Source organism: Eutrigla gurnardus (genome assembly GCF_963514095.1).
Source record: "Eutrigla gurnardus genome assembly, chromosome: 12".
In the NCBI taxonomy this organism is placed as follows: Eukaryota; Metazoa; Chordata; class Actinopteri; order Perciformes; family Triglidae; genus Eutrigla; species Eutrigla gurnardus.
In genome coordinates, this window is record NC_139926.1 from 5,535,496 (window position 1) to 5,679,674 (window position 144,179).

General features: G+C 42.0%; 4 protein-coding genes and 2 long non-coding RNA genes across 9 annotated transcripts; 3 read left to right on the forward strand and 3 right to left on the reverse strand.

The window, feature by feature from the left end:
- The first annotated feature begins 1,730 nt into the window (after window positions 1-1,730).
- Window positions 1,731-10,028, forward strand: serpine3 (serpin peptidase inhibitor, clade E (nexin, plasminogen activator inhibitor type 1), member 3). Its single transcript, XM_084022900.1, has 9 exons — window positions 1,731-1,956; window positions 3,449-3,782; window positions 5,110-5,337; window positions 6,427-6,669; window positions 7,645-7,843; window positions 7,926-8,026; window positions 8,135-8,221; window positions 8,325-8,408; window positions 9,863-10,028. Exons 1-9 carry the CDS (start codon window positions 1,774-1,776, stop codon window positions 9,913-9,915), a joined length of 1,512 nt encoding a protein of 503 aa, XP_083879026.1. The 5' UTR covers window positions 1,731-1,773; the 3' UTR covers window positions 9,916-10,028.
- Window positions 10,029-24,761: 14,733 nt separating this feature from the next.
- On the reverse strand, window positions 24,762-52,106 carry ints6 (integrator complex subunit 6). 4 transcript variants are annotated; one of them, XM_084023246.1, is made up of 19 exons: window positions 51,631-52,106; window positions 51,472-51,549; window positions 49,626-49,775; window positions 44,808-44,897; window positions 41,408-41,591; window positions 35,957-36,082; window positions 35,551-35,702; window positions 34,320-34,472; window positions 33,033-33,165; window positions 32,730-32,824; window positions 32,509-32,619; window positions 31,777-31,992; window positions 31,426-31,552; window positions 29,512-29,654; window positions 28,893-29,076; window positions 28,081-28,286; window positions 27,810-27,990; window positions 27,008-27,101; window positions 24,762-26,122 (listed from the first exon to the last, which is right to left on the reverse strand). In XM_084023246.1, exons 1-19 carry the CDS (start codon window positions 51,739-51,741, stop codon window positions 26,029-26,031), a joined length of 2,628 nt encoding a protein of 875 aa, XP_083879372.1. In that variant the 5' UTR covers window positions 51,742-52,106; the 3' UTR covers window positions 24,762-26,028. The 4 variants fall into 4 exon arrangements, with proteins under 4 accessions (XP_083879372.1, XP_083879371.1, XP_083879370.1 ...); XM_084023245.1 differs by having other exon boundaries at window positions 28,051-28,286; XM_084023244.1 differs by having other exon boundaries at window positions 27,810-28,005; window positions 28,051-28,286.
- A 2,831-nt stretch (window positions 52,107-54,937) lies between these two features.
- Window positions 54,938-81,710, forward strand: wdfy2 (WD repeat and FYVE domain containing 2). Its single transcript, XM_084022588.1, has 12 exons — window positions 54,938-55,177; window positions 59,235-59,302; window positions 60,362-60,435; window positions 62,615-62,669; window positions 65,984-66,134; window positions 68,242-68,354; window positions 70,160-70,286; window positions 71,907-72,012; window positions 72,942-73,043; window positions 73,665-73,795; window positions 73,886-73,994; window positions 75,045-81,710. Exons 1-12 carry the CDS (start codon window positions 55,041-55,043, stop codon window positions 75,072-75,074), a joined length of 1,203 nt encoding a protein of 400 aa, XP_083878714.1. The 5' UTR covers window positions 54,938-55,040; the 3' UTR covers window positions 75,075-81,710.
- A 412-nt stretch (window positions 81,711-82,122) lies between these two features.
- Window positions 82,123-91,297, reverse strand: dhrs12 (dehydrogenase/reductase (SDR family) member 12; the record flags this gene model as incomplete). Its single annotated transcript, XM_084022590.1, has 10 exons — window positions 82,123-83,063; window positions 84,806-84,943; window positions 85,433-85,523; window positions 85,620-85,724; window positions 85,838-85,899; window positions 86,893-86,974; window positions 87,281-87,373; window positions 90,073-90,155; window positions 90,420-90,553; window positions 91,242-91,297. The coding sequence occupies 10 exons, from the start codon at window positions 91,295-91,297 to the stop codon at window positions 82,951-82,953; spliced, it is 957 nt and encodes a 318-aa protein (XP_083878716.1). The 3' UTR covers window positions 82,123-82,950.
- Window positions 91,298-93,403: 2,106 nt separating this feature from the next.
- Window positions 93,404-96,516, forward strand: LOC311021971. Its single transcript, XR_014598065.1, has 4 exons — window positions 93,404-93,529; window positions 94,564-94,638; window positions 95,603-95,687; window positions 96,381-96,516. It is a non-coding gene; the product is annotated as an uncharacterized lncRNA (long non-coding RNA).
- A 618-nt stretch (window positions 96,517-97,134) lies between these two features.
- On the reverse strand, window positions 97,135-99,171 carry LOC311021972. Its single transcript, XR_014598066.1, has 3 exons — window positions 98,970-99,171; window positions 97,990-98,257; window positions 97,135-97,487 (listed from the first exon to the last, which is right to left on the reverse strand). It is a non-coding gene; the product is annotated as an uncharacterized lncRNA (long non-coding RNA).
- Window positions 99,172-144,179: the final 45,008 nt, after the last annotated feature.

The following is a 144,179-nucleotide window of genomic DNA, read 5'->3' on the forward strand; positions in this document are numbered from 1 at the left end:
AAACCAATGAATAAATAAATAAAATATATTTGTGAATTATTTGGGGTATTTTTGTGTGCAACGACATTTTGTTTTAGTCCCATTAATGCTACATTTGAAAAATGCAAAACCCAAACTATATGATACAGTGAAGGATGGAGGGTGTATTTAGGGGAAAGAAGCTGCTCTGAAGTCTGCGCTGATGCTTCTGTATCTCCTGGCATCACCATAGGGAGCAGGTCCTCTTCACAGTCTGCCATGTTGCACTAACCTGACTCTCGCCAGATGAATTTGGTTCCGCCTAGCTCCACTCATCCATCTGGGATCGTTTCATCTGAGAGGTGTTTCAGAAGGCTGGGCCTTATCAAAAATTCTTGCATATGATTGGATAAGACACTTGTCCGTCATCTTTATTGACGTGCTACTTCAACCACTCACATCGAAGCCACGCTGATGAGAGCGACGCAGGGAAAATCAAAACAGAACAGCCGGCATCGTGGATATAGCAGCAGTGCAATCAGCAACACAACATCCATCCATCCATCCATTTTCTACCGCTTATCCTGTATTTAGGGTCGCGGGGGGTTGGAGCCGATCCCTGCTGTCATTGGGTGAAGGCAGGGTACACCCTGGACAGGACGCCAGTCTATCACAGGGCCACCATGTAGAGACAAACAACCATTCACACTCACATTCACACCTACAGGCAATTTAGAATCATCCCCATCCTGCATGTCTTTGGACTGTGGGAGGAAGCCGGAGAACCCGGAGAGAACCCACGCTTACACGGGGAGAACATGCAAACTCCACACAGAAGGAACCCGGGGCCGACACGGGAATCGAACCCAGGACCCTCTTGCTGTGAGGCGAGAGTGCTACCCACTACACCACTGCGCAGCCCAGCAACACAACAACACGGATGAAATAGCAGCATCAATGTTGACGCTTGCTTCCTCGATGCGAGCTGCCATTGTTGTCTGAATCAAAACAGTCTCACAGTCGCTTCTCCGCTACGTCACATCTATGAAACTCCCGCCCTGCGTCCTGATTGGCTCGTCCATAAAATCTGGTGCCGAAATCACTCCCAACGGAAGCGATCCCAGATGGATGAGTGGAGCTAGGCAGAACGAAATTCATCTGGCGAGAGTCAGGTTAATGTTGCAAACACTGGATCTAGAGAAGCTGTTTTTTGCGTTTGAAATTTATTTCTACTAGTTTGGCACATGGAAGAAGTTTCAGTTGATTGTGATCTGCAATCTCGCCACTAGATGGCGCCAAACCCCACACACATTTTACTATTTTACTTTTTTCCATTGTCACTTTACATTTTAAACAATCATTTTACATTTAAAATGTGTCTTTTTTAGTTTAATTATGGTCTGATTATTCCTAGTATGTTTTAAAGGAAAATATTGTTTTAACGTCATCTCTTTAAATTTTCTATTTGGACTTTCTATTTGAATTATGACCAGAAAAATAACCTTAATAAACCTTAATAAAATAACTTTACTTTGCAGGAATGTGTTTCTTCTTTTATTGATAGTTTCCAGCCAGTTAAGGCTATAATTAAAATGTGAGAAACCTTGCATGCGTTGTGTTGTGCTGTGCGCGTGTGGGTGTTTTTTTCTTCTCTTCCCTCTGCCCGGTTTGGGATTTGCTGGTCGGTGACATGCCTCCCTCCGCCTGGCTCCTTATAGCCCCGGGGAGGGGAGGCAGGAATCCCGGACGAGTGGTACGGACATCGCCGACGGAGACCGCAAACACGGCGGAGCGTTCCCCTTTAAACACGGTCTTATGACTACAGACTGCCTCAGTGAGACGCGACCGGAGGACCGCACCAGAGACCGACAGTCCGGGACACAGAGAATCCGGGGACAGAGAGCAGCAGCCGGGACAGGCAGAGGCAGAGGCTGGATGGTCGGTGTCAGTCTGACAGAGCAGCGGGAGTTAAACGGATACTACCTCACCTGTCCGCAGGTAGGACGTCATCACAGTAAGATCCCACCTGAGGAGACAGAAATGACCATCAGTTGTCCCTGATAAGATTAATCGTTTTAGTACTTATATTTTCCTTTAATAAGGAAGTAAAGGAACAGAACAACAGTGTAAAAGTACATTAGAAGTAAAAAGTCCTGCATGCAGTAGTTCAGTAAAAGTATAAATTAATGCTAATTAATCAGAAAATTACTATTATATTACTATTATATGTTGGTGTGTATATGTTTTTGATGTTATTGTCTTTGGTGAAATGTAACCAAGTTAACCAACAGTGAACTTGGAGGCAGGGGCGTTTCCAGGACTGTAGGACATTCAGGGCTGATCCCAGACCTCTAGGGGGGGTCCGGGCAAACGACTAAAAATGATTACTGTTTGTACTTGAGTAATATTTTTTCAATGGACTTTTACTTGTAATAGAGTATTTTACACTGTGGTATTAGTACTTCTTCCACCACAGCATGTGTGACATGGGCTGGACATTCAAGTGAGGTTACTTAATGACTCTGAATGGTCTGGAGATGTTGAATGGTTGTTTCAACAAACTTTGCTCTGACATTTCTCAACATGCTCTACTCAAAGTATACTATTACTTTTTTCAACAAACTACACTCGATACACTAAACATGACAGACATGACTTTTGGGGATTTTTTTGCCGTAAAATGCTATGACTTGTCCATTACTTTTTTTGTCATACTATATTTCGATCAACATATTTTTGACATACCATACTATATACTATACTTAGATTGACATGGTATACTAGTACTAGTACTTATACTTTCAATCTACAACTATGACTTTTTTGACAAACTGCGTTATAATTTTTACGAGTTCATAAGCTGTCTCTGTCTGTCTCTGTCTCTACTGTGATTTATTTTTTATTTTATTTATTTGAAAAAAAAAGGTTCTCACACAGCTTTCACAGATGGTAAAAATACTCCTTCACTGTTTTAGTCTGTTTTGGAGCAGCGCCCCCATGTAACGTAACAGCTACAGTCATGATGAGGAGAACTGTACCCGATTTCATATTATAGATCCTATGACAGGCTCACTTTTTGTAGCTTAGCTCTGCTGTTTCTCCTCTTCAGCAGACCCTTGCACACACACACACACACACACACACACGCACACATATACACACACACACACACACACACATACACACACACACACACACACAAACACGCACATACACACACACACACACACACACACACGCACGCACGCACGCACGCACGCAGTTGACCTGCATGTACTTTGACTGTTATGATAAGAACATCGCAAATACACACACATTATGTTTTTTTGATTTTGAAATCCTAATATATATATACATATATAATTTATAATTTATATTAAGTAACCTGCTGACGACCTGGCGAGCCCACTGTCTTAAAGTCTGATTTACTTTCCTCCTCGCGGTCTTACAGGACGTAGTTTAATTTGCTCTCCTGCTTTTGGTCTTGCAGGACTTCGTTTTTGGGGCCTCCTTTTGCACCCTGTGGACGCCTGCTTCCCTCTCCTGCAGCGGTGAGGACATGTGTCGCCTGCCAGTGGCTTCACTCTTCATTTGCTTCTGGTTGGTGGAGAGGAGCCACTGTGACAGCAGCCTTCAGGACAGCATGGCTGAGCTGCATAGCCGGTTTGCCGTGAGCCTCTACCAGTCGCTCACCGAGACAGAGAACAACTCCAACCTGATCGTGTCGCCGGCCAGTGTCTCCTTGTCTCTGGGACTGCTGCAGCTCGGTGCCAGGGGCAACACGCTGGCTCAGCTGGAGGGAACTCTCGGATACAACGTGAAGGGTAGGCTCCATAACGAACCAGGCTTGTTCTACATAGAGAGAGCTTGGTTGGTACCGGGTGGCGTGGAGCGCTTCTGCTGCTGCTGCACACTGGTGTCTGGAGCCATAATACCTGCCTCCACACGAACTCTAATCTCATTAACCACTCCTGCAGCTCTGCCTCGGGGTTGAGAGGTCACTGTGTTTAATTACAAGCAAAGTGAGAGTTGGAGCTACTGTTCAGTCAAGGACGGAAACTGATTTTTTGAATTTAGCAGGATACCTTGGCAAGAAAAACATTTATTTGAAACTAACCTGAGCTAAATATCACAATGATGAAGGGCTGCAGTTGTTGGTTTAATACATTTTAAGTTGTTTTGTCTATAAAATTTTGAGTGAAAAAGCTTTAACGTCAACAGTCAACTTTAATATATCCAGATTAAAACTGGATGAACCAGTGAAAAGCAGTTGAGAAGTTGGAACCAGTTGGTAAAACTAAATGACATAAAATGGTTTCCAAAATAGTATATTTTCTGACATTCAACTAATCAATTAATGGACATTGTTTCAGCTAAAGCCACATGTTTGCCAGTCAGTAAAACAGGCTGATGGTCAGTCTGCTATTTAGTTAGAAATCCCACTGTGTAGTGACTGCTTGCAGGAAATACTCACTTGTTTCTGACGATGGCTGCTTTTCTTTGGTTTATTAGATAGATGACACATATATAAAGATATTTAAGTGTGAATGCAGAGTGAGAAAGAAAACCAACAAAACAGCTTTTTCCTGTAAAAAGACAGCTATCTCCCGCCTGCTCCAAATCAATAACTGCAAAAACAAATCAAAGAAAAATCAATCTGACAACTGACTGCTATAATATTCTTGATAAAAAAAACAGCTGCAGAACCAGTTTCACTTCAGTGTGGATCATTTGATCTGAAAACATGAAGAGTTTGCTAATGAAATACTACATTTTATTTATGGTGTTATGTTAAGGTTTATCAGATGATTAGGTCCCTGTGGTGTGTAGCGTTCACCAGCCTGTGTTGAACAAAGCTCAACCTAAATGAAATGAGTGTTTGTCCTGCAGGGACACGAACCGTTACGGTTACCGTTGAGTTGAATCCATTTCAGGATTGGAGCTTCTGTTGCAGAGTCGTTTTCCAGCCGTTTTAAAAACAAATTGCTCTGAATTAAATGTCTTTAAATTAGGTTGATTTGCAGATACTAAGCTGCTTCTGAACCACGGCAACAAGATGAACAGTTTGCAGCATTTGAGTGGTTTCCATTTTTACATATAAAAAAGGCCCTAAAAAGTCCCCCCTGTCCTCTGTGTCTTCCTGTCCTGCAGATGTCCAGGTTCAAGACTTCCTGTTGCATTCACAGAGAGACATGAGCAACACCAGCCAGGGGATGTGGCTGCAGCAGAGCTGCACGTTGATGGTGCAGAGCGGCGTCCAGCTCCTGACTGACTTCACCCAGCAGGCGGCAGCCTGGGCCGACGCCGGTGTCCTCCGGGCCAACTTCAGCCAATCCAACCACAGCCACAGGCAGCTGCAGCGACCGGGACACAACCACGGTGAGCGCCTCGGGAACCCAGCGAGAACAACCAGCAGCTCGGGGGAGTTTCAGTCTCCTTTAGCTCCTTGTTTTGGTTTAACTGACCGCTTTACTCTCATCAGCCTTCACTCGTTATAGTCTACACAGCAAACAGGGGGAACATAGTGGAGCATTCAGCATCTAAAGAGACAGAAAGGGTCATTTCTTGTGTAAATCCTGGATGTGTAAACAAGGAAACATTTCCTGGCTTCTTAATAAAGTGATATTGGGCTTGTTGGAGATGAGCCAGGCCTGCGTACAATCCACACATCGGACGACACGCACACGTGGGCAATGATAGCCTCACTAGATAGAGGTGGCCGCTGTTCTTAGAGCCAGACGCCACAGTTGCTCTCCAACAAATGCAAGACCCACGGCATGATACATTTACATTTAGGTAATTTAGCAGACGCTTTTGTCCAAAGCGACTTACAATAAGTACATTTGTCAAAAGAAAGAAACCACAACATATCATTGAAGTAAAGTAAGAGCTAAAAAATAGAAACAAGTGTTAGGTCCTCGTCTGAGTAAATTATGATGGGAAACGGAAGGCGTGGCTTAGTTGACCACAAACGCTGCATTTTTCTGTGTAATTGTGATGTAGATGGTCTCTAGATGGTAGATTTAGTCTCATGTTGTGATTAGGGGTTTAATCTAACACATCTTGTGTAATAAGGATAATAACACTAATAATAACAATAATAAGGATTATTTATGGATCACTTATCAAAACCAGCAGATCCAATGTATAGAATACAATGACAGATACAGAAATATTTCCACATTGATGTAGAATTCAAACTCTCTAAAGGTGGTCGATGAAATAACAGGTAGCTACAGATCAAATCTAACAGGATCTCTGGAAACAGCTCGTCTTTGAGGTAATACTCTCAGAAAAAAGTTAAATCTGTTGAAGGCCGATAAGGATAAACCTGATTATGTGAAGAGGAAAGGCATCCCGTTAATCATTGGTTCACTGCATCAGACCACATCAGCCGGTCTTGAGCCTCCTGACGTTAGAGACCACGTACCTTTACGTAAATCTCTGCCCTCCCCTCGTCACCCCCAGATGAGCCGTGGCCCCTCCAGGCAGGAAGCAGCAGCGGGGAGCTGTCGGGCTCCGGCGAGGCCCAGGTGGAGGCCCCATGGTGGGGCCACCGGCTGCAGATGGCCCTGGTCAACACGGTGGCCTTCAGGGGCGTCTGGCAGAAACAGTTCCTGTTCACCAACACCCAGAACCTGCCCTTCGTCCTGTCTGATGGGACCGCCATCAAGGTGCCCATGATGTATCAGGCCACAGAGGTCAGCTTCGGTAAGAGACTGATTGCTTCTTCTCTTCTTGTCAGTAATTCAACACAAACACAACTGTTACCGTAAAGAAATTAATGGGTACTTACTTACAAATTATAAGGAGATTCATATCATAGTAAATATCTGTGGGTTTATTGATCAGGCAAAATAAGCAAAGACTTCACTGAAGTGCCTGTTTCTTACATTTTACTGGTCAATAAATAATACTCATTATCTTAAAATTAAAGTCAAATATGTGAATAATGTTTGAATACTGCAAAAACTAATAGTAGCACATAATGCCTGTTTAACTTTTAACCTGTTTAATCCTCTCAATTCATAAATGACTCAATTTAAACAAAAAAGTATCACATACATGGACATTTAAAGTTATGTTTTTGTTGAAACATATAATTCCTAAATATAGCTTGGCTTAATTTTTTTTATTTCCATTGTATATATTTTTCTTTGTTGTGTATATATTGTGTTGTTGATATTTGTTATGTCAAGTGCAGTACTGGAGTAGGAAACGAGGCTTTTCACTGCACAATATTAAGATGAGTACATGACGATTAAAAACTTAGCACTTGAATCGTGTTTACTTTGCTTTATCTTTTTCTATGGTATGAAAATGCAACAGTTGTTTGCTGCCATTTATTTGTTACGTTAAATTCCACAGATGCTCCAAACAAACAGTCCATCACTATCAAATGTTTTAATAGAACACTTTGAAGCAACTCAGAGATCTATTGAATATAATATGAATAAGTATGATTTATTTGGTGTATAATCCCCTGAAAATAAGAATAGTTGTGTTTTGAGCCCCATGTCTACATATGGAGCAGTGTTTCTATAGTAGCTCAGATCAGACTGCTGAAGTTCTCCTAGACAGTCGGGAGAAGTTTCAGTTGGATCGCCAACATAAAAACTAAATTACTGATCGACCAATCAAAAAAGTCAGGAGTTGCGGACCTGAACTTGTCGTCCTCCCCGGCAGGTCAGTTCAGGACGGCGTCAGAGCAGCGCTACACCGTGTTGGGGCTGCCGTACATGGGCCGCTCCCTGAGCCTGCAGGTGGTCCTGCCCAGCGAGAGGAAGACGCCTTTGTCCTCCCTCGAGTCCCAGCTCACCGCTCGCCAGCTGGCCTCCTGGGACACGGGCCTGCGCAGAACCAAGATGGATGTTTTCCTGCCCAGGTAAGACCACCGGCCACAGATGAGTTTTATTTAGACTCATCGTTTTCAGATGTACAAACAAATTCCTGTGTGGTGTTCGCAGGTTCAGGATGCAGAACAAGTTCAACCTGAGGTCAGTGCTACCCGCCATGGGCATCAGTGATGCCTTCAACCCGACGGCAGCCGATTTCACTGGAATAGCAGGTCAATACGTCACCTTGCCACAACATTTAGTCTGTAAAAGGGCTTTTAACAGAATTCTCCTCCACAAAGGTCACACACTGATTGACTGACACTTGTTACTTTCTGCAGTGGAGGAGAGTCTCTATGTTTCTGACGCCTTCCATGAAGTGAGAATAGAAGTCACAGAAGATGGGACGAAGGCTGCTGCTGCTACAGGTGAGAAACATCATGCAGAATCATTTTGATAGCCCGCAACCGCATCTTTTAACAGAAGAAGATTTTATGTGATGATAACAGAAATAATGTCCTCACGTTGCAGCGATGGTGCTACTCAAACGATCCCGGGCTCCTGTTTTTAAGGCGGACAGGCCATTCTTATTCTTGCTACGACAGATTAACACAGGTATTTATTTATTTTTTATTTGTTTTAAAGCATTTCTCATTCCAGGCTTAAATAACTGATCACAACAGTGATCCTGCATGTTTAAACTCTTTGCTACCAACATACAACAACATACAGCATAATAAGATGTTCTGCAGTTTCTTTTGTACTGTTACCGACGGGCATGATATGAAATCTCCATTCATTTCTGTTGAATGCCACAAAAATAATGAAAAAAATAAAAATTCAAACTCAGCTGTTTGAAAATTGCTGAGCCTTTAAAATAAATGTATAACCACAGCCTTATCATTTGCTTTGACAAAAATATGTATGGACACTTGATAACTAATTAAAAGCAACAGCTGTCTGGAAGGAAAACATATAATATAAGCAAATCTCAAAAGTAACCTGCCGTTAAAAAGTGTTCCATACGACTGAACATTTGTGTTTGTCGATCTCTAGTGGCAGTATTGAAACATGCACCGCAACAGGGACGTACACAGCGTGATCGCACCACTTTTTCAGCTAAAACTTTGATGTTTTTGATGATTTCAAACAGGACCCCCCGATCGCTTTATTAAGATATACTTGTAGTGGTTACTGGTGCAACTTTTCAAATTACTTTTACTTGACGGTTGAATTAGAGCGCTTCAGGGATGACGTATTTTTGTAGTCTTGGCTACCGCGAAACAGGTTAGTCGTTCGTGTCGATAGAGGGCTCGTTTCCGGTTGACCACTGTAGCATTACAATCACAGCACAGGCGTTTTCTGTTGCAGCATATTTAGTTGTTCTGTTGTACTTATTTGGGACTGGTTAGTTAGATAGCGTGCTAATTTTATACAGTAACATAAAATTTAAAAAAAGCATAATTGCGTATTTTATTTACTTACTGTATTACTTAAACATGTATCCAGACTTTACTGTTGATAACTTACCGCTCATGAAGAAGTCCTTTCAATTCGTATGATAATTGCTAGCAATAACGCTAATCGCTAGCATGCTGGCTATTGTTATGATTATAGTTAGCCAAGTGCTGTGAAGGTTAATTATAGTGACAAAATACAGTTTAAATACTTGCGTGCTCTAGTTCTGCTCTATGTGAACAATGTCCTGGGATAACTTTCATTATATGACACTACAAATAAAAGCAATTAGCACAAGCGGTTCGCAGGCTGATTTAAAGGGCCAGTGCTACTCTTTACTACTGTTTGGTGAGGCTGGTGGCTTAACTTTAAAGCTGCCTCCATATCAGCTAATAATTCAATTCAATTGCAAAATTCGAGTTTCAACCAGTAGAGGGCAGTCCCTATGTATATTTATGACATGAATAATTCAAATACTTTCACTTAAATGTCAAGACGTGGACCTAAATCAATCAAGTACAACAGTATAAACCCGGATACATTAGTTTTCAGCTTTAAAAAAAAAAAGTGGTGTATGTTTAACCAATAACTCTTGGTGTTCTTGATTTCAGGATCCATCTTGTTCATGGGCAGAGTGATGAACCCAGCTGACCAAGCACCCTAAGACACCCAAACACCTCCCACATACACACCCACTAACCCCCCCACCACCGGTATTTATTTGTGGACCAACGGGAGGCTCCACGGACACTTCAGGAAGAGGGACAATATTTTTGTACAAGCCTGTAAATAAATTTTAATACATGTGTTTTTACACAGGCTGTTTTGGTCATTTCTTTACTGCAAAAAACAAACAAAATAAAACACAGAGTCACATCTATACAGAACACTTTATTTACACGGCCCTTTGTAAAAATGCCAAGCAGAGCCATCCTCGTCGCCAATATGTTGTGTTGTACGAATGAAAAAGAAAGCTAGCAGGCAAGCTACTTCAGAGCAACGGTGTTTGTTTACTTCACAGGAGTCAGAACAAGTGCTGCATATATCAGAATGCATTACATCGTGACACTGCCACCTACTGGCATGATATATGTATGCAGGCACACACATACAGTATATACACTCAACAAAAATATAAACGCAACACTTTTGTTTTTGCTCCCATTTTTCATGAGATGGACTTAAAGATCTAAAATTCATTCCAGATACACAATATTACCATTTCTCTCAAACATTGTTCACAAATCTGTCTAAATGTGTGATAGTGAGCACTTCTGCTTTGCTGAGATAATCCATCCCACCTCACAGGTGTGCCACATCAAGATGCTGATCTGACATCATGATTAGTGCACAGGTGTACCTTATACTGCCCACAATAAAAGGCCACTCTGAAATGTGCAGTTTTGTCTCACAGCAAAATGCCACAGATGCCACAAGCATTGAGGGAGCGTGCAATTGGCATGCTGACAGCAGGAATGTCAACCAGATCTGTTGCTCGTGCATTGAATGTTCATTTCTCCACCATAAGCCGTCTCCAAAGGCGTTTCAGAGAATATGGCAGTACATCCAACCGGCCTCACAACCGCAGACCACGTGTAACCACACCAGCCCAGGACCTCCACATCCAGCAGGTTCACCTCCAAGATCGTCTGAGACCAGCCACTCAGACAGCTGCTGAAACAATTGGTTTGCATAACCAAACAATTTCTGCACAAACTGTCAGAAACCGTCTCAGGCAAGCTCAACTGCATGCTCGTCGTCCTCATCGGGGTCTTGACCTGACTCCAGCTCGTCGCCGTAACAGACTTGAGTGGGCAAATGCTCACATTCGATGGCGTCTGGCACGTTGGAGAAGTGTTCTCTTCACGGATGAATCTCGGTTTACATTGTTCAGGGCAGATGGCAGACAGCGTGTGTGGCGTCGTGTGGGTGAGCGCTTTGCTGATGTCAATGTTGTGGATCGAGTGGCCCATGGTGGTGGTGGGGTTATGGTATGGGCAGGCATCTGTTATGGACGAAGAACACAGGTGCATTTTATTGATGGCATTTTGAATGCACAGAGATACCGTGATGAGATCCTGAGGCCCATTGTTGTGCCATACATCCATGAACATCACCTCATGTTTCAGCAAGATAATGCACGGCCCCATGTTGCAAGGATCTGTACACAATTCTTGGAAGCTGAAAATGTCCCAGTTCTTGAATGGCCAGCATACTCACCGGACATGTCACCCATTGAGCATGTTTGGGATGTGCTTGACCGGCGTATACGACAGCGTGTACCAGTTCCCACTAATATCCAGCAACTTCGCACAGCCATTGAAGAGGAGTGGACCAACATTCCACAGACCACAATTGACAATCTGATACACTCTATGCGAAGAAGATGTGTTGCACTGCATGAGGCAAATGGTGGTCACACCAGATACTGACTGGTTCTGAGTCCCCAGACCCCCAATAAAGCAAAAAAATGCACATTTCAGGGTGGCCTTTTATTGTGGACAGTCTAAGGCACACCTGTGCACTAATCATGATGTCAGATCAGCATCTTGATGTGGCACACCTGTGAGGTGGGATGGATTATCTCAGCAAAGCAGAAGTGCTCACTATCACACATTTAGACTGATTTGTGAACAATGTTTGAGAGAAATGGTAATATTGTGTATCTGGAATGAATTTTAGATCTTTAAGTCCATCTCATGAAAAATGGGAGCAAAAACAAAAGTGTTGCGTTTATATTTTTGTTGAGTGTAGATATATCAAAATTATATGATTAGGCAAATATTGGCAGTAAATACGAAAAACGATTTTACAGAACCTTTACATGTATGTACTTGGTCATAGGTAATCAAAGTGTTTTTAAACAGAACTAGAGCTTCACAACATAGGGGACATTAAATCACAATATTTTAGAGATTATGGAGTAAGTCTGTATTTTTGCATCAGTCAAGTTCATTTCTTACTGAAGTCGTTTGATATCGAAAGCTGTATGCATAAAAGCCCACTGATAGTGGATCACAGTTCATGTGATCAATAGCTTTATTTTCTATTTTCCTTGTTTTTGATCCCATGATTTATGTCAAATTGCCTGTTGCACCATAATTTCTCTGCTCAGATTTCTTTGTTTTTTCTGCCATGTGTTCAGTATTGTTATCCAGTTTTTAGAAATTTGATTGTTTTTTTTCTCAATAGAGACCAGCCTTTTGGTCCATGTATGAGGTTTACAGCATTAGCTTTAGAAGGATCTTTTTGTTGACTGTGGATTTCCTTTTTTTATATATAGTTGACTAAACACTACTATTAATGCCTTCAAAAAACCTTTAGGAAAGAAAAGCCTAGTGTGTATTCAGTTAAAACCTGCAGTCCGAATGACCTTCAACAAGTTACATTTGGATAATAATAAAAAATACTCTGCTATTTAGCCAGAAGTAATATGTGAGCATTTGGTTGAGGTAAAATAATCGGCCTAAGTGTATGTTTTCTCATTGGAGTCTGAGTTAGCGTTGGGAGATTGGAGGAAAGTATTGGCAATTGGCCGAGTACATCCGGGTAGTTTCTCAGCCCTATGGCTTGTTTGTAGCTCCTCTTGAATTGTTGTCAATGATTGTTCTCTGGAGTGAATTCTTTTTTTTACTGACTTGTGAACAAAGGGATATGGAGGACAGGAAGTAGAAACCTTATTTCATGACGAGGCAGAAGATGCTTGGTGTCCTGTCACAGTGTCCTGAACAATTAATGACGAAACAATACAAGAAAATTAACATACATTTGACAAATATGAGAAAAAAATCGCTGTCTATTTCGGACTTGCTCAAGCACACGCACGCACGCACGCATGCATGCACGCGCGTCACTAATTGTCATGGAAACCGAATTATTATGACCCTTCGAGCAGGTATAAAAGCGCTGTCCACCATTTGGCGTTCTCTTTTTGCACTTGGACAACACATTATTTGGATAAACTGAGAGTTGACCCAACCTGTGAAAAGTTTTAAGCGCTTGAGAAAAACAATCGATATCGATATATTTTTGTAAAACCAGTCGTAGAGGATCGTCAACAGCTACTGTTTGGAAGAAGAGACCGGCGACGACGACGATGGCCCACTGGGATCGATGGCTCCTGGAGGATCCCCTGGGCCTGGATCCGGACTTCATCGGGGACGGTAAGACAACTTTTATATTTATTTTAGTGTTATACTTGTTGATTCATAGCCTTAGAACCTTAAACATCGTCCCAAGTCCACAAATCAGTGAAACTTTTGGAGTTTGAAGGAGAACAGTTCACATCAGTTCATGACGATTGGTGGAAAAACACATTTGGTGAAAGCAGACCCTCACTCGACGGTTTCTTCGTGTAAAATAATGATTTGTGGGCCAGCATGTCTTAAATATGGCGGGAGAACCGTGGCGTGTCGTACTAGGAAGTGTGGTGGAAACACTTTGGTTTGAGGGTCAAAACGTCCACATCTTAGGCTACATCGAGATTTGTCAAAAAACATTGCGCCGCCGCCATATTTCATAAAATGCCCAAAGAGTGTTTTAGGTCTGCACCATGGAAACGATATGAATGTTCGGGAAGTTGGAAGTGTGGTGTTTTGGTTTGAGGGCGTCAACACTTCCTCATCTTCCATAGAGATTCGTGAAAAAAGATGCCGCCGGGGTCATATTTCATAAAATGCCCAAAAAGTATTATTATTAGTTGTGCGCCATGGAAACGGGGGCGAACGTCACGACGTCAGGACGCGGCCTACAGGTGCAGTGGAGCCGGGCTCGATCCGACCCTGAGTGTCTTTGTTGGGATTGTTGAAGCTGCACTTCTTCTCCAAACATCTGCTCTTCTTCACCACATTCACTCCGGGTTGAACACGAGACGCCTCCACGAGGACACCGTATCCTGCACGCGCTGCGACCTGCAAATGATAGGGTGATGATGATGAGTTCTGGGGTAAAGAGGTCGCTGTGGTCATTTTGGATGAAAGAAGCTACGTTTCACTGCGCGTAATGACGCACAGGCGACATCTAATCCATCCACTAATACATTGATCAGAAACCACTGATCGTTTCACAAACTGAAGTCCTCACTATTCTTTGGTGCAGAATACATGTCTTTGCACAAAGTAATCACTATTGATGATTATAATAATATTTATAGTATTATTGAGGTTATTTACATTTAATATGTACAATATTATAATAATAATAACATCATTGCAGTCATTTATATTGTAATTGTATTAGATTTATTCATATGATATTATTTTATATTGCGTTATTATAATAATGTATAATTCATGTGTTTATAAACAGCTACAATAATAGAAATTGTTATTACTATAATTATTCATTAATATTATTATTGGTTTAATTAATCTTAATGCCTTTTTCATTTCTGTTCAGTAATTTAAGAATAAACAGCCTCATATTTTCAATTATGTTTATTTTCTGATCGCAAAATGTATTGATTTTGAATCTACAAATCTACAGTCTCCCCCCTTTCACTCTCAAGCTGTTCTCTCAACAAAGGCAAAAAAAATGACTTAAAAAAAAAAAGAATATAATCATAATATGTATGGGTGAAGTCAAAAACATTTATTTTTTAACATATTGAAATAATGCTAATAGTAAATGAATTGTCACATGACAGCTGCATGAATTAATCCTCCTTCACACAGACAGAACAGCACTATGTGTGATATTCCTGTTCAAAGCCCCGTGTGTTGGTGGCTTTGTGACAGACGTAGTGCAGCGATAGTCGGTATATAGATATGCTGTCTTCTTGGCTTATTTAAACTGGATTATTGCTTTGTTTAAATCAATGAACAAAAAACTCATACCTGATTTTTCTTCCCCCTCAGAGGCTGTCGACGACGTCATCGACCTTCCTGCAGGTGAGTATGGAGTTGCAGCTCAGGTAGGTGAGTTTGGGGTTTTTGAAGACTTTTCCGAAGAGGAGGACGTTCAGGATGAAGAGTGGTTGAGCGAAGATTCTGGCTACAGCTCCATGGAGATCTCTGATGAAGAGGAAGATGATGACGTTGGACCTCAGCCACGCCGTCCTCTCAACTTCTGGGAGAGACTTGCTGAAATGTTTCCCCCTAGCCTTCCCTCTTGTCCTCCCCTTTCCCGCCCTTCTCATGGAGCAGAAGATCCATCCTTGGCTCCTCAGAGGCCAGAAGATTGCGCTCCCTCAACCTCCGGCTGCAGCTCGTCCACAAAGAGAAGCAGAGAAGACGACAGGGAGGTAAGTATGAAGAGGCAGAGGAGCTCCAAGGACGGTGACTACGTGACCTTCACAAGATACCGTGCGTGGCCAGAAGACAGCGACTCGGATGAAGACTGACGGCCCGTCTTCTGCAGGATTGTAAATCCTTTGTGTCTGGCAGGACTGATAAAGCCCCAGACAGCCTCTTGCTTGCTTTAATACACCTGTGGCCATGGAAGTGATTGGAACACCGGATTTCATGGCAATATAGAGTGTCTCTTTTTAAATGATTTACCTTCTGAGTCATAGTTGTGTTGTATGTGTTATGTATTGTATGTATTGTATATTATATTGTATCATAATTACTAACCTGAAGACAAGTCTCCAAGTCTCTTTTACTTAGGTATTGATGGCAGCAGCAGACCTTCAGGATTACACACACTGCACCAGCCTCCCAACAAGAAGAGACCATGTGGAAGACCTACTCAGCTTCCAGGACCAGATGAGAAGGATGGAGGACTACAGGACCAGATGAGAAGGATGGAGGACCACAGGACCAGATGAGAAGGATGGAGGACCACAGGACCAGATGAGAAGGATGGAGGACTACAGGACCAGATGAGAAGGATGGAGGACCACAGGACCAGATGAGAAGGATGGAGGACCACAGGACCAGATGAGAAGGATGGACGACTACAGGACCAGATGAGAAGGATGGAGGACTACAGGACCAGATGAGAAGGATGGAGGACTACAGGACCAGATGAGAAGGATGGACGACTACAGGACCAGATGAGAAGGATGGAGGACTACAGGACCAGATGAGATAGCGTGTCTCTTTTTAAATGATTTACCTTCTGAGTCATAGTTGTGTTGTATGTGTTATGTATTGTATGTGTTGAAATTGTAGATGGCGATAAGACAAAGGTAAGTTAACGTTTAATTACACAAGTCTCCTAATTTACAAGTGATTCAAAGATTGTTTGTTTTACTCACTCTGTCTTTTTATTTTTATAATTTAGGTGTTGGTGGTTGTTCCTGACAGAGGTACGGTCATAAGTACTGACCTCCTCAGAAGGATGGAGGACTACAGGACCAGATGAGAAGGATGGAGGACTACAGGACCAGATGAGAAGGATGGAGGACCACAGGACCAGATGAGAAGGATGGAGGACTACAGGACCAGATGAGAAGGATGGACGACCACAGGACCAGATGAGAAGGATGGACGACCACAGGACCAGATGACAAGGATGGAGGACCACAGGACCAGATGAGAAGGATGGAGGACCACAGGACCAGATGACAAGGATGGAGGACCACAGGACCAGACGAGAAGGATGGAGGACTACATTCCAACCTCCCTGCCCCTCCGCCCATCCCCCGACACCACCCGCCTCACCCACCAGCAAAAGGGTGAGGCGGCTCCCGAGCAGCACAGAGGACGTTTTTGTTTTGTTTTGTTTTTGGGAAGCTCTTCACACACACACACACACAAACAGCAAGCTATTCATGATTATTTATAGTTTAAATACTTTTTATATATATATGTATATATTTTTCAAGTTTCCATTGAAACAAAATGTTTATATAATTATTATTTATTTTCTAGTAGATATCTGTCTGTGTAAATATATATTTTTCATCTCAATCTGTACACCGAGCAGCACAGAGGACGTTTTTGTTGTTTTGTTTTGTTTTGGGGAAGCTCTTCACACACACACACACACACACACACACACACACACACACACACACACACACACACACACACACACACACACAGCAAGCTATTCATGATTATTTATAGATTATATACTTTATATATATATATATATATTTTTTTTTAAGTTTCCATTGAAACAAAATGTTTATATATTATTATTTATTTTGTAGTAGATATCTGTCTGTGTAAATATATATTTTTCATCTCAATCTGTACAGTATTGCTTTGTTTTGTGTCACCATTTATTATTGTACAGCTACTCTGTGTGCCTGTTATTGCCCTCGGGGACAAATAAAGTTTTTTGAATTTAATTGCACAACCTCTTTGCATCTGTGTTCAGAAATTAAGGAGACCATTTGTATGCATTATTGAAACATCTAGAACAAATGGATGCATATTCATATTCATAGTATGTCAAAACAAGTTGTAGTATGTCAAATATGCATGAAATAGACATTGTATAGTATGTGGGGAAAACAAATCACAGAATAGTACATCTCAAAAAGACATAGTGTAGCATCTTGAAATAAAGTGGTAGTATAGTATGATGATAAAAGTAATACAAAAAAATCATAGTTTATTTTGTCAAGAAAATGAGTCAAATTATAATATGGCTTTAAAAATCAATGGTGTAAAATGTGAAAAAATAATTATATTGCAGGACAACAAAGTTGTGATATAGTATGTTGAAACAAGTCTTATAAGAGTCATGACATTGTGTTCCATTAAAAAGTGATATTAAAGTATTTCAAATAAATTCATAAAGTCATTGTATTGTGTCTAAAAAAAATTTAAAGTATAGAATTTTGAAATAATTCATAAAGAATATTATATTCACATTATAATATATCAAAAAAGGTCATACACGTTCTCTTTCAAATAATTCATAGTAAAGTAGGTTAAAAAGTCAGAGAAGAGTTGGTAAAAAAAAATAGTCAAATAAAAAATGGAAGAGTTGGTATAAAAACTACAAAACATTTAAAAAGTGATGGTGTAGTCTGTCAAAAGAGTGATAGTATATAAACTAGAACCAGGCAAGCCTAGTAAAGCCAGACCAGCACACAAACCAGTGGAGATATGTGTGGATGAATTAGGATTAATGGACACAACTATGTGTGTATCGTATGTCTAACACAGCAGCACTGTTTGCATGCTCTTTATGACTTCACACCTTTGGTCACTTGGACAATAAGAAGGCAATGTTTATAATGGCTTTTATGCAGGTTTTTCCAGTGGCTCCCTCTAGTGGATGGACTTACATAGTCCTGCTGGAATTAATTAATTATTTCATATTTAAAACAAAACAGCAGCGCAGGCTTTCAGGAACTAAATTCTGTATTGTAATTATAGAATATTTACACAGATATATACTACAGTTTCTACTGTAAAATATTATGGTTTAAACAAGGGAAAGGATTACTGAATGAATGCACTGAATAGTTCAGGGGTTTCCAGGCAGGTGGTGTCCGTAGGTGTGGAGCTGAGTCCGGCTGAAGGCCAGTTGGAGAGTGGGTAGGCAGGCTGGAAGTTAGTTTGCCGCCTGGCAGGCAGGATCTGAAGGCAAATGGAGCCCAGAGAGGGATGAGGCGATGCAAAAACACACAGGTTCAAAAACCAGAGCTTCAAAAACGAGTTCATAAATAAAGTTCATGAAGTAGTTCAGAGATGCAAATTCAAGAAGTGAGCGGGTGTTTCATTACCACAAGTGCAAGGCAGGAACAGGAACATAACATGACTTCAGATTCAAAGCAGAAACAGAAATCTGGGCCTAAAATTAACTGTGGCACTGAAATGATATCTCATATAATAATGGTTTTTGGACTGGTTTGATATCAATCAACAGAATCTGCCATGATCATTTGTGTGCTGCTAATATTCACATAACTATGGAAGCAAATGGTAGCAATAATAATTTGAAACATCATATTGATTTGAAAATCAACATTTTGAATTCATGAAGTCTTCATCAATTTTCAAAAGACATTCTGAAGTTGAATTTGAACAACTTTAAAGTTCTCTATGTGTGTCTCAGAGGGTTAAGGCTGTTTACAAACTAGACTACTGACTAAACTGAAACTTAACTGAGCAATATTTATTTGTTTTAGTATTTACTGAATATTTCAAGGTGAATTGTATGTTCTTGAAATGAATAACAGCCTATTTTTCAGTATTTTGTCATATCGTCAAATATATCATTATCGCCTAAATACCCTGAAATATTGTGATATTCTTGGGGCCATATTGCCCACCCCTAGTGGGCCGCCACAGTCTGGGTAATTCAAGGGAAACACTGTCATACTACGTGTACCCCGTGTGAATGTATGTGATAGTACTGTTTCTGCAGTCGTCATCAGGGTTTTTCAGGTGACTCAGTATTTGTTTTTCTAGTCGTCACTTGGAACCAGCAATGCTCCAGCAGGATCATCATTCCAGTCGGCTGGCTCCTATGCTCCTCTCAGCAAGGTATCTGTCCCACCATACAGCCAGTTTGGTGTTGCACCCCTTGCAGCTCAGCAGTTTGGATCTGCTGCAGCAGGAGGTAAGGAGTAGTTCTGGTTCATTCACTGTATGGGTTTAAAGCATGCACCACAGACAGGAGCTGTCAAGATGGATCCTGTTCCCACATGCTGATATTTGTTTACGTTTTGTGACAAAAAATTAATACATTTCAAGTGACGAGGCTGACACAAGTTGATTTTTGTACTTGAATAAATGAAAAGCAAGATGCACAAATAATCTTTAAAATATTGTGATTTAATTTGCCCTATGTTGTCTAGCTCTAGTTCTGTTTTAAAACACTTTGACAACCTATGACAATGTACACACATGTAAAGGTTAGAAACTGTAAAATTGTTTTTCATATTTACTGCCAAGATTTGCCTAATCATATAATGACCACACAAACAACTGAACATTTTTCAAACAAGCCGTGTAAGCAAAGCATCTTGAGTCTCAGGCAAATATTGATAAACGCCTGATTCCTGCTGAACAGAGCGCAGCTGCATGTTGTCTTGTGTGTTTCCTGCTCTTCACCTGAACCCCATCAGTAGTTAATAAAAGTAATAATAATAATAATAATAATACATTTTATTTGTACAGCGCTTTTAAAAGATTCTCAAAGACACTTTACATATACAATAAAATCAATACAGTTAAAACAAGTACTATTAAAAACAGGCAGGCTATAAGTGAGTGCATTAAAAACAAGCAGCTATTCTTAAGAAATAAGTTGCATTAAAAAGATGTACTGTGAAGTTAAAAATGGTTAAAAAGATGTAATGTGCAGTTATAAGACGGTTTAAAAGCAGGCACATTTAAAAACAAGTTTGTGATGCAATACAGATGAAATGAAATAGTGGATTATTGGGGGTTGAAGGCAATTCTGAAGAGGTGGGTTTTGATGAGTGATTTGAAGGTGGGCTGGTCGGTGCAGGCTCGGATGTGTGCAGGTAGTGAGTTCCAGAGGGAGGGGGCAGCAATTGAAAAGGCTCTGTCGCCCCAGGTACGGTGCAATGGAACGAATGAACTATGAATGCAGTGCCCATTTTTTTTACACCTTGTAGCAGGTGTCAGTGTGTTATCATGAGAAAAGTCTGAAAAAGACGTTTTTATGTTCTGGAAAGTTTCTAGTCATTGTCCCATCGAATGTGTGTTGAAGTCGTACCTTTCAGTTTGAGCTTGTTCTGGAGCTCTTTGTCAATCTCATCTTTGTAGAACTGGGCGTTGGCAGTCTCAAAGTCAAAGTCTTCTTCAAACGTCACGGTGCCATCCCTACGCAGGTTGATTTTGCCCCTGCTGCGGTATCCTCTCCCACGGCCACGGCGGTTGGACTGAGCAGCAGCTGGCAAATAATAGGGGAAAACTAAAATCCAGCCACGTTCAAAGGAGAAACATCCATATATATCATATTGGGACGTTGTTACGCTAGTTTTATACTATAGCACAATGTATTTATGACCCGACACCCCCGGTCTATGTTGTCGATGTCTCAGAGGGTTGAATAAAACAGTCACCATGTGAGCACAAATAAATAAAATAATAAAACAAATCACTTTAAAAGTAATAATACTTTGGTGAATGTAATTAAGTGTGTAAATGGGTATTACTAAGGGCAAAACTACTTACCTGCTTGACGCTCGTTTGGATCTCGGTTTTCAAGAGTGCCGTGCTCCTGACCTGGCTGTAACACCTTCTGTACCTCAGGAGCTGAACAGCAAAACACACAAAGTTAACTCAAGGTCAAGTTGTAACAACGCACTACACACACAGACACACAATGGCTTATCTTTGTGGAAATGAACCATGAGGAGTCCTGCAGGTATCTCTACCCCTTCTCTGCTCCAGGAGGTCCGGGGGCTTCTGAATGCCAGTGTGGGTCTGGGAGCTGCCACCCCCATCTGACTCCTCTGTCCTACAGGAGCAGGTGGTGTTGGGGCAGCTGATGGTGGGGCCTGCACTGCCTGGGTGGGACGTTTTGTTAAAGAGTCCAGCTGGGGACTGGTGCGCCCTGCAGGAAACAGCACGGTGAGATTCAAACTCTAGGATTTTCTTAAATGCAGGGGAGCGTAGATCATCTGCAGCAGCTGATGTGACATTTTGATGTGAACGAGGCAAAATACACAGATATCTAATATTCTATAACACTAATGTTGGCTTAATGTCTTTGCAAAGAAATCAAATAGTCTGATGAAATGAGAGAAAATGCAATTTAGATATTAAGTAATACAACCCTGCCACAAACGTGTCCTTGAAGCACTTTAAAATATCCTCAGAGGAACAGTGTATTTGAAATGTATTGTTTAATCGCCTCCATAAATCTCAGTTCAACTACTGATGGGGTTCAGGTGAAGAGCAGGAAACACACAAGACAACATGCAGCTGAAAGTTAATCAGAATGCATTACATCGAGTGACACTGCCACCTACTGGCATGATATATGTATGCAGGCACACACACATATACCACATATCCCTCTTTTTTAAGAATAATTCCTCTCATGAAAATTCAAAAGATAGTGAAGCTTTAGCTGCGTCAACACTTCAATAGTAACCAACCCTGCATAGTAAGTAATTACGAAATAAAAGAAACAAACCAAAATTAGCTTCTGAAGATCTCAGTATTCCCTAGAATCTGTAAACTACTTTTCAGCAAAACACTTATACGTCACCAACAGTGACACATTTGTACTTTAATTAATGAATTTCCCATTTTCTGTAATCTTATCCTGATTGTAAAGAGCTTCATGTGGAAAAATACATTAATTAGAATTGTCCACAACATCATAAACTGTCAACGTGTAACAGTCCATACTTCAAACTGGACACAAGTAACAGTCCATAAATCACACCACATTCTGCCCCTTTTAAAAAAGATAGAGGTCAGGTGGCAAAATGCGATATAACATTTTCAGCAAGAAGGTTGTCTCAGCTTCATCAACTGTAACGCCTGAACGTCTGCCACCAACTGAATCTGCGACCAAATTTCGTAGTCGTAGAGCATACTACCAGGTCATGGTCTGGATGGGAACAGAAGATGGTATGGATGCCCTGAACTGGGGGTGGAGCCTGCAGGACAATAGATTTGTCCCACTCATGTCAACAATGAATGTTGCTCCAGACAGTCTCTTGAAGGTCATTCATTGTAACTGTACCACTGCCTGCAAGACACTCCGCTGCTCTTGCAGAAAATATGGACTACCTTGTACTACTGTCTGTGGACCATGTCAACTTAAGGAATGTGACAATCCACATCACAAGTTTCTTCCAGAGGAGCCCGAAGATGATGATGAATAAAGACCACAATAAGTGTGGCATTTATGTTGTTCAACACCAACACCACCTTTCTAGTTTGAATAGTAACCAATTTTAACCATTCAACCAATGTAAGCTTACAGGCAGTCATTTTGAAAATGATGCCTTTCTAGTAGTTATATTTACCTAGATTTGTCGCACATTCTTAATGTATAGAGGTACCAGAATCAGTTGAAACATTCTTTTGTAACATTTTCCATTTGAGATATAGCCATTCTAAGCTCCCGGACGCCAGTTTGGACGCCATTATGAAAATGAAGCCTTTCTGGGAGGTATATTTTCCTAGATTGTTAGTATGTTCATAAGCATATTTGCAGGTACCAGAATCAAGTGAAAAATCATTCGAATAATCTTTTTCTATTGAGATATATAGCCATTTTAAGCTTGGCCGGCCACCATTTTGAAAATAAAGCCTTTCCGGAAGGTGTATTTTCCTACATTTTTAGTATGTTCGTAGGCATGTCCAGAGGTACCAGAATCAGTTGAAAATTCCTTTGCAACATTTTTTCAATTTGAGATATAGCCATTTCAAGCTCCCCGCCGCCATTTCGGCCGCCATCTTGGAAATGAGGGCTCTCTGGGAGGTATATTTTGGTATACTTTTAGTATGTTATTCAGCACACCACACACGTCACATTTTACTATGATTTCAAACAGGACCCCCCGATCGCTTTATTAAGATATACTTGTAGTGGTTACTGGTGCAACTTTTCAAATTACTTTTACTTGACGGTTGAATTAGAGCGCTTCAGGGATGACGTATTTTTGTAGTCTTGGCTACCGCGAAACAGGTTAGTCGTTCGTGTCGATAGAGGGCTCGTTTCCGGTTGACCACTGTAGCATTACAATCACAGCACAGGCGTTTTCTGTTGCAGCATATTTAGTTGTTCTGTTGTACTTATTTGCGACTGGTTAGTTAGATAGCTAGTGTGCTAATTTTATACAGTTACATAAAATTTAAAAAAAGCATAATTGCGTATTTTATTTACTTACTGTATTACTTAAACATGTATCCAGACTTTACTGTTGATAACTTACCGTTCATGAAGAAGTCCTTTCAATTCGTATGATAATTGCTAGCAATAACGCTAATCGCTAGCATGCTGGCTATTGTTATGATTATGGTTAGCCAAGTGCTGTGAAGGACAAAATACAGTTTAAATACTTGCGATTAGCACAAGCGTTTCACAGGCTGATTTAAAGGGCCAGTGCTACTCTTCACTACTGTTTGGTGAGGCTGGTGGCTTAACTTTAAAGCTGCCTCCATATCAGCTAATAATTCAATTAAATTGCAAAATTCGAGTTTCAACCAGTAGAGGGCAGTCCCTATGTATATTTATGACATGAATAATTCCAATACTTTCACTTAAATGTCAAGACGTGGACCTAAATCAATCAAGTACAACAGTATAAACCCAGATACATTAGTTTTCAGCTTTAAAAAAAAAAAGTGGTGTATGTTTAACCAATAACTCTTGGTGTTCTTGATTTCAGGATCCATCTTGTTCATGGGCAGAGTGATGAACCCAGCTGACCAAGCACCCTAAGACACCCAAACACCTCCCACATACACACCCACTAACCCCCCCCCCCCCCCCCCCCCGGTATTTATTTGTGGACCAACGGGAGGCTCCACGGACACTTCAGGAAGAGGGACAATATTTTTGTACAAGCCTGTAAATAAAATTTTAATACATGTGTTTTTACACAGGCTGTTTTGGTCATTTCTTTACTGCAAAAAACAAACAAAATAAAACACAGAGTCACATCTATACAGAACACTTTATTTACACGGCCCTTCACAGTGTAAAATAGAAACTTTATTCATGGAAATACTTACAAAAAGGCCATTTTCCACTGAACATTCTCTTTAAATAGTACTCTAGGGTTATTTACATCTATACAGTGTATTCAAAATACTCTTTTGGTAGCGGCCTCTTCACAGACAAAAACATGTATGGCAGATTTTTGGTCCCTGACCCAGGAGGGAGGGAGGGAACAGAAGAGGGCTGAATCAGAAATCAACTCTTGACCTCGACACCTTCATTCAGATTATTTGTGTATATTTGAGAAAATTTAACAACAAAATAGAAGGAGGATTGTTGGGGGGAGCAACAAAAGGGTTCTTTTAAATTACTTTAAATAAACATTCTCAAATGTACACAAGTGCATTCGCGGTTAAGCGACAAATAGTTGGTTTGAGATTCATGGCGCTGGAGGGGAAGAGTCGGAGGCGGGTTAAAGTTATTTGGCAGCGACCAACACGTTGGGACGAGATGGCATCCGAGACGTCATTCATCAACACTCAACCGTGTTGCATATCAGCTGAATTAAGATAAAATGGGGGTAGAAGTAGCTCCGGTGTTATTGCTGATTATGATGCGTTGGTGTTAGTTCCTGAGCTTTTTGTCCCTGTGTTTCAACATTTGTAACCAATGATTTTAACTCCATGTCGACCTCTCAGAAAACCTGCACAGAGGACACAGTTCTATCACAATTATTAAGTAACTTCTCAACAACGTTAATTGCAGTTAAACCACAAGTTGACAGAATTCAATACTTGAGCCGTGTCGTGCTCGTTTAGAAGCACAGCCTTGGAGTGCTTCGGTAAGTGGAGTGTGGAAACAGAAAAGCGAATGAATGCGAGGGAAAGTGGATCCTGTTTGACCCTGAGTTACCTACGACAACCTGAAGCCTTCCTACACACCAATAAAACACAACTGACCCTCAGGGACTCCGCCGCCTCCTGTAATGTCATTTGCCTTCTTAAAAAGAAAACCAGGAGGAGAATAATTAAGGGCAAAGTTCATAAAGCAGTCCTGCTCAGACGCTTTACAGACCAGAAACCTTAAACGCTTCACCTGCAGCAATTAAATGCTTCCTCGTTCTACAATTTCATCATCTGGCACCATCCAGGGTCTTTATTTAAAACTGTGCAAACCAACGATTATGTTGAGTCCACTGAAGAGGCTGGGCCCCTCGTCACCGTGGGGGCCCAGGTACAGGAAGCTGGAGTTCAGTTTGGGGAATGAGCCGGTCTCAGAGTGTGTCCACGTGGTTCATGTTATTGGATCTGTTGTGGATCTCTTCCAGGAAGTTCTCCAGCTGCTCGATGAGAACGCGCTTCTTGAACCTGAAGAAACAAACGATGAAAACAAGCGTTTGTATTCTGCAGCAATTAAGTCCATTAAAAGGCAACATTTCAGGTGTTTCCACATAAAGTGCCCAGTCCTCTTAAAGTGGACCGACAGCGAAGGGAATCGGTTCTTTTCATTTCCATTTGAAAAAAATTCAGCCCGAGTCCTCTTCTGTTCACAATATAGTTCCTTCCTTTTTTTTCTTTTTACTTTGACGTGGCACTGCAGTGCAGTCCACATGAAATGACTTCATTTAGCCCATTCATTAAGTCTGTGTGTCATCCAGGATTATGGAAAACGCAGCTTTTTCACTGGACTATTTAAAGCTCAGGGCTGCTGCACAATCGTCAAGTAGCTGCCTCCAATGTCCCTCGCCTGTGCAATCACTGCAGATGTTACTGTGATTTGTCATCTTTTAATTTAATAACTGTCTGTCTTGCGGGACTGACGGACACACATGCATGTTTCTCTATCATCACGCTTGCATTGTTTTGAAGCCTTGAGTTTAATGGTTGTAAAATGCACGCACTTAGTGAATCGCAACTTGTTTATTAAAACTATTTTATTAGAATAAAAAAACAAATGATATAATATAGTAGCTGGCTGGACTTAGCGTCCCATGTGATCTGTGTACGGCAAGCGAAGAGGGCTAAGATACAATTCAAAGGGCAAAGTGGACCTGGAGCACAATGCAAAGGTTACGTGAGACCACCTCCCGAGGTGGACCGAGTTCTTTTGGAGGGCTGAAAGGAGATGCTGCTGTGATCACGGCGCTGCGATACAGTCTTGTGTGAAGGGACAGCCTAAGCAAAGCTAGAAGAGCAACACAAGTGAAACATCTGATTTGTTATTGTGTGAGGCAGCAGAGTAATAATAGTAACCTGGCTGCCTCTTTGATGATGTTCTGAAGGAAGATGAGTCTGGTGTCCAGAGTTCCCTGGATCTGCTTCAGGAGGAGGAAGATCTTCTCGTAGTCTGGAACACAAAGAGCAAGTCGATGACGATTAATCACTTATTTATTTCTCTTTCTACAATAGTTCTACAATCATCCTTCATGCTAGGATGAGCCTTCATCTTCAGCTGCCTCAGTTTAAAGAGGTTTATTTACTTGTTAAGCACATGGCTTCACTTTGAAAGGTTGGACAAACATCATCACACCACAGACGCCACCTTAAACACTGCAGTAACATGAGCCGCTGAGTGCAAAATACACTATTTATATTTGTATTTATTTATATAAATCATATAGAAAGAACATGAGATAAAACACGTATATGTAACGGTCAGGACCTTCGTCGTGCTCTACTTCAGGAGCAAAGACGGCGGCATTTTGTCTCTTGCACATGTCTGACTATTTAGGTTTTGTTTGTAATATTAACCCCCTACTCTGGCTCTGTCATTTTTTTAAACCTACAACGGCTCCAATGTGCCATCGTAGATTCTTTCCTGAAGCGCTGTATATTTTTTATTATCATCCCATTTTTTTCACTGTTCTCCACGAGAGAAAAACAGTGAGGTCAAAGCTTGAGGGACACAAAAAGTAGCAATAGTCTTAAACTATAATTCTGCCTTTACATCTTAACGTTTGTAAAAAAAAAATGTAAATGGTTGTTTCGTTAACAGGCATCAAATAAAGATTTGGTCGACACCAGAAAAGAAGACTATGATGGTTTGATTACGTACGTCTGCCAGGTTTCCTGATCTCCTTGTTGATGAGCGTCCTCAGCTCGTTGTTGACCTTCGTCGTCTCGATGTGGATGTGCTTCTTCAAAGCAGAAGGTGACAGGTAGCGTGGCGGCTGCTCGTCCACCAGCACCATCTCTGCTCCTCCCTCGCTGCCCGGCGGCGCCGGCAGCTCGCCCACCTGCAGCTCGCCCACCTGCAGCTCGCCCACCTGCAGCTCGCCCCCCTGCAGCTCGCCCACCTGCAGCTCGCCCCCCTGCAGCTCGCTTACTAGCAGCTGCCCGTTCTCCTCCTCGTCCTCGCTGCTGCCGTGCTGGAGGTCCTCGGGGTCGGCGGCCGTGTGGTTCTCCAGGTGCTGGACCGGCTCCGAGGAATGGTCCGTGTCCGAGTCCGAGCTCCCGTCTGAGCTGTAGTGGTTCTGATTCAGGTGGTTGATGATCAGGTCCGGTTCAGGTGCTCCGTCGTTCATGTCCACGTCTGAAGGTTCAGAGATTTAAAAGATATTTTTGTCAAGTTGCCTCTTCTTCTGTGAGTGAATTTTTGAGTGATCTAGGCTGCTGTTAATAATGGAACAATGACCATATTTACCAAATTCATAAATTAATAAAATGACTCTCTCCATCTGTCCTTCTGTCATTTGTCCTTCAGAGCAATGCATGATGGTAACTACTTTTCAAGATTCATCGTGGGATACTTTGTATCCCACAATTAATATAACGATACAGGGTTTCATAAGTTTCCCTGTTCATTTGGACAGCACTGCAAAAAGGGGAACTCTATAGTCCACTATAGTGTGAGTGATTTAGGACTTTTAACGTGTTCATTTGTTTTTATAGTATTGTATAGTCGTGAGTGTGTATCTCTACATGGAATGAGCTTTATATACTTTCACATTATTTATATAGCACTTAGACCCGCTTCATAATAATAAAAAATGTACTTTTTTATAACAGAGGACCTTTAAAAGGGCATCAGTGACAGTTTGGAGTACGATTTGACCGTCTTCAAGCACTCAAAAGACCAGGACTGAAACCGAGTGTCTACCAGTGATGGTTTTCTTTCCAAAGACGTGTATATAACTACCTGTAGGTCGAGGGCTGGCCGGCGGTGTTACTGGGGGGGTGTAGGCTCGGCCCAGACGCAGCAGAGGAGACATGCAGCGGCGTCTCTTGGGACCGCCCCCTGTCATGTTGCTGCTGTCCCCTGGTCTCTTTCCTTTGTTCTGAGGGCCGGTCACAAACTCATCGGCCTCATCAATCATCATGCCCTGAGAGGGGAAGAAGGTCCTCACTTTATAAGGCTGTCTGGTACTCATTAAAAAGAGCAGCAGCGTTACTTGATGCTAGACATGGGATGATATGACAATTTCATGTCACAATTATTTTATTATCCAAAATAATCGCAATTCACGATTATCCCGATAATCATCAAATATGCTTAAAACTCACTTAAACATACTGGAATCACTTTACAGAAACATATGCATATCTTCTTTAGTGAACATCCTTTTTGGTGAAAAACAATCAAATAATCTTAAATAAAATAAAAAACTAAAGACTATTTTTTCACTTGTCTACCATGACAGTGAACTAAGACACCTTTTTCAAATCAACTCATATTTACGCTATTCCCAATAATCCCGATAATTCACCACAATCAACTTCAGTGATTTTAATCGGGATCCATCCCAGTTGAGTCTTACCTTCTTGTCCAGCTTGAAGGGGTTGCCGAATGTGTGCAGACGTTTGGGCTGCTCGGGGTCGGCGTCGCGGAGAGGCTGAGGAGCAGCTTTCAGGAAGTCTTGGTAGTTACCCATCTGGGCTATTGGCACGCTGTGGAGCTGGTCTGGACCGAGACAGGGACATTCAACAGGTTAAAAATAGATATATTCATTTTTGGGACTTATAGGCTACTTTGTACATTTTGGGAGAGATAAAAAAAAGATGTCTTGGGGACACTTGAAAGAAAATAGAATAAAAATAAATGAGGTTTGCTGAAAGGAAACAGGAGCACAGGGTCAGTCAGTGATAACCTCAACAAAATCTTACATATCTGACCCACTTGATCCAGAATTTAATGAACACATTTTTCCAAAAGATAAAGAAAAACAAGTAATTCATCTATCTGTATCGTGGGGTGTTCAGGAAGGAACCAGCGCCTTGTGAAATCCCTTTACGAGCCGATATTAAAAAGTGGAAAACATAACATGTTGTGTTTTTAAAAAAAGGTCTGGCAATCTGCTCCAAACAAGTAGGAACTTCTAACCAACAGCAGGACAAGAATACACCACAGTCAACCACACTACTGAGAGACGGTTAAAACAGCACTGCCACCTTCTAATCTTCACGTGTGGCGTCGCCTGTAGTTTCCGTTTTTCTATCGGTGTGTTTCCTGCGACACACTGAGCGCTCCGCGTACGCTTCAGCACTTTGGTTGTTGGATTCGATCCAAAGAAATGAACAAACATCTTGTTCTTTTGTTTGACTCCCAGTCACCTTCAGTTAGCGATTAGCTGTAGCTCTAGCATTTAACCAGTGTAAATCCCAGCACTAACTCTGTTACTAAGTTCAAACGCACACGGATCCTTGAATAACAAGTACGATTCACGGTTCCCCGTCTGCGATCTGACTCCCGAGGCCTGTCCCACTTCCTGGTCCGTTCATGAAGGAGCCTGATTGGAACGGCAGCCGAACCAGTCCTCCAATCCGGCAGCACGCTAGTGACTCATCGCCTCTGGAGGTCACGAGTGCTATTACAAGACTGGTTAGCTTGCTCATCCCAGTAGATATCTCTATCTTTGACACAACGTCAACCCTGTGACCTCTTCACATTTTACTAATAATGGTAGTTTATTTTATGAATGTTTGAAACTCAAACGCTGACCAGACTTCAGGGTTAGAACACCTTTAAAGAGCAACATGACATCTGTGTGGGAAGTTTTTACCCTCATTTTGGGTGTGGCTACAGGAATAACAGCACAATTATGACCAAACCCAAAAGTGGGTGTGAGACACAGTGAACCATTTTATTTATCTGACAAGACAGGCCAGTTTAAAATGCTCCTCACTACCTAGACTGAGCACACATCTCCTGTGATCTACAGAGCCTGTACAGTAGGGCTGTTGGGGGCCGGACATTTTCCCTGAGCTACTCGACCCCTTGATGTGCATGCATGGGAATGAATTACAACATAATAGATTTCTGTATATTTCTCACTTTGATGGTCCAATGACTTGCTGCTGCTCCCCCTCGTCTTACAGTTCTATGATCATAGATATAGAAACGCTTCTTTTTCAACGCAACGTTGGCCATTATGGATTTGTTTTGCCAAGAAAATGAAGGATACATTCTGGCAAGATGTCAATTTTTTGCTGGATTTTTTCCCTCAGGTTTTAAATTTGATATCTTTGTAAACAGAACTGATTGGCGGGCCGGTCACACTTGACTGGCGAAATAGGCCTGCAGTTCTGTGCTCTCTCTTTAAGATAAGAAGTTTGGAACAGTCTGCTGACTGGCACTGACGTGATGTTTGAATGTATATAATTCTTGTGATTGGAGTGTGGGACCCCAGGATGACAAGCTGCCATCATGGCGCCAGCTGATGAAGGGAACTGACCTGAGTCCTGCCCTCTGAGAGTACAGACGCTGGTGTTGAGCAGGTTCCTCCTCATTCGGCTCAGCTGGTCCAGCAGGTGGCTGCGTGGGATGTCATAGGGATTCCTAAAGCTCTGCGGCTTCAGGCCCTGATGAGGATGCAACACAGAGCGAAAAGACGTTTTCTGGTGACATACTGTCGTATTTTTGCAGTGGATACCGTCGATCTGTTTTCAACAAACTACATTAAACACCTGAATAAAGCCTCAGGAGGAAAGTTGGATGGAAGGGAGAGCTAGTAAATGCACCTCAGTAGAGCCGAGTAAGTGTAACTGAAGAGGAAACATTAATAACAACAATAATTTAATGTTACCTTGTTGAGCAGTGCCAGCTGAAAGCCCTGGAACTCTTTTGGGTTGAGCTCCATGGACAGGGCTGGAGTGTCTCCGGAGAGGCTCTGCAGCTGCTGGATGAAGTCCCGGCGCTGGGCCAGAGAGATGCCTCCACCTCGCCAGCGCACCTTGATGCCGGCCTCCGGCGGCTGCTTCTTACCAATCAAGGCAATCAGGCGGTCGTACTCAATTTTTGACTGCAAATGTGAGCAAATTATTAACATGCCTGGGACAAGTTGAACGCTGTTACAGTCAGTCTATTAGTTAATGTCAGGGTTCATACACATTTTTACCAAGGCAGTTTTTACCACATCATGTCTTAACTGAAATTAATGATAAGGGGTCATGACCTGAAAGGTTATCTAGCTTGCCATCATAATGAAGAGCCATATTACAAAAATACAACATACATAAATACATAATTAAAATGATATCTCCTTGATTTATGCAGGGAGACCTTATAGTTTCTCATCTTTTTGTCATAGCAGGGACTGCGTTACTAATAACAATGACTCTGCTCTATTCAAGTCTTCCACTGAGAGTCACTGTGAGTAAACATGCACGATACCAGGAACCTGAAATCAAAGCAGCTAAATGCAATCAATATCAATATTTATACATGCGCTTTTCCTACAGTGACGAGACAAAATGTCTTCAGTGAAAATGATCTATAATGGCCGCAGGTCAGATGTGTGAGAGAGCTAACTTCTCACCTGTTGGCTGAGCTTCTTCAGGTAGGAGACCACGCTGTAGCTGAGGCCGTACTCCATGTTGTCGGCCAGCAGGTTGGGTGCTCCCATGATTCTCAGAGCTTTCCTGAGGGACTGTGGAAACCAATAAGACCAGTGTTAGGACATGGGCAGCAGCTTTTATGGTCGTCGTATATTAATAAAAAAATGTTTTCTTTAAATGTAAAGAGCTGAAGTCCACTGACCCCGATATAATATGGAGGCATGGTCTTCAGGTAGTTCTCAAAGGACTGCCGCCATTTGATGGTGGGCTTGAACTTGTGCACTTTGATCAAGTCGTCTGCAAAGAGAAAATACAAACTGAAAAATGACAGTCATAAAAGCACATGTTTATATAACAGTCGTGGAGGAAATGCATGAGGAAAAACAAAAGAGTACAACATGACACAGAAGTAAAAAGTACAAAAGACTCGTTCCTGCTTCCCTATGAATGTTCTGAAATAACGAGGCGACACCACACACACTGACAGTCAAATCATCAGTCTCACCCAGAAGTGGCAGAAGAACGGGGTAATTGTAGGGCATCACAAACAGGTTGACACAGTTGAGAGCCGTGCTGGCCTTTAAGTAGCCGAAGGGCTGACCCAGGTCACTGTACTTGGCACTGTTACAGACAAACACCTGGAACAGAGACGCAGAGAAAAATCAATCGATGTGTGGTGACATTAGAAACACAAACAATAAGCTGCTGGTTCACTGGGGCCGTCACGCTGAGCCTCGCCTCTTTGAAAAGCAATACCGCACGTTAAACACTCCCTCTGTGATTTTTAACTTTATGTTTTCACCTCGGCTAACCTCCTGCTATGTAGGGCCCTGCAGGCATCACGGTAATATTAAGTAATTATTTCCATTAATGCATTCATATGCCTGCATTAGTAGGGGGAAGACAAACAGTCTGAACATTTACAGGTTAGCGGCGACCAGAGGACGTACAGCATGAATGAAACACGGAGGGACAACTTTCCTACCGTTTGATATGGATTACTAGTGGTACAAAAAAAAGTAAAGTTTGGCCTGAGGGTGGCAGGAGAGGGAATTTGTTTAGTTAATTCTAACCAGTGTAGCGTGAAAGCATGGTGGAATTAGTAGGCAAGCTAGCTAACCAGCCAGCTGCTAAACGAGTGAAATTTAACAACTTAATGGTTCATCCACACTCTCAGCGTGGCTGCTATCTCCAGATGAGTGACAACGTCGTCTGGTGCATTTTCTGTAACCGATGTAGCACGAAAGTAGGGTGAAATTAGTAAGCTAGCTAGCTAACTAGCCAGCCACTAAATTACTGGAATGTAACAACTTCATCAAGAACAAAGACTCTTGTCCATGCTATTGCCATGAAAGATATCGCCAGATAATCAGCCAATCACAGCACAGCAAGAAATAACCAATTTGAATATGCTGACATCAGAATGCAACATCCTATAACACTATGGTCACTTACATAGGTAGCTGATATTTATTATGTATTGTTATATTTATTATGTACATTTATTTAACAGTTTATCATTGTCACCGTGTCAGAAATCACCCCCCTCATTCACTCACCCATTATTCCCCTCATAAGACACCAGTCACACTTCACACAACTTACTCCAGCAGTTTGTTGAGATTTCAAATGATTAATCATTCAAATCAGGGTTTGACATGGTGAAATTTCCAAGTCGTCATTAACTCATCGCAAATATGGTGGAACATCTGACGTAACGCTCTAATGTTGAAGTCCTTTCTAATAAAGCATCTATTATTTCTTTGGTGTGGCATCTGTGGTGGAGCTGTACCTGCCAGCAGGTGTGCGGGGACTTCCTCTCCAAAATGTACTGCGTGAGAGGCGAAGGCTCCAGCTCGTACTTGTCAAAGGGCACCTTGTCTATCACCATGGGCTCCGCATCCAGACAGGAGAACCGGACGTGGGGGTGGGCTGAGCGTGGAGGCTGGGGGGTAAATACGTTATAGTACATATCACATTCTGCACTGTAAGAATCATCGTATAATTTTAATAGTGGATACAGAATAATGCACTTTTCAGCTCGTCTGCAAGAGACGGTTCATATTATATCTCCCATTTGGACTCTAATTATTGGTTTGTCAATATTTATTATCATCTGATATTTAGAAACATAAGATGCATGATATTACTGGGGTTTCTGTTTTCTCACAACTTCATGTCATTTTTTAAAAGAAAGTCTATATAATAACGTCTTAAGTCTGAAGTCATCCACTGTTTTTACTGTTACTCCATTTACCAAATAGATATTTTATATTTTATTTTAGGTACAGCGGGCAGGATTTTCCTAAAAAAACAAACAACCAAAAACACAAAAAAACAAAGTGCCACTATAGACTCATACTAAAGCGTAGTGAAGCGGAGAGATCAGGAGCCAGCTCGTAAGGGACGTACGGGTTAAATAAAGGTTAAATGATAAAAATTAAAAGAGGAAGTTGTGAACATAGTGGACACAGCTCAAAAAGACCTCCACAAATAAAGGCGAAATGTGATTTTGAACATAAATTCAAAATTAATTTGAAGAAGACATACTCTTTATCCCAAATTCAAAAGCCGTATACTGTATATATCAGCTATAATGTGGTGTGTCATAAAAAATAATAATTAATCAGTTAACGCTGATTAAAATAAAGTAGCTCCAGGTTAAAAATCATAGTTTTCAGCGGACACAGGACGTCCTGGAGGGGCCGCAAGCTGAGCTTCTCTGATGACTAAAAATGATACTGAATGAAAAAAGCTGACATTAAATATGTATCTTGATATTAGAGGATCAAAAATGTTGACAGTAAAATGTTCTTTAAAAAAAAAAAAAACATTTTAAAAAGTCTGTTTATGACAGCTTCTGGCAGACAACCACAACGCTGTCGCATTAACAAAGAGGATATGACACGACTGAGAGGCGACTAAATGAAACACACCTTTACTTTGATTAAAATGATGATTTCTCTGGTTTGAACATTGTGGAAACATTTGGGATAATGCAGTACACAACTTAAGTTTCCTACCAGTGTGGGTGAGTTCTGGTCTGGCCAAAAGGCCTCAGGGACGGGCCAGTGACCGATGGGGACACCGGTTTTAGGGTTGGGGCGTACGTAGATCAGCTTGTGACAACAATGCCAAGCTTGTGGACCAGCCTTCACAACCTCAGCAGGAGCGTCTGGACAGACAGACAGACAGACAGTAAGACAGGAAGCTGACTTCATAGTTAAAGACAAAGTGTTTGAGAGCTATGAAACATAACAGAATGATAAAACAGTGTGTGTGCAGTTAAGATATGATGGTGACATCCAGCAGCTACTAATGAACCACAGTGGAGATGAGCTCAGAGGCTATTTAAAAGACAAGTGGGTTGGAGAGGCTCTGTGCTAATCAAACAGATACAGTGCAGCAGCGATGTCTCATATCTCTTACCCTCTAATGGGGGAGGGTCAGGCCCAGTCTTCTCAAAGTTTATCACCACTCCACTCTGGATCTTCTGCACCAGAGACTCCAGACACTGATTCAACATGCGCTGAGAGAACACACTGTAGGAACGCCCTGCAATGAAACATACTTTACATGTAAAGACCTGACATGTGAAGAAATTAAACAGGAGATCGATGGCTCATGACTGATCTTGGATGACGTATTGAATCCAGGTATTCAAAAGGTTTTAGTGCTGAGCAGGTAGAGTACAACAGGGTTATTATGCTAAATTTAATAATAAATAAATAAAATGTCATAAAACTGAAACAAAATAAAAATGATATCCTTCCAAAACACCTAAAACTAAACTGAAACATGTTTACCCTACATCTGTGTCTTGTGCTGTCATTGGCTGTAGTTCCCTGACAGCAGGTACAAATATCTAACATGCCAGATATCTGGAATGTGTCTGCGAGGCACCAGCGAGAATCTCGGCTCACATCTTTGGACAGTTCACACATGGTGCTCAAGTGCCGATGCGCAATCGCCGAGCCAATGCAGATTTGTCTCTGAGCAGTTTTCTCTGGGCTCCAAAAACGTAAAATCTGGGCTGATGGACCTGCATTCATAGAGCACTTCTCTAGCTGACTAGCTACTCAAGGTGCTTTCCACTACATTCAGTCACTTTTACCTTTATTCACAGAACCGCCTCATTCACACACATTCACACATTGATGGAATTGGGGGTTGCCCAAGGAAAGTTTGGCTTGTAGGAGCCGGGATTCGAACCGCCAATCTTCCGATTGGAGGACAACTTGCTCTACCTCTGAGCCACAGCTGCCCCCCTGATGTTGTGTATAGACAAAAGAAGCCAGCAGTCCACTTGTAAGACATCTAATTCTGCCATGCTTTCATGCTACACTGGTTACAGAAAACAAGCCCAACAGCAGGCCATCTCTCTAATAGTTTAGCCTATTAGCAACATTTATCTATCTAAAAGCAGCATTTGAATGTAGAGTAAACTGAGTTGCTATAGATACAAGTGTCAGACACGCCATCTTCCCGAACTACAACTGATTAGCCTAATTCAGCCAGTTACAGCCTCCAGCTTCACCTCGAATGACCTTGTTATGCACCCATTCACTCCCTCGTTTCAATAGGCCATGGCTTTGTGTCAGGTTTGCAATCAGCAGTAATGGGCCGTCAGTATGTACTGTAGACTGTCACTGACAATGGAGCTGTGTCATGTTCTGCATTCAGCACCACTGACTGCTGCACAGAGCTTCTCTCTATGTGTGTTAATCTTGACCTCCGTCAGCATCATTCTGTTCTGTTCCTCCTACCAGCTGCTTCCACAACCAGGCAGCATGAGGACGGAGACGGGAGGATCAAGGTCTACTGCTAGAAGAGGATGTTCTGACGATTTGTAAAGTCTGAAGTCATGCTTTGTTACGTCCGTCAGCAAGACGACAAGCAAACAACTTTTAAAGTGTTTTCTGAATGGTTGGTGGGTGCTAGGCTATGCTAACATTGCAGCTGCTCCATCAACACTCCAAATAAGGTCATCTAGACCAAGATTTAGCCCTGAAGTTAGCAACAACTCTGGCTGCTCAGCAGCACTTAAGGTGGGCTGAGCTTTAAGGTGGACCAGCACTATTCTCCTTAAAGTTACAAGCTGCTCCTCTAAGTCTCTTAGCTTTTTTATTTTTTAATATTTATTTTAACTGTGTAACTGATATCATGGTTAGACAGTTAATTATCAATATATCTACTGCAAACTCTGTATCAGGAAATAAAGTGGAATGTTTTCAAAGTTATTGTTAGAACAGTAATATACTGTATATACTCATATCAGTACTCAACTACTGAAATTCAAGTATTTGTACTCTGGAAAAAAAGTTGCAGCGGTGCATCCCTATTTGTAGAGGTTTAAAATTCTGGTGCATATACGCATTCTGTCATTTATCTTTGCATTTCCACAACAATATACAGAGAAAATGGGAATTTCTACGAGTAGTTTTACAAATGGTAAATAATCGTGATTAATCATGATTCACCCACAGCTACCCTGTGATTAATCTGATTAAAAATTTGAATCATGTGACGGCCCTTATTCAAATATATTATCCTTCATTCCCATGCATGCTGTTTAGAGTGATCATAGTCTACGCCCTCTCTGCAAATAGCATGGACTCTCTCCCTCCAGGCTTCAATGTTAATGTCTTTTTGGGGAGAAATCTGCTTGCCCACGTTGTGACTCTACGATCATATTATCTGACATAGTGACCGATCGTACAGACGCAAATGTATTGTAGTCAGAAGTAGACATGAAGGTAAATGTTCAACATCATGTTTATTTATTGAGAAGGAAGCAAGATGGCTTACCTACCTCCTTCATCAGCTCTGAGAAAAAACTAGGGTACAAATCATTTGTTGGTCATGTTTGAATTGTTGCATAAATTACACGTTTGTTTATTTAAAAGATTTAGTTTTGTGTGAAACCGATCAGTGAACTACATCTCTCATTTCACACAATGTACGGCACCGCTAGCTAACTAAGCTTCGTTCCATCACTAATGTAACTTTTTCTACCTGATGTGTTTTATACAGCGACTCTTTATCAGCCGGGAAGAGAAAGAAGGATGTTGTTCGTCTTTAGATTTACATATTTTGTTATGCACAGTTATCCGCCAAATGAAAAAAAAAATTTTTTAACTTGACAAATACCGGTAATGTATATATCACAGTATTTGTATATTAGAACCGTATCAGACTTTTTGAGCCTCTATTGTGAATGCGAGGCCTAAAGGGAACCAATCCAAACACTGATACTATCAGTATTCTGTAGTGGTTACATTGTGGAATCAACATTTACTTCATTATAAGAAGTTAAAAACATGCATTTGTTGCCACTTTAAAACCAGATGTTAGGCAGTCAAAGAGGGGTGCAATACCGGAGAAGGTGAAATCTGAGCTTTCCAACCATGTTACCATACCATCAACAATTACTCTGAAGTGCACTTGAGCAGCAGCAGAGCTGCCGTGGTTAAGACAAGAGAACAATGTTTGCATACTGGGTTGTTCAAATCTGTAAACACAAGTAACAGAGTGTTGAGACGGAGCTCCGTCCACCAGGGAGACAAACAGCTGCCAAGGAAAGTAAAAGACAAGATCTATTCTCCACTTTCTTTGTATTGATAGAGATGATTCATCAGGGAATGCATTTGACAAATAGCTATTTTGACGTGGTGTTATAAATACTTTGAGCTTGTCCCAGCATGTCCCACCAGGTTGTTGCAGCACTATAAATTAGGCTGGTGTCACTCCCAGGAGGAATATGTCTGTCATGTAACTGGCTATACTTTATGAACAATAACTGAAGGTCATGTCCTTACGTTAGCCAGCTGTCTGTGATAAAGGAACATACTTTCCTCTTAATTCTCTTACAGGTTACCATTATATACCTTATTGATTCATAAATGATGCAGACACAAAGGCCTCCAAATATAATTATTCAAACATATTTACTTGAATTTTGGACTATTTGTAGTCACTTGGAAATGTATGGGCTACAAGCTAGATTGTATTGATTGTTTGTTATGTCTTGTAAACCATATTTGTGTTAATGATGCAACAACAAAAATACTCAGCATCATCACAAATGAACTAAATCAAATAAGACAATTATCTTTTTATTCCTCTTGTTTGGAGACACTCTGCAACGCAATAGCATTCTTTGAAGACAGCGATGGCTGAATCAAGCGATCTCTGAAATGAGACGTCTGGTCTAACTACATAAGATTTCCCATTTGTGTCACCAGCTGTTCCTGCCCCACCCGTCGCTTGGCAACCAGCTGCAGTTGATACGAGAAGAGGTAACTAATAACACGTGATTGAAATGGAGCCAGAGATCATATTCTATTCATTTTATTTCATATTAGGAGGCGAGTTTTAACTTTATGTATACTTCTGGTGATGGGACAACACTGAGGACGTGTCCAGGTGCATCACAAGATGTATGCAGAAAGTATGCTAACTATATATAGATAAAGTAACTCACCAAATTTGAGTTTGAAATTCAGTTCTTGTAAGAAACGTGATAACACTGACAGCTCAGAGGGTGGGGACAAAGTATAAAGAAGGTCAACGATTGGCTGAAAGTTAAACCTCAGCCAGTCGCCATAAATGAATGATTTCAACTTCTCTTCCTAATATTCATACTGGGACATGTTGTGAAGGTGTTCTCTGACCAATATCTTCTCTTCCGTTTATCTCACTGCTTCCTGGTTCAATCAGAGCCAGCCAGAGAAATTCATAAAAATCCAATATTTCACAATGAATCATGGGATAAGTTGGGCCGTGAAGAATCAGTAGAATCCTCCAAATCCGGGAAAAGGCTGCATTTCTGGGATGCATTTGAGGGAGTCTTTGACATTGTGATATATAAACGCAGCCTCAGAAGAATGCGGCCGGTGAATTGGGACACAGCTACAATCTCAAAGAACTAGTTTGGTCACTTTGGCTCCATCTATGGCAATAAGTGGTAAGTGCAGATTCCCAGGAACCCCTGTCTTGTCCTGAACCTTTTCTTTGCATTTGTTTTGAAGTTTCATCATCTGTCATCAACTTTTCTTTGTTTGTTCGGCCATAGTTACTGCTGAATGTAACTAACACCAGCAGCGACCGGAAAGAACAGTATGCTGCTTCACTAACTAGTTGAAACAAGCTATAAGAGAGATGAAGGGATGGCAAGTGTCTGCACAGCCAAAGCGACGTCGTTTTCTCCTGTTCATTTCCTAACTACGCGACACAGATGGGCGGAGAAAATACAGAAACTTTGAGGAGCTTTAGGAATGACGGATTGTCATTTGGAGAATATAAAAAACATAAAAGAAACGTTTCCTCGTCATGATTCCACGTGAGCTCATGTCCGTACGCCTGCCCTTGTGGAAAGTATAACCAAGGTATTAGAGTGGTCATGTCTGTTCCATCACTATAAGTGGAAGTAATGAAACGGACAGCTTCACTATTTACTGTCTTGCTGCCTCAATAAGTGCTCGCTTGAGTTGAGGCTTTAAAGTTTTTTTTAGCTAGCTGCATCCTTCTCACTCGCTCACCCGGTGAGCGTTATGGATGGAGGCAGCCGCCATCTGTCCACATGTGCTGACGGCGCTGGTTGAGTTTCTCATTGGGGGTATCTTCAATCCACTTGGCGAGGGCAGCTTCAACAACAGGTTTTTACCCCCCCCCACCCCATCTTGATTTCAATGTGCAGAGGGCTCAAAATACATAGTTAAATAAATATCTTAGAGGTGCTTACTTTAAATCTTTCACACTCCATAGAGCCTGCAGACTCATGACGGGTAAAACTGGCCTTGATGTGTAAAATCAGCGGAATGCCCCTTGAAGCACATAACATACATCGACCAAACAGCAGGTTGTTCTCAGTGCGCCTACCTCCAGTGACCTCACACATGGGGGTGATCGGAGAGTCGTCTGGCGGGACGCCCCCGAGGGGTTCGGGCTCCACTGAAGCGTTGCCAGCGATGCGCAGCACCAAAGCAAACAGGCGCTGGTCCCATCGGAAGGGCTCCTTCGTCAGCTCACTGCCGGGCAGCGGCGTGGTCAGAGGCAGATGGAGCTGGACAGAGACGAGACGAAGCAAGGATCAGAACTAGAGACGATGCGCTGGACAGTGTGAAAGCATGCACCATGTTCGCCCTCCATTTAATATAAATCCAAAATCAATCAGCAGGATTTTTTATGGGAACATTGCTGAAATGCTTTACGTTATTCAAGATTCAATACTTTAATTGCCAAACAACAGAAGTTATTAGGAATTTGCTGCAGTGTGCTCTATAATACAACAGACAAGACAAGAACCACACAAAAACTAGGCAGCCTAATACATAGACATAGCACAAGGTACATGCATAATTCATTCGTTCCTTCATGGCTCATCCCTACATAGGCAAGAGTCAATCATCAGGTATTTAATTCAAATAGATTTTCCATTTGGAAAGTTGTTGAAAAACGGATTCATGTTTTTATTTCAAGCAGACATGCCATAGAAATAGAAAGGAGTAGAACACACATTATTGTCATTTGACTAGTCCAAAAGAAACCGTTGTTAGGCAACAGAAAGTGTTGTCACAGCTCTGGAGACGGATGACTGGCTGCTAAGCTAGTTAAATAGATAGGTTAGATAGTGATAGCTTGTTCTTCTACAGAGAGGCGGGGCTGATGTGGAGGGACCACTTTAACTAGCTCTGACTTTCCTGATACAGGTCTGTTTTTTTTTCTGCATTCTATTCATTTATCTTATTTTCCCTTATTATCAAGTGGGTTTTATTTCCCATCTTGTTTCTGTCCATCTTCATTCTGTTTTAATAAAATGGCACTTGTGGGTGGGACCTAAAAATGATATCACAGTATTTTGAGGATTTTTGCAGTGATGGTATTATATCACTGTATTCCAAACATGATTCTTCCAATTTTCACTGTAACCCCGGGTCCATACTGGACATGGAGGCGCCACATCGTGCCATGTGGACTGCTGCGTGACCAGTAGCCTGGTCGTCCACACCACAAGTGAATTTCTCAGCGTCGGTCAACATGCGCTTCTGTTCCTCTGCGGTTTTCTGCAGAGCTGATCGGTCTGCTTGTGGGTGCGTTTGCTTTGTCGCGTTCGTTCTCTTCCTCGACACGACTGTCAAATACGTAGAGTAGTGAATGGATTTTAATTGGATCATGTGGGAGGGGAATCTGAGGAATTTAAACTCTGGAAGATGGGCAGGTGGAGAGGGGAGGGAAGCGTGGGATGGATATATATTATTATTTATGAGAACGAGATCATTTATATCACATATATTGTTTTTGGCAGATTATCAGTTTTTTTTCTTGCCAATTTTGCTCGTGGCACACAGAGAAAAAAGACAAGATGCCGAAACTATCACTGAAGATCACAAGCCGGCCACAGACCTGCGCGTCGTCCTGCGTCAGTCCAATTGGTTTACATGGGTGCTGAAAGGATACAGGCAGCGCTGGAAGGATGCCTTGCTGAAAAATGCAGCACTGTCGTGTTCAGTGTGAACTCAGCATAAGGGAACATATCCTCAGAAAGCAAAAGCTATTTTTAATGTGTGTGTGTCAATATGTTTATTGCATCAAATAAGAATTAAAATGAGGGAAAGACCTACATGTGTTTTGGGAGAGTCTCCTCCATAATGTAAATAATATAACTCATTTCCAGACATCATGGCATGATTCTGTTCAAACCTATTTCTTGGTGTTTTTAGCACCACAAGCATCATCTAGTCGCATTATATTGGAGAGAAGGCAGACGTCTCTTCAGCTGATAATTGCAACACTACGTACCTCACACCAACACTATACTGATCGTGAGAGTATAAATGTGTAACGCTGAAATGAACAGCAAGAGGCTCCACGACAAAAACAGAGCTGTGATACCCTTTAAGTAACCACAGACCGTACAAACAGTGCTTCCTGCTGAAACTGAAATGTGTGCGCGTGTTTATCACGGCAAAAACGAAACTGCAAAATGCAGTGGCGGAACATGACACCGGAGACTGTGATGAAACCAGTTTACCCCCCACAGAAGGTTTAGTTCATACTGCCCAACCCAACAACATTGAACTAAGTGATATTTATTATGTACTGAAGTGCTGTTAAAAGGTCTCGTGTCTTCACAGTAACAGGCTTCTCTCCATCGTACTGCTCCTAAAGTTTCTTCTCAGCCCAGACTTTTTAAAGAACTGCCAGAAGAGCTGCAATAAAGTCACTTGGTAGCTTGTGCCCGGTCTGAACTGATAGTACCACACAGGCCATAAATTACACCGGAGCTGCAGAACACAGGATTTAACCTGGATGCCTTTGACCTCTTCTCTGCAAGCTGCAGGAATGACTACATGTCTTAATGGCGTCACCGCCGTCTCACAGCACATATATTCAACATAGCAGCTTACAGATGGCAGAATTAAGTTAATTATTTAGGGCAGGATGAGTTCCTCTGATTAGTAGACCACCAAGGGATGTTCATAGCACGCCATGCTTCATGTGCTTATAATAAGAGCTAAGACAATAGGTTTTCATGCTAATTTATGACATTTCATTTAGTAAAGGTTGCTTTTAAAATGTGAAGCATTTCTGTTCTACATTAAAGTTAAATTGATTATCTTTTGGTTTTGGCTGCATAAATCAGTACAACACGTTCAGGGATTCCCTGCTCGAAATAAGACGGAGGTGTTCCCATCCTGATCTTGTGCACACATGCATGTGTACTTTGGTGGCATGCCTTTAACTGGCTCAAGAAAATGATTATATGATTGAAGACAAATGAAAATGACATGAATAGTCAGTGGTGGAAAAACCCAGATAGTGTGTATCTGACAGGGAACTGGAGCCATTATATGCTCTCTTCACAGACACCAGACTCCATTGACAAACCGATGCCTCCATCAGTGAGCTAGTTTGTGTTATTGTGTGACTTTGGTGAATCCGAGCTAAACTTTTAGAAGACCAAAGTCATACAATGAAACAAACAGGTGTTATGAGTCTCGAGTCGTTGCAGAGACATATCGACGGCTTCAGTTCCCCGTCAGTGGTGGGTCACCATCAGACAGGTAGGACATGATGCTGGGAGTGGACAGTGTAGTAGAACCGTTTTGCTTTTTATAGTCATGGGGTTATTCTGACCATAACTATATAACAATACTTTTATATGTGCTGTGAATTAATGTTGCCTGTGAATTTATTTTTAGTCTCCATTGTGACAGATAACATGGTTTCTTGTGTTAAACACTGTTGTGTGATCAGAGAGGCTCATGTGCTTGCTGACCTCGTCTTGGACTCCACCGCCGCTGGTCAACTTGTTGCCGTCGGTGATGGTGATTATGATGGCGGGTTCGAGGAAAAATGGATTCCTTCCCTGTTAAGAGAGAAAAAAAAAAATTCACATTTTCAAAAAAATTTAAATTATTTAAAATTAAAAATGATTTCAAAAAGTAGAAGAAGCGCATTTATAGAGAAAAATTCACATTACAGCAGCTCTTGTAAAAGGTCTTTACACACCGTGGACGAGATGAACACACACACACACACACACACACACACACACACACACACACACACACACACACACACACACACACACACACACACACACACACACACACACACACACACACACACACACACACACACACACACACACACACACACACACACACACACACACGAGAAGAGCTGCATGTATCACTATTCACCAGCCTCCCCACAGTTCAAACCTGACCACAGAGTCATAGAGAGGCTTCATAGAGGCCATCCTGTCCTGACAGCAATGTGAGGGATTATTAATGGCTGTCGACCCACTCAGTGTGGACTCTACCTGTAGGCTGTGGTTTTTGCTCAATGATGGATCTGTCCAGTTACACAAACGGCCCAAAGTGAAGCGAGCAGGATCCAGTGTACGGGAGGGATCCTGGTTATGATACTGAGCACTTCCTCAGCATGTCAATAAGAGAGCAATGAGGCTAACTTGCCAGACGAGTGATGGTTTCATCCATCAGCTCACTTAGCGTTTACTGTTTCTATGCAATTAAGTGTCGGACATAACGAGGCAAAAAAACTGCCAACAAGAGCTATTAAAATTTGATTTGGGGACATCTGCTTCTGTAATCTTGTCCACAGTACAATACATTTATCTAAAGATTAAACTATTATACTGATACTGCCAACAGCCGTTAAATAAATTGTCATGTTTTCACGAATAAAACGTTGTTTAAATCAGGTTTCTAAATGATATATGAACAAACCTTCAGAATATAGACAGGAATGAAACTGGAAACTGCTGCTGATGTGGAGATTTCTGGCTCAGAGTCTGAGAAAAACTAATTTAGAGAAAGCAGCCTTTAAAGAGATGGATTGTCAAACTAATAGGGTAAAAAAAATTTGATATCCCCATGAACCCTCAGTTGATTACTGACATTAAGAACATTATTTTTTGTATTGAATGTTATGTTTTAATTTGCAAATGATGCATTATCTAATGGTAAGTTTTGGGAGAAATCTACAGAAAGTAGTAAAATGACACATTCAATCCTTTCTGGCTTCATGAATTAATGCCTTATTGTCTTTTTTGCTAATTTGTGTTTTGGATACAATTTCTGACAGACAGAATATTGTCATTTAAAACAGACTTCCTTTATTTCTACAGCACCTAAACTTTTGGATGAAGTTAAGAAACAGCCACCTGCTCTGGCAACCAGTTAGATTGAGGCTGCGTTGAAAACCAAGTTTACATCAAGGATGGTTTATTGGCAGAAAGTTTCTGAGCAACTGAGACAGAGAGCGTGCATGTAACCATAGCAACTCACCATCACTCCTGCATGCCTGTGCACGGTGTAAGAGGGGAGGTAGACGCTGACAGATTACTCTGATCATTTTTAAGTGTGTAGGCCTGCTGTAGTGTTTCTTCCTCAAGACTAAAGGGAAGTGAGCGTTTGCTGTTTGGACTCTGGTTTGCTTCTTTTAAATCACATTATCAAAAAGCTTTCTCCTTCCATTTTAAGGTCTATTTTTATTCTTAAAAATGACTGCACTTTATTCTTGACCTTAGAATAAAGTTCAGTTTAATCATCCACTGTTTTTAAGCTTATTGCTTCTATAAACATTATTGTACCGTTTATTGTTTTTGTAAAAGAGTGCTATGGAAATTAGAATTTTCCTTAAAACCAGATTTTATTCTGTTCTTTGTCATATGCAACAGAAAACTGAGCCACTTTAGATTTGGGGGTATTTGACAGACAAAATAAGCCATTTGATGACATCATCTGGTTTTTAGGAAACTGTCACCAAATGGGAATATAATCAAGACATGCATCAATAATAATAATCAGCCAAGTCTGTCTGAAGCAGCAGGATCAGCTGGTCTAATAACACAACACCAGACTAATGGAGATCCCTTTAATCCCCGTTTATACTAAGACGACCTGAGGAGGTCTGAGTATGGTTCACTTCAAGTCTGCGTTGCAGTTCTCTCAACCTCCGGGTTGACTTGGCCCTCTGCCATTTCTAGGCCCGGTAGGGATGCTCCATCTGATCAGCTGAGATTCAGCAAGAATATACAATCTGAAGAAAGGCTTTAACGCCATCTAGCCACCAATCCACATTGTGAACCGTAAATCCATGTTGAACTCATCTGGTGGTGCTGGCCGGGAGCTCGGCCCTGATTGGCTTAATAACAAAGCTTACAGCTAACATGAACAGGTTGTCGAGAGTAACATTATGATGCATTCAGGCTCTATTCAGTAAATCGTTTTGGGCAAAAAATCCTAACTTTTTTACATGGCATGTTCAAATGTAATCTTGTAAAATTAAGTGTTTGGATTGAATATATATATATATATATATATATATATATGAATATATATATATATATATATATATGAAAATGCCCTAAATGATAAATGAGGGTGCTCCCTCCTCTCTACCTCCTCACCTCCCGGAGGAGACTCATCTCAGACACCTGGCAACCTAAAGGTTTCTTTGTTACAACATTAACTCCCATTTGTCTTCTCCCTCTCTAGTTCTCTGTATCATCTCACACCTTACTAACACGAGGAATCAAAGTCGACTTAACTGGATGATATTGAATTATTTTGAGTCAACAGAGGTAAGCTACCAGATCACTGTGGTTTCGAAGACAGAAAAACAACATGCCGTTTACTGCTCAAAGGGGAAACACAGCATTTAAGTATCTTCATCAGTACAGATGAGATTAAAGCAGGATGTTAGTGATTAACAGCTGCCTCTGAATTATGGAAAAGGTCTCTTTAACACTTAATCTGCTCATAAACGCACTCATATTCTGCAGAAACACATCCCTTGAAATATCATTTCCTGCTAACTGCTTCACTTCAATGCTCAAAATCTGGCAAGAGAAAGCAGCTCACAGGAGATACAGTACGATGCCGCAGAGTAGCACAAAAAAGAGTAATTAATCAAGTCAATCAGTTTTTTTTTAGTTTTACATGGCTGCAAACGGAATCTTTCCGTCAGTCAGACAAAAAAAAAGAAAAATGAATACATCACGTTGGGCTACAGGAAACTGCGGAGAGCCTTATTCTCGAATATAATAAAGACTAAAAGATTGTATTGCGTTTTGTTTTTTTTGAAGTCGTTACACAACTTCTTTTGAAAGGACGGAATCTAAACACAGTGCCTGAGGCTGAGGAAGCCATTTGTTCTCAAACTGACCTTCATTTGTGAAAAGGCACAAAGAGGTCATTAAATGAGAACTACGGGACACAGTCACCTTGACCTCAGTGTTCGATGTGTCCGTAACGCTCCTGCCAGCCTGGGCGTATTTCATCTGACATCAATTGTGGCTGCTGTACGTCCAGTATGCATAAGCCTGGGTGGCAGGGATCCAAAGGGAAATTCTAGTTATCCCGTGTGATTCTGCCATGTTGGAAGTAAGTAAAAATTCACCGACCATATTTTTCCGAACACAGAGGTCATGTGATAACATTAGCTACGTGTGAATTCACTAGATAGACGAGTGGTCTCTGTGGGTATAATACATATAGATATATTTTTTTAACCCACATTTTTTCAATCTGTATGCTCCTTATAGACTCTGGCACCTTATTAACATTTAAAAGCATGTTAATTGAAAAAAGTTGATGTATAGCAAAAAAAAATTCATGTTCCAGATTAATTATGATTTTAAAATATTAGTAGCTCTTTGTATCAAGTTATTCAATTACTGTACAATTTTAAGGTACTTTCTCCTTTTACTACACGACATCTCAGAGGGAAATATTGTACTTTTTACTGCACTACATGTACTTTATGGATTCAGATTATTAAAACAAAATACAATCAACCAATAAATAATGATGTATTATTATAGGTTATACTAGGCAGCCATATATGAAGTCATTAAAGCTCCACCTTTACCAGCTGCAACATAAAGTGATGATCACATTAATATAATAATATAATATATATTATCCTGCATAATAAGTACTTTTACTTTTAGCACTAAGTATACGTTGATGATTATAGGTCTAACTTTGTTCTTTTACTGGAGCCATATTTTGAATGCAGGACTAGTAAAAGAATATTTTACAGTGTACTATTACTACTTTTCCGTAAGTAGAGATGTGAGTACTTCATTTGCGGCAGCAATATATATATTTTTTTATATATAAACAGAAGTTACAGAGCACTAAACCAACATGGGGGGTAATTTTGAAGTCACGTGACGTGCTCTGGTTCTGTCATACTGGTCCGACTGAAAGGATCCTCCCATTTTAAGTACATCACTTCTAAGGTTTCACAGCTGATTGACGGCTCATGTTTTTATCTGTACATCCATGATTTGGAGCATCGTGGCAGATCAATGCAACACAATCTAAACTCAATGCTGTAATCGGCTGCAGAGGAGAAGAAAAAGAGTTTTGGGTTCTTTTTACTTTGTTGTGTTTGTGTGATGAGCACATGACAGACAGTGTGTGGGGTCACAGTGTACAGGTGGTTGATGCTTGTAGGACTGGGGATAGGGGGGTCAGAGGGGTCAGGGGCATATAACACCTTGTCATCACACTTTCATCCACCTGGTTTCCTCCACTGCCTCTTCAGAGCTACATACCTGTCCATAGTTGTCTATCCCAGTCACTAATCTATTGAGATTGAGTAAATCAAAGGCGGTCCTCAGCGACTGGCCGATAGATGTGAGTCCGGCTGCCTGCAGGTTCCTCAACTCTGTCATGAATGTGGCGTGGCTCTCTTTCCATCCAGCCTTAGAACACACAAGAAACACATTTGGGTCAATAACACACAAAGACAGACAACTACAAGGTCCTACATCCCAGCTCAATGTCCTCTTAATGTGACACATGAAGGAGACATTGCAAACATTGTATCATGTTGTTCTGCTGCAGCTCAAAAGCTCAATATGCACTCAAATTTGCAGGAAACACCGGTTTGTTTCTTTCGACATTGATATCTCCATCAAGAACAAAGGGATGATCCTTGTGAACACCAGACAAGCTCTGCAGAAGTCAACTTATGATTCTGAGCCACTACAATAATTCCATATAGATCACATCCTATCCAATAATTTGACAAAAGTGCAGCCAAGATCCATTTCTGCCAGACTACTGCCACCGGTAACTTCCAAAGTGGCAATCTGATCTAAACAACTACTTTCTGGATACATCTTCAGTTGTCTGCTCTTAAGAAAATTGAGCACCCAATGTAAACAGAATTATAACCTAATAAAAGACAAAACAAGTGTGTATATATGTATATATGTATGTGTGTATATATATGTATATATGTATATGTGTGTGTGTGTGTGTGTATATATATATATATATATATATATATATATATATATATATATATATATATATATATATATATATATACACACACACACACATACACACACATACACAGTGTTATACATAGTTGTTATAATGCATACATTTAGTATGTTCCTGTTTAGTACAAATTTTGTTTATTCACTTGCAATTACTGTCAAATGTATATTACTTGATTTTATTCATTATTAGTCTTTTTATTTCTATTTTATCTACTTGTTTTTAAAAAAATGTATATTATCGTGGGAGCCTTATGATTTCCATTGCCAGTAAACATTGCTTCTATCCAATTGTTGTGCAAATGATAAATAAAGAACGTATCTAAGTTAAATTACAGAAATTCAGTTTTTTTATGCTCCTATATGATTCCAAATATAACAATTTCTGGTAAACTGGCAGAGGTAAGATAGTTTTGAATCAAGCCAATTGCACATATAAAATCCGGATAAATATATATCCTGATTTGTATTGTATTGTATTGTATTATATTATATTATATTATATTATATATATATATATATATATATATATATATATATATATATATATATATATATATATATATATATAATTTTTTTTAAATGTGTTCAGAGGTTGAAGTAAGCCAAAGAAGTTCAGTTTTTGAGGGTAGTTCAATGACAGTGCATGGATATAAACCCTGATCTCCATCACGTGTCTGTTGTTTATGTATATTTTAACTTTGCTTGCATATGTGTAAACAAATTAACTAAGAAGGTGTGAGAAGCTGACTTCCTGTAGAATTGCTTATGATACAAAACATTTGTAAAGAGACTACAGATCACTTTGTTTGGTCAAATCTGATGTCAAACTAGTAAAGTAAGCTGGTCTGTCACCTCCTCACTCCCCCTCCCTCCTCCTCCCCTCAGATATCACCTCCTCGCTGTATAAATAACACCCAGAGTTCCTTGCTGCTCACACTGAAACAAAATGTCGGCCATGTTTTAAAAGGGGTATGAAAGCTCCTCCTGGAGATTTTCTCTACACACAATAATTGATGTAGCGATCACAACGTGGTGGAGCGGTGAAGGCAGGGAGAGTCAGTCAATCTGCGCAATGCAAAACTGGACATGACCCGAAAACAAACTCTACCTTGATCCCGAACGGAACGTCTTCAAAATTTACCAACATATACCGGTCCCCTCGGCTCGCCGGATCTCTCCCTCTGAGCTGTGGAAATAGTAGAGAATTATTTATCGACAGGTCGGGTTGTGGATCTCCCAACATGAATGTGTCCCGTGGTTACAGTACCTTCATAAAAGTCTCAACAGCGCCTTTTGCTATGTCCAGATAGGTAGTGCCCAGATGGGTGCGCTGGTTCATTGAAGCGGACGTGTCTATCAGAAAAAGTAACACGGGCATTGTGATGATAATGACACGTACTGCATGGACTTGGTGTCAGTACAACCGGCCAAAACGCAAAAACCAAAAAAATCTTTTGTTCTCCTGCCGCCTGTATCACCTCTCAGCTAGCTAGCTAGCTAGCACTAGCTGGCTAACTGTCTGTCTCACACATTCTTTCAAAAAAAGTGTAAGAATAGTGAGTGAAGAAGCCCTTTCCGGGCAAACTAAACTAAAAACCTCAAACCCTAGGGGCAGGTTATTGATTTAGGAGGGATTTTGATAATTTTTACAATAATTTGCAAATATTCCTAAGTTTCATAGTAACAAAGTTCCCCCTCATAGTGTTCCCCTGCTTCGCCCTACACTGAATGCGCTGTGGCTTGTCCAACGGTTTTAGCCAAAGCTCCGCGCTTGACCCCGCCTCCCAAGCGGTCTGTCACTGTCACGTGTGCAACATTCTCACTCTGCATTGGCTGTCTGGAGCCACTCATTACCATATCCAAATAAGGCTAAAGCCGAGAGTTCTCATGCGCATGCTCGCTTGTCTCAGAGGCTGGAATGTAAGGAAATATTCTGTACGTGCGTTATGTGTTAAAGAATACAACGCATGTGGGTGTCGACGCACTCTTTTTAGGCGCTGTTTGAGTGCATGTTATTTAAGAATGGTGTCTGCCCCGAGCTGATTACATAATCCACTTCACCCTGTGCACGGGCGTGGGCTATTGTGAAAGACACCCCCTAAAGACTAAAGAGAGAGAACTGAAGACAGACAATATAAATATAAAACAACAATAGCAAAATATTAAGCCAGAACCTGGTTTTCATGTGATGACCAAATAAAGGCAGCCCTTTTACTGAGAAACGACGTGAAGGAATAGGCAGTGCAAGGAATTGACATGCGCACATCCTGCAGCTCCAAGATGGCTATACTTTGTCTTGTCTTCCCCATATGTTCCTATCCTTACAACTGTATTATTCTGATTTAATAAGTTTTGTTGTTGCTTCCCATCAGTTTGGGCTTTACACAAACATTAGTTATGTCACATTGTTTGTTTACGTAATACAACTCCACGGGAAAAAGCATCACCCCGCAAAAAAAAAGGAGGAAACCATCCGGTTGCCAGCGATAGCGAAGAAGAAGAGGGAGGTTTGACGGAGTTCTCTGGAGCAACACAAGCGCGCGCACGCACAGCGAGAGAGAGAGAGAGAGAGAGAGAGAGAGAGAGAGAGAGAGAGAGAGAGAGAGAGAGAGAGAGAGAGAGAGAGAGAGAGAGAGTTAATTTTCCGGTGTGTGACTGACACGTTTTTCAGAATAAGAGTATGTATTTTATGGGGCTAGTGTAATGAGATCTAGAGGGCACTGTATTGACATTTATTGTAAATTTGAACCAACCGATTATATAATAGTAGATTATTTTGTTCTTTATTAACAATTACATATAACAATTAAATATACTGATAACAACAATACTACTACTACTTATTAGCAGTATAATAATAATAATAATACATAACAAAAAGGCATACAATTAAACTACTATAATACACAATTATCACAGTCATACCTCAGTTTGATATGTTAACCACCTTATTTTTTTAAATGTATTTAAATTTGAAAAGTGAATTACGCACTCTTTATTCTTTGTCACAACCCCTTTATGTTTGTAGTTGTTGTTGTAGTAGTTGTGTACTAGTACTACTACTACCAGTAGAGGTAGTACTAGTAGTTATAGTTGTAGACTAGTTATTTATTTGGGTCCTTATTAACAGTTTAAAAATATAATGTGAACAAATATAGAATAATTGATTGAAGGGAACACAAAAATATATTGAATGAACAGGTGCAGACTGAAGCTTATAACTTATTATACCCTTTTTACGTATTCGTAATAGGCAACCTTTTCACTGCTACAAAAACACAATTAGCCCTATCCCACAACAAATTTTAAAATTTTAAAAGTTAAGTATATATTCACAGTTATTTCACGTAATCCAGCAGATAAACATCTATTCCTTTTTTTTTCTTACTCATGCTTCTAAAAAGATATATAAAAATAAATATAACAACCACAACAACAACAACAATAACAGCCTCTGAATGTGATTTGTACATTATTAGCTGTACAGTTTTAAGATCAAATAATTACAATGATACAAAATAGTGCATTTATTATAACCAACCTTGGTTAGTAAAGTAATACTTTGCACTTGTTTTCTATGATATGGTGATTTACAAATATTTTTATATATTGTCCTCTACTATTGTAGACTATCAAACATTTTGACACTCAAAATCCAAAGAGCTCATTTTCATAGATTTTCATACAGATTACGAGATTCCGACCTTTATTCTGAAGTCCAGACAAAATGTGTCCGGAAATAAATGTCCTCACAACGTTTTGTAAATAGAAGAGGTACTAGAAGCGTTTATGTCATGTCGTTGTATTTTCTGATGTAATCACTCAAGCTCTCAATCGATAACATCGATTATCTATTTGTTTCAACTTAACAATTAGCTTTTTTCAAAAACGAATGACAGTAAGGGTTTTACTGTGAAAGTCATAATCGGAAGTTTGATGTTCAGTTGTCAAGGAGACTTGATTACTACGCCTGTCCGTCAGTGAAATATGCGAAGGTACTGAGCATAATATAAACGAGACTTCTCGTTATTTGCCTTTCAACATAAAAGCATGCTTCACTCGACCTACTTTGCTGCCCTCTTGACCAGCTCACCATCGTAAAATAAATGTTATCTCAACCGATTTTACAAGGTAAAATAATGCATTGATGTAGGCCTACAGTAAGTTGGAAACTATAGTATATCTGTCATTGCTGCTATTCTGGCTGTATAAATCGACACGTAAAAAAAAGAGAACAGCACAGTAGAAGTTCAATGCACATGCATGATGAGTTCCTTTTATTCCACATTAAAGTGAGAAAGTTCTCATTGTGATGTTTGAATAAAGACTCTAATGCTCCAGTGTATCCTGTTTAAATATAAAATAGATTGGGAAATGCATGGCTGCTGGTTTCTTTTAAGTGAGAACACAACAGATTGAGAAGGCACCTCACAAGAGCTGACGCTTTATTTTGAAAATATAACAACTAAATTTAGACCGGAAATCTTGTTTTGGTGACGGGAAATGCTTGGTGTGTAGGCGGGCGTGAGCTGTCAGGTGACTGGCAGCCGTCACAACACCGCCGACAGCTAACTAGCTAGCATCAACTAGCCGAGGCTCCTCCGTCGGACCGGGGTGGTGGTGGGTTATGTTTCCCGGAGCCAGAGCCCTAGACGGAGGTTTGTGCACTACCAATTCATGGCGGCCGAAAGTCAGCCTCAGCCGCAGGCTCGGAAGCCATGTCTGCTGAGCAAAATCGAGGCTTTTCAGGATGTTGTCAGCACGGCGGTCATCATCCCCAAGGAAGACGGTGTTATCAGCGTGTCCGAGGACAGGTAGGACCACAAATGATCCTCCAAATCCCAATTTATAACCGTCACCTGGCTTGTTTTTCTCCGCTCCGGTCATTGATAAACCTCATGCCGCCAGGTTTAACTAATACAAAGCCTTTTGTAGGTAGAACCACAGACCGTGTATCTTTATATACAGGCTAACGGTTTATGGTCGACGAAGAAAACATCCCCTAACGCTTCAATGCGTGTCAGCTGACACAGTCATAACATGCAGTATGTTTGAATTGTTTTATACCGTTAACGAAGATTAACTCACAAATGTAATGTTTAATTTATCAGATGTAACTGCATGTTATAAAAGAACCCGTTCAGAAAAAGTGTGAGCTCGCATCTGTGCAGTGAGGTTTATTGGGTGATTGAGATGTTGTAACACTTGTTTTTTTTTTTTTTTTTTTTCAAACTAGGGGTCTGGACCCCAACAGAGTCAATAGTTGGAATAACTCACTCTCCCAGTATTACACTTTCCTGGGGCTGTGTGTGTGTGTGTGTGTGTGTGTGTGTGTGTGTGTGTGTGTGTGTGTGTGTGTGTGTGTGTGTGTGTGTCCAGTCTATTGACATATGCAGGTGCTAGAGGGTGGGTGTGATCCTTCACATGTTCAAAGGTTGTATGTCCTGTAATGCCTGTCTAATCTCACTTACTCTAAGCCTGACAGCTAGGTTTCATTAATTACGTGTATTTAACGTACAGTTTTCGACATTCAGCCTCCTCTGTTGTTAAGAGAAGCATGTTTGTGTGCTTATTCTCTGAGGAAACACCCATTGGACAGTCTACACTTTGATTGATGTCTTCTGGACCAATAGTTTTTGGAAGACCATAAAGCACATTGCCATTCCATACAGAGCGCGTAATATGTTTTCAACGGCAATTAATGAAAACTTAGAATGTTAAAATATTCATGTGCAAAATGTTCAAAGCATTTATTCATCAAACAAAATGTTATAATATAATTTTAATGGTAATATTTTGATAAACCTGTGATAAAATAATAATCATTTCATACAGAGGACCATATTGTGAGTGATTGAAATGAACATTTTCGCTGCTCGTTGTCTGCGGAGCTTCTGTCGGTGCTCCTAGCAAACTTACTGAAGTCTCAAAATGGCGAGGAGGTCTCTTACTTCAGGATTAAAAGATGGGGGCCGAAGATGATGCGCTTATAACATTTTATTCAGAAGTATTTTTTCAGTGCTTGCTTAAAATAGGTGATCTGTAGAACATCGTTACTCATTTAGAATTCGAATCAAGTAGGTTTTCACACGCAAGGAATTTACCTTGTCACATTAAACAGCAGACCCTTTTACACCGCCTTTTCGTTGCGGCAGAACAACTCCTTTTCTTCCGCATCGTCATTATTGTAAAAGGTCAGAGATGTGGCGTTGGAGTCGGCAAAGGAGGTACTCTCAGAACCGCATCAACATGTTGAATATGATTGACAGCAACTTTGCATGCGCTTGAAGAATCATATAAAGCTGCACGATGAGCAAAATTGTACCTTCCATTGTTGTTTTAGTATGTTAGAGGTAATGTTTTTTTTGCAATGCTTATTTAATACGTTGCACTACAGCCAATGCCTCTGTGTCACACGTCACAACCTCTGTGTTACACGTCATAGCCAGGATGCTTTTGGAATAGGAGACGCCGTTGTGGCATTACGTTGCAAACCAAAGTTGTTCTTTCTGTGACTACGGCGGAATAAAAATTCCTTCAGTAACAAAAGGGGTGGGGGCGAAAATCAATACAGTATGATCTTGTGATATTTTGCGTGACAATATTGTATCGATGAACTATTAATATCACAAACACAAGTTAAAACTTTTGGGAACAATTGCGTTTTCAGTCGACTACATAGTGCAGTATGAGTTTGAGTTGAGGTTTTTCTGGTGCCATTGGTAAAGTCAGCAGGATTGGCAGAAAGTTGGTAAAAAAAATAAAAAAAATAGCAATATAATAATATTTAATTGGGACTTAAGACGTGATAATTTAATATAGTATTGGGTCCGGTGATTCTCACCCCTTGTAACAAATAAACAACCAGGAACTGCAATTTAAGAATATCAAATATAAAATTCTAATACAGATATGAAAATTACTCGTAAAGGTATCTTCCTGGGAAAAAAATGTACACTTCAGACATCTCAGCAATAGGCTTGTCTAAAATCAAGCCTCTATTGGTCATGTTCTGGTCTTTGTCATCGCTGAAAACCTGACGTCCATAGAAAAGTTTGGTCTCCTTTTGAGCCAGACCATCTGCAGAATAATTCCATTCCTGAAATGTTTTGATCCACTAAAGTTAGCAACCATAAAATATATAAATAGAATATAAACAAATTATTATTATATTGCTCTCTGCTGCAGTCTTGACTGTAAGGGAGCCTAGAGGGAAAACTGGGTGAGCGTTACCTCCTCTTTGTTTGAGGAATACATGCCTGGAGGAGATCTTTTCTAGTTATTCCAGTCATTATTTAATGAGCACTTACAGCACCGTAATATTATTGTCGAGATGTTAATAAAGCCTAAGGTATTTGTATACCTGTTGGGACAGTGGTGAATGTAACAAGAATAGTACTAATGCAGTTTATTTTACATTATTCATCCTTTTTTGCATGTCTTCTTCCTCTTCTTCTTCTTCTTCTTCTTCTTCTTCTTCTTCTTCTTCTTCTTCTTCTTCTTCTTCTTCTTCTTCTTCTTCTTCTTCATAATATTGTTATCTTGTATTGTGAGCCTTTGTGTTTTATATTTGAAATGGATGGGTAAGTGAATACTTTTGGCAATATCATGTATGTCAGATGAAAAATAGCCTCTTGGCTAACTCGCATTTACTGCAGTGTCTATGAATGTGCACTGTCCATTTTAAATGAACGCATCAATAAATACAAAATAAGTACCGGTAGATAAAAATAAACAGTAGAGAATGTGAACCCAGACAAAGTGTAGTTTCTCAGGCATGAAAAAGGTAAACAAAGACGACACAAGGTGTTCACACTGGTATATTTAATTACTTAAATAAAAGCTAAAATATATTTTGACAGTTTGGTAAGTTAAGAGCCTGGAAAATGTCAAATCAGGCAGTAATAAACATACCCAACATTTTACATTACGCATTATGGTGTCATCAAGTTAACGTGGTATGTCTATAAGGCTGGCTCGCTAGAGATGGGTCAGGCCTGCACAATGCATGCTCGTTAGATTTGTGCCCGACTTGGTTCTGAGTTGCTCTGACGTCATGCACACCTGGGACCTGTTTCAGAAAGCAGGTTTAGTGAAAACCCAGAGTTAGTTAACCCTGAGATGAGGGAAACTCTGGTTTTTCAGTTTCACAAAGCCAGTTCAGCATAACTCTGAGTCAGTTACCCGGGCAACATACTCCGTGAACCTAACCTGCTCGCTGTCAGGTTAGTTTCTCCTACATGTCTCTGCCTTCTTCCGGAATCTGAACCAACTCTGAAAAAATGTGCCGTCCTTTCCTCGTACCCTAGGGGGTTTAGCTCAGGAGGTAGAGCGGGTTGGCTGGCAACCGCAAGATTGCCGGTTCGATCCCCTCACCCTAATTGCTCCTGGCGAGCTGGCTGTCGCCCTGCGTGGTTGACTGTGTGTGAATGTGTGAGTGAATGGGTGAATGTCAGTCATTCCTGTAAAGCGCTTTGGATAAAAGCTCTATATAAATGAGGACCATTTACCCTAACCCCCCTAATCGATATGGAAATGAAAGTGATTCTAGCCCGGTGCCTCGGTAACTCTCCATCAACTGCTAGACCTAGGGCATGATGGGAAACGCCTGGCTGTTTCCTCATCTAAAAGCTGATTGGTCCTTTAAACACCACGTTTAGTAGAAAAAGCAACGTTTGTGTGGAACTCTAATTTTGAATGCTAGATAGGCTGCTAGTCTCATGTTGTGCAATGAAGGGTTTAATCTGTTTACAAATCTGTCTTGTGTGGTTTTGGTTAATAATAATAATAATAATAATAATAATAATAATGATAAAAAAAACCTTGAGTCTTGAAAATCAGAGGCTGAAACTTTCTGGCTTCATCCCACAGGACTATTCGGGTCTGGCTGAAGAGAGATAGTGGTCAGTACTGGCCCAGTGTCTACCATACAATGTCAAGTAAGTATTCTTACTTTCTTTTTCCCCTTTACGACCATTTTTAGTGTCTATACTGTTTGATTGATGGTGTTTTGTTTTAAAACAAAGACCGTGTGTAACTTTAGTAACATGTACTCCTCATTTCATTCCTGTTTTTCCTCACTCTTCCTCTGTGTTTGCTTTCATTCTGTGTGAGTGTCTCTCATTACCACGAATATAATGAATTATCGACTCCACTTTTCCGGATGACATGAAAGAGTTTAGACGGTTCCTGGAATGAGATTGAGCGTCGGTGCTGCAGAGCTGCATGACTGTCACGCTGTCTGTCGTTGTTTCCCTCCAGTTGTGCAATTGAAAAAAAAACCATGCTGCCATCAGCAAGATCTGTAGCTTACAGTTACTATCAGAGGCTGCAGAGTTTGGTTCACCAATAGAAAAACTGAAAGTGCAAAAGTTAACAGATAATAAAACCAGAAAATGCATCCTATAGGCATAAATAAATATTTCTAAAAAATGGTGCATAAAAGCATCCATACGTGCCTTTTGTTTATCATGTTTGTTTTACTCCCTGAAAACTTTCAGACTAAGTCAAATGGCAGGGACTTTGGTCCCATGTTTGTTTGTTTTTTTCCCTTCAAACCTCCGCCCCCACACATTCTGGAAATTGCAACATCACACTGTCATCCAAAGTGTTTCAATGGAACAGAAACGTCTAAATTATCGACAGTGTATAGACTTCTGCAAGGATGACGTATTATTGTTGTACAACAAGCAGTTGGCATCGCCCTTGTTACCTCCGTAAACAGCCTATTTCTGATTATTGCAGAAAACAGTCTAGTGATTACATTGAGGAGCCTCATTTAGTCACTTGTTAGCAACCCATCAGAAAACCTATTAACTTCCAGACTTTTGGAAAAATGTTGACTCATTGTAGGACTCATTCCAGCAGGTGTTTTTTCTCCGCCGCATCAGTAAAACAGGGTTTCAAATATTACATACAGTTATATTTGTGTATATATATATATATAATTATCTAGTAATATGCAGGCTGACTGTTGTTCTTCTTGTTTGTGTCTCCAGCGTCGTGCTCCTGTATGTCCTTTAACCCAGAGACCAGGAGGCTGTCCGTGGGGACAGACACCGGAAGTATCTGTGTGAGTCCAACCACCAATCCTTGACCTTTCTGTCTTTCACTCAACTCAGCACTGTTTGCTTTTCTTGTTGTTTCAGTAATAATTTGCCTGAATGTTGGGGAGGGCCTGTGTCCACATGGCATTGCCCAGAGCGCTTTTTTTCAAAAGAAATGCAGAAATATATAAAAAGGGAACTACACCCACCGGCCACTTTATTAGGTACACCTTGCTAGTACCGGGTTGGACTGCCTTAATCCTTCGTGGCATAGATTCAACAAGGTACTGGAAGCATTCCTCAGAGAGTTTGGTCCATATTGACATGATAGCATCACGCAGTTGCTGCAGATTTGTCGGCTGCACATCCATGATGCAAATCTCCCGTTCCACCACATCCCAAAGGTGCTCTATTGGATTGAGATCTGGTGACTGTGGAGGCCATTTGAGTACAGTGAACTCATTGTCATGTTCAAGAAATAAGTCTGAGATGATTAGCGCTTTATGACATGGTGTGTTATCCTGCTGGAAGTAGCCATCAGAAGATGGGTACACTGTGGTCATGAAGGGATGGACATGGTCAGCAACAATACTCAGGTAGGCTGTGGCGTTGACACGATGCTCAATTGGTACTAATGGGCCCAAAGTGTGCCAAGAAAATATCCCCCACACCATTACACCACCACCAGCCTGAACCGTTGATACAAGGCAGGATGGATCCATGCTTTCATGTCGTTGACGCCAAATTCTGACCCTACCATCCGAATGTCGCAGCAGAAATCAAGACTCATCAGACCAGGCAACGTTTTTCCAATCTTCTATTGTCCAATTTTGGTGAGCCTGTGCAAATTGTAGCCTCAGTTTCCTGTTCTTAGCTGACAGGAGTGGCACCCGGTGTGGTCTTCTGCTGCTGTAGCCCATCCGCCAAGGTTTGACGTGTTGTGCGTTCAGAGATGCTCTTCTGCATACCTCGGTTGTAACGAGTGGTTATTTGAGTTACTGTTGCCTTTCTATCAGCTCGAACCAGTCTGGCCATTCTCCTCTGACCTCTGGCATCAACAAGGCATTTGCGCCCACAGAACTGCCGCTCACTGGATATTTTCTCTTTTTCGGACCATTCTCTGTAAAAAAGGTAGTCCTCCATACCTTTACTCATGCCCCTCAGCAAATAATTTTTTTCTTTGGTCAGCTTTAATTTGTGCTCTGAAACCAAAACAAGCCAGAAATGAAAATAAGGCAAACAGTATCAATTCCTCTCTGGGACTAGCCAAATGGACTATGGTTTGTGAAATTGCTGTCAGTCCTTTGTGAGACTTCTGCCTGGTGGTCTTAATCATTTTAATTAGTTTAATTGTGTGAAGGACCACTGTAACGCTAGTGTATGACACAGTCTGATCTCAGATGCAGCATTTTATGGTTTTACTTCTTGAGGATTTAACCATGGGGGGTCGTTTGTTTTGGAGCAAGTTGTCCCAACACAGAGTGAGACAGTAACACAAGAGAACCAGAGTTTCACGTCAGAACAACCTTAAAACTTATAGAATGGGTGTTGGCTGTTCCTCTTTTCACTATGAACAGGCCTGCAGTTCTTTTAAGTAATTTGCGTTGACATTTTTAGAAAGGAGGAAAGTATTTCTCTTTCTGCAGGACGTAGGCTGATGCTTCAAATAGAGTGCTGCAGGAATGAGTCCGAAACCCACACATGATTCTTGCTCCCTCGTCTCCAAATCAATGTGTTTTTTCAATGATTTTTTGTTTAGCCTGAAAAGAAATGGCTTAATGAGACAAATAAATGTCATCACTAGTACACCAGTCCTCCTTTAGCTTAGTGGTGGTGACGAGAAGTCATGTGACCAATGTGTAGTTTTTTTTCATAGCCTCAGCATTTTGCTTATGACGACTGCCTTCATGCTTCAGACATCATACAAGAGTAGTGTTCATTTGTGAAAATGACATTACGTTTATTTGACACAGAAAGAATCCAATGGAAAAATCCTATTGTCTTTTTGCGGAGGGAACCAGGGTGATGCTAACTTCCTGTTGGACTACAAAAATACATCATCCTTGCAGCACTCTCACATTTTTAAGGATGCTCAAGTGTTACTACGTTAATACTGAAGTTTAAACAGTTTTCCTTTCATAGATTTATTTGAAAACATAAAGCTCAGTCAGCATTCAACATTTCTCTCCACTTCCTGTTTTTCAGGAGTTCATCCTGTCAGAAGACTACAATAAGATGACCCCAGCGAGCACCTACCAGGGTGAGACGGGAAGTGTGTGTGTGTGTGTGTGTGTGTGTGTGTGTGTGTGTGTGTGTGTGTGTGTGTGTGTGTGTGTGTGTGTGTGTGTGTGTGTGTGTGTGTGTGTGTGTGTGTGTGTTAGAGGTAAGATCTTAAGCCCGAGCCCGAGCCCGACCCGACCCGAAATTGTCAATCATTACGTTCGGGTCGGGTCGGGCCGGGCTTCTCTCTCGCTGACTTTTTTTTTTTTTTTTTTTTTTTTTTTTTTATTTATTTATTTTTAATATATGTTTATAGAAATGTATAAACGATGTGTGGAGAATAAGATACTAAACTGAGGAATACTTGTTATAAAATAAATAATTAGGGGAAAAAAAACAGAGAGGGCGCTGTAATTGCTATTTAACTAAACGGGACAGGAGCCGCAGCACAGACAGACTGCGCTCTCTCTCTCTCCCTCTCCCCGTCTCTCTCTCTGCGCTCTCTCTCTCTCTCTCTCTCTCTCTCTCTCTCTCTCTCTCTCTCTTAAAGTGCCGCGCTAGATTCTTAAAGGAGTCATAACCTGGTTTTATACGTATCCAGCCCCCCTTGGATCGCTTTGGATCAATTCGTAAAACTTATTAGAAAAAAAAAAAAAAAATTTAATCAAACATTGAGCTTGTTCTGACCCTTTTTCGTACCGCGATTTTATCACGCGAGATTACGCGCGAGGTTTTGACTGGTCCGGATGTGCATTGTATAATATGTAATGAGGCGCGCGTTGATTCGCCGCAGGAAGGACAGAGCCGGGGGGGCTTGCCTGCATGCAGACTCCAAAACATAATGGCGGCGCTTCGGCGATTTCAGGTAGCGGACGGGGCAGGGTTGGGTGGTGAAAGAGGGGTGGGCTTATGCAAGTAGCCGCCACGGTGACGTCACCGAAGGCGCAGAATCAAAATCTCGTGCTTTAGGAATGCACACCCTTGTGTGCTATTCCTGTTCGGAAAAAGAGCAGAAGCGAAAAAACGGCGCCACTTTCAAACTCAAGCCTTTCAGGCAAGTTTCAACTGAGGTCAAACACAGATATGCATGTTTTAACAAGAGAAATTGCGATTTCCTGGTGATGACTCCTTTAAGGACGTACTCTGAGTCCTCACAAATAAAATATGAAATTTCGGGTTTGGTTCGGGCTCGGGCCTGCAAATCAAGTTAATTGCTCGGGTTCGGGCCGGGTCGGGCTTTAATCCCGCGGGCCTGGGTCGGGTCGGGCTGGATTTTTTAGGCCCGATCTTACCTCTAGTGTGTGTGTGTGTGTGTGTGTGTGTGTGTGTGTGTGTGGAAAAGAGCCAGGAAAGGCTTGAATCAGGAGTAAAATATCTTAAATTCAATTTTACAAATATTAAAAGTTCACTTGATTTCCTTTGTTTTGAATTTTGCCACATTATTTCAGTTGCAGAATGAAATGTCTTGATAATCCAAAACCAGCCTTAAAGGGCCAGTACACTGTCAGACGTCCTTGTCAGGTGGTTGAATAGCTTCTGAAACACTATGATGTTTTCCAGGAGACTGATTTACATGTGCACCATTATCCCTGTATAGGAACTCTACCATATCGAGCCCCAAAGTCTCAGGTTTCAAGACATTGAAAAAATGGCCAATTTGTTTTTAAATTTGTTAAAAGACTGAGGAAATACGTTGCAGCAGAATCAAATTCTTTGAATAAGGTACCATTTGTTCAACATGTGTTTGACTCTTTCTTAACAGACTATTTAAAGGTGATACAGTCCATGAGTATTTGATATGAGTTTATAGTTAATTACAATTCCTTTGAGGTGGTTTATGGCATGTTGCTGATAACACTCTTTGACTTCATGCTTCAATCTTCACTGAATATTTGGTTTGTACGTCGCCCCCTGGTGTTTTGGAGAATACCTCATCGAACAGCACGTTGAGCATAGCTTGTACCTCGATCATCTCCCACGTGGTCGGACCAAACGCCACAGGAATCAAGTTGCTATCATTGTGGCAGATAAAGCACATAATGTCTTAAAGCTTGTATTTACAGGATTTCAAAATGTCTGATTTATGGTGGCAAAGGGAAAAGGTCTTTAAAAAAACTGCAGACACTTAGTTACGTAGTAATGTGCATGTATTGAGTCGTCCCTTCGTTCCTTAGCCCTTATTGCTCCACGCTATTTTAAAAGCTTATTTCTTAGAGCTACAATTCTCTTAAATCTGTGCACCATGTTATTTATCAGTGTGTGTCGGACAGTTCGCTGTCTGCTCAGCTCTGAAGGCTTTGAAAACCCTGTAGCCAGGAATGTTTGTTCTCTGGCTGTTTCAATAATTGATTTCTTTCTTTGGAGTATAACTCACTCAGAAATAACTGGACCACAGCAGCACTGATCGATCTCTGCAGCCTCGACTACATCAGATGTTATATTTATGATACTAATACACATACAGGATACATTGGATACATTGAGTCTTAGATGGATGCAGAATAATATTCCCTTCTTGGTTCTTGTTTCTCTGACTGGTGATGTCTCTGCACACATGTCAAGCAACGTCAATTCGTTGTCAATGTAAAGCTTGTCTCACAAACAAAACAAGCTATTAAAGATAATATACAGCAGGCTTTAGACGTATCAGATATATCAGAAAAGTAAAGATAACTAAGCACAAATAAGTGACAACTGTTTACTGTATGTACAGAGAGTATTATCTCTGAGTGTTAACACAGTGTGGCATGTCTGCAGCACACCGCCACAGAGGAAATGAGGAATCATCCCACACCGAGCGTCAGTCCCTGACCCGCCGAGTGTAAGGCTATGTTCGGTTCCGTAGGAAAATATGGCAGCGTAACTATTGGTAAAATGTTGCAAGTTTCCAGCAGCATGAAGAACAGTTAAACGTCTTGACACAGAGTTTGACATCCTTATGCTGAGTTTGAAATCAGACAACTGTCAGAAAAACATGCCAGAATCGATAAAACAGTGGTCCTCAACCTTTTTTGGGTCAGCACCCTCCTATCCATTATACAGGTCCATCACTGTTCCCCATCAATCAAAATGTAAGCTAATTTTCTGTCCTGAATATTAAGTTTGTTATTTTTATTCTGTATTATATCATTATGATCCACACAGCCGTCATTTAGAACTTCTCAACTGGAACTGGTTCACGATTCCCTGGACCAATTTACCCTAGCACCATCTTTCTGCTACTGAAATAGGGTGTTAAGTACATACTGTGCATTTCAGCACCCTAAATAAACATATTAACATTTCTGTGCAGACCCCTTTACTGTAAAAATGAACTCATGTGTTGTATTTGTGTGTATCTCTGTGTTCTTGCAGCCCACCAGGGCAGAGTGACCGTGGTGCTGTTTGTGTTGGAGATGGAGTGGCTCTTGAGCACCGGCCAGGACAAAAACTTCAACTGGCACTGCTCAGAGAGCAGCCAGCAGCTGGGGACGTACCGCACCGCCGCCTGGGTCTCAGGACTACAGTATCCTTTGATGTGTTTGTGGTCTTGACTGCACAACTTCCTGCTAAATGGAGTGGACGTAACCAAGTGAGAAAGTGACGAGCTGTGTTTGGTGCTCTGGACGGTGAAAAATCTCTGGCTTTTTTATTGTGACAACAGTGTGTTTTAAGAGGTTAGCTTCCAGTTAGCCTGTAGTAGTGTGAAAGATTAACCGTAGACATACTTTACTCCAGTAGTTTAACGTCAGAGTCGTAGTTTAACGTCAGAGTCTTAGTTTAACGTCAGAGTCTTAGTTTAACGTCAGAGTCGTAGTTTAACGTCAGAGTCTTAGTTTAACATCAGAGTCTTAGTTTAACGTCAGAGTCTTAGTTTAACGTCAGAGTCTTAGTTTAACGCCAGAGTCTTAGTTTAACGCCAGAGTCTTAGTTTAACGTCAGAGTCTTAGTTTAACGTCAGAGTCTTAGTTTAACGTCAGAGTCTTAGTTTAACGTCAGAGTCGTAGTTTAACGTCAGAGTCGTAGTTTAACGTCAGAGTCTTAGTTTAACGCCAGAGTCTTAGTTTAACGCCAGAGTCTTAGTTTAACGCCAGAGTCGTAGTTCAACATCAGAGTCGTAGTTTAACGTCAGAGTCTTAGTTTAACGTCAGAGTCTTAGTTTAACGTCAGAGTCGTAGTTTAACGTCAGAGTCGTAGTTTAACGCCAGAGTCGTAGTTTAACATCGGAGTCTTAGTTTAACATTGGAGTCTTAGTTTAACGCCAGAGTCTTAGTTTAATGCCAGAGTCGTAGTTTAACATCAGATGCGTACTTTAACGCCAGATGTGTAGTTTAACGTCAGAGTCGTAGTTTAACGCCAGACGGGTAGTTTGACGTTGTGACACAGAGTTTGACGTCCTAGCAGGATGACAGCTGCTGGCCTCATTGGTATGGATCAGTGTCACTGCTGAGCGCCTGCAGGTTATAGAAGGAGCAGAACCAAAGCTACCCATCTGTGAGCGGCCCTTGTGACAGTGAAGCTGAATCACTCTGTTAGGGAACTTTGCTGTCAGTTTGAGCCAGTGGTTCTCAAACTGGAGTGTAGAGCCGTTACTGTAGGGCACAGTGAATAATACAAAGACCATCACGCTCTCTGGTTCGCTTTCAGGTGTGAATTCATGAAAGTAATGTGCAGCTTTTCTGCTTCTAAAAGGCTCAAACACCGTCTCAGTGCTCCTGTGATATTTGCATGTGTTCAAATAGATAATATGCAGACAGTGATAAAAAGCTGTTAGAAACACGCAGCTACAGTGAAATGAAGTGTCTTCAGTGAGTTGGTGGCAGTCGTATTTAGATTCCTTCCATCTTCCAGGACCTGTAGCTCGCCTGCAAAGAACACATTTAGACTTTGACACATGAATAATTGAAATCAGACGCAAAAGTTTATACAGGTGTTTACTCTGTAATATCACGAGTATAATACCTTCAGTGAATCAGACCTTGGGACAGTTCAGGCTGTTATCAGCGTCTGTTATCCATTCTGTGTTTGTGCTTTTTGTGTCTAAAGATTGTGGCAGTTTTAACGTAACTTTTATTACGTGCACAAAAGTAATTCATTGAAAGTTGAAATGACACTGGCAGCAAGGTCTTGATAATGTTTGTTTTTTTACATTTTTGTTCAATATTTATTCAGATGGCGTCTGCACACAGATAAATGATCGGTTACCTAAACTGCTTTCATTCTCACTCACTCATTCAGTCTAAATGAAACGGATAGAACCTTCTGCAAAAATATAGAAGAGCTTTTGTCAGGAGGGAAAAGAGACAAAGAAAATTTGTCTTATAATGCACGAGAGAGAGACTTTAAGATAGAAGGATTTATATTGGATTGGATACTTGTAGTGTATTGATTTTGCTCTGTAGTGACTAAAACCAGGTCAGGGGACTTTTAGGGGAATAAATGGCCTAAATGAAAGAGCGAAGAGTCGTCCACTTAGAAGTGTTTACACACTCACAAGAGCGTTGGCTTCACTATGCAGCTCAATTGTTGTTGCTTGTTTGGTCTGTGATTGTAGTCCAGTAACAGATAAGGATCCTCATGAATGAATGAATGCATCAAGATTTTCTTCTTCTTTGACCTTAATTCTGTCCCAGGTTTGACGTGGAGACCAGACACGCCTTCGTAGGAGACCAGTCTGGTCAGGTGACCATCCTGAAGCTGGAACAGGACAGCTGCAGCTTGGTCACCACCTTCAAGGGACACACTGGTACACACACACACACACACACACACACACACACACACATACACCAGTGATGAAATCAGTATTAACTGATAGATTTTCTAATCATTGTAAATTGAATATCTTTTGGGGTTTTGACAAAACAAAATAACAAAGTTGTGTTGACTCCTGGAGTTTAATCTACCTTAAAAAAAATGTATATTAATCAATAAACATAATCAACATGATGATTTATGGCGCTTTGAATTTTTAAAAAAAAAGATACCATTATAGTTCTAACAATAACTTTGAAAACATTCAACCTGTTATCAGTTACACAGTTAAAATAAACAAACTAAAGATAAAAAACTAAGAAACTCAGGGGAGCAGCTTGCCACTTAAAGGAGAATAGTGCTGGTCCACCTTAATGGTCAGCCCACCTTAAGTATTGCTGAGCAGCCAGTTGTTGTTGCTGGTGGACAACAAGACAAGAACTTTCTCTCCCCCTATCTCTCTCTCTCTCTCTCTTTCTCTCTCACGCTCTCTCGCTCTCACTCTCTCTCTCTCTCTCTCTGTCGCTCTCTCTCTCTCTCTCGCTCGCCCCCCCCCCCCCCTCTCTCTCTCTCACTCACTCTCTCGCCTCTCTCTCTCTCACTCACTCTCTCGCCCCCCCCCTCTCTCCCTCTCTCTCTAATGTCACGTTGATGCAGTGGTGTTGGTGCGGTTGTATCATAGCAGTTTTATGAGGCTGCGTATTTATTGACTCTTCCATCTGTTTTTCATACTCAAACTTCCCATCCAGAGAGCCAACAGCGTTAGTGCTTAAAAAAAAGTAACACCTTAATCCCACAAATGAATCATCCTGTGTTAACACGTTCATTTTGACAGCCCTAATATATAGATTAGGGCTGTCAATTTATATATTCTTATATATACATGTGTGTGTGTGTGTATGTGTATATATATATATATATATATATATATATATATATATACAGTATACCGGTACATATATAGTGTGTGTGTGTGTGTGTGTGTGTGTGTGTGTGTGTGTGTGTGTGATCAACTTCTGTAAATCACTCGTTACCTGAGCTGCTTCCTGCTCTGTTTCATTCACTCATAGCTTAAAATTAGAATTAGAGGAAGAGAAGCTGTTCACAGAATCACAGTAGCTTGAATTTCATAATGTGTTTGGTAATTGCTCACATCTATATAACTGTCTTCTCATAACTGTGTTGCATTTTAATAAAACAATGAGATCTCTTTGCTGAAATAAATCAGCCAGGAGGACAGCTTTGGGGGGGAAAGAGGAACATTCTCTTTCTCTGTAAAGGCTTGAAGTTAATGAAGCTGAATCAGTCTTAAGATGAGTTCAGGGACAAACATGTCGACATTAGAGAAAGGAGTTTTGTCACATTCAGGTATTCCTTGACTGTCACTGACAATAAAATAAAAGCGTAACAATTCATGGATATTAATAGTATTTGACTCACCACATTAAGACATATAGATTTTAAACCAGTACACTCAAAAGAGGTAGAATATTGGAGGTTGATGAGTAATGAGTAATCCCAAGTGACCTTGTTTTTCTGTCTATCAAAAGAAATCTAAATGTATATTTTTGTCATATATGAAAAAAAAAATGTAATACGCTGCACTTTAAGCACTCGCCGATCCGTTTATAAATAATCACAATATTACTTTAATCACTTGTCATTATTGCGGCTTATTACTAATGAACAAATGCATCATTGCATATATCAAACCGGTTTAGCCCCGTACACTGAACCGGTGAAACCGGAAATCGGCCCAACTCTTTGTCCTTGTGTGTGTGTTGTACTGTGCTCCAGGTCATGTGACGGCGCTGTGTTGGGACCCGGGCCAGAGGGTCCTGTTTTCCGGAAGCTCAGACAACTCCATCATCATGTGGGACATTGGAGGCCGTAAAGGCACCGCCATCGAGATGCAAGGACACAAGTAAGAACCGCGGCTCCTGAACATCTCCTTCTTACTTAATCTGTAGATTGAAGGTTGAGTAGGTGATTCTATTCAGAAACACTTTCACACTGTTGTGGGCGGGAATTTTTCTGTTCGGCTATGCATTCAAAGTCTCTGTGGTTTTTCAAAATGACCTACTCAACCTTTAATTGACCGATGTGCCGTGTTTAAAAATACATTTTACTGGTGCGTTTTAGTGAGTTTGTTACTGTGACTTTTAAGCTTCGGTTTATTTAAAATGCACAACACCCAACACAACACAACACCAGCATAACAGAAAGCACATGGTTTCACACATCCACGGGTTATAATGTTAAAGTCCCAGTCGGCAAGTCTGGCGGATCGAGGGTCAGATTTTGAATGTTTTCAACTCTCACGCTCCTCCCCCACGACCACCAAGCTCCTCCCCCACGACTACCGAGCTCCTCCCCCACGACCACCGAGCTCCTCCCCCACGACCACCGAGCTCCTTCCCCTCGACTTCGTGCCCTTTGAAACCCCTTAGATCACGCCACCTTTGAAACGCGGGTCCGATGTTGACTCTGGTTTTATCACGGGCACCGTCGCAATCTTTCTTTTTTTCCTTCTTTTCCTTGGTTGTTTTGGACCTCCTCGTTTCGGTTTTTAACCGAGGAATTGGAAGCTTGTTGCTACTTCCCTCCGCCTCCCCCCTGTGATAGTGGTACGACCCGAGGGGGGAGGGGCTCTGTGTGTGCACGAACACAGCCCTGCGTACTGATTGGACAGGATGATCCACGCGCTGTCGATTTTTTGTAAAACAAACAGGCTCTACGTGCACGTAGAGGTGCATTTTTTTTTTTCTAAACCGGATGATTTATGTTGTTCTATCGGTGTCGGCTTTGGTGAATATGATCAAAAAAATGTTGCCAACTGGGACTTTAATATAACAAGGTTGGGGTGAGTCGTCTTGGAAGCTTAGAACCGTAGCGGGGTTGAGGTAGCTACTTATTACCTTGATTCAAGGTAAATGTCTGACTGACACACATGCAACACGGATGTTTTGTTGAGTGCAAGGGGGAAATTTAAGCTTGTTTAAGCGTGTAGCATTAACGTTGATTTATTGGCAGAAATGGAATATAAAAATCGTGACCATGTTTTCATTCGTCTATGATCACATGACACTAAGAACATTTCTGTCAGCTTAGATATCTACATAGGGAGGACGTGCTCTTCACAGAGTCCGCCATGTTTCTACAGTAGCCCAGAATGGACAAACCAAACACAGCCGTACACTTTGTAGCCTGAAGGCCACAGGGATAAAACTCAAAGAGACCAAACCCATTTTTGGTACCAGGCTGTTTATTCTGCTGTGAAGTTGGTCAGTTTAACATAGAAATCTATTGAGCATGACTCGCTTTTGGAACCTCATGTGGCCGTTTGATGAACTGCAGTTGTTGGCACTTCCATGTTGGCACTGGAGGTTGCTGCTTGGTTGCTATCTAGAACCTCACCACTAGATGCCACTCAATGTGTGTGTGTGTGTGTGTGTGTGTGTGTGTGTGTGTGTGTGTGTGTGTGTGTGTGTGTGTGTGTGTGTGTGTGTGTGTGTGTGTGTGTGTGTGTGTGTGCCCCCCACAGTGACAAGGTTCAGGGCTTGTGCTACGCCTCACACACTCGTCAGCTGATCTCCTGCAGCTCAGACGGAGGCATCGTCATCTGGAACATGGACGTGACGAGACAAGAGGTGAGAGACAGACGACCTCAGTCTGTCAACTGTGACACGTTGAGAAGAAAAACTGGGATGATATGGAGATGTGTCATATGTGCAGTGTGTTTTCACACGTCTGTTTGGGATGTCACAATACCAGAAATGTACTAGTCGTACCAGTGAATTTCCACAATTTTCAGTACCACGGCAATGAACATCTTGTCATTAGTTTTTTTACTGATGTTCTCAAAGCTGCTTTGAGCTAGTGTCTGTTTTATATTGCTGTGAAAATATCTCCTTCAAACAGCTGGATTTAATCAAGTTTCTCACAAAAAGCTACACTTTACAAGGTTACATTAGACACAACTTGATTGGTGTGTTAGATAAAGTCCAGATGACAGAATAATTTCTCTTTCCATGAGAAATCTGCAGCAGAATGATTTTCTGTCTTAAAGACAAACAAACAGAGTCTAGCTTTCCTCTCTCTGTGCTCAGCCAGTCAGTTACCACTTCATGGCTTCTTTATTTACACAGTCGCTTTTATTCTGCCTCAGCAGCATCATTGTGTTGGATCTAACACACTTTGTTTGGTCCAGGAGACACAGAAGTACTGTTGTTTGTCAAGAAATAGTTCCAGCACTTACATTTCTGTTTCTGTAGGAATTAAGACACACTGTAAATAAGACGGCTAAGCTTGGCTAGCCGCATCCTGACTCAAATACTCAGACGTGAGATTAAATTTGATATCTTCATCTCTCTAACAGAAAGTGTGTTCCTTTTGTCACCCTTTTTCTAAAAAAAAGAAGCTATAAAGCTGATGAATATGTTCACTTGTCTGTGAAGGTCCTCAGTTGACTTCTGTGCCCTATGATGGTGGTTTGTTCCATTTTTGATGTAAATGACCTTAACTCTCTTCACATTGTGAGTCTTAAGTAGAAATCATTTAAAACTGTGTGTTTGCACAGACTCCTGAGTGGCTGGACAGCGACTCCTGTCAGAAGTGTGAGCAGCCTTTCTTCTGGAACTTCAAACAGATGTGGGACAGCAAGAAGATCGGCCTGCGACAGGTGCTGCTGTACAATCCCACCTAATTCCCTTTCATCCTTTTAATTATCCATAATTATAAATCATCAGATACTTCCTACGTTAATGGCCAGCAAGCATCCTGTGGCTTGTTTATTGTCTCGATCTCAGGGACGGCTTTATGTTGTGGTTAGCATTACAAAATTACGGGAATATACAATGGAGTCATAGAAGTACCTTTAAAAAATGCATCCGTAAAAATAATAAGAAAATAAATGTAGAATTGTGTATATTTAATATAAAACACAATTTTTTCTGTATATTTTACATTTTTAAAAATGTATTTATTATTTGAGGTCTTCGTCTCCATGAATGCCGCTTCAGCAGGAGCTTTGTTTTAGATAAGTAAAATACAGAGAAACAGGATATTCTTTATTATTTTATTTGTCTATGTATGTCCACATCGATTTTCATATTCATATATTGATTTATTCTTTTTGATGACAAAAAGAATAAATCCTAATAAACAACTGGAAACATTCCATAGAATTTAACAGGACTTAATGGGAAATAAAGGGAATAAAATGGACATATAGGAGTTACCTGCAGGCTGTTAGCTGCTGCTAATCGGAGTTGACATGTTGACGTCCCTCCGTGTCCCTCAGCACCACTGCAGGAAGTGTGGCCAGGCGGTTTGTGGCAAATGTTCTTCCAAACGCTCCACCATCCCCCTCATGGGCTTCGAGTTCGAGGTGCGTGTGTGCGACAGCTGCCACGAGTCCATCACCGACGAGGAGTGAGTCACAATCAGCCTCTGTTGTCGTCTCACACTGAGCCTTTGTGCTCACCACAGTAAAGTAACTGCTGCTCTCTTTGTGCCTCACAGTCGAGCGCCCACTGCCACCTTCCACGACAGCAAGCACAGCATTGTTTACATGCACTATGAGCCCACCACTGGGAACCTGCTCACCTCCGGCACTGACAAGGTTATCAAGGTATATGACGCGCACACACACTTCAGTGGGTTAGTCCTCTTCACTCCGACAACGTGGTCAGGTTTGTTTTTATCTTTCCACGCTGGCGACAGCTGTGACCAGATGTTATGGTTGAATATGGTCTGGTCCATTCTCATAAAGTGATGAAAAAACAACTCAATTTCGCACATATGTATACATAAGTATAAAATAATGAAGTGATGACAATTTGGACTGATGTAATCTGCAACTTGACTGCTTGGTGTAGGGATGCTAGTATGTATGTGGTATTATAACACAAATTCATTTAAGAATATTCTCCACCATAGTATTAACTGAAAATTAAATGTTGACACTATACTTTTTACACTCGGCCATACAAGACTGCAATTGATGAGCTACATTTAACCGTTTAAATAAAGCTGCTCTGATGTCCTGAGAGGACAAAAATGACTGCATAATTTTACCCAACTTTAGTCCTGAGCATAACAATCATATAATCATTTATTTTCTGAATTTTTACTCTTTAAATTACAGTTTGTTTACATAATGACTGTTGATTTACTCAAGAAAAAAAAAACACAAAATTGTAATTATTTCTGTATATGAAATGCTGGCAAACAAACTAATATTTCCAGGGATTATCGACAAGATTTAGACAATCTAGATTTAAACCTGATCAAATATCCATGATTTTATGCTGTCATGATCATAGGATCAAACATTTGGGTCCTTCAGGGTCTGAGTGTTTATTTTAGCTAAACAGACTTTTTATCAGAGCTGAGATCCAACCTCCACAATAAAAAGTCACATCCTTGCCATAGTGTGTGTCATATCCAGCCAAAATTATGGGAAAATTAAAAATCAAAACATGTCCCAAGTGTTGAACAAGAGTTGATACGTTGTTAATATGATCTAGAAAATTGCATTTGAAACAAACCATATTTGAAATCTGTGCCCATGTTTGCAGACGTAGATCGTTACTGTTTACGGTTCTCATCCGAGTATAAACTTGAGTCAGCAGAAATGTTTCTACCAAAGGAGCTGAGGGTGTCTTGTGTCTGTCCACAGCTGTGGGACATGACTCCTGTGGTGTCCTGAGGTCAGCAGGAGGCTCTGTTCACCAAAACTGTGACGGTCCAGCGGCGGCAGTCGCACCCCGAAGATAGAGAGAGACAGAGAAGCACATCCATGAGTATCGATGTCATCTGGATGGTATTTAACAGCTGATCAGCAACGAGCAGTGGCCGTTTGATGTTGACAGTGAGGACACTGGTGCATTCTGGGAACAGGGCAGGCATTGGTTGCCTGATGGGTGAGAGTGTTTGTTTCTGTCTGTACTGTATAAGAGGGCTTGACACCTTATTCACTTCATTTTCATGCATTCCTGCCGACTTCATACTGGAAACTCACAAACCAGTAAGTGAAGCATTTCTGCACTGTGTCAGCGGGTCAAACCCAAACTTTACATTGGTCAGACTTGAAGCAAGTCATGGAGGTGGAGCAGGTTCTCAGTCCTACAGCTGCCAACCTGCACCGCCTACAGGTGAAGAAACTAACAGCAGCAGCAGTTTAGACTTGTGTTCCTTTGTATTCATCATCTCTTGATGAAGATTTCTCAACTGCTGTTTTTAGTCAAGAATAAACTTTCAAACCAGATCTGGTTAATAAGAGACCAGTCAGACAACAGACGACACGTGTGCACACCAAACGCAAAGGGAATTTTCGCCTTGTGTTATTCATGCTAGTTTGACCATGTGGACATTTGTGTTTATTCATTCACACTAGAATGCACCAGAGAGGTGGCGGGGCTTACCTCCATGTAGACACCAATAAGGTTTTATCCATCACGGCTGAAATCACCACTATTACTGCTTTGTACATGTTGTCCCAGATACACCAGGAAACCAAACGCTGTCCTGTGTGATTTCATAACATCGCCCAGATGTTCTCTGGGAATTTCATCTAGCAAGACACACGTCAGCTGCTGGTTTACCACAGCTGCATGAACCCAAGATTAACTATTTAGCTGTGATTTAAAAGCAAAAAAACTGTTAAAAAGGAGTCTGAAATAACTCCATAATGATGGTGATCAGTAAAAAGTCTGAAGTCATGCTTTGTTCATTCTGTCTGTAAGACGACAAGCTAACTACTTTTAAAAGGCTTGTTTTCTGAATGGAGTCTGGTTGATGGGTGCTAGGCTATGCTAACATTGTAGCTGCTCCATCAACACTCCAAATAAGGTCATCTAGACATAAATACAGCAGAGACCTTGTTGTTTGGACCACAGACAGTCTCTGGTTTCTCCACATAGTCTGGTCTGGTCTCTGGACTAATGTGAGCTACTATCTAGACCTCTGGGGGACCACAGACAGTCTCTGGTTTCTCCACATAGTCTGGTCTGGTCTGGTCTCTGGACTAATGTGAGCTACTATCTAGACCTCTGGGGGACCACAGACAGTCTCTGGTTTCTACACATAGTCTGGTCTGGTCTCTGGACTAATATGAACTACTATCATAAAACTGAAGTATTTCATCTTTGCATTGACTTTGTATGCAGCCGAGCCACACGAAAAGCTCGCTTCGTGTTTGGTGTGAACACGCCATTAGAGGAGATAGTGATCATGAGCATATTAACAGTCTGTCTGCAGCCTTAATTATTTTCTTGCTGATGGGTGATTCAGGTCTGACTGAAATAGTTGTAATTTATTGACCGATCCTGGTTTCATGTGCTTCACATCATCGACGCTGTGTGTTCTTGTCATCATGTTCAAGAGGGAAAGAAATGTCAAACTGATTCCAAATCCTTAGTGGAGTCTCTAAGGCTAAGGCCACTTCCGTTGTCCCCATGGGACCTTATTTGGGGAAAAATACTTAAGGTAATCAATGGCAAGAGAGAAATAACTTTTTGATCCCATTTGAAGTGTCCTATGAATTGCACTTATTTTGTTTTTTAGTCTAAAACATATTTTTTTTTTAAATCTAGGATGTCTGTTTGTCATAGTATGTGTGTGTGAATAGTGTGAAACCATTCTGTGAACTACATCTCTGGTCTCACACAACGTACATCACCAATACAGCCTTTAGCTTGTCTTGCTAGCTAGCTAGCTTACTTAGCTACGTTCCATCACTAATGTAACAATATCCTACCTGATGTGTTTTATCCAGCGACTCATTTTATCAGTTGAGCAGAGAAAGATGCAGCGAGACCTGTTGTTATAGTAATGTTACATCCTGGTACCCAACACACAGAGAGACCCGTTGTTATAGTAACGTTACATCCTAGTACTCAACACACAGAGAGACCCGTTGTTATAGTAACGTTACATCCTAGTACTCAACACACAGAGAGACCTGTTGTTATAGTAACGTTACATCCTGGTACCCAACACACACAGAGAGAGCTGTTGTTATAGTAACGTTACATCCTGGTACCCAACACACAGAGAGACCTGTTGTTATAGTAACGTTACATCCTGGTACCCAACACACAGAGAGACCTGTTGTTATAGTAACGTTACATCCTGGTACCCAACACACAGAGAGACCTGTTATAGTAACGTTACATCCTGGTACCGGACACACAGAGAGACCTGTTGTTATAGTAACGTTACATCCTGGTACCCAACACACACAGAGAGAGCTGTTGTTATAGTAACGTTACATCCTGGTACCGGACACACAGAGAGACCTGTCGTTATAGTAACGTTACATCCTGGTACCCAACACACAGAGAGACCTGTTGTTATAGTAATGTTACATCCTGGTACCCAACACACAGAGAGACCCGTTGTTATAGTAACGTTACATCCTAGTACTCAACACACAGAGAGACCCGTTGTTATAGTAACGTTACATCCTAGTACTCAACACACAGAGAGACCTGTTGTTATAGTAACGTTACATCCTGGTACCCAACACACACAGAGAGAGCTGTTGTTATAGTAACGTTACATCCTGGTACCCAACACACAGAGAGACCTGTTGTTATAGTAACGTTACATCCTGGTACCCAACACACAGAGAGACCTGTTGTTATAGTAACGTTACATCCTGGTACCCAACACACAGAGAGACCTGTTATAGTAACGTTACATCCTGGTACCGGACACACAGAGAGACCTGTTGTTATAGTAACGTTACATCCTGGTACCCAACACACACAGAGAGAGCTGTTGTTATAGTAACGTTACATCCTGGTACCGGACACACAGAGAGACCTGTCGTTATAGTAACGTTACATCCTGGTACCCAACACACAGAGAGACCTGTTGTTATAGTAACGTTACATCCTGGTACCAACACACAGAGAGACCTGTTGTTATAGTAACGTTACATCCTGGTGCCCAACACACAGAGAGACCTGTTGTTATAGTAACGTTACATCCTAGTACCCAACACACAGAGAGACCCGTTGTTATAGTAACGTTACATCCTAGTACTCAACACACAGAGAGACCTGTTGTTATAGTAACGTTACATCCTGGTACCCAACACACAGAGAGACCCGTTGTTATAGTAACGTTACATCCTAGTACTCAACACACAGAGAGACCCGTTGTTATAGTAACGTTACATCCTAGTACTCAACACACAGAGAGACCTGTTGTTATAGTAACGTTACATCCTGGTACCCAACACACACAGAGAGAGCTGTTGTTATAGTAACGTTACATCCTGGTACCCAACACACAGAGAGACCTGTTGTTATAGTAACGTTACATCCTGGTACCCAACACACAGAGAGACCTGTTGTTATAGTAACGTTACATCCTGGTACCCAACACACAGAGAGACCTGTTGTTATAGTAACGTTACATCCTGGTACCGGACACACAGAGAGACCTGTTGTTATAGTAACGTTACATCCTGGTACCCAACACACACAGAGAGAGCTGTTGTTATAGTAACGTTACATCCTGGTACCGGACACACAGAGAGACCTGTCGTTATAGTAACGTTACATCCTGGTACCCAACACACAGAGAGACCTGTTGTTATAGTAACGTTACATCCTGGTACCAACACACAGAGAGACCTGTTGTTATAGTAACGTTACATCCTGGTGCCCAACACACAGAGAGACCTGTTGTTATAGTAACGTTACATCCTGGTACCGGACACACAGAGAGACCTGTTGTTATAGTAACGTTACATCCTGGTACCCAACACACAGAGAGACCTGTTGTTATAGGAACGTTACATCCTGGTACCCAACACACAGAGAGACCTGTTTTTAGTGTGCTTTATTATTATGTTGATTATTATTTCCACAGTATGAACAGTATGAACAGTTATGCTACAAACTGAGACTTTGTGGACTTGCAGACATCATATGTGTAATTCATGGCACAACTCAAACGGGATCATTGTCTGGCCGTTGACTATCGTGCATATTTATTCTGAAATAAGATCCCATTGGGGACACAGGAAGGGCTGCGACTTTGCTGCTCTACTTAGGCTGCAGTTCCTCATATTGACCACCAGAGAGAGGACTTTTTCCCTCAACACCTGTCCTGTTCATGTTGATTTATATCAGAGGTAAGAAAGAACTATTTGGCACTCTACTTACTAACTGTTCACAGTGATCTGCACATTATCTTAATATCCATGTAGGTTATTTCTAGTTTATGTATGTGGATGTTCGACCAAATAACATCTCGATGCAGCCAGGCCGCTGAGGAAAAGTAGATATCAAGCTCTTACACCTGACAGTTAGTCCACAAATAAAAACTCTGCAGCCATACATTGTTCATCTTAAATCCTAGTGGAGATTTTCGAGTGTCCAAAGACACAAAATATGTGAAAATGTGGACATGGAGTCACATTGTCCATAACTTTATATGGAATAAATCTATGATTCTATCAAACAGGTTCTCTCTCTGTTTACAGAACATTTTGATCATTCAGAGCACAGGAGGAAGTTGGTTTTATTGTAGACTCGTCATGATACTGTAGAACACACAATGTTTGTCTAAACCCACAAGTGCTCAGTTCACATGTGAGCTTTTATTATCTGTACATTACCTAATCAGCCTGCATCCTGATCCTGGATCTTCTCTACTGTCTGCTGTTTTATGAGATTATTTATTATTATTATTCTACGTAACGTTTCTGCAGATGCACATATCATCCAGTTAATCAGTGGCATTGTGTATTTCCACAAATCAGGAGTGAATGGAAACCGTTTGATGTTGTCCATATCATTTCTTTCTTTCTTTATGTCGATGCACTGGAATCAAATGCAACAGTACGTCACAAACCGCTGCTGTGGAGAGAAAATCTGATTTTTTTTGTGTGTGTGTGATTATCATGTTTGTGCTTTAATGATCAGATTGTAACAAAGTTGTTTAAACCCCACTGAATATTTCCCAAAGATGTTTGATATTTAGATTTAAAACAATGTAAAAGACAGTCGAGAAATGAAAAGATTCATAAAGGTACATTTATAGCAGCTGTTTACTGTGAGCCTGCAAGTCTGAGACCTTAAAGGACCACACCAGTGTTTTAAAAGGGTAACTAAATTCCCCAGTTTTGGCCAAACGTGTAGTGGGGAAGACCCCACCATCAGAACATTACACAATCTGGTTTCTGGTGCTAGCAATGTGCTTTCCTACACCGTGACAAGAGTGTGTGGATGAAGCGTTAACTTGATCAGTTTTACTCATTTAGGGGCTGGCTAGTTAGCTAGCTAGCTAATTCCTGCTAAAACATGGAAGGGAGCATTAAGAGCATTCAAATCCTGGGCTTGGTCTACATTACTTTAACATATCGCCAGACTTGACTGTTTTTAACGAGCAGTTCTTGGTGACCCTTCCAATTAGCCAACGCTAATCACGAGCGGTAATGCTAATCCATGCTTTTCAATCAATTGTTATGATTATGGCTGGCAAGTGCTATAAGGGTCTGTTATAGTGACACAATAAAGTCTCAACTCAAACATTTGTGAAGTTGAGTTTACAACAAGGCAATGTGTATGCTAGCGATAAGTGCTGGCAATTAGCATAAGCAATTCACAGGCTGATTGGAGGAGCTACTCTTTGTTAATAGGCTACCCCTCTCTCTTGTACTTAAATATAAAGATTTGGAGCTGAATCAATCAGCAACACTACAAATACCCATATCCATTGGTTGTCAGTTGAAATAAGTGGTTTGGGGTTTAGTTATTTTTAAACTTTATTACAGTCATCATATACAGGTACAAACATTTCTGAGGTTTCAGCTTAACTACATATCAAGTATATATTATTTATTTATTTTCTTTTTTTTTTAAACAGATGTGAACTCAACCATAAATCAAAAACAATTAAAAACAAACAAGAAGGTAATTGAAAATATTAGAACAACGAACAAGGACATTTTGAGAAGGCTTGATTGTCGAGGCCGAATCATATAACAGCATGTTTCTACCACTGAAGGTATTTTAACATATTATATTTCCTTCCCGTTTGTTGTTTCCAAGAAGCGGCTGTCGGTTTTCAGCTGATTGATCGACTGTCCAGCAGCTGCCTGTGATAGTAGTAAAAAAACCCAACTAAAACGGCTTTTATTTGCTAAATAAATACCTGAAATCATGTAACGTGATTATTATTTAAACAATATTTCTGCTGCAGTCATAGTGAACTTATGTGAAGCCACTGATCTGTTTTTCTGAAAGTTACCAGGCATTGCTTTGTGTTTCAGAGTCCATCGATGTAACGTGAATAAAAAGAGCAGGTTGACCTACTCGACAAATCACCAGTCTGTTTGTTGTCTTGTTTATCAGAATCACCGTTAATGACATCAACATTTAACAAACACATCTCCAACACAGCTGTCATTTAAACAACTCTTTTCTCCCATTATTATTGTGATTACATGAGATCTTTAGAAGGCAGCCAGAGTAGGAGAGAACCAAAAGTCAACCTACTGTAAATCACAGCCTGCCAAAATCTACCAATGGCTGTGAAAGAGACGTTTTCCAACAAAAGGTCTTGTACACTTATTTCTGGCGTTCCATTGTTTACGGCTGGTTTCAGCCTCCATCAACAGAAAACAGGTAATTGAATTTATATCCAAAGAGGTTACAGTATCAGAACTGCTACAAACAAAATAATGAATCCAATTAAGTTTTCTTTGGCACAGTAGATACAAAACAATAGGCAACTAATAATTATTTAAGCAAATATGTTTATTATCTTTTAGTGGCACAAATATGAAACTTGAAAAATCTTTGACTTGTCCTCAGGATGGAAAGATCATAAAACATGAAGTGACATTTTCATTTAAAGTGCATGTGATTTGTGAATTACAATAATGAGGAACTTCCTCAACAAGTCTTGGCCACCCACCGTCCTGCCTTAACAAAAAAAAACGGCCTGGTATTAAACATATATGACAGTGTTGCGATCCAGAGAGGTTTTTTGCAGAAGAGGCTGAACATAATCTAAAAAGTCAGTAATGGAGAGAGGAATATTCGACTTTTAACACAATAATTAATGTTCACATTAGAAATAAAGCCACAAACACAGGAATCCCGGACCCATCAACAAACTCAAAGAGGAATAGAAAGAAAAGATTAAACCAAGCCCGAGTGCTGCTGCTGCTGAGGCCAGAACGTGGGAGGAGAAAGTGTGCTGAGAGGAAACAGGTGAATATGTGTTGAGTTTTTTCTCATGCCTCCACTGTGAACAGACGAGCTTAGACTGGATAATGAGACGTGGATTATGCTGCAACATTTGTGTGCGTTTGTAAAGATGACTTCATATAGTTTTGAACCCCACTTTAATTCATTAAGACTTTTGGAGGCCCGAGAGAAAAACAAAGTGGTCATTTTAGAGGTGAAGAGTTAATAAAGCATTTTAGATTTAGAGAATAAACAAATATGCAGATTTAGATCTTTTATTTACACAGTTCAAAAGTTTAAAAAACTTCTGTTCATTGATTATGTAAACATCAGTAATGATTGAGGTGTGCCTGGTTTTAATGTGTAGAGATATCAGTGTTTGAACTTGAGGGCGAGCTCATCCAGTGCAGCCACAAGCTTCTCCTCCTCCTGTGGCGTCGACCTGGAGGACGCCAGCGGCAGGTGTGTCGCCACCGCGCTGCGATCTGGGAGACATTTCATGGAAATACACGTGACAACATTAGAAACGCTGAACTGCAAAAGTGTGATGATATTCAGAGAGTTAATCAGGATCCATTTGAATTTAAAAGTAGAAACATGAACAACGAGGCATCTGCCTTGTTTACTGAATACTAATAATGTTGCCGTCGCTCTCCTCCTCCAACAGGAAGCATTCACCTAATATCAGCTCTATACCTGCATAATGTTTCAGTCTGATTCAGGTTAGGGTAAGTAAGAAATTAAGGCCAGGGCACACCTACTTTAGAGTACTTCTCTACCGGCCACTTTATACTACACTTCATATTTCATATAATTTGACATCTTTTATCAGCTTAGAAAATAGAACAGGGGACACATTTATTGATATTAGATCTACACAATACATATTACAACAAGGACATATTAATCTGACAACAATCTATCAGCATTACTGATCTCATAATAAACATGTAACATTTGGGCCATTATATATTAGTGATGTCCAAATGAAGCTTCGTGAAGCATTTTCTTTATTTTCTGAGCCCAATAGATGGCGCTCTCTGTTCAACAAAGGGTTGAAAGCAATGGAAATATATCGGCCTTCAACCCTTCAACATCACTAATATTACTACTGTAATGATGCCTGTATTCTTGGTATAACAGTTTCCAGGGAAGTCATTGTTAAAGTGATGGTTCGGAGTGAAATGCACCCGAGGTAATTTCCACCATGACATCCAGCCAAATACCCCCTCGGAAGCATTTTTAGCGATGGACAACATTGGTCAACATAGGGCGATCAGCCGAATGGCTTAGTACTAGCACGATGGTACATCTTGTTTATCTTGTAAATTACAAGGCTGATCGCCCTATCTTGACCAATGTTGACCATCGTTAAACATAGGGGGTATTTGGCTGGATGTCATGGTGGAAATGACCTAGGGTGTATTTTACTCCGAACCATCACTTTAATGTTGTAACACATTCCCTGCTTTGGCAAATACAAAGAAGGATGTATTATGCACTTAGTACTTTTAATAGATAACATTTTCTATTTTGTTTTTTTCTATTTCTATTTAGCTAAAAGAGGCTAAAAAGCTCTGTCGAGCTGCCATGTCGGTGAAACTTCTTCGTGCTACTACGGACCCTTTTACTGATAACGTATTAGCTAGAGGTCAAACAAACGGAAAGACTGGAGGCAAGCACGAGTCACCTCAAAGTAGTGGGCTAAAGTTACACATCGAAAGTGTCATCTTGATTTGATGTGGGTGACGGAATCAATATCGCATATAGTTGAGATGGTAAACTGTGATTCGACACTCTAGGAATATGTTGCTAATAGGTCAAAATATTAGAGAGATCAACAGATGGCCTGCTGTTGGACTTATTTTCTGTAACCATTGCAGGATGAAAACATGCAACTTGCAAATGCTGCCATGCCATTACTGGTTACAGAAAATGATCAGAACACAGTTCATACTCTTTTGTACACTGTGACAAGAGTGTGAGAATGAATCATTAATTTGTTAAATTTTGCATAGTGACTGCCTAGCTACCTTAAGGTTACACTGGTTAAAGTGTCACTCCTCACTGCTAGGACTACTTCACTGTGAGGAGAGCAGGCGGGAACTCCAGAGACACGCTAGCTAACTAACTAGCCAGCTCTGGAGATGGACATGCTAGCGAGCTAGCTAACTAGCCAGAAAAAACCCCAATGGTTTTCATGGACTGATTTGGTTTTGTTTCTAACCCTGGAAGAAGAGTCCACTCGGATGCTTTGTGGCGGCTGCAGACGCAGCCAGCCACACCGTGGTGTCGGCTCCCATGTCCTCCGTCCTCAGTCTGCTCTGCATCTTAGCATGGAACGAAGGCATGGACGTCCTGACAGCTGCAGAGAGACAAACAACACTCAAGCCACATTTTCTGTTGGATGTAGGTGCTATTCAATAGTTCACATATCTATATGTCAAGTGAAAACTTGGTCTTACTTACTATTGTCATTATAAATGCAAAATAATGCACATTAACTACCGTCATCACCAAAAATATACTTTGCTCTGCTTTGCGATGAATATTTCAAAACCTCGATCAATAAAACCACAAAGCCGTGTCTCCTCATAGTGCGTTCACTACCAATAATCAGTATAATCATTGCTCGAAAACGGTGCCTTCAGTTTGTCAGAACACTTAAATGCACCCGCCTTTTAAACTCTTAAGGTAAATGCTTCCTTGCCTCCTGGACTTGTGAGTATTCTGGTTTATTTCACAAGAACGTCATATTTAATTAAATGATACACAAGCTATGGCAGAGGAATTAAAATACGTCCTTTATTGTGCTTTTTATTTAATGTAAAGCAACAGCCTTTCTCTGGTGTACCTGGTGTGTCTGCCCAGCCGGGGTGCATGCAGGAGAAGTGGATCTCTTTGTGCTGAGAAGCCCACTTGTCTGTCAGAATGACCTGCTGTCTCTGTCGACATGGCAACACAAGGACTCGTCAGCAAACACGGACAACACGCCGCAGTCACACGATCCTACTGTGCTGCTGTAAACCAGTCTCTCTCACCTTGTTCTGAGCGTACGCCACAGTGCCATCGAACGCTCCCTTCTCAAACTGGAGGTTGTCCACGTTCAGCTTCTGTGTGAGCATGCCACCAGACGACACAGTGATCTGGGACGAGGCAACCAGCACTTCTACGTTTAATTAACATTTACACTCTCATCTGAAATGAAAAAACTTGTTTTTTATATGTCTTGATTTCTGAACGCGTGAGTGAAACCCACCACTCTGGGGTCTTCGACCTTCTTGAGTGCAGGTATCAGCGCTGTGGTGAGGATGTATGTACCTGAGAATAAAGGCGAGTTAATTTGCTGCAGCTGGGAATCAAGTACCACATGCTCGGTTTAATTTCATTTGCTTACTTTTCAATGTTACTACGGCCTATTAGCGTAGGTGAAAAATAATTACGGAGCTCGGGGAGGGGCTTAATATTCGGAGAAATTTACAAGATCGAAGTTGTATATTTACGAGAAAAAAAAAATAGATATTCGTTAAGTTTAAAACAGACTGTATATAAGAAGTGGACTTAGTAAAACTTAGTAGCGAACTGCATTGGTAGCGTGGTAGTGACCTGTCAATCACAAAGTAGCCCCGCCCTAAGGCATCCCCTGCTTTATGGTCTATTTGACTCTAAATGGACCATCATTTACTAACATGATGATGTATTGAAGAAGACTTGAAAGAGGAGTCGCCCCCTGATGGTCAGTAGAGAGGATGGAAGTTTAAGTCACTTCAGTGTCGGCTTCAATTTTCAAAATTTACAAAAAGTTACCACGGCACAAATATCATTTTCTCTGAGGAATACATAGAGTATGGAAGATAAAGTTGATCTAACTTTACCATTTAAAGTAAAGGCACACTTTAAGTCGTGAATTTACAATAAATCTCACATCAGTCCTATTCATGTCAACGTGTCTTCAAAGTCTGGATGCTGATGATAATATGATGATTATGAGCTAAAATTAGTATTTCCTTATAGATAACACCTACATTTGAGAACTCTACCTTCCTATGTTTTCTTTTTCAAATGAAGTCATGAAAGACCATGAACTTTTGCACACCTAGGTCGACTTGAAAACTTGAACAAAAAAAACTGATGATGGTCTACATACAGAAACGTTGGCACTAAATATCTCTGAATGCAAAAGAAGAGGACAGTATGCAGGAGTCTTTTTGTTCCATGTTCAAATGAATTAACGAAAAAAGGAATTGCTATGAATCAGTTCCTTAACACTCAGTTATTACATCAGGACTCGTATTCTCTCTTAAGAATTCTTACCAAGTGTATTTGTGGCAAAGTTCTTCTCCACACCTTCCTCAGTTAACTCTCTCTGGTTCACCATACAGCCGGCATTGTTAATCTGGTGAACACCACAAATGATTTAGTGATCTCTCACTCTCTCACTCACTCTCACTCACACACACACACACACACACACACACACACACACACACACACACACACACACACACACACACACACACACACACACACACACACACACACACACACACACACACACACACACACACACACACACACACACACACACACACACACACACACACACACACACACACACACACACACACACACACACACACACACACACACACACACACACACACACACACACACACACACACACACACACACACACACCTACCAGTACATGTACGGTGTAACTTTGTGAGAAGCTCTGGGCGAACTCCCACACTTGTCCTGCACTGGACATATCAACGATGTGGACATGAACGTTCTGGGAACAAACAGGAAATATAAATACCTAAGACTGAATTTTAAATTCTTGCAAATACAATTTATTATTTTTTTGACAAATTACTTATTTTTATAGTAATTTATTTTCATAATTAATATTTTTTTTATTTTCCTGTTAACGTTTATGAGACACTTGGTGACAGATTGGTGAATAAAAACAGGAAAAGAGAAATTACATTGGGAAATAATTTATAGGAAAATAAATGAAAAATAAGTAATTGGTTATATAAATATTTTTTTCTAGTTGGCATTTTTATTTATTTTTACATTGGCCTGCACATATATTATTTCATAATTCAGGCTTTTATTTCTAAATTTCTTTCTTGATTATTTAATTTAGTTACTGAGTAATTTTTTTTTTTTTTTTAAGAATGTCAGTTTTAGTCCTTCAAACCCCATCACAATAGAGAACAACACAGAGAACATGACTGAAACTTAACCGACAAGTTGCGTCTGCACATATTTGTAGTCAACACAATCCAAAATAGTGGCTGAGGACAGGTGTGGGTTGTTGGGCTCCACACCTTCCCTGATATTCTATACTTTTACTCAATTTTTTTTAACAAATTAATCCATACTTTAGCCAGTGCTCATCAACAAAAAAGCCTCAACTCAACAAAACATTTGAACCAAAGACAAGGATCTGCTAAAAGGTAAAGAGAAAGGGAATATGTTTGGACATTGTTAATGTGCACTTGGATTTTGATTGTCTCACTTGCTCAAGGCCTTTTTTGGCCTGGAAATGAATCAATTACCCCTGGACAATCAACCATATTGAATAATCTTTTTTGGGCACTGACATCTGACTATTTATTCAATTTTCTGGCAGAAAGGCCATCACAATGCTGCTCCTAGTAAAGAAAACAAACACACCATGAGAGCTAAATGGCAGGTCAACAGCACTCTACTTTTTCTGCTGCTACTATGTGGGGACATACAATTGAATCCCGGCCCAGTAGCCAACCCCAACCTGGATCAACAATGTGATTTATCCAATGACTGCCTCTGTGAATCAGTGCTGACTTTGCTTGGTGAGTCTACTTATTATCCAGACCTAATTACAATCGAGCCTAACAGAAGCAGTATGGCAATCACATTGCCTAGTTGTAGCCTAGCAACCATCCGGCCTAGCACCAGCAGTAGCAGCCAAGCTACCATCCAGCTTAGCACCAGCACCAGCAGTAGCAGCCAAGCTACCATCCAGTTAAGCACCAGCACCAGCAGTAGCAGCCAAGCAACCATTACCAAGTAATATGGGACATTAAGTCAAAGCCAAAAGGTATTCTCGGTGGACATTTAAACATACGGAGCATTATCCCAAAAGAAGACCAGATTTATACATTACTTTCTGACTCAAATATAGACTATCTTTGCCTAACTGAAGCTTGGCTCCACCAAAATATACCAACAAACATGATGGATATTCCTGGATATCTCTACCTCAGAAAAGACAGACTATTGAGAAAGGGAGGGGGAGTGATGATCTTTATAAAAGAACAGTATTAATGCAGAGATAGAATAAAATACCCCGCTTGAATGTCTAGCCCTTAACATCATTCTTTCAGATCAGATGAATTTTAATATTGTTGTGCTATATAATCCACCCTCATGTGTTGCTTCTTTCTATGATGAACTACAAAATGTAGTAGAAAAAGCTTGACTCCTACAATGATACAATATGGTACGGGGACTTTAACATCAACTGGTTGGATAAAAACAGTAAACAAAAATTAAAAATAATAATGTCAAAATTTAACCTTCAGCAAATGATTAAAGGACCCACTAGAATCACTAGAAATACCAGAACATTAATTCTGGTACCCTGACAAAACAAAGACAATCATTCCCAAGTCCCAAAAGTTATGCTATTTGAAAATGACCTTAAGAATATTGACTGGAATCAGTTTAAGGAAATTGATGATAGAGCAGCATTTTTATTAGAAAAAGGACGGACAGTTTTAAAAAGCCTGCGCACAATTTGATATAGCCGTGATGGGCTCAAAATATTGCATCTCTTAGTAGGGTGGTGATACGTATACTGTTTTATGTAAAACTGTATTAGCCAAATATTTGATCATCGGATTGTCTTGTTATGAAAGAGTTAAACATACATAATCATTATCATCATAATAATTAACATAATTGACTTTATATGGCCACTTTTCATATATGATGTAGATCAAATTGCTTTACACTGAAAAAGTAAAAACGCGAAACCTTTAAATGGCAGCAAACAGACGCATAAATAACCGAATATCACTAGGCTCAACCAAACAGATTCTTAATCCACTAACACTGATGATTTGATGACTAATCGATAAAATGATTTAATTGACAGATTTGTAAAACTGTGTTTCTCCACAAAGAATCACACATATTTTAATCTTGCATTTAATCAGTGCTCATAAGTTTACTGGAAATAAAAATGAAAAAAGTATGTAAAACAACTTAAGAAATGGTCGACTGAGACCAAATGATTGATTAGTTGCTTAATCGACTACAAAGGCGGACAATACATTGATAAAATATGTAAGCAAATTTAAAAAAAAGATAATTGAGAAAAATAAAAACAAGATAATTGGTAAAAAAAATATGATAAGAAGAAACTTAAATGAATCCGTTTTAGTCTGTCAATTTGAACCTTGATTCAGATAAAGACACATCTAGCAGATTTCTCACCTGATTTGTACTCTTTTCCATGATTTCATCTTTGGCAGCTTCTGCTCGCATCTTGTTTCGACACACCATGTGAACGGTTCCACCTGAAAACTCATAAACATACATAACCAACATGGACACGTATCGATGGACAAGCCAGGGGCAACTTCCATCACCTCTCCTTGTGATTAGATTACCGTCAGAAACCAATCAGGTGTCAATCAATGGTGACAGCTGCACTTAACTGTATCTTTGCTTTCTCTTACAAGGCACACACCTGGGCATGGGCCAGACCTAGCTATGGGCCAGACTTAGCTACACCTGGCTATGGGAGAAGAAGAAGAACTATTCGTCTTTCCATCACTCACCTCTGTTGGCTAATTCCTGCGCCGTAGCTTTCCCTATACCGCTGTTGGCTCCTGTTATCATGAAGGACCTCCCACTCAGGTTTACATCCAGGTCTGCAGGAGCAAAGTGCTTTGCTGCAGCTTCATAGCCACTTCTGTAAAGAGACGTACATTAACACATGAGAGACACAGACACACACACACACACACACACACACACACTGGCAGCAATATTACAACACACATCTAATGTAATTACATGAATATCTGGTGTCATTAATATGGGTGACGAGAAATATGGAAGGTGCAGGAACAATTGTTCAGAGACGGAAAATAAATGTTGTCATTGGTCAAACATGCAACAATAAAAGATTAATAGATGATTTATTGTCTTTGATTTTGGACAGTTAGTCAGACAAACACTACATTTCGTTCACAAAATAACTTCACAGATTAAGATTAATAAAACAAAATATGAATCAACTAAATAATGGTGATGTATTATTACAGATTTAACTACCCAGCTGTTATATAAAGTCATTACAATGAGTCATCCACAAGCACGTGAATACAATGGGATAACATTCTGCACAGTGAGTACATCTGTTAAGTATATTAAGGAATACTTTTAATGCAAGACCGATCTGAGTGTTTTGAAATTTGAAATACTAGTTTAGATATGCAGTGCAGCAACCAATGCTAGTACACCAGTAAATTATAATAATATATATGCACTTCTCGAGTTTAAAATCTACATAAAGGGGCTAAATGTTGTACAAACCATAAAGACTACAACAGATGACTTTACGTTGACGAGTCTCAGTCAGTAGAAAGCTGGCTTACTTTGTATACTCCTGGAGTCCTTTCACAAACCAAACGGCATTCCTGTAAATCGACATTTTAAAAAAAAAAGCACACGTTTCCCAGGTTTTTCAGTTGAAAGCAGCTGAATACACACAGTCCAGTGTTTTGGTTTCATAAGAATGACTGGTGGCGGTTATATAGTAAAATGGGCGGGGAGTCCAAAGTACACCGGAAGTAGATTTCAAATAACTTCCTAGCTCCCTAGTGGATGTCTTCCCTTAGTTCATTAGTCAACAAATACTCAGGTTAAATACCACAATAAGTCCGATGTACAGATAAAAGTAAGATTAAAGAGGATATTTTTAAAAGGCGAGAATAAAAAAAATGTCATACGCAACAACGTATATGACAAATATGACCATGGTGCATATTTATATTTACGTTTCGGTAACCGAAATGCATTGTCAGGATGGCCGAGTGGTCTAAGGCGCCAGACTCAAGGTAAATCCTTCCTCTGTAATGGGTCTTCTGGTCTCCGAATGGAGGCGTGGGTTCGAATCCCACTTCTGACATATCTTTTCGGCACCGCCGATGTGTTTTGACCGTAATTTTTCGTGACGTTAACCGACAGAATTTCAGACTTTTCTCAAAAATAAGTGTTATGTAATTTGACGATTGGAGCGTGATAAATAAAGCAGTTGATTCATTTTAAATGTATTGATCGTTTTAAATCTTTACGTAACATAAATGCAAAATAAAAATATTTCATGTGAGTTTTAAAGCACAATGACGTATGCTTTTATAACAATAACAACATCGAAAATACAGCGGTAAACGATTATGGCGACCAGTCAAACAGCCTTCCAGTCGCGGTTCACACTACATTGTCAGGATGGCCGAGCGGTCTAAGGCGCCAGACTCAAGGTGACAAACCTTCCTACGTACGGGAATTCTGGTCTCCGAATGGAGGCGTGGGTTCGAATCCCACTTCTGACAACACTTTTTTATTTTTATTGTGACACAAAAGGCGCCTCAAATATAGATTTGAACAAAAAATAAAGAGCTCATAACAATCCAGCCCGCCAGATATTGTAATTATATTTTTTAGATCGGATTAAATGATTGTTGTTGCATCAGTATATAGTTTATTGTCACGTAGGTTTTTACATGCAAGGAATTTTCTTTGGTATATTGGTGCTTAACACAAACTTGCATCCACTTGAGTTTCAATTGCGGGCTTGGCGGGTCCAGGAGTCACAAGCCTCTCAGGTATCATACAAAGTAGACCTATTAACAAACCAACAAGAAGTAAAATACCTGAACTCGCCACTAGTCAGTTAGAACTAAAGAAGCCTCTTGGATGAGAGGAGAAACGTCTTCAAAACCTAAAGCACGTGCAGTAGCCTAGAATAAAGATTTCTAAGTCTACATAAAGTATTTCTTTCCAAAGTATTTTTCAGGTTCACCAAGATACATTAAAATCTCCACAAACTGACTGAATCAATGACAAATTAAAATGATGAATTACCATTTACACCATTTACATTTATTCTCATTTTAGCTTTGCTTCACCACCTGGTCTATGTCGGGCTCTACCATCCTTAAACCAGTAGAGCTTTTTGTACATTAAGGCACTTAAAACTCTATAATCTATTGAGTTTTGATAATTTCTGTATTCTCCTCTATCTGCTTGTTTTATATTATATTTTATATTTTGCAAGATTTTATTAAATATGGACAGACTCGGGTAACCAGAGCAGTAGTAAACTATGGAGGACTAAACTATGGAGGAAACATGACTTAAGTATAAATAAATAAATGAATAAATAAATGAATAAATAAATGCTGAAATAAATGAATGAATAAATAAATGCATGAATAAATGTATAAATAAATACAGGAATAAATAAATAAATGCTGAAATGAATAAATAAATGTATAAATAAATACAGGAATAAATAAATAAATGCTGAAATGAATAAATAAATAAATAAATGCATAAATAAATGTATAAATAAATAAATAGAAGAATGAATAACAGAATAAATAAATAAATAAATAAATGCTTTATATTTATTTCTACATTTCTGTTCACCTACATTTATTTATTTCTGTATTTCTGTGTCCATATGTTAATGAGGTAGGAGGTCCTAACCTCAGTCAACAGCATGATTGGTCAAATCGGAGGGCCAGACAAAAGCAAATGATTCCCGATCCCAAGCCTTGCTCCCTGTAACTTTGCAAACCAGCTCCAGTAAGCGTAATGGCCTCGACCGGGAGGCCACTGGCAGACCTACTGCGGGATGTGGCTGACCAGCTTGAAAACTGTGAGTTTCTTCTGTTTAGGCCTGTAACAGGTATAGCTAGTGATGGCGAGATGAAGCCTCATGAGGCATCGAACCACTTGAGCCAATTGGTTCGACAAAGGGTTAATTTCTCGAAGCTTCATGTGCACACGATACCACCTACTGGCCAAGTGTATAATCACAGGCAGCTGTATCTGAACCACATAATGTGTGATGCATTGAATTTTTGTGTCTGTTATGTCTGTTGGGAATGACTATGAATTACAAAAAATGGATAACCAAATAATTACTCAAAGATCATTCAAGCTGTTATATTATTCTATACAGACAGTGTGGTAACAGGGAGAAGACGTTGGGGGAAACTGATCCCGGACCGGTAGTCGAACCCGTGATCGCCGCGTCGAGGACGTTGAGTCTCTGTACATGAGGCGGCTGCCCTATCCACTACGGCAACGGCCGCTCCATGATGAAATAATTTCTGTACATAAATAATTACATATGTGTATAATAAATTGTTTGAATGTAATCTGTGTGTGTACATTTTCCCCAAATGGTAAAATCATCACTCTCCTAAATCTCTCTCTCTCTCTCTCTCTCTCTCTCTCTCTCTCTCTCTCTCTCTCTCTCTCTCTCCCTAAACTAAACTCTCCAAACTATCTTCAAATTATATAAACGCTATTCAACCTCTAGTATCCAAGCTATCCAAACTCTCAACTGACCGCAACTCTGCTTCAAAACCCACATTTTGAATGGAGCCTGAGGGTTCTATAGCTTTAAAACTTCGCGGCAAACTCTGAACCACTTTCCGAAGCAGTCACGTGGTACAGCCGGGCAGCGAGGCTTCGGACGTCATCATTTTTGGCCCCTCCCCTAAATGAAGCAAGCCTCGATACGCGCTTTGCGGAAACGCCCCCTCCATTACTCGACACACGCTTCGAAGCCTCGGCGCATCTCGTAACATCACTAGGTATAGCTAGAAACGGCAGTTGTTGAGCTTAATAATAATTGAAATTGGCACCCATATGATTTTCACTGCTTTGTTATTTTCTGTACAGCACCGAGGACCGCTAATGCGCCAAGTTCACCACCTCCGTCGTCACACAGCATGACACCCAGACACCCAGTGGACGGTAGGTTTCTACAGGGAACAGTTTTTGATTCTAAATCCCATCTGTGGACAAAACTACGATCGCCAGTGATGAGTGATTTATTCAGTGGCGCTGTGCATTAGCTTTAACAGATCACATTTAGTGTGCGACGGCGACCCGTTGCTGGGCCCGCCCAACTTTATTCCTACACACATTCATTCTGCTGTCTTGTGGACAAAAACGCGGACTTAAGTCTAGTCCCCAACCGAAACGCCAAAGACAGACTTGCTGCAGCAGGTTTAGGGGAAAAACGTCTTACATTTCAAGGTATGTCAGACATCATGATGACTATTGACACCACACAGTCTATGATTGACACACATTTCCTGTCAGTGTATTTCTGCAGTGTGTAATGTGGGAGGTGAAGGGGAAGGTTATGGTCCGCTTTCAATGGCGGTAGCTCCGGTTAGCTCAAAGACACGGCAGGCAACATGTTGGATTTCCGCACGTACTTTTATTCCACTATACAGATCATACATGCACTGGCAAACACAGGCCGAGGATCCTACACCACCACATCACAAATTAAGTAAAATAAAAAGTGGTCTTCGCTCCGCTGGCGGCATCTTTACGCATGGAGGAGCGGAAGTACATCTGCTCTTCTTCTAGGTACAGGTTACATTATCCACTAAACAAAAGGAGGCGCCACCTAGTGGCGCTACATTCAATAATTCCGACTGTTACAAGTGTATATGAATTTGTGATTCAAACTGAATTAATTCGAATTGAGATCGCCTGCCTCTTCGCCGTCCGGCACAATTTTAAAGCTAGCATGAGGATATTGTTACATCATGAAATTCGAAAATCTAAGGAATCCGTTGGTACCAGCCATGACATGCTTGTCAAAAACTTGTTTTAATAACGCTCCAAATGCTAAGAGTTTTCCCAAAAAATTAAGTAATTTCTATATTAGCCCTGTTATTTTATTATTATCTTCTCTTTTCAGGTAGCCATACAGATGCAAACGAACGAGGAAAGACACAATTCCCCTTCTCTTTCCAAGAGCATCTGATTTACAGTGCACACCAAGGGTAAGTGACTCATGCTGCTAAGTAAAAAACACTCCTCCTAACTCATAAGAATTACCTTCCCAGAAATTACTACTACTATTACTTTATTTTCTACCCTCTGGCAGCGATTTGTTTCAGTTTATTACAACAAACATTAACCTGGAGAGATGGAAACCTTTTGCAAATAACCAGTCAGCATTTGATCACTTTTTCTTCTTTTTTAAAGTTAATCCTATATTATATCACTGCATGAGTGAGTAGCTACTGCAAAAACATGGTTGTCCTTAAGTCCTTGCAAGTTGATTTTCAAATTAAATGAACTGATACTAATTGTTGCCTTAAACGAAGGAAACCAATCAAAAAACTGATGGATGATTTAGAAAATGCTCAACAGGACTGGGAAGTACTCAGTTTGCCATTTGCCATAACTTTAACCATGCAAAACCTCCAGTGTGGTTCTTAAAACTGACAACCATGCCCTGACTAAATTACAATTTTGATTATTAGAATTGACAATTTCTCATATTTTCTGTTCTGTGGCACAAGGCTTTGCTTCCTCTACTTTTTTATTACTTGTGGATTATCAGCTACATGAATAACCCAAAGCACAAATTAAGTAAAATTACGTTCTTTTTTCAACTTCATTTATGATTGATGATACAAAATCATTTCGGGCAATAAAATAAATGTTGACTTTCTTCTCTATTTTGGTAGCGTCTCCAAGCATCCTTGGGAAACTCCTGCAGTTCTGGATAGAGTGGAATGTGCTGCCCAGACACTTGGATGTTAACGTGGTGGAGAGCAACTTCTCCAGTTCTTCCACCTGCTTAAACTTCCAGGACATTACAAAGAGTCCTCTAACTTTGAAAGAGACATTCTTGCTGCTATTTGTAGCACTGACACTGGGTTTGGACTGGTCTAAGGACACATCAATATATCACTGTACACCTTAGTGTACATTTGTTGTCCAGCAACAAAATTTGGATTGCAGCATAAAAGCATTTGAAAGAGTGATATCAACTAGGGCCTAGTTCTGCCAGTGTGTGTAACACTGGTGCATTAAAAAGGTCTGCATGCTTGTGATGTGGTGAAGCACATTTGTTATTTGCTTCATGTCTATACCATTGTCTTTTAGGTGTAATCTCACTGTTCACAATTGTATTAAAGCTCAGGAGACTGTTACAGAGACAAAGTGAGTTGTTGCTGTTCTTTATTTGTGGTTTTGTTCTGAAACAGGATGCATGTTGCAGTTTCTCGAGCCTTCTGATTCAGAGACTTAAGTCTCCAATCACATGTGAAATTAATACTTCAAAACAAGTTATCTTGATAACTACAGGACAGTTTATCATACAAGGCTCTGTTACATAACCATAATGGTTTTCAATGTTTAAACTTAATGGTTCACAAAAAGTTCATTAATAGTAATAGACATAAATTGCTTATTGCAAAAAGTGTTTGTTTGCAGTCATATTGTACAATGCAGCAAGTTTTATGACATCTGGTATAAAATAAAAATGCTGTCATTACCATTCTTTTTAAATCATTTTAGACACTTGAAACAAAGATATCAGAACTGCTAAACCATAATACCGGCTTCTTTATCAGAACTTGAGCAATATGGATTTACTGGAGCATTTCTGATAATAAGCTCACACTTTGTACATAGACATCTAACACATTGGACAGAGGGCAATCAGGGTCTGGTAGACTTCCAACTTCCTGGTCAGTCAGTGAGCGCTGCAGCTGAACTTCAGGGACCACAACACCAGGCTGATGGTGACCACACGGTCCGGTCCAGTCAACTCCAAACTCCGTGTCAACCTGCAGCTGCAAGAGCTGAGGTTAAACGGTAGGATAAAGGGTCAATCAAAATCAAAGTCTTAAAGATTTTTATGGTCAATATGTCTACAGAACTGTAAGCCATATTAATTCATTTTACAGAAGCTAGTTTGAAATATCACCTGTTTATCATCTGGGATTCTGTATCTATGCCCCAAAAACAGCTATGGCATTGGAAAGAGCTTGACTACAATTTCCAAGAGCCAATACATTAATTTTGAGAGCTAAGATGTATAATTTTCTCTCTAAATCACTGCTCCTTGTTTGACCACAACATTGTAGCAATACCTTATTGTGTTGAAAGTGACAATGCTAGGCAGTATAAATCCATCACATTTAGTTCCTGAACAACAGGCCACTATAGTTACATTTTGCTACTGATACATGCACTTTATAATGGACATAAAGTAGAGATAATGTTGACAATATCCCATGTAGATAATTAAAAGTTAAAGTAAAACAGAATTACTGAATAAATCCAAACCTGTATGGGGCCCTGCTGCGCCTCATGCTCATGGCGAGTCCACAGTTGCAGCGGTGACTGGTTGCCCTCAGTGCGTAGTCTGTGGCAGTTCCAGCCACGCTGGAAAAACTGAAGGTGCTTCTGTATGTGGGGCACAAAGCACCAGTGCAGAGCATAGAGATGCATTTCATTGTCAGGATTGAGAAGGCCTTCTCTCTCAAGGTTGGTAAAGATGGTGTAGAAGAGATCAAGAACTCCCACATAAACGTCTCTCCAGAGCCTTTCGATTCTGATGGGTATAAAGGAAAAACTATTTATTCTACCTACAATGAACAAAAACAAAATATACAGGGAAAATACCTTTACCTAATACTTTTACCTACTGTTGGTGTATGACAACACTCCCATCAATGATAAGCACAGTAAATTAGAACTGAATTAAATACGTAAGTAATAAGTGATGTATTCAATATTCACTCTAAATAACAGTTAATGACAAAGTTTAATTTTAATTCTCTTAAAGGATAAGTTGATTTTTTCAAGTTTGTCTTCAAACAATGCTCACATGCCCACATGTATGATGAAAGAGTTTTTTGTTGCTGTGGTTGTTCCTCTGTCCATCTATACTGGCTGTGGAAAATCTAATGCTAACCATTCTATTGTAAGTGATGGCTGGCCTTGTTCTGTGACTGCTGAAGCCTCATATATGCTTCAGAATGAAGTTCAGCTGAACTACAGAATGAGGACTAGATTTGTCATCACTTACATTGGAATCACACTAGAATAGTAATCTTCTCCTGGTCAGTATAGATTACAGAGAGACAATCAGAGAACAACTCTTTTGATATTTACACTAACGTTAATGTTGAAAAGCTCATAATCTGCTGCCACAAAAGCTTGATTGTATTAAGATAGACTTGAAGAGACAGGTTAAGTCAGTTTATATTGCCATCTTTTACAAAGTGTTATTTTGATAAATGTTGAATGGAAGATTATGTTACCTTTGGTTATGGACACTCCTGCCAGCAATGTGTGAATTCCTGTTCAGTCCTCTATTAGCCACCATGTAGCGTGCAACATCAACATTTTCCCCGCCTTTATCTGACCTCACACGTGATGGCACACCATAGACATCGACAGCTTCCAGAAAGCTTTTTAGGACTGTTGCTGCACGATTGTTGGTGGCGGCACTCAAGTATACAATCAAACGACTAAAGCCGTCAATACCACCATGCACAACAATACGCCATCTGAAATAGATATGCATGAGAACAGATTAAGATCAGTACCACTACCTGCATCATGCATCTCTGTATGTGCAAGTTGAGGCCAGATTTACACAGAGCATACTGTATACGCCTATTTGATCAGAACTTCTCTATCTGAAATCTTTAACACACAAACATAAATAAAATCCTGATATACTTCTAGGTCACCATTTCTTTGTATTTAATCCAGCTCACAAAATGTACACCCACACCCGAATTTATACAAGGTTCTGGTGAGTATTTTGAATAAAAATAGCCTTTGAGGTCAGCTGCAAGTTGTAGAGTTTTTAGTCTTTGGTCACTGACATTTTCTGTTTTTAGCACTGTACTCCAGCATATTAGATTTCATAGAAGACAATGGCTGAGGTTAAAATGTCGAGTGCCACTTTAATTTGGGAATATTGGGTGCACAGTGTGGGAGCCGTAGCCATTTTAGCCCCTGTCAGACTGTATATACACAGATTACAATTTCAGTACTGTGCCAAAAACAGAAGGTTTATCACAGTTTCTAACTGACCTGTTCGGACCACTTTAAAAAGCCACCCCACCTAAAAGTTCAAAGAACCAACCAGCATTACTCTTAATTTTGATGCTGGTAGAAGTCAGTAAAACTGATTTGCATGCACAAGAACACTGATGGATTAAATAATTTGATCCATCCACCATTGATAAATCCCAGTCCGGCTTGCAGTGACACTGGTAGGTTAATTAAAATTGTAGATGAGCTTTTGTAACTGCTCTGGATATACACTAAACTGGGTAGTAAGTATCTTACAGTAGTAAAATCTACAATAAAGTGGATGCTTGAGATGGTTAATGTTTTTTCAATACCTTATCAGTTTGTGATTTCCATCGATGTGCCATAAACTGTTCGGTGCTCTAACAGAGTACTTCCTACGCCTTCTTGGGTTCAGCTGAAGGGTGCGCATCAAAACTCCACCAGGACCCACTCGCCGCATGGATTCCTGGACACGCTGTCCTATAATAGGCAAAACAATGCACAGATATGGTGTACAGAAAAAAAGTAAAGCATTCCCCAATCTGGGAGTGAATTCACAAATCCAGATAAAATCCAGATTAGCACTAAATAAAGCAGCTTCCTCACATTGTGAGTAAATCGGCAAGTAGGCCAAATCCCAACATAAAATAACCCCTGAACAAATGAATGGGTAATGAATACAATTCCTTACTTTGTATGCGTATGCCTTGTGCATTCAGGTGCCCAACCATCATTTTGTATCCAGACATGGGATGCTGCTGCAGAATTTGGGTCACAGTTTCATCCAGATTGTTGTCCTCTATTGGAGTTAATAGATTGTGGACTCTGATCATCAAAAATAACAAGAAAAAAGTCACAAGAGGCAACGAAGAAATGTCACCCATCTCACAGTAAAAACAAAACGACGATTATTTTAAATCGGTGTCACCTAAAACAAACCTCATTCCTGCTGTGTCCTGTAGAAGTTTATACATTTTATTTATAATTTAAGTTAAAATCTTTCGTATTGTATGAGTTTATATATGCAACACTATCATGTGTCAAACTAATGCAATTGTGCTGAAATGTCACATCTGACTCTGTTCACTTTTTACTCCAGAAATAGGGTTACAGATCATCTGACAAACTGAAGATGTTAATTAATGGCACCCATGTACAGTATCAACAAATGCAGCAGCACAAATCCACTACCTGTAAGGAGTACATATGATAAACTAAGTGTAGCGACTAACTGTCCAATTTAAAAGGCCGCTAAGAGGCTCAGTGTTGTCTTGTCTGAGACATAACACACCTAGGTGTTAATTGCCAGAAATGATAAGAACCAAAGAGTGTGTGCAGGATAAACAATTAATAATACAGGCCAGACCAATGTTGGCTCCTACACTAAGTTTGTCAGTAATATAAGCATGTTAGTCACCAGTCCATCTGTCGTTGAAAACCAAAGCATATAGGCCTATATAATCAAGTATTGTTAGACCTATTCCCAGTGCATATTAATGTAAGTTAATATCAGTAACGTTAGTTAATTTTTAGTTAACTTAAACTCAGTGCAAAACTCAAAGCAGTGCAAGGAGACATATTATTGTATAAATGTTCTATGATATCATGAACAATTTATACTAAAAGCTTGGACTCAAATGTGCACCTAACGTTAGACTATATAAGATAAACACAGTATATTTCCCAGTGGTATTTGGAGATAAGGTGAGCAACGTTACCATCAATAAACACTAGCTAGTTAAATATCTCTGTGAATTTGCACACATATATTGCCACCTTTAAAAGACGAGACACGGGAAACCAGACAAAAAGACAATGTAGCGTTAGGAGTAAAAATGACCCTATTCCGTACTGTGCCATCCTCCGACGAATTGTTCTCTCGCACACTCCGAACACCTGTGCTATTTCCCCAGCAGTGTGCCCCCGCAGTAGGTGTGCTTCGATTAAAGTGGGGGGTATATTGTACGACGGACGTCCAAGGGTCCCTTCTTCTGACTCTGACAGGGTGTAAAGTTGGCGTTGAGCTGAGCCAAGTCATCCATCAATCTATCCAGACGAAACTGAACATAGTCGTTGGTTGCATGGTTCTCTAAATCGTTCGCTAATGATCGTAATTCATTCGCAATCGCTCGTACAAAAAATGCCATTACTAAACCAGAGCTACATAAATAACAAATATCAACAACTGCAGCTGGGGTCAGTTCAGTCTGATTAATAATGAATGCACAGAGAAGGATTCACAAATATAGTTTGTGATTTATATATAAATGACTCTCTTCTCACAAATACATTTCGTTTTAAATAAATGTAATATAAATCCATAAATATATGAATTTAAAAAATATTTGCAATTTTCATCAAAAATGTATTTGTATGTTGTTACATTTATATACAAACTGTTAAACTTTAATTAACAAGACGCTTTTCATTTATGAACTTGTTTGCATTTGTTCGTGAACTGGTCTGTATTTATTTGTGGACTTTTGAGACTCTCCTAACGTGGCTGGATTCACAAATGCATTTTTTTCAACAAGGAACTCTCTGTAGCCAATCAGATGCCTCCCTCGTTTTCAGCCAATCACATGACTGCATTCCCACGAGGGGTACCTCACCATGGCCAGAGCAAAGCTTTTTCTCTGCGCATTTTGCGCATTTGTGTAGTTCACAAATGAAAAGCGTCTTTTAAATTCAAGTTTAACAGTTTGTATATAAATGTAACAACATACAAATACATTTTTGATGTAAACTTGGGCTTTAGACTTAACCAAACATTCAGCCACCTCTAAACATACTAATAAATGTCCTGTTTTTTCTTTTTCTCTGTTTCTTGCTGTTTTGAATAGCTAGTTTTACTATGTATATCTTCTGTTCTTTTTACATCAACATCAACCTGCCTAATTTGGACTACAGATAAATTAGCCCCTGTGCTATAATCTGGAACATGGAGAGGCAACCTTCAGTTTTTACACACCACATACCTGGAATAAACTTCCAGAAATCAAGACTGACTTTTCTGTTTACCGCTGCCTTTCAGTAAACAATACTTTATGAACTTCTTATACTGCACTGTTACTCTTATTCCTCGACATTGTTTTTACTTATTTACAAAAAATATATATTATTGGCTTGTTTTAATTTTTTTTCTCCAATGCTTTTAATGTTTTCCATCCATCCATCCATCCATTTTCTTCCGCTTATCCGGAACCGGGTCGCGGGGGCAGCTGCCTGAGCAGGGACGCCCAGACTTCCCTCTCCCCGGACACTTCCCCTAGCTCCTCCGGGAGGACCCCAAGGCGTTCCCAGGCCAGCCGGGTGACATAGTCACTCCAGCGTGTCCTGGGTCATCTTATTCTTTCGGTCACGACCCAAAGTTCATGACCATAGGTGAGGGTAGGAACGTAGATTGCCCGGTAAATCGAGAGCTTCGCCTTTCGGCTCAGCTCTCTCTTCACCGCCCGTGGTGGTGGTCGAGGAAGTGCCCGTCGTCGTTGTCGTGCCACCCCTGGTGGTGGTCGAGGAGGCGCCCGTGGTGGTGGTCGAGGAGGCGCCCGTGGTGGTGGTCGAGGAGGCGCCCGTCGTTGTCGTGCCGCCCGTGGTGGCGGTCGAGGAGGCGCCCGTGGTGGCGGTCAGTTACTAACTCAGTTACTTTTTGGAACAAGTAGTAACTATAACTAATTACTTTTTTAAAGTAGCGTTCCCAACATATTCCTAGAGTATCGAATCACAGTTTACCATCTCAACTATATGCGATATTGATTCCGTCACCCACATCAAATCAAGATGACACTTTCGATGTGTAACTTTAGCCCACTACTTTGAGGTGACTCGTGCTTGCCTCCAGTCTTTCCATTTGTTTGACCTCTAGCTAATACGTTATCAGTAAAAGGGTCCGTAGTAGCACGAAGAAGTTTCACCGACATGGCAGCTCGACAGAGCTTTTTAGCCTCTTTTAGCTAAATAGAAATAGAAAAAACAAAATAGAAAATGTTATCTATTAAAAGTACAAGTAAAAGTAAAAGTGCATAATACATCCTTCTTTGTATTTGCCAAAGCAGGAAATGTGTTAGAACATTAAAGCGATGGTTCGGAGTAAAATGCACCCTAGGTCATTTCCACCATGACATCCAGCCAAATACCCCCTCAGAAGCATGTTTAACGATGGTCAACATAGGGCTATCAGCCGAATGGCTTAGTACTAGCACGATGGTACATCTTGTAATTTACCCCACTAATAATGCATGGAATGTTACCAAACTTCTGCAGTAGTACACATAAGTCTGTACTCACAAAGGCATTTGAAAGTTAATACAAGATAAAACAAGCATTTATAAAAATTCAGCAGAACTTTTTCCATACTCTCGCGTGAAACTCGCGTCACGGAAACAGCTGGGTAAACACGGAAGTGGCGTCGACGCAGCGGTAGCATTAGCAGCAGAGGATAGAAGCTATCAGACAAGTGTTCTTTTAAATAAACTCCTGGTGTACTTACAAACTTTCAAATGCCTCGTTTTGCGAGTACAGACCCTATGTGTACTACTGCAGAAGTTCGGCAACATTCCATGAATTATTAGTGGGGTAATTTACAAGATGTACCATCGCGCCAGTACTAAGCCATTCGGCTGATAGCGCGATCTTGACCATCGCTAAAAATGCTTCCGAGGGGGTGTTTGGCTGGATGTCATGGTGGAAATGACCTAGGGTGCATTTTACGCCGAACCATCACTTTAATTATTCTAAATTGTAAACTGCGCATTTTCAAACTTATAAGAATGAATGGACAGATCTTTGCTCCCCAGACCAGAAATACAGCCACTACCTGTAACTGTACACAAACTCACAAGTTTGATCAGCCTGCAACTTCATTTTTTACTTAGATTTTTGTTGTGATTTTGAATGCAGCCCTCAATGAGTTGTTGAGTTTGTTTCCATTGGCCGTTAAGTCATTTTGTTCAACAAGATTATACAATGAACTTCAGTAAGATTCTCAACTGGAATAATTAGTTTGTCAATATCTAATTTAAATAATCCCTATTCCCATTTTTCTGACAAGATCTAGTACGCACACAGTAAGCTACTGTATCTTTTGCAAGTACATAACCGCTGTATACTAGGACCTCACAGAAGTTATGCCACTATATTACTGTGATTTCGCAGTAAACCGTTGTAGAATTAGGCTGCTGTAATCAACCATTTTCACAGGTAATGTCAAAGTTACTATGATTTACCAGTTTGCAGCTGTCCTAAAAATTGGCTGAATTGAATTGAACACAAATGATACATTTACACGTTTATTTTGCATGAGAAGTGCCAGTGGTGGATTAGGAGGAGCCCGTGGTAGTCGTCGAAGAGGCGCCCGTGGTTGTCGTCGAGGAGGCGCCCGTGGTCGTCGTCGAGGAGGCGCCCGTGGTCGTCGTCGAGGAGGCGCCCGTGGTAGTGCCACCAGTTGTGGTGGTGGATGAGGCGCCCGTGGTAGTGGTAGTGCCACCAGTTGTGGTGGTGGATGAGGCGCCCGTGGTGGTCGTTGAGGAGGCGCCCGTGGTAGTGGTAGTGCCACCAGTTGTGGTGGTGGATGAGGCGCCCGTGGTCGTCGTCGAGGAGGCGCCCGTGGTAGTGCCACCAGTTGTGGTGGTGGATGAGGCGCCCGTGGTCGTCGTCGAGGAGGCGCCCGTGGTAGTGCCACCAGTTGTGGTGGTGGATGAGGCGCCCGTGGTGGTCGTCGAGGAGGCGCCCGTGGTCGTCGTCGAGGAGGCGCTCGTGGTCGTCGTCGAGGAGGCGCCCGTGGTAGTGGTAGTGCCACCAGTTGTGGTGGTGGATGAGGCGCCCGTGGTCGTCGTCGAGGAGGCGCCCGTGGTAGTGGTAGTGCCACCAGTTGTGGTGGTGGATGAGGCGCCCGTGGTCGTCGTCGAGGAGGCGCCCGTGGTCGTCGTCGTGCCGCCCGTGGTGGTGGTCGAGGAGGCGCCCGTGGTGGTGGTCGTGCCGCCAGTTGTGGTGGTCGAGGAGGCGCCTGTGGTGGTGGTCGTGCCGCCCGTGGTTGTCGCAGAGGAGGCGCCCGTGGTGGTGGTCGTGCCGCCCGTGGTTGTCGCAGAGGAGGCGCCCGTGGTTGTTGTCGAGGAGGCGCCCGTGGTTGTGGTAGTGCCGCCAGTTGTGGTGGTGGATGAGGCGCCCGTGGTTGTCGTCGAGGAGGCGCCCGTGGTGGTGCTCGTGTCGCCAGTTGTGGTGGTCGAGGAGGCGCCCGTGGTGGTGCTCGTGCCGCCAGTTGTGGTGGTCGAGGAGGCGCCCGTGGTGGTGCTCGTGCCGCCAGTTGTGGTGGTCGAGGAGGCGCCCGTGGTGGTGCTCGTGCCGCCAGTTGTGGTGGTGGTCGAGGAGGCGCCCGTGGTGGTGGTCGTGCCGCCAGTTGTGGTGGTGGTCGAGGAGGCGCCCGTGGTGGTGGTCGTGCCGCCAGTTGTGGTGGTGGTCGAGGAGGCGCCCGTGGTGGTGCTCGTGCCGCCAGTTGTGGTGGTGCTCGAGGAGGCGCCCGTGGTGGTGGTCGAGGAGGCGCCCGTGGTGGTGCTCGTGCCGCCAGTTGTGGTGGTCGAGGAGGCGCCCGTGGTGGTGCTCGTGCCGCCAGTTGTGGTGGTCGAGGAGGCGCCCGTGGTGGTGCTCGTGCCGCCAGTTGTGGTGGTCGAGGAGGCGCCCGTGGTGGTGCTCGTGCCGCCAGTTGTGGTGGTCGAGGAGGCGCCCGTGGTGGTGCTCGTGCCGCCAGTTGTGGTGGTCGAGGAGGCGCCCGTGGTGGTGCTCGTGCCGCCAGTTGTGGTGGTCGAGGAGGCGCCCGTGGTGGTGGTCGTGCCGCCTGTGGTGGTGGTCGAGGAGGCGCCCGTGGTGGTGGTCGTGCCGCCTGTGGTGGTGGTCGTTGAGCTGCCCACGGTGGTGGTCGAGGACGCCGTCACCAAGCCCCCTGTGTTGGCAATCGTCGTGGTGGATGAAGGAGACGTTCTGGGATTTGTGACAATGGCAGTTTGAGCAGTAGTAAACTCAGTCCCGTCTATTCCAGTGTACGCACCATCAGGAATTTCAGGATAGTCCCACATCTCATAAACGAATGAATCCGTTTCTTCTGTTGGGGGATCATCAGTTGATGAAGGAGACGTTCTGGGATTTGTGACAATGGCAGTTTGAGCAGTAGTAAACTCAGTCCCGTCTATTCCAGTGTACGCACCATCAGGAATTTCAGGATAGTCCCACATCTCAATGAATGAATCCGTTTCTTCTGTTGGGGGATTATCAGTTGATGAGGTAACAGGGATGTCCAAGTTCTCTGGATCGTAAAAAGCAGTAGGAATGTCAGGAAAGTTCCACATTTCATCCGTGTCCTCCAGAGATCTCCTGACATGATGCCTCTGAACTTTGGGCATTGTCGGAGAACAAGCCGCCCGGGTCATGGACAGTCTCCCAGCTGAGTCAACATAAAGCAGTTCAAAGCCAGAATCCTGTAAACAGTCCACATTAGTTTTCACATCAAATAATTAAATTATGCGTTTCCACACACTTTTCACCCAATGTACCTTGTCTGGCAACTTTGACATCTCCACGTACAAGGCTTCAGCGTTTCTCCATTGTCTCACCAAGAATCTGTTAGTGAAAAAATCTGCCAGAAAAGAAAAAGTAATCTGACATGTTTGTAATTGTGGTTTAAGCAATTAAAATCATCTTCGGAGCAATTCAGTTTCTGCATGACATTATTTGCTACATTAGCCATTATAACTAACACACATCCAGGCTGTAGGAGCAATTGATACAATTGTGACTGCCTTAAATGGTCCCAGCTCCTTACCAAGCTCTTTCACCTTGTTCAGTGTGGCTTCACCAGGCAGCTTCACAATGACTTGCGTTGTCCTACAAGTCACCAGTGGGGACTTTACTGGATTCTCACAGTCAGCCATGCCAGTCATGTTCTCCTGCAGCAGACGGTCGAAATAGTGCAGTTTTAGGGGGCGGACACCAGTTCCATCTCCAGTCTGGGGAAACAAAGATGCCAGTCATTGTAAGACATCACAAAGCAGCATTTTAGTTGATACAGCATTTGGTTCCAGTTTTAGTTTGCTTATACATGACAAGAGCAAAAAGGTGCATTTTTTTTTAGGGCAATAAAAGTATAATAAAATACCTCATATGCTACTAGTAAATAAGGGGTGCTGATAGATAGATAGATAGATAGATAGATAGATAGATAGATAGATAGATAGATATTTTTTTTTCTTTTTTTTTTCTCTTTATAGATTTATTTTTTATTTTATTTTTTATTTCATTTTCTTAGATTAGATAGGCATAACTTTCTATGGATTTTCTAAGATCCCATGATGTATTAGAAATGTAAACGAACTTCTTTATGAATATATTTGAAAATTACAAAAATGTCATAACACATACAAAACGTAGTGCAAGAGCATAGAATTCTTTAAACAAACCCGGATGACGGTCTTTCAGGTGCTTCGCTAAATTGGAAGCATCTCCCTTGGTCTGAAGACCACGGTAGCGCCGTTTGCATAACTGCTTCAGCGGATTAATTATTACGCCATGGTCATCTGCCTCATATGCAAAGTACTTCCATACACGACTCTTCGCAGTCGCGGACGCGATGGAGCCATTGCCGTAGCCGCAGTTGCCATCTTCCACGTGTGTTTTTTGTTTTGCTATGCGTAGTTCCACTTCTTCGTGAACTACTACTTCTGATGCAAGTATCGACTGGAGGCGTATACTGCCCCCAACAGTTCCGGAAGAGTAATGGCACCGATGCCAACACTGGAATCGGTGCGAGCGGTACTTAATAGAAAATAGCATCGTCCGCGTTTTGACATTTTAGAATCGAAAGGTACCGCAAGTATCGGTTCTCGTGACATCCCTATTGGGGACTATTTTCTTCAGAGGACTAACAGTTTGTAGTGAGAGTTTCCAGCAGCAGGGCTGCATTTACATGGGCTTGTGTCAGAATACTAGTGTGGCACACATTGTGGTCAAATGGATTCTGGCTCTCATTAGGTTGGACGTTTTACCTGTGTTGCTGTGTAGCAGCCTGTATAAGGAAGCTTCACCAGCAGCCACCACCGAGAAATATGAACAGAGCCTCGACACCCGGCAGGCAGAGACAACAACCGTGGCCCACCTGACGAAAAAGATGGGAGAAACATTAAGCTTCCGACAACAGCAGTCATTCCATTTTGTAAAACAAAACAAATGGTTGGGCAAATCCAACACACCTTCCAGATGCAGATTTGTGTATCTGATGAGTGAAAGATGCAGGGAGATTGTTCCATTACTGCAGTGAAACTGTGGCTGGTTGAAATCTGACGCCATGTGATCATTTCCTCTTCCTGAAACTAAAAGAAACCCAAATGATGCTAGAGGTTAAAAGGGAAAGATGAGCATTGCTCAAAAACAGTTGGCTTGGCTTTTACAGAAAGCCAACAAAAATGCCCCAGTTGGCACCAACAAGCTCAATTAAAGTGTAAAATCAGCAAATCACTGTTTTACATGTGGTTGTGTGTCAGGACGAACTTCATAAACTTCATGTGGTTGCTGGACAGTTTCCTCCTAGTTTCCACATTTTGTGCTATGCCAAGTTAGCACCAACATTTAGTGTAGTCTTTTCAAGTAAAAGACTACACTAAAAGTACATTTCTAAAACTGCCATAAAGTAGGCACGATGCCTGGGAGCGAGAGAGAAAAACCACAACAGCAGCAACAGATGACATTTTAATAGTTTAAAAATAAAGTCTGCATTAAGGCCTGATTTTCAGATTGGACGCAGCTTCAATGATAACGATTGGGATTAATGTTAAATATTTCACAGCAGCCATGGAACAGGACCAAAATGCATGTTATTAATAACGTGCAGTGACATAACATGCCTGCTGTGAAAACAGGATTTTATTTTCTTAAAACTAATGTGACCTTTTGTAACAAGAAGCAAATGTAAACTATTCTTTGGTCGCATCAAACTTTCCAGGCTGAGAGCAGCAGGTACTCACCATGGAGGAAGCGCCAGACCGGAGCCTGCCAGCTCCGTTCGGTCCGGCCGCCTGGAGGAGCCTCAAACGGCTCTGCGTGGCCTTCAGACAGCTCGTGCCGGGCGGCCAGACGTCCGGGTGCGTACCCGTGGCTCTCTGCCTTGCTGAGCTGGGCTAGTGTTACACAGACACAAACCCAAGCCATCAGTCCCGACGCCATGTTATCTTCCGGTCCGCGCTGCTCCTCCCGGCCTCCTCACAAGGTCAAAGACGCCGATTAAGAACGTGGAACCGCAGACGCGTCTTAAGCGGCGTAATTAAACCCAAAAGCGGAACAGGTGCGTTATCACGTGGAAGTGACGTCAGGCTCGCCTGAGAACCTGACTGAAACCGATCGTTCATAAGAATAAAGTTGTGATGTTACACAACATCTATTTTATTTCTGAAATGCAGAATGATTTTAATCCCTAGGCTATAAATGAAATATATGATATATCATTTCTGTGACTGAGATCATGGCCTGTTTGTGTGGCACGTTTGCTATTAAAGTGGTCCTGTATCCTTAAGTTTATAGATAAGATAGACTTTGTTGACCATAAACACAGTTTTTGGACGTTGTTTGGCTAGCTTATGATTTAACATTTTATCTGCACTTGGGTCCATACCTCCTTTATTCTTAGTATACCCATGACAGAAACAAGACAGGAAGCAAAACATGTGACAACACAAGACAGAAGGACTACAAAATAAAACAGGAAACCAAAACTACAAAAACCCACAGTCGTAACAGCTCTCCACATTTAAGATAACTCTTTATTTCCCCCATAGCAGGGCATTTAGAGTGTTCCAGCAGTAAATGGGATAGTAGGTTCAATAACAGGAAGCATTAGTTAAAAAAGCAATTTTTACCTATACATAATTAGACAACCTGCAGCCGGGTATCCCATCAAGACGGTCTTTTTACAGAAGTATCTGATATGGTAAAGATTATAGTAATGGGTAAATATCATGTTCATTCATGTAAATTGAAATATTGTAAAGAGTCACTGAATTGGCTTAAAAATGAATTGAATAAATATATTTCTTCTTTATAAACAGCCGATATAATCCAGCCATTCCAAAAGTTATTGGTCTTTTGAATGTGTTTTTTGTTTCGATATGTCTGATTTATTAATAGTCCCAAAATATGAATGTGTCTGTTTAACTGACTGCTGGAAGGAGATGATGCCTTGCATCAAGTGTACATTGATTTTTTTACTTATGCATTTGCAAGCTAGCTAGTAGCCAGCTATCTAATCAGCCATCAGCTTGTTAATTCCACCATGTTTTCATCCTGCAATGGTTACATTTACCATCTCAACTATATGCGATATTGATTCCATCACCAACATCAAATCAAGATGACACTTTCGATGTGTAACTTTAGCCCACTGCTTTGAGGTGACTCGTGCTTGCCTCCAGTCTTTCCGTTTGTTTGACCTCTAGCTAATACGTTATCAGTAAAAGGGTCCGTAGTAGCACGAAGAAGTTTCACCGAAATGGTAGCTCGACAGAGCTTTTTAGCCTCTTTTAGCTAAATAGAAATAGAAAAAACAAAATAGAAAATTGTATCTATTAAAAGTACTAAGTGCATAATACATCCTTCTTTGTATTTGCCAAAGCAGGAAATGTGTTAGAACATTTAAGCGATGGTTCGGAGTAAAATGCACCCTAGGTCATTTCCACCATGACATCCAGCCAAACACCCCCTCAGAAGCATGTTTAACGATGGTCAACAAAGGGCTATGAGCCAAATGGCTTAGTACTAGCGCGATGGTACATCTTGTAATTTACCCCACTAATAATGCATGGAATGTTACCAAACTTCTGCAGTAGTACACATAAGTCTGTACTCACAAAGGCATTTGAAAGTTAATACAAGATAAAACAAGCATTTATAAAAATTCAGCGGAACTTTTTCCATACTCTCGCGTGAAACTTGCGTCACGGAAACAGCTGGGTAAACACGGAAGTGGCGTTGACGCAGCGGTAGCATTAGCAGCAGAGGATAGAAGCTATCAGACAAGTGTTCTTTTAAATAAACTCCTGGTGTACTTGGAAACTTTCAAATGCCTCGTTTTGCGAGTACAGACCCTATGTGTACTACTGCAGAAGTTTGGCAACATACCATGAATTATTAGTGGGGTAATTTACAAGATGTACCATCGCGCCAGTACTAAGGCATTCGGCTGATAGCCCTATCTTGACCAATGCTGACCATCGCTAAAAATGCTTCCGAGGGGGTGTTTGGCTGGATGTCATGGTGGAAATGACCTAGGGTGCATTTTACGCCGAACCATCACTTTAATTATTCTAAATTGTAAACTGCGCATTTTCAATTTCAGAATGAATGGACAGATCTTTGCTCCCCAGACCAGAAATACAGCCACTACCTGTAACTGTACACAAACTCACAAGTTTGATCAGCCTGCGACTTCATTTTTTACTTAGATTTTTGTTGTGACTTTGAATGCAGCCCTCAATGAGTTGTTGAGTTTGTTTCCATTGGCCGTTAAGTCATTTTGTTCAACAAGATTATACAATGAACTTCAGTAAGATTCTCAACTGGAATAATTAGTTTGTCAATATCCAATTTAAATAATCCCTATTCCCATTTTTCTGACAAGATCTAGTACGCACACAGTAAGCTACTGTATCTTTTGCAAGTACATAACCGCTGTATACTAGGACCTCACAGAATTTATGCCACTATATTACTGTGATTTCGCAGTAAACCGATGTAGAATTAGGCTGCTGTAATCAACTATTTTCACAGGTAATGTCCAAGTTACTATGATTTACCAGTTTGCTGCTGTCCTAAAAATTGGCTGAATTGAATTGAACACAAAAATGATACATTTACACGTTTATTTTGCATGAGAAGTGCCAGTGGTGGTTTAGGGGGGGGCCGTGGTCGTCGTCGAGGAGGCGCCCGTGGTCGTCGTCGAGGAGGCGCTCGTGGTCGTCGTCGAGGAGGCGCCCGTGGTAGTGGTAGTGCCACCAGTTGTGGTGGTGGATGAGGCGCCCGTGGTCGTCGTCGAGGAGGCGCCCGTGGTAGTGGTAGTGCCACCAGTTGTGGTGGTGGATGAGGCGCCCGTGGTCGTCGTCGAGGAGGCGCCCGTGGTAGTGGTAGTGCCACCAGTTGTGGTGGTGGATGAGGCGCCCGTGGTCGTCGTCGAAGAGGCGCCCGTGGTAGTGGTAGTGCCACCAGTTGTGGTGGTGGATGAGGCGCCCGTGGTCGTCGTCGAGGAGGCGCCCGTGGTAGTGCCACCAGTTGTGGTGGTGGATGAGGCGCCCGTGGTCGTCGTCGAGGAGGCGCCCGTGGTAGTGCCACCAGTTGTGGTGGTGGATGAGGCGCCCGTGGTCGTCGTCGAGGAGGCGCCCGTGGTCGTTGTCGTGCCGCCAGTTGTGGTGGTCGAGGAGGCGCCCGTGGTGGTGCTCGTGCCGCCAGTTGTGGTGGTCGAGGAGGCGCCCGTGGTTGTCGTAGAGGAGGCGCCCGTGGTGGTGCTCGTGTCGCCAGTTGTGGTGGTCGAGGAGGCGCCCGTGGTTGTCGTCGAGGAGGCGCCCGTGGTGGTGCTCGTGTCGCCAGTTGTGGTGGTCGAGGAGGCGCCCGTGGTGGTGCTCGTGCCGCCAGTTGTGGTGGTCGAGGAGGCGCCCGTGGTGGTGCTCGTGCCGCCAGTTGTGGTGGTCGAGGAGGCGCCCGTGGTGGTGCTCGTGCCGCCAGTTGTGGTGGTCGAGGAGGCGCCCGTGGTAGTGGTAGTGCCACCAGTTGTGGTGGTGGATGAGGCGCCCGTGGTCGTCGTCGAAGAGGCGCCCGTGGTAGTGGTAGTGCCACCAGTTGTGGTGGTGGATGAGGCGCCCGTGGTCGTCGTCGAGGAGGCGCCCGTGGTAGTGCCACCAGTTGTGGTGGTGGATGAGGCGCCCGTGGTCGTCGTCGAGGAGGCGCCCGTGGTAGTGCCACCAGTTGTGGTGGTGGATGAGGCGCCCGTGGTCGTCGTCGAGGAGGCGCCCGTGGTCGTTGTCGTGCCGCCAGTTGTGGTGGTCGAGGAGGCGCCCGTGGTGGTGCTCGTGCCGCCAGTTGTGGTGGTCGAGGAGGCGCCCGTGGTTGTCGTAGAGGAGGCGCCCGTGGTGGTGCTCGTGTCGCCAGTTGTGGTGGTCGAGGAGGCGCCCGTGGTTGTCGTCGAGGAGGCGCCCGTGGTGGTGCTCGTGTCGCCAGTTGTGGTGGTCGAGGAGGCGCCCGTGGTGGTGCTCGTGCCGCCAGTTGTGGTGGTCGAGGAGGCGCCCGTGGTGGTGCTCGTGCCGCCAGTTGTGGTGGTCGAGAAGGCGCCCGTGGTGGTGCTCGTGCCGCCAGTTGTGGTGGTCGAGGAGGCGCCCGTGGTGGTGCTCGTGCCGCCAGTTGTGGTGGTCGAGGAGGCGCCCGTGGTGGTGCTCGTGCCGCCAGTTGTGGTGGTCGAGGAGGCGCCCGTGGTCGTCGTCGAAGAGGCGCCCGTGGTAGTGGTAGTGCCACCAGTTGTGGTGGTGGATGAGGCGCCCGTGGTCGTCGTCGAGGAGGCGCCCGTGGTAGTGCCACCAGTTGTGGTGGTGGATGAGGCGCCCGTGGTCGTCGTCGAGGAGGCGCCCGTGGTAGTGCCACCAGTTGTGGTGGTGGATGAGGCGCCCGTGGTCGTCGTCGAGGAGGCGCCCGTGGTAGTGCCACCAGTTGTGGTGGTGGATGAGGCGCCCGTGGTCGTCGTCGAGGAGGCGCCCGTGGTCGTTGTCGTGCCGCCAGTTGTGGTGGTCGAGGAGGCGCCCGTGGTGGTGCTCGTGCCGCCAGTTGTGGTGGTCGAGGAGGCGCCCGTGGTTGTCGTCGAGGAGGCGCCCGTGGTGGTGCTCGTGTCGCCAGTTGTGGTGGTCGAGGAGGCGCCCGTGGTTGTCGTCGAGGAGGCGCCCGTGGTGGTGCTCGTGTCGCCAGTTGTGGTGGTCGAGGAGGCGCCCGTGGTGGTGCTCGTGCCGCCAGTTGTGGTGGTCGAGGAGGCGCCCGTGGTGGTGCTCGTGCCGCCAGTTGTGGTGGTCGAGGAGGCGCCCGTGGTGGTGCTCGTGCCGCCAGTTGTGGTGGTCGAGGAGGCGCCCGTGGTGGTGCTCGTGCCGCCAGTTGTGGTGGTCGAGGAGGCGCCCGTGGTCGTCGTCGAAGAGGCGCCCGTGGTAGTGGTAGTGCCACCAGTTGTGGTGGTGGATGAGGCGCCCGTGGTCGTCGTCGAGGAGGCGCCCGTGGTAGTGCCACCAGTTGTGGTGGTGGATGAGGCGCCCGTGGTCGTCGTCGAGGAGGCGCCCGTGGTCGTTGTCGTGCCGCCAGTTGTGGTGGTCGAGGAGGCGCCCGTGGTGGTGCTCGTGTCGCCAGTTGTGGTGGTCGAGGAGGCGCCCGTGGTTGTCGTCGAGGAGGCGCCCGTGGTGGTGCTCGTGTCGCCAGTTGTGGTGGTCGAGGAGGCGCCCGTGGTTGTCGTCGAGGAGGCGCCCGTGGTGGTGCTCGTGTCGCCAGTTGTGGTGGTCGAGGAGGCGCCCGTGGTGGTGCTCGTGCCGCCAGTTGTGGTGGTCGAGGAGGCGCCCGTGGTGGTGCTCGTGCCGCCAGTTGTGGTGGTCGAGGAGGCGCCCGTGGTGGTGCTCGTGCCGCCAGTTGTGGTGGTCGAGGAGGCGCCCGTGGTGGTGCTCGTGCCGCCAGTTGTGGTGGTCGAGGAGGCGCCCGTGGTGGTGGTCGTGCCGCCAGTTGTGGTGGTGGTCGAGGAGGCGCCCGTGGTGGTGGTCGTGCCGCCAGTTGTGGTGGTGGTCGAGGAGGGGCCCGTGGTGGTGGTCGAGGAGGCGCCCGTGGTGGTGGTCGAGGAGGCGCCCGTGGTGGTGGTCGTGCCGCCAGTTGTGGTGGTCGAGGAGGTGCCCGTGGTGGTGCTCGTGCCGCCAGTTGTGGTGGTCGAGGAGGCGCCCGTGGTGGTGCTCGTGCCGCCAGTTGTGGTGGTCGAGGAGGCGCCCGTGGTGGTGCTCGTGCCGCCAGTTGTGGTGGTCGAGGAGGCGCCCGTGGTGGTGCTCGTGCCGCCAGTTGTGGTGGTCGAGGAGGCGCCCGTGGTGGTGCTCGTGCCGCCAGTTGTGGTGGTCGAGGAGGCGCCCGTGGTGGTGCTCGTGCCGCCAGTTGTGGTGGTCGAGGAGGCGCCCGTGGTGGTGCTCTTGCCGGCAGTTGGGGTTGAGGAGGCGCCCGTGGTTGTCGTCGAGGAGGCGCCCGTGGTGGTGGTCGTGCCGCCTGTGGTGGTGGTCGAGGAGGCGCCCGTGGTGGTGGTCGTGCCGCCTGTGGTGGTGGTCGTTGAGCTGCCCATGGTGGTGGTCAAGGACGCCGTCACCAAGCCCCCTGTGTTGGCAATCGTCGTGGTGGATGAAGGAGACGTTCTGGGATTTGTGACAATGGCAGTTTGAGCAGTAGTAAACTCAGTCCCGTCTATTCCAGTGTACGCACCATCAGGAATTTCAGGATAGTCCCACATCTCATAAACGAATGAATCCGTTTCTTCTGTTGGGGGATTATCAGTTGATGAAGGAGACGTTCTGGGATTTGTGACAATGGCAGTTTGAGCAGTAGTAAACTCAGTCCCGTCTATTCCAGTGTACGCACCATCAGGAATTTCAGGATAGTCCCACATCTCAATGAATGAATCCGTTTCTTCTGTTGGGGGATTATCAGTTGATGAGGTAACAGGGATGTCCAAGTTCTCTGGATCGTAAAAAGCAGTAGGAATGTCAGGAAAGTTCCACATTTCATCCGTGTCCTCCAGAGATCTCCTGACATGATGCCTCTGAACTTTGGGCATTGTCGGAGAACAAGCCGCCCGGGTCATGGACAGTCTCCCAGCTGAGTCAACATAAAGCAGTTCAAAGCCAGAATCCTGTAAACAGTCCACATTAGTTTTCACATCAAATAATTAAATTATGCGTTTCCACACACTTTTCACCCAATGTACCTTGTCTGGCAACTTTGACATCTCCACGTACAAGGCTTCAGCGTTTCTCCATTGTCTCACCAAGAATCTGTTAGTAAAAAAATCTGCCAGAAAAGAAAAAGTATTCCGACATGTTTGTAATTGTGGTTTAAGCAATTCAAATCATCTTCGGAGCAATTCAGTTTCTGCATGACATTATTTGCTACATTAGCCATTATAACTAACACACATCCAGGCTGTAGGAGCAATTGATACAATTGTGACTGCCTTAATGGTCCCAGCTCCTTACCAAGCTCTTTCACCTTCTTCAGTGTGGCTTCACCAGGCAGCTTCACAATGACTTGCGTTGTCCTACAAGTCACCAGTGGGGACTTTACTGGATTCTCACAGTCAGCCATGCCAGTCATGTTCTCCTGCAGCAGACGGTCGAAATAGTGCAGTTTTAGGGGGCGGACACCAGTTCCATCTCCAGTCTGGGGAAACAAAGATGCCAGTCATTGTAAGACATCACAAAGCAGCATTTTAGTTGATACAGCATTTGGTTCCAGTTTTAGTTTGCTTATACATGACAAGAGCAAAAAGGTGCATTTTTTTTTTATGGCAATAAAAGTATAATAAAATACCTCATATGCTACTAGTAAATAAGGGGTGCTGACATTTTGGCCAACCCAAATCAGTAAAAGTTAATTACTGTTACTTTGATATTAACATGTGACTGACATACCTAACCAATATGCAATTGGCACCAACTATCAAAGACAATGCTGTGAAACTGAATATACCCAAATGCATTGAATACAATGTGTGCATTATGAGCTTCACTTAAAAAGGGGCCCATATTATGAAAAAAGGTTTTCTCTGGTCTCTACACCTATAAACTGGTCCTCCCTGAGCCCGTTTACTTCCAGGATGAGGAAAACAAGCGTGGTCTCTGCAGCCCACCCACTGGCAGAAAGAGGGTGTGTACCATCTGCAGTGATTTTCCTAGCTTTCTGCCTCATTCTGTCAGTGTATATTTGGGTCAGATGTCTTTGGTGTTTTCCTACTATAAATAAATAAATAAATAAATATATATATATAAATAAATATATGGGCTGTCAAAAGATAGATTTTTTTAATCGCGATTAATTGCATTTTGTCCATAGTTAACTCGCGATTAATCGCAAATTAATCGCATTTTTTGGCACATTTTTTTTTCTTCTAAATGTACCTTAATGTATTTTGTTCATATTCTTAATACTTTTAACAACATAAGGGCAAATATACTTGATTTATGAAAATGTTTATTTAACACTTCAAATATCCCCTTACCAAAACATGGGATCAAAACATGGTTATAAGAATATATCACAAACAATTAAAGTGAACATGTCACAGGAGATAGTGTAACAGGAGATAAGTACAGTTAGGATATAAGTGGCTTGCAAGTGATATCTCAGACTGGACGTGCTTCTATGGTAGCTCATTTCATACCCACAGTACGCGCAGATGACTTTGGTCTTATCGACTGAACCATCTGGCAGTCTTTTGAATGTGAATTTGCCGTTCACAAATCGATTTTAAACGCGTGTGGACGCGCCGCTTCCCAGTAGGATGATTGACAGGCGCTCTCCTTTAAACAACAACTTTTTGCGAGCGTTCGCGAGCGTTCCCGAGGCGGCGAGTCGAGCCCGGCGCCTCTGATTAGCATAAAGTAGATTCGACTTATACTTTAGGCAAATGAGGAGCGGCCAACTTGCGCGCCGTCTCTCGACATTCGCCGCGACGCTACCAGAATGTATTGCACGGCTTTTCACATAGACAATGAATGGGACGCGGGGAAACACCGCTGCCTGTGGACACGCACCTTCCCTCTGGATCAAGACTACATGTGCCACCGACGGCCATAAATCATACAATGCGCGTTTTTTTTTTTTTTTTTTTTAAATACCGAGCGTTAATCGCGCGTTAAAAAAATTAACGGCGTTAAGAGGATGTTGCGTTAACTTTGACAGCCCTAATATATATATATATATATATAAAATAAATATGTATATAAATAAAAGAAATATATATATATAAATAAATAAATAAAATAAGTATATATATATATTTTTTTTTCTATATAGACTTTTATTTATTTATTTTTTTAATTTCATTTTCTGAGATTAGATAGGCATAACTTTCTATGGACTTTCTAAGATCCCATGATGTATTAGAAATGTAAACGAACTTCTTTATGAATATATTTGAAAATTACAAAAATGTCATAACACATACAAAACGTAGCGCAAGAGCATAGAATTCTTTAAACAAACCCGGATGACGGTCTTTCAGGTGCTTCGCTAAATTGGAAGCATCTCCCTTGGTCTGAAGACCACGGTAGCGCCGTTTGCATAACTGCTTCAGCGGATTAATTATTACGCCATGGTCATCTGCCTCATATGCAAAGTACTTCCATACACGACTCTTCGCAGTCGCGGACGCGATGGAGCCATTGCCGTAGCCGCAGTTGCCATCTTCCACGTGTGTTTTTTGTTTTGCTATGCGTAGTTCCACTTGTTCTTGAACTACTACTTCTGATGCAAGTATCGACTGGAGGCGTATACTGCCCCCAACAGTTCCGGAAGAGTAATGGCACCGATGCCAAGACTGGAATCAGTGCGAGCGGTACTTAATAGAAAATAGCATCGTCCGCGTTTTGACATTTTAGAATCGAAAGGTACCGCAAGTATCGGTTCTCGTGACATCCCTATTGGGGACTATTTTCTGCAGAGGACTAACATTTTGTAGTGAGAGTTTCCAGCAGCAGGGCTGCATTTACATGGGCTTGTGTCAGAATACTAGTGTGGCACACATTGTGGTCAAATGGATTCTGGCTCTCATTAGGTTGGACGTTTTACCTGTGTTGCTGTGTAGCAGCCTGTATAAGGAAGCTTCACCAGCAGCCACCACTGAGAAATATGAACAGAGCCTCGACACCCGGCAGGCAGAGACAACAACCGTGGCCCACCTGACGAAAAAGATGGGAGAAACATTAAGCTTCCGACAACAGCAGTCATTCCATTTTGTAAAACAAAACAAATGGGTGGGCAAATCCAACACACCTTCCAGATGCAGATTTGTGTATCTGATGAGTGAAAGATGCAGGGAGATTGTTCCATTACTGCAGTGATACTGTGGCTGGTTGAAATCTGACGCCATGTGATCATTTCCTCTTCCTGAAACTAAAAGAAACCCAAATGATGCTAGAGGTTAAAAGGGAAAGATGAGCATTGCTCAAAAACAGTTGGCTTGGCTTTTACAGAAAGCCAACAAAAATGCCCCAGTTGGCACCAACAAGCTCAATTAAAGTGTAAAATCAGCAAATCACTGTTTTACATGTGGTTGTGTGTCAGGACGAACTTCATAAACTTCATGTGGTTGCTGGACAGTTTCCTCCTAGTTTCCACATTTTGTGCTATGCCAAGTTAGCACCAACATTTAGTGTAGTCTTTTCAAGTAAAAGACTACACTAAAAGTACATTTCTAAAACTGCCATAAAGTAGGCACGATGCCTGGGAGCGAGAGAGAAAAACCACAACGGCAGCAACAGATGACATTTTAATAGTTTAAAAATAAAGTCTGCATTAAGGCCTGATTTTCAGATTGGACGCAGCTTCAATGATAACGATTGGGATTAATGTTAAATATTTCACAGCAGCCATGGAACAGGACCAAAATGCATGTTATTAATAACGTGCAGTGACATAACATGCCTGCTGTGAAAACAGGATTTTATTTTCTTAAAACTAATGTGACCTTTTGTAACAAGAAGCAAATGTAAACTATTCTTTGGTCGCATCAAACTTTCCAGGCTGAGAGCAGCAGGTACTCACCATGGAGGAAGCGCCAGACCGGAGCCTGCCAGCTCCGTTCGGTCCGGCCGCCTGGAGGAGCCTCAAACGGCTCTGCGTGGCCTTCAGACAGCTCGTGCCGGGCGGCCAGACGTCCGGGTGCGTACCCGTGGCTCTCTGCCTTGCTGAGCTGGGCTAGTGTTACACAGACACAAACCCAAGCCATCAGTCCCGACGCCATGTTATCTTCCGGTCCGCGCTGCTCCTCCCGGCCTCCTCACAAGGTCAAAGACGCCGATTAAGAACGTGGAACCGCAGACGCGTCTTAAGCGGCGTAATTAAACCCAAAAGCGGAACAGGTGCGTTATCACGTGGAAGTGACGTCAGGCTCGCCTGAGAACCTGACTGAAACCGATCGTTCATAAGAATAAAGTTGTGATGTTACACAACATCTATTTTATTTCTGAAATGCAGAATGCTTTTAATCCCTAGGCTATAAATGAAATATATGATATATCATTTCTGTGACTGAGATCATGGCCTGTTTGTGTGGCACGTTTACTATTAAAGTGGTCCTGTATCCTTAAGTTTATAGATAAGATAGACTTTGTTGACCATAAACACAGTTTTTGGACGTTGTTTGGCTAGCTTATGATTTAACATTTTATCTGCACTTGGGTCCATACCTCCTTTATTCTTAGTATACCCATGACAGAAACAAGACAGGAAGCAAAACATGTGACAACACAAGACAGAAGGACTACAAAATAAAACAGGAAACCAAAACTACAAAAACCCACAGTCGTGACAGCTCTCCACATTTAAGATAACTCTTTATTTCCCCCATAGCAGGGCATTTAGAGTGTTCCAGCAGTAAATGGGATAGTAGGTTCAATAACAGGAAGCATTAGTTAAAAAAGCAATTTTTACCTATACATAATTAGACAACCTGCAGCCGGGTATCCCATCAAGACGGTCTTTTTACAGAAGTATCTGATATGGTAAAGATTATAGTAATGGGTAAATATCATGTTCATTCATGTAAATTGAAATATTGTAAAGAGTCACTGAATTGGCTTAAAAATGAATTGAATAAATATATTTCTTCTTTATAAACAGCCGATATAATCCAGCCATTCCAAAAGTTATTGGTCTTTTGAATGTGTTTTTTGTTTCGATATGTCTGATTTATTAATAGTCCCAAAATGTGAATGTGTCTGTTTAACTGACTGCTGGAAGGAGATGATGCCTTGCATCGAGTGTACATTGATTTTTTTACTTATGCATTTGCAAGCTAGCTAGTAGCCAGCTATCTAATCAGCCATCAGCTTGTTAATTCCACCATGTTTTCATCCTGCAATGGTTACATTTACCATCTCAACTATATGCGATATTGATTCCATCACCAACATCAAATCAAGATGACACTTTCGATGTGTAACTTTAGCCCACTGCTTTGAGGTGACTCGTGCTTGCCTCCAGTCTTTCCGTTTGTTTGACCTCTAGCTAATACGTTATCAGTAAAAGGGTCCGTAGTAGCACGAAGAAGTTTCACCGAAATGGCAGCTCGACAGAGCTTTTTAGCCTCTTTTAGCTAAATAGAAATAGAAAAAACAAAATAGAAAATTGTATCTATTAAAAGTACTAAGTGCATAATACATCCTTTGTATTTGCCAAAGCAGGAAATGTGTTAGAACATTTAAGCGATGGTTCGGAGTAAAATGCACCCTAGGTCATTTCCACCATGACATCCAGCCAAACACCCCCTCAGAAGCATGTTTAACGATGGTCAACAAAGGGCTATGAGCCGAATGGCTTAGTACTAGCGCGATGGTACATCTTGTAATTTACCCCACTAATAATGCATGGAATGTTACCAAACTTCTGCAGTAGTACACATAAGTCTGTACTCACAAAGGCATTTGAAAGTTAATACAAGATAAAACAAGCATTTATAAAAATTCAGCGGAACTTTTTCCATACTCTCGCGTGAAACTCGCGTCACGGAAACAGCTGGGTAAACACGGAAGTGGCGTTGACGCAGCGGTAGCATTAGCAGCAGAGGATAGAAGCTATCAGACAAGTGTTCTTTTAAATAAACTCCTGGTGTACTTGGAAACTTTCAAATGCCTCGTTTTGCGAGTACAGACCCTATGTGTACTACTGCAGAAGTTTGGCAACATACCATGAATTATTAGTGGGGTAATTTACAAGATGTACCATCGCGCCAGTACTAAGCCATTCGGCTGATAGCCCTATCTTGACCAATGCTGACCATCGCTAAAAATGCTTCCGAGGGGGTGTTTGGCTGGATGTCATGGTGGAAATGACCTAGGGTGCATTTTACGCCGAACCATCAGTTTAATTATTCTAAATTGTAAACTGCGCATTTTCAATTTCAGAATGAATGGACAGATCTTTGCTCCCCAGACCAGAAATACAGCCACTACCTGTAACTGTACACAAACTCACAAGTTTGATCAGCCTGCGACTTCATTTTTTACTTAGATTTTTGTTGTGACTTTGAATGCAGCCCTCAATGAGTTGTTGAGTTTGTTTCCATTGGCCGTTAAGTCATTTTGTTCAACAAGATTATACAATGAACTTCAGTAAGATTCTCAACTGGAATAATTAGTTTGTCAATATCCAATTTAAATAATCCCTATTCCCATTTTTCTGACAAGATCTAGTACGCACACAGTAAGCTACTGTATCTTTTGCAAGTACATAACCGCTGTATACTAGGACCTCACAGAAGTTATGCCACTATATTACTGTGATTTCGCAGTAAACCGATGTAGAATTAGGCTGCTGTAATCAACTATTTTCACAGGTTATGTCCAAGTTACTATGATTTACCAGTTTGCTGCTGTCCTAAAAATTGGCTGAATTGAATTGAACACAAAAATGATACATTTACACGTTTATTTTGCATGAGAAGTGCCAGTGGTGGTTTAGGGGGGGGCCGTGGTCGTCGTCGAGGAGGCGCCCGTGGTCGTCGTCGAGGAGGCGCTCGTGGTCGTCGTCGAGGAGGCGCCCGTGGTAGTGGTAGTGCCACCAGTTGTGGTGGTGGATGAGGCGCCCGTGGTCGTCGTCGAGGAGGCGCCCGTGGTAGTGGTAGTGCCACCAGTTGTGGTGGTGGATGAGGCGCCCGTGGTCGTCGTCGAGGAGGCGCCCGTGGTAGTGGTAGTGCCACCAGTTGTGGTGGTGGATGAGGCGCCCGTGGTCGTCGTCGAAGAGGCGCCCGTGGTAGTGGTAGTGCCACCAGTTGTGGTGGTGGATGAGGCGCCCGTGGTCGTCGTCGAGGAGGCGCCCGTGGTAGTGCCACCAGTTGTGGTGGTGGATGAGGCGCCCGTGGTCGTCGTCGAGGAGGCGCCCGTGGTAGTGCCACCAGTTGTGGTGGTGGATGAGGCGCCCGTGGTCGTCGTCGAGGAGGCGCCCGTGGTAGTGCCACCAGTTGTGGTGGTGGATGAGGCGCCCGTGGCCGTCGTCGAGGAGGCGCCCGTGGTCGTTGTCGTGCCGCCAGTTGTGGTGGTCGAGGAGGCGCCCGTGGTGGTGCTCGTGCCGCCAGTTGTGGTGGTCGAGGAGGCGCCCGTGGTGGTGCTCGTGCCGCCAGTTGTGGTGGTCGAGGAGGCGCCCGTGGTTGTCGTCGAGGAGGCGCCCGTGGTGGTGCTCGTGTCGCCAGTTGTGGTGGTCGAGGAGGCGCCCGTGGTGGTGCTCGTGCCGCCAGTTGTGGTGGTCGAGGAGGCGCCCGTGGTGGTGCTCGTGCCGCCAGTTGTGGTGGTCGAGGAGGCGCCCGTGGTCGTCGTCGAAGAGGCGCCCGTGGTAGTGGTAGTGCCACCAGTTGTGGTGGTGGATGAGGCGCCCGTGGTCGTCGTCGAGGAGGCGCCCGTGGTAGTGCCACCAGTTGTGGTGGTGGATGAGGCGCCCGTGGTCGTCGTCGAGGAGGCGCCCGTGGTAGTGCCACCAGTTGTGGTGGTGGATGAGGCGCCCGTGGTCGTCGTCGAGGAGGCGCCCGTGGTAGTGCCACCAGTTGTGGTGGTGGATGAGGCGCCCGTGGTCGTCGTCGAGGAGGCGCCCGTGGTCGTTGTCGTGCCGCCAGTTGTGGTGGTCGAGGAGGCGCCCGTGGTGGTGCTCGTGCCGCCAGTTGTGGTGGTCGAGGAGGCGCCCGTGGTGGTGCTCGTGCCGCCAGTTGTGGTGGTCGAGGAGGCGCCCGTGGTTGTCGTCGAGGAGGCGCCCGTGGTGGTGCTCGTGTCGCCAGTTGTGGTGGTCGAGGAGGCGCCCGTGGTGGTGCTCGTGCCGCCAGTTGTGGTGGTCGAGGAGGCGCCCGTGGTGGTGCTCGTGCCGCCAGTTGTGGTGGTCGAGGAGGCGCCCGTGGTGGTGCTCGTGCCGCCAGTTGTGGTGGTCGAGGAGGCGCCCGTGGTGGTGCTCGTGCCGCCAGTTGTGGTGGTCGAGGAGGCGCCCGTGGTGGTGGTCGTGCCGCCAGTTGTGGTGGTGGTCGAGGAGGCGCCCGTGGTGGTGGTCGTGCCGCCAGTTGTGGTGGTGGTCGAGGAGGCGCCCGTGGTGGTGGTCGAGGAGGCGCCCGTGGTGGTGGTCGAGGAGGGGCCCGTGGTGGTGGTCATGCCGCCAGTTGTGGTGGTCGAGGAGGCGCCCGTGGTGGTGCTCGTGCCGCCAGTTGTGGTGGTCGAGGAGGCGCCCGTGGTGGTGCTCGTGCCGCCAGTTGTGGTGGTCGAGGAGGCGCCCGTGGTGGTGCTCGTGCCGCCAGTTGTGGTGGTCGAGGAGGCGCCCGTGGTGGTGCTCGTGCCGCCAGTTGTGGTGGTCGAGGAGGCGCCCGTGGTGGTGCTCGTGCCGCCAGTTGTGGTGGTCGAGGAGGCGCCCGTGGTGGTGCTCGTGCCGCCAGTTGTGGTGGTCGAGGAGGCGCCCGTGGTGGTGCTCGTGCCGCCAGTTGTGGTGGTCGAGGAGGCGCCCGTGGTGGTGCTCGTGCCGCCAGTTGTGGTGGTCGAGGAGGCGCCCGTGGTGGTGCTCGTGCCGGCAGTTGGGGTTGAGGAGGCGCCCGTGGTTGTCGTCGAGGAGGCGCCCGTGGTGGTGGTCGTGCCGCCTGTGGTGGTGGTCGAGGAGGCGCCCGTGGTGGTGGTCGTGCCGCCTGTGGTGGTGGTCGTTGAGCTGCCCACGGTGGTGGTCAAGGACGCCGTCACCAAGCCCCCTGTGTTGGCAATCGTCGTGGTGGATGAAGGAGACGTTCTGGGATTTGTGACAATGGCAGTTTGAGCAGTAGTAAACTCAGTCCCGTCTATTCCAGTGTACGCACCATCAGGAATTTCAGGATAGTCCCACATCTCATAAATGAATGAATCCGTTTCTTCTGTTGGGGGATTATCAGTTGATGAAGGAGACGTTCTGGGATTTGTGACAATGGCAGTTTGAGCAGTAGTAAACTCAGTCCCGTCTATTCCAGTGTACGCACCATCAGGAATTTCAGGATAGTCCCACATCTCAATGAATGAATCCGTTTCTTCTGTTGGGGGATTATCAGTTGATGAGGTAACAGGGATGTCCAAGTTCTCTGGATCGTAAAAAGCAGTAGGAATGTCAGGAAAGTTCCACATTTCATCCGTGTCCTCCAGAGATCTCCTGACATGATGCCTCTGAACTTTGGGCATTGTCGGAGAACAAGCCGCCCGGGTCATGGACAGTCTCCCAGCTGAGTCAACATAAAGCAGTTCAAAGCCAGAATCCTGTAAACAGTCCACATTAGTTTTCACATCAAATAATTAAATTATGCGTTTCCACACACTTTTCACCCAATGTACCTTGTCTGGCAACTTTGACATCTCCACGTACAAGGCTTCAGCGTTTCTCCATTGTCTCACCAAGAATCTGTTAGTAAAAAAATCTGCCAGAAAAGAAAAAGTATTCCGACATGTTTGTAATTGTGGTTTAAGCAATTCAAATCATCTTCGGAGCAATTCAGTTTCTGCATGACATTATTTGCTACATTAGCCATTATAACTAACACACATCCAGGCTGTAGGAGCAATTGATACAATTGTGACTGCCTTAATGGTCCCAGCTCCTTACCAAGCTCTTTCACCTTCTTCAGTGTGGCTTCACCAGGCAGCTTCACAATGACTTGCGTTGTCCTACAAGTCACCAGTGGGGACTTTACTGGATTCTCACAGTCAGCCATGCCAGTCATGTTCTCCTGCAGCAGACGGTCGAAATAGTGCAGTTTTAGGGGGCGGACACCAGTTCCATCTCCAGTCTGGGGAAACAAAGATGCCAGTCATTGTAAGACATCACAAAGCAGCATTTTAGTTGATACAGCATTTGGTTCCAGTTTTAGTTTGCTTATACATGACAAGAGCAAAACGGTGCATTTTTTTTTTATGGCAATAAAAGTATAATAAAATACCTCATATGCTACTAGTAAATAAGGGGTGCTGACATTTTGGCCAACCCAAATCAGTAAAAGTTAATTACTGTTACTTTGATATTAACATGTGACTGACATACCTAACCAATATGCAATTGGCACCAACTATCAAAGACAATGCTGTGAAACTGAATATACCCAAATGCATTGAATACAATGTGTGCATTATGAGCTTCACTTAAAAAGGGGCCCATATTATGAAAAAAGGTTTTCTCTGGTCTCTACACCTATAAACTGGTCCTCCCTGAGCCCGTTAACTTCCAGGATGAGGAAAACAAGCGTGGTCTCTGCAGCCCACCCACTGGCAGAAAGAGGGTGTGTACCATCTGCAGTGATTTTCCTAGCTTTCTGCCTCATTCTGTCAGTGTATATTTGGGTCAGATGTCTTTGGTGTTTTCCTACTATAAATAAATAAATAAATAAATAAATATATATATATATAAATATATAAATAAATATATGGGCTGTCAAAAGATAGATTTTTTTAATCGTGATTAATCGCATTTTGTCCATAGTTAACTTGCGATTAATCGCAAATTAATCGCATTTTTTGGCACATTTTTTTTTCTTCTAAATGTACCTTAATGTATTTTGTTCATATTCTTAATACTTTTAACAACATAAGGGCAAATATACTTGATTTATGAAAATGTTTATTTAACACTTCAAATATCCCCTTACCAAAACATGGGATCAAAACATGGTTATAAGAATATATCACAAACAATTAAAGTGAACATGTCACAGGAGATAGTGTAACAGGAGATAAGTACAGTTAGGATATAAGTGGCTTGCAAGTGATATCTCAGACTGGACGTGCTTCTATGGTAGCTCATTTCATACCCACAGTACGCGCAGATGACTTTGGTCTTATCGACTGAACCATCTGGCAGTCTTTTGAATGTGAATTTGCCGTTCACAAATCGATTTTAAACGCGTGTGGACGCGCCGCTTCCCAGTAGGATGATTGACAGGCGCTCTCCTTTAAACAACAACTTTTTGCGAGCGTTCGCGAGCGTTCCCGAGGCGGCGAGTCGAGCCCGGCGCCTCTGATTAGCATAAAGTAGATTCGACTTATACTTTAGGCAAATGAGGAGCGGCCAACTTGCGCGCCGTCTCTCGACATTCGCCGCGACGCTACCAGAATGTATTGCACGGCTTTTCACATAGACAATGAATGGGACGCGGGGAAACACCGCTGCCTGTGGACACGCACCTTCCCTCTGGATCAAGACTACAGGTGCCACCGACGGCCATAAATCATACAATGCGCGTTTTTTTTTTTTTTTTTAAATACCGAGCGTTAATCGCGCGTTAAAAAAATTAACGGCGTTAAGAGGATGTTGCGTTAACTTTGACAGCCCTAATATATATATATATATATATATATATTATATATATATATATATTAGGGCTGTCAAAGTTAACGCATATATATTATATATATATATATATATATATATAAATACAATAAATATGTATATAAATAAAAATATATATATATAAATAAATAAATAAAATAAGTATATATATATATATTTTTTTTTCTATATAGACTTTTATTTATTTATTTTTTTAATTTCATTTTCTGAGATTAGATAGGCATAACTTTCTATGGACTTTCTAAGATCCCATGATGTATTAGAAATGTAAACGAACTTCTTTATGAATATATTTGAAAATTACAAAAATGTCATAACACATACAAAACGTAGTGCAAGAGCATAGAATTCTTTAAACAAACCCGGATGACGGTCTTTCAGGTGCTTCGCTAAATTGGAAGCATCTCCCTTGGTCTGAAGACCACGGTAGCGCCGTTTGCATAACTGCTTCAGCGGATTAATTATTACGCCATGGTCATCTGCCTCATATGCAAAGTACTTCCATACACGACTCTTCGCAGTCGCGGACGCGATGGAGCCATTGCCGTAGCCGCAGTTGCCATCTTCCACGTGTGTTTTTTGTTTTGCTATGCGTAGTTCCACTTGTTCTTGAACTACTACTTCTGATGCAAGTATCGACTGGAGGCGTATACTGCCCCCAACAGTTCCGGAAGAGTAATGGCACCGATGCCAAGACTGGAATCAGTGCGAGCGGTACTTAATAGAAAATAGCATCGTCCGCGTTTTGACATTCTAGAATCGAAAGGTACCGCAAGTATCGGTTCTCGTGACATCCCTATTGGGGACTATTTTCTTCAGAGGACTAACAGTTTGTAGTGAGAGTTTCCAGCATCAGGGCTGCATTTACATGGGCTTGTGTCAGAATACTAGTGTGGCACACATTGTGGTCAAATGGATTCTGGCTCTCATTAGGTTGGACGTTTTACCTGTGTTGCTGTGTAGCAGCCTGTATAAGGAAGCTTCACCAGCAGCCACCACTGAGAAATATGAACAGAGCCTCGACACCCGGCAGGCAGAGACAACAACCGTGGCCCACCTGACGAAAAAGATGGGAGAAACATTAAGCTTCCGACAACAGCAGTCATTCCATTTTGTAAAACAAAACAAATGGTTGGGCAAATCCAACACACCTTCCAGATGCAGATTTGTGTATCTGATGAGTGAAAGATGCAGGGAGATTGTTCCATTACTGCAGTGATACTGTGGCTGGTTGAAATCTGACGCCATGTGATCATTTCCTCTTCCTGAAACTAAAAGAAACCCAAATGATGCTAGAGGTTAAAAGGGAAAGATGAGCATTGCTCAAAAACAGTTGGCTTGGCTTTTACAGAAAGCCAACAAAAATGCCCCAGTTGGCACCAACAAGCTCAATTAAAGTGTAAAATCAGCAAATCACTGTTTTACATGTGGTTGTGTGTCAGGACGAACTTCATAAACTTCATGTGGTTGCTGGACAGTTTCCTCCTAGTTTCCACATTTTGTGCTATGCCAAGTTAGCACCAACATTTAGTGTAGTCTTTTCAAGTAAAAGACTACACTAAAAGTACATTTCTAAAACTGCCATAAAGTAGGCACGATGCCTGGGAGCGAGAGAGAAAAACCACAACGGCAGCAACAGATGACATTTTAATAGTTTAAAAATAAAGTCTGCATTAAGGCCTGATTTTCAGATTGGACGCAGCTTCAATGATAACGATTGGGATTAATGTTAAATATTTCACAGCAGCCATGGAACAGGACCAAAATGCATGTTATTAATAACGTGCAGTGACATAACATGCCTGCTGTGAAAACAGGATTTTATTTTCTTAAAACTAATGTGACCTTTTGTAACAAGAAGGAAATGTAAACTATTCTTTGGTCGCATCAAACTTTCCAGGCTGAGAGCAGCAGGTACTCACCATGGAGGAAGCGCCAGACCGGAGCCTGCCAGCTCCGTTCGGTCCCGCCGCCTGGAGGAGCCTCAAACGGCTCTGCGTGGCCTTCAGACAGCTCGTGCCGGGCGGCCAGACGTCCGGGTGCGTACCCGTGGCTCTCTGCCTTGCTGAGCTGGGCTAGTGTTACACAGACACAAATCCAAGCCATTAGTTTTAACGCCATGTTATCCTCCGGTCCGCGCTGCTCCTCCCGGCCTCCTCACAAGGTCAAATACGCCGATTAAGAACGTGGAACCGCAGACGCGTCTTAAGCGGCGTAATTAAACCAAAAAGCGGCACAGGTGCGTTATCACGTGGAAGTGACGTCAGGCTCGCCTGAGAACCTGACTGAAACCGATCGTTCATAAGAATAAAGGTGTGATGTTACACAACATCTATTTTATTTCTGAAATGCAGAATGCTTTTAATCCCTAGGCTATAAATGAAATATATGATATATCATTTCTGTGACTGAGATCATGGCCTGTTTGTGTGGCACGTTTGCTATTAAAGTGGTCCTGTATCCTTAAGTTTATAGATAAGATAGACTTTGTTGATCATAAACACAGTTTTTGGACGTTGTTTGGCTAGCAAATGATTTAACATTTTATCTGCACTTGGGTCCATACCTCCTTTATTCTTAGTATACCCGTGACAGAAACAAGACAGGAAGCAAAACATGTGACAACACAAGACAGAAGGACTACAAAATAAAACAGGAAACCAAACTACAAAAACCCACAGTCGTGACAGCTCTCCACATTTAAGATAACTCTTTATTTCCCCCATAGCAGGGCATTTATAGTGTTCCAGCAGTAAATGGGATAGTAGGTTCAACTAGGAAAAAATCCACTGGATAACAATAGGTGCCCCGAGCACTGTGCTCGGTGCTATTGCCCCGTGGCCCTAATAACAGGAAGCATTAGGCCTAGTTAAAAAAGCAATTTGTACCTATACATAATTACACAACCTGCAGCCGGGTATCCCATCAAGACAGTCTTTTTACAGAAGTATCTGATATGGTCAACATTATAATAATGGGTAAATATCATGTTCATTCATGTAAATTGAAATATCAGATAATATATCGTGGTGGGGGCTGCACGGTGGTGTAGTGGGTAGCACTGTCGCCTCACAGAGAGAGGGTCCCGGGTTCCTTCTGTGTGGAGTTTGCATGTTCTCCCCGTGTAAGCGTGGGTTCTCTCCGGGTTCTCCGGCTTCCTCCCACAGTCCAAAGACATGCAGGATGGGGATAGGTTCATTGGTGACTCTAAATTGCCCGTAGGTGTGAATGTGAGCGTGAATGGTTGTTTGTCTCTACATTTTGGCCCTGTGATAGACTGGTTACCTGTCCAGGGTGTACCCTGCCTTCACCCAATGACAGCTGGGATTGGCTCCAGCCCCCCGTGACCCTGAATACAGGATAAGCGGTAGACGATGGATGGATGGATATCGTGGTGGTGGTGGAGGAGGTGCCCGTTGTGGTGGTGGAGGAGGCGCGTGTGGTGGTGTCCGGATAATGGGCAGTTTCCCAGCTGAGCTGAGTCAACATGAAGCAGTTCAAAGCCAGAATCCTGTACAGTCTGTTAGTTTTCACATCAAATAATGAAATGATGCGTTTACACTTTTCACCCAATGTACCTCGTCTGGCAACTTTGACATCTCCATGTACAAGGCTTCAGCGGTTCTCCATTGTCTCACCAAGAATCTGTGAAAAAATCTGCCAGAAAAGAAAATGTAATCTGACATGTTTGTAATTGTGGTTTAAGCGATTAAAATCATCTTCGGAGCAATTAAGTTTCTGCATGACTTTATTTGCTACATTAGCCATTATAACTAACACACATCCAGGCTGTACAATCTATGTACAAACTCTCTCTCTCTCTCTCTCTCTCTCTCTCTCTCTCTCTCTCTCTCTCTCTCTCTCTCTCTCTCTATATATATATAGAGAGAGAAAGAGAGAGAGAGAGAGAGATATACAGTAGATGTATATATATATTAGTTGTAATATATATATATATATATATATATATATATATATATATATATAGAGAGAGAGAGAGAGAGAGAGAGAGAGAGATATATACAGTAGATGTATATATATATATATATTAGTTGTAATATATATATATATATACAGGGCTCAACAATAAGGATTGCCCGACGTCCCGGGGCAAGTAAAACGCCACGTCGGGCAAGTAACTATGACAACCCGCCAAGTGGAGGACTCGAAGCAAAAAAAAAAAAAAAAAAACGATCATCATCGATAAAGTTATGATGTTGCCCCCTCCCCTTGCCCTCGTCGGATAATGCTTGTAATTAGGGCTGTAACGATACACGTATCGAAGCTGAAATCGCGACACTCAGATCCACAAACCTGTCTCGCGCCACGAGAAGGCAGAATCGCGACACAACTTCCGGTCCAGATCAGCACTATGAGCTGTAAGTAACACCACATTAACACCGCAGCGGTCGTTCGCTAATTCTCCGCCGTTGTTCGTTCACACGGAGCGAAGCACTGCTGGAGTAAAGACGAACCGCTGTGTAATTCACAGAAAGCAGCGCAAAGAGACGTCCCGGTACACGTCATGATGATGACGTGTGTGCGTTTTCAAGGGGTTTCCCTGGAGTCTCCCTGTCACTCAAAACCCGACGGAGGCTAAAGTTCACTGAAGTCTCGGTCCGGAGGGCTGACCGTCGCGGAGATTTTCGGAGAATCAAAATCGAGATCGCGAAACTCCCGCTACTCCGCTACATAGCTCCGCTACCGCCAACTACAATGCAGAATGTGTTGTAGGACGATGGCTGTCAGCAGGTCAGAGAGCACGTCGGGTGTGAGGGGATTATTTATTTATTTATTTTTGTGCCAAAGTTTGAGTGGCCAAGATTAAAATATGGGATAAAACCGAAAAAAAAAAAAAAAATACCAATGTACCAACAATGTCAGAATTATTCATACATTGTAAATAAAGATCAAATATAACAATTTACCTGAATCTTTGTCGTTATTTGATAACCACTAATAAAAAAAAAAATTATATTTGGGGCCAGTGAAAATTGACTTCGAGCAAGTAGAATTCAGACCCACTGGCCCGACCGGGCAAGTGGAAAAAAACCTTAGCGTTGAGCCCTGCCTATATATATATATATATATATACTATCATCCATCCATCCATATGTAATTGTCTGAGAGAATTTTTTTTGTTGATATTTTATTACAGTAATATGTTGCAAGTATGTAAAAGGATAACTTTAATTTGAAATCCAGACTGTTTTGTGTAAACTGTGTAAATAATGCCGATTCAAGAGTTTGAGGGGTCACATGACCAGTTTTGTTGTGTTCTTGCATTATGGGATGTAAGCTAAGCATGGCGGCAGAGAGACCCATCATGGCGGCAGAGAAGGAACGCACAGCCAGAAACTTTAATTGTTCTGCACGGTTCGAGAGGTGCACACAGTAATTTTATATTCATTGTAATTTAATTTGATTCCATATTTGTGTGAGATATTTCTTGTGCACTTTGTACTGTTTGTTTTAAAGATTTAAGATTGCCGTATGCACGTGTATAGGCCTGTCTGATAATTGACACTTTATTACAGTTTTCCTCAGTTGCTTTGGTGCTTTTCTCAGATCAGAATGAAAATTATAAGTTCAACCTCCACAACATTGAGTCATTTGTGCACATCATAGTAGCAATTTCTCCTTCCTCTGAACAAATTGCAAATGCTTTTGGACATGTATCAGTTGCTACAGTTCTCTGCTGTTTTATAACATTATCATTTGCTTATGTCATGTCAGTCAAAATGAACTATAGGCTACTTATGGATGCCGAATAGTCGCTCCCAATAAACTAATAGTCTTCATTTCATTGCTTGAGTCATTACATACAAAATTGTTGAACTAGTTATCAAATTTTATACCTTTCTTTATCATTTTTTCCTGGAAATGTCTCCTAAATTGAACAGTTGCTCTCAGGTGAACTTCAGCTTTCACTCACGAGCAGGTGTGTGAAGTTTTAGTTGTAACCAATGACAAGCCACTTGTTCACAGTCACTCAGTGAGTCAACCCTCACTTGGCAAGCGTATATGAACCGAGCAGGACATAGTGTGGACCATTTCTACAAAACAGAGGAAGAGGGAGAAGAGGCCAAATACATCGGCAGATTCCTAATGAAATTAGGGCTACAGTTGTGGACCATGCTGTCAATCACAGCCTCACGATGGCTGAGGCTGGTCGGAGGGTGCAACCAAATGTTGGAAGAACCACTGTGAATTGAAGCTCTACCAAAAGGGTGTTTCTTATGTTTGTTCTAAATAAGTGACTGTAGTGTATTTTTCTTTTGCACAATGCTGTAGAATTGCAAAGAAGATATACAGTAAAAATGTGAAACGTACTTATTCAGTGTACTTCTTGTACTCACTTACTCCCCTAACTACAGCAATGTGTAACTTTACTGTAGTTTTCAAATGGCTGTACCAGTAGTGTATAGTGCTGTCTTGAGCATTTTCAGGTCGTGTCTCTGAGTTCTGACCTTTTTTTTGTATTGGAAAACACTGAGAGAATAAACTGTCATAATGAAAACATGACAAAGCCATTTGACTATCTTGTTCATAAACAATGGTGTCTAGACTTCTCATTTTGATGACACTGGCAGTTTCATTGACCTGAATACTTGCTCTGGAGGAATGGACTATCCATTTTGAGCAAGTGACGTGCTTTTGCAGGTTATCCACTAGGTTTTGCAGTTTGCACTAATTGTTTTGAGAAATGCACTAACTGCTGTGCAAATGTTAATAGTGATGTGAGAAAAGCACCAAAGTGACTGAGAAAAACTGTATATTGTTATGATGTGTTTTATTATATTAAGTTTTTCTCCATTGGTTTGGCTCATTTCTTGAAACAGAAATGACATTCTCAAAAGTCTAAGATCATTTGGCATAACAGTCTTACAGTTCAGCACAACACTATAGCTCACTTGCAAAAGCTCATATCTCTCCCAAACTGTTCAGTGCCACAAAATTGCAAAGATCCTTCTCAATTGCTTTGGCTCATTTTTTGAAACAGACCGGACGTTCTCAACACTCTTGGTGCTTTTGCCAAAATAACCTAGATGGTTCAGCACAACACCATGGTTCACCTGCAAAAGCTCATATCTCTCCCAAAACAGTTCACTCATGTGTCAAAACCAAATTTCTTTCTCATATAAATAGTCAGTGCCCCCAAAATGCATCATCCCTTTGGCTTTGTGTAAGCACTGCAAGTCAAAATGTTTAGATGTTTTGTCACTATGGCAGAGGACCGTTGAAATATCCCTCATGTCCACCACTAAGTCTTAGCCCAGTCCTTCATTGACAATGGTTACTTGGTTACTAATGGTTTTTTTGTCTAGCTAATAGAATACAATTGTGTGTAAGCCACTGGAAGTAGTGACTGAGCTAACCTGCTAGCTGGGTGGAGTCATTAGGTCCAGCATACTAGTCTATCACCTTACACATTCTGATCAGACATACAAATAATGGCAGTCCTATAACTGAAATGTTCTGTTCCCAATTTATTTTCACAACCATTATTTTCACAACCATAAGAAAGCAAGACCTTCATCAGCAAATCTTGTTGACCCAGGCAAAGATTCAAATCTAAGTCTGTACCATATCCAGCAGAATGTGTAGATCAGGGACTCCTCTGACTCGCGACACTCACTCGCACAGCCAGGTTGACAGCTCCTTCATGTCAGTGGTGAGACAGAGGGAGCTGATCATGTGTCTGTCTGTACAATATGTGACTTCTGCTTTTAGGATATGGACTGTACTAATAGGAACTAAACTGATCTGTAGAATACAATATGGTTCTTTATAGAACCCTCAGAGGACAAGACGGTTATTTGTGAAAAGCTTTGAAAAAGGATGTTTTTAGAACCCCCTGTGTGAGATCTAGATGAAACCCTTGAAAAACGAAAGGGTTCTTAGTGGAACTCCCTGTGTGGGTTCTAGATAAAACCCTTGAAAAACGAAAGGGTTCTTAGTGGAACTCCCTGTGTGGGTTCTAGATGAAACCCTTGAAAAATGAAAGGGTTCTTAGTGGAACTCCCTGTGCAGGTTCTAGATGAAACCCTTGAAATATGAAAGGGTTCTTAGTGGAACTCCTTGTGTGGGTTCTAGATGAAACCCTTTAAATACGAAAGGGTTCTTAGTGGAACTCCTTGTGTGGGTTCTAAATGAAACCCTTGAAATATGAAAGGGTTCTTAGTGGAACTCCCTGTTTGGGTTCTAGATGAAACCCTTGGAAAATGAAAGGGTTCTTGGTGCAACCCCCAGTATGAGTTCTTTGTAGAACCTCTCATGGAGGGTTCTGCATCGAACCTTACACACACAGTTCTAGGTATAACCCTGGGGTTCTCGGTAGAACCCTCTAAAAGGGTTCCAGGTGGAACCTTTATAAAAGGTTCTACCTGGAGCCAAAAAGGGTTCTCCTATGAGGACAAGCCGAAGAACCTTATATGGTTCTACTTAGCACTTTTATTTCTAAGAGTGTATGGTATTCATGGTATTATGTTCTTGACTAATTTTGACAATTGAACAGACTATTATGCAAGTGATGACTTACACAATGAAATGATGCTGACATGTTTTGAAGAGAACAACCATTAGACCGAGAATCGACAGTCAGTTAAGATCAACAAGATCTATTCACTTGGAAATTGTGCTAAATGTAGGCTACCTGTACTTAATCATTTGCAAAGATGTAATGAGATATTGAGACATGTACTAAGACAATTGCAATTTGATGAAATGAATTAGAAATGCAATTCTGTTGTGGACAATTGCCAAGTGGTTTGGAGATTTGTCCATGTTGTTTTGAGAATGTAATTTCTGTTTCAAGAAAAGAGCCAAACCAATGGAGAAAAACTGTAAATTGCTGTTGTTGAAGTCTTTCTTACTAGACTATGCTAGGGTGTTTAATTGCTCTCAAAGGACAAAAGAGGTGATAATGATTTTGTTGTTTTTGTTGAGTTCCCTGAGGCTGCCACAATGTGACTCCTGGGTCATAATTAGCTGTCTGCAAACTGGCTGTAGTCAGGCCGGCCCCCGAGGACTGGCCTCACACTAATGGCACTCATTACTGTGTCCTTACATCAGCTGTGGGCTTCTGTGTAATGGGGCACACACAGTAAAACATCATTAAGATGCACTTTCTGATAAATTTGTTACCATATTCTGACCTCTTTGACTTCCTCTTAGAGTGTAAATTGTATTACTGTAATATCACAGTGAATTATTCTGACATTCTGATAATGATGGTCGTTGTACTGACTAAGTCCTAAAGTCCGAAGTCTAGTACTGGTTGCGAATACGGCGGATTAGATTTAGACGTGCGCCCAGTGTGCTCGAACCTAGCAAACGGAGAGTTCAGTAATGTTACAATTATCTTGCAGGTTTATTTTCGTTCATCTATCCATTCATCCATCCATCCATCGCCCACCGCTTATCCTGTATTCACGATCCCAGCTGTCATTGGGCGAAGGCAGGGTACACCCTGGACAGGACGCCAGTCTATCACAGGGCCAACATGTAGAGACAAACAACCATTCACGCTCACATTCACACCTACGGGCAATTTAGAGTCATCAATTAACCTATCCCCATCCTGCATGTCTTTGGACTGTGGGAGGAAGCCGGAGAACCCGGAGAGAACCCACGCTTACACGGGGAGAACATGCAAACTCCACACAGAAGGAACCCAGTCTCCGGGACCCTCTCGCTGTGAGGCGACAGTGCTACCCACTACACCACCGTGCAGCCCCCTTCCTATATCATACAGCGGAAATAACTTTAATTCATAATACATGTAACCAAAAGAAAAAAACGAATTGCTGACCACATCAAACTACAAGGGCACATAGGCACAGTTGAAAACTGTTTGCTTCCCAAATCTACAACACCTGTGTCTGTGTTTCCTCTAGGTTAAATGGCCTTCCTGGGCTGACCCTTGGTCAACTGAGCCAGAGCAAAACAGCCCCCTAGTGGCACAGGACAAAATTACATGAAATAATACAAAATTAATATGGTTCATAAACTCCAGCCCCTAATTGCATCTGCCAGAGCAATTACACCAAATTTCACAAGAGCAATGAATACAGAAAAAATAGCCCATTTTAAATGGGAACCAATTACTCTTTAGCTTCATTATGCAAGCATATTTTTTGATTATGAGTCGTTCAATGATGTTTGTCTTGGTCTTCAACCACACATACCAGACCTCTCTTATCAGGGAAGGTTTACAGGACTCTAGCATCCATGACCCAAGTGGTGCTGTGGCATCCGCAACCATGACCAGGTCTCCAGGAACAAAACTCTTCTCCTGGTTCCATTTTTGATGCTCCTGTTGTGGAAATGGATCTGTTCGATAAAGATCAACAAACAGGATCAGCTTTTTCTCCATAGTTTATTCAACAAAGTATTTTCATCTGTAGACAAAAATAGTTTGCGCCTGCCTTCTCATGCAAAAGGCTCAGAGACAGCAGGAACGACCCTGAGTCTAGCAGGAATCTCCCTTTTAAAGGAGACTCTACTGTAGACAAAAGACGGGTCATGTCTTACAAAGGCAATATGTACAGAACACAGATGTCATAATGTCCTCTGAAGTTATCTCATGTCATGTGGCACTCATGCTCATATCAACTGACTACGCACAAACAGGCCACAAAAAAGCCTTTTATATTATGAAAGAATAAATCATAAGCTCTTCTTCGTTGCAGTTACTTGCAGCAAGCAATTCTTCATTGCACATGCATGTGGAAATAGTAAACAAAGCAATGTTGATCAAACAAAACAATCATACTATTAAAAGCATAAGCTAAACAATTCATATCAGGAGAAGCCACCATGGTACCAGGAACAGCACCTCTTTACCAGGAGAATACAACCTTCCATAACTCTACTGATAACATGTCTGCTATGATCACAATAATCATAAAGGATTGGAATAGTCACATAAAAATGACAATAAATGGGTGGGGGAAAAAAAACACAGAATTCTAATTCAGGGCCCCATACAGTACCGCTGCTGGCCATTTTGGGGCCCTAAGCATAATTCCTTTATGATGCCCCGCCCCCCGTTTGGATTATGCTAGAAGTTATTTGAAGCTTCTTGCTGCTTTTGTCTATGAAATATGGATATTCTTTTGGGTAGGGTCTATGGGCGTTATTTATTTATTTATTTATTTGCCAGGAATGGTCCATTCCTCTCCCTGCCCTAAATATGTGTGTCTATAGTGTATTTCTTCTGTACCATTTATGTTTTTAACTTTCTCTTTCACTACAGTAACTTTTTGACCGTCCTTTTCTCTGGTTTGAACTCCTCCGTTACTGCTGTTTGGGCAAACACAACATGTTTCTTGCTCAAACCATTGCGGAGTTATGGTTATCTTACATGATCTTTTGTAGCGTATACGCTATAATTGGGTCTCAGAGGGAACCAAACGTCATTAAATAGTTTAACACTCCTTTTGTCACACCGGTATGTCAAGTGGAGTTATTTTGTCCTGTCTCCATGTCTGTCTTGTCATTTCCTGTTTTATTTTGGAAAGTAACTCTCCTCTCGTTTCAGGTCACTTGCCATTCCTCATGTGCCCCAGTCTGACGTCACCCTTGATTCCTGATTGTCTCCACCTGTCACCCATTACCCTCATGTGTTAAATAGTCTGCGTCTCCCTTTTGTCCTGTGCGTGTGTGTCTTGTCGTGTGTCGAGAGTCGCCAGCTATCAAGTCAAGTCAAAGTCTGAGAATTCCAGTAGTCTGCCTCATTAGAGGGTTTTTTGTTGGCCTTTGCCTTTGTATTAGTGATGGTGAGATGAAGCCTCATGAGGCATCGAACCACTTGAGCCAATTGGTTCGAGAACGGGTTCATTTCTCGAAGCTTCATGTGCACTAGTGATGGTGAGATGAAGCCTCTTGAAACATCAAAGCCTCTCAGCCAGATGAACCACCAAAGTGGTTCGACCCCAAAGCTTCAAATATGTACGCTAGGGACACCTAGTGGTGAATGAAATTATGAAGAAAGTAAAAGAGTTTCCAGTCAACCTAACATAAGATGTTTGCTATATGTGCCGATCCAACATCAAATCATTTGAGAATTAAAGTCATCTTGGTGATACATATGGCAAGCCGTTTTAACATTTAATAGCTAGACTGAATATGTATTGTAGATATCTGTAATTCAATTCTTCCTAGTCATAAAGAACATTTCAGATATCCACAATGACATTCTTCCTATCCACAATTGTCATTTCAGATATCCACAATGGCATTCTTCCTAGGACAAATGACGTCACTTTTGCCATTCATGTGTATTGGGCTTTCAGTTTCAGATATCCACAATTACATTCTAGATATCTAGAATGAACATTCTGGATATCTGCAATTGAATTCTTACTAGGAGAAACTCCCATTTCAGATATCTTCAATCCAATTGTTACTAGTCATAATTTTCATTTCAGATATCCAAAATGAAAAATTATTCCAGATATCCAGAATGTAATTTTGAATATCCAAAAATACATTGTGACTAGTACAAATGTCATTATGGATATCCACAATTCGTATTATGACTAGTAGAAATGTAGTTTCAGATATCTACAATTAGAATTGTGACTAGGAACAATACAATTGCAGATATCCACAAATGTATTGTGGATATCTGTTGACAGGTAGACAGGACAGCATTTTAATTTTTTTTTAATTATGACTAGTAACAATTGGATTGAAGATATCTGAAATGGGAGTTTCTCCTAGTAAGAATTCAATTGCAGATATCCAGAATGTTCATTCTAGATATCTAGAATGTAATTGTGGATATCTGAAACTGAAAGCCCAATACACATGAATGGCAAAAGTGACGTCATTTGTCCTAGGAAGAATGCCATTGTGGATATCTGAAATGACAATTGTGGATAGGAAGAATGTCATTGTGGATATCTGAAATGTTCTTTTTGACTAGGAAGAATTGAATTACAGATATCTGCTATACATATCCAGTCTAGCTATTAAATGATAAAACGGCCACTTATACTTTTTAAGGATTTTTAGATATCTTAAATTTAATTTTGACTAGTACAATCAAAGTTGTAGATATCTTAAAATATCATTTTTACTAGTAAGAATGTATTGTGGATATCTTTAATTACCATTTCTCCTAGTCCAAATTACATTTCTCCTAGGAGAAATGCTATTATGGATATCTAAAATATAATTACAGATAGGAGTGTGGTTCGATTAAATGTTAAAACGGCTTGCCATAGATACATGTGTGTGAGTGTGCCTTTCATAAATAGTTCTGAACTCAAGATAGAAAATAACTCATTTGATAAACCACAGACTTGGATTTGAACCTACAACACTTTGATAATGTGTCTCAGTCCTTAGACACTACACCACCCGAAACATGAGATAGGAGTAATACTTATAATGATATATAATAATAATAATTTGTAATATAAGTAATGGACGCATGGGGGTGGATCGTTGTAGCTCTATCTTAGATTCGAACTTGCAACACAAGTCCAACTTCTTAACCGCTACACCACTGCCTCTTTGTAGTATGACCAGCAGTAGAAATAATTACAATAATGATGTATAATAATAATAATAATAATGATAAAGTGATATATTAGTCAAAGTGGTAGGCCAACACTGCAATTCCACCTTGGATTTGAACCTACAATGCTTTGATAATGTGCCCATTTTTATAATAATGATGTATAAGAATATATAAGAATAATTAATAAGAATACTGATAAGCCCACAAGTTAGTATTCGTGTATGAGGCATTTTTATAGTCATAATGTCCCGCCAATTGTAAACCTGTATCACCGCGGTACCTGTATCGCGAAAAAGTAGCCCGAAACGAAGCCTCGCTCGTCATATGCTACGTCATTTTGCCGAGGTGAATCAGATCTCGACACGGAGCTTCGTTGGGGGAGGAGCCTATGGCAAGCCGTTTTAACATTTAATCGAACCACACTCCTATCTGTAATTATATTTTAGATACCGGTATCCATAATAGCATTTCTCCTAGGAGAAATGTAATTTGGACTAGGAGAAATGGTAATTAAAGATATCCACAATACATTCTTACTAGTAAAAATGATATTTTAAGATATCTACAACTTTGATTGTACTAGTCAAAATTAAATTTAAGATATCTAAAAATCCTTAAAAAGTATAAGTGGCCGTTTTATCATTTAATAGCTAGACTGGATATGTATAGCAGATATCTGTAATTCAATTCTTCCTAGTCAAAAAGAACATTTCAGATATCCACAATGACATTCTTCCTATCCACAATTGTCATTTCAGATATCCACAATGGCATTCTTCCTAGGACAAATGACGTCACTTTTGCCATTCATGTGTATTGGGCTTTCAGTTTCAGATATCCACAATTACATTCTAGATATCTAGAATGAACATTCTGGATATCTGCAATTGAATTCTTACTAGGAGAAACTCCCATTTCAGATATCTTCAATCCAATTGTTACTAGTCATAATTAAAAAAAAATTAAAATGCTGTCCTGTCTACCTGTCAACAGATATCCACAATACATTTTGGATATCTGAAATGAAAATTATGACTAGTAACAATTGGATTGAAGATATCTGAAATGGGAGTTTCTCCTAGTAAGAATTCAATTGCAGATATCCAGAATGTTCATTCTAGATATCTAGAATGTAATTGTGGATATCTGAAACTGAAAGCCCAATACACATGAATGGCAAAAGTGACGTCATTTGTCCTAGGAAGAATGCCATTGTGGATATCTGAAATGACAATTGTGGATAGGAAGAATGTCATTGTGGATATCTGAAATGTTCTTTATGACTAGGAAGAATTGAATTACAGATATCTACAATACATATTCAGTCTAGCTATTAAATGTTAAAACGGCTTGCCATAGTCTGCAGCCTTCGGAGGCTGCATTCGAAGGCCGCTTACGTCACAGAGCTGCGCGAAGGCTGTCCCAATTCGTCTAAATTCGAAGGCTCCTCCAAATGCGGCCGACAAATGTGTCCTCCTTTCCCCGTATTCGGAGGATGCACCGCTACTATCCTTCGCGGCCTCCCATATCCCAAGATGCTTTGCGCGCCGCTGTTCAACCAACAATGGCGGCGAAAGCAGCTCCGGCACCGGTAGCAGTGCCGAATACACATTTAAATATAAGTAACGGGTTTTTGCTTAACGTCGGACGTTCAAGGGGCCTTAAAACACATTTGAGTGTTAAAATGCGTGAAGTTAATAATGCTAATATGTGTAGCCACCGGAAGGTAGGGCCAGCTACGGTGATGTAGCTTAAGCCCCTACTGTGTTGATACGAGGAGCTCAGTTAACGTTAGCCTTTAAACGTAACGTAAGCCTAAAACCCTTCACTTTTAAATGTTACAAGCTCCGATGGTAACTTATGTTATTGTAACCGTGGAGCTGTTCAGTTAATTTGTTCTCGTCGTAAGTTGTGTAGGCTACAGTTCGCTCCTCTCGCAGCTGAATATATAACGTTAATCGATGGGTTGTGAGCCCCGCTGTATTTCTAGGCTGTAAAACTGTAAACGTTTGGATTGAATACAGAGCTAACCTTAGGAGCATTATTACTGTTAATATCGTTATTATATCGTACAATCATTTTGCATGTTGACACAACAGGAAATGTGCTTTACATGTCGTTTTGTTGTAGAGAGCAAGGAGCAGACTGAGGATTTGATCAAACTCCGGGTCCGGGATGAGAACGACCACCTGTTGAGGCCAAGAACACAGGGCCACCGACAGCAGCAAGAAAGAGGAAAACGGATGACTTGCTGGATTTGATCAGGGAGGACATGAAGTTACAGAGGGAGAGCGAGGAAACGAGA

Coding starts and splice junctions, on each gene's coding strand:
- serpine3 (XM_084022900.1), top strand. CDS start 1,774: ATGACTACAGACTGCCTCAGTGAGACGCGACCGGAGGACCGCACCAGA. Junction 6,670..7,644: donor GGCCACAGAGGTCAGCTTCG/GTAAGAGACTGA, acceptor CCTCCCCGGCAG/GTCAGTTCAGGACGGCGTCA. Junction 8,027..8,134: donor CGATTTCACTGGAATAGCAG/GTCAATACGTCA, acceptor TACTTTCTGCAG/TGGAGGAGAGTCTCTATGTT.
- ints6 (XM_084023243.1), bottom strand. CDS start 51,741: ATGCCCGTGTTACTTTTTCTGATAGACACGTCCGCTTCAATGAACCAG. Junction 32,825..33,032: donor CGTTCTTCTGCCACTTCTGG/GTGAGACTGATG, acceptor TTCTCTTTGCAG/ACGACTTGATCAAAGTGCAC. Junction 31,553..31,776: donor AGCTGGCACTGCTCAACAAG/GTAACATTAAAT, acceptor CATCCTCATCAG/GGCCTGAAGCCGCAGAGCTT.
- wdfy2 (XM_084022588.1), top strand. CDS start 55,041: ATGGCGGCCGAAAGTCAGCCTCAGCCGCAGGCTCGGAAGCCATGTCTG. Junction 55,178..59,234: donor ATCAGCGTGTCCGAGGACAG/GTAGGACCACAA, acceptor TTCATCCCACAG/GACTATTCGGGTCTGGCTGA. Junction 73,995..75,044: donor GCACTGACAAGGTTATCAAG/GTATATGACGCG, acceptor GTCTGTCCACAG/CTGTGGGACATGACTCCTGT.